Source organism: Chiloscyllium plagiosum, unplaced genomic scaffold (assembly GCF_037043375.1).
Source record: "Chiloscyllium plagiosum isolate Xiang-an unplaced genomic scaffold, Cpla_swu_hap1 HiC_scaffold_8, whole genome shotgun sequence".
Taxonomy (NCBI): Eukaryota; Metazoa; Chordata; class Chondrichthyes; order Orectolobiformes; family Hemiscylliidae; genus Chiloscyllium; species Chiloscyllium plagiosum.
The window spans coordinates 116,464,040-116,608,218 of NW_028270146.1; the positions used below are offsets into that span (position 1 = coordinate 116,464,040).

Here is a 144,179-nt window from a genome sequence, read left to right on the forward strand (position 1 = left end):
TCATAGTCAGTGCAAGATGAGTAGTGAAGGCAAACACTTCTCTTGGTATATGTTTGATGTGTAAATGCTCCTCTTCAAATCACCCCCCCCCCCACCCAGGGAGAGGACACGTGCATGCTCCTTGTGGTACCTTACCCCAAGTAAAGATGGCAGCCATAACCCAGGTCCTCTCACTGCCTGAAGCCCAAGCTATCTTCCCCTTTGCTGCAAATGTGGGACCAAGAGTTTCTAATTCAGACTAACGACCTGCACAGAGTGTAACTAAACCCTCCCAGTCTTCACTGATACATTTCATCCGGTTTCTGCTGCCACTCTCCCCTTTCCGCCTCCTGCACACACCAAGGGTCATCATGGGTCCAATGCCCCGTCCTCAGAACCGATGACAGCTGGGAAAACTAGAATCCCTTCAGGAAACAGGCCCTTCGGCACAACAATTCCACACCCACTCTCCGAAGTTAATCCCACCCAGACCCATTCCCCTATCCTATTACTCTCCATTTGCCCAGACTAATGCACATCCCAGAACACTACGGGAAATTTAGCTGGGCTAATTCACTTGACCTACACATCTTTGGACTGCAGGAGATAGGGGTTAAAGAGTAACTAATAGGTGGAGACAGAGCCCAAAGAGAGACAGGAACATTTGGAAAGACAAAGGAGTGGGAAGTTGGAAAGCTGTTAATGGAGGAGACAGGAACCTTCTAGCATCTCAGTGACGATGGTGGAAATGGTGTCTGATGATCTACACTGTGCCGCAAAAAAGACGCTGAGCTTCCAGTTGCCTGCTCTTTAACACACAAGACTGTTCCCTGTCCAACATCTCTGTCTCATGCTTACTGCGGTGTTCCAGTGAAGCTTGATGCAAGCTGGAAGAACACTTCAGAACATACCAAATGGCTTCCTATTTCAAGGACTGCAATTTCCCCTCACACGGTCAACAATGCCCTCCAGTGTATCTCCTCTACTTCCCACACCACTGCCCTTGAACCCACCCCTCTAAATGCAACAAAGATGGAATCCCACCATCCTCACCTTCCACCCAGATACAACGCATCATCCTCTGCTATTTGCACCATCAGATCCAACCACCTGAGACATATTTCCCTCCCCACCCCTTTCAGCATTCCACAGAGACCATACCCTCTGTGACTTCCACGTTAGATCACGCTCCCCACCAACCCATCCTCCACTCCAGGCACCTTCGCTTGTCACTGCAAGAGGTGGAAAACCTGTGCCCACACCTTCCTCTCACCTCCATCCAAGGCACCACAGGATCCTCCCACATCCAGACATAGATTTCCCTGCCCACCCAAACACCTCACCGATTGTGTCCTTTGCTCTCAGGACGCCAAATTGTGGAATATTTCAGGGAACATTTCTGGGACACATGCACCAACCAACCCCATCGCCCTGTGGCCGACCACTTCAGCTACCCGCCCCCCACCCCCACCACCCGCCACCACGCTGCCAAGGACATGCAAGTCCTCCACCACAAAATCCGAGCCACCCGACACCTTGGGAACTTTCAACCACACGGCATCAAGGTTTCCTTATCTCCCCTCCCCCACCTTATCTCAGATTCAACCCTCCAACTCGGCACAACCCTTTTGAACAGTCCCACCTGTCCATCTTCCTTTCCAATTATCCATTCCACCCTCTCACCACTACCCCCATCTACAACCACCTATTGCCTCCCTAGCTCCCTTCCCCCAACCCCGAACACCCCTCCCTATTTATCTCTCAGCCGTATTCCACCACCGACATTTCTGATGAAGTGCTGACATGCCCAATACATCGATTCTCCTGCTCCTTGGATGCTGCCTGACCTGCTGTGCTTTTCCAGCGCCACACTTTAACATAAGCTGGAATAACAACACCTCATCTCTCACTCGGGGACCCTGCAATCCTCTGGCTTTAACATCAAATTCAATAATTTTAGGTCCTGAACTCTCCCACGTCCTAGTGTCTTTGCCCCCTACCCCACATACCAGGCCTTGTTATTACGTAGCCTTCCAATTATGTAGCCTTCCATTACACATTACCTATGGTTAGCTACTAACAGTCCCCATAAACAGCTATTCACCCTCCCCCTCAGATCGTTATCCACTCCTTTGTCCAACTGCACTTATCTCTCTCTTGGGACTCTATCCCCACCTATCATTTACTCCTTAACCCCTACCTTCTGCTTAAAACCGACATTTTTTTCTCAGTAACATCAATTCCTGAGGAAGCGTCACTGGATCGAAAATGCGAACCGATTTCTCTTCACAAATGCTGCCAGATCTGCTGAGCTTTTCCAGTACCTTCTGGTTGTTATGTGTGATTTACAGCATCCGCAGTTCTTTTGGTTCTAATTTACCCGGAGTATCTAATTCAGGTCCAGCAGACTGAAAGTGTTTATCAACCTTCCCAGTCCACACTAACTCCATCTCTCTCCCAGTCTCTGCTGTCTCTCCCGCTCCCTTCACACTCACTGAGTCTTCCCTCACAGTGACACTGCGCCTGCAAAGCTGATGATCATGTGTTGGCCTGCTGAACCCACCCCTCATTCACTCCCATTGGCTGGAGGATCACACCAACTCTCCTATTGGTCTGAAGCTGTGTCAATCAGCCAGGCCCCATTGTGACTTGAGTGGTGGGATCCTCCCAGGTGCATCAAAGGCTGAGGGGTGACCTCAGAGGTTTATAAAATCATGAGGGGTATGGGTAGGATAAATAGACAAGGTCGTTTCCCTGGGGTGGGGGAGTCCAGAATGAGAGGGCATGGGTTTAAAATGAGAGGGGAAGAATTTAAAATGGATTTGAGGGGCAATTTTTTTTCCCACTGAGGTTGGTGCATATATGGAATCTTCTGTCAGGAAGTGAAGGATGTTGGTACAATTATACCATTTGGCATCAGGATGGGTATATGAATAGGAAGGGTGCAGAGATATATGTGCCAAGTGTTGGAAAATGGGTCTAGATTTGGTTGGGATATCTGGTCAGCATGGACCAGTTTAACCAAAGCGTTTATTTTCATGCTGTACATCTCTATAGCTCTGCCCTGTGATGAGCTACATCATTCACAGTGAATGGGTCAGTATCACAGAGCACAGGGGCTGGGGGATATTCCGCCCATTGGGGCTGTACTCTCTCCCACTGGAGATGTTGCCAGTCAGTCCCAACTTACCTCCCATTTGGACATAGCCCTCCAAATCCTTCCTTAAAAATGTTAAATTTCAAATTTGTTTTGACAATAACTACTGAATCTGCATCCAGCTGTCTTTCAAAATGTCCCAGATGCTCAGAACTTAGTGAGTGAAATAATCTTCACATTTTTCTTTGCATTATTTGCCAGTTCCCTGAAAATAGTTACTAAAAATTGTGACGTTAAAAATTTCTCACTCTGTCTCTCTGTAAATGAAATACCCTGGAAACAAATCAACTCCTAGATGAAATCACTGCTTAACCTTCTCAGCTCCAAGGAGAATTGTCTGACCTTCTGCTAACGCTCCATAAAAGAGAAACCTATCTTAATTTTAATTTATTAGTGCCATAGAGATGTACAGCACAGAAACAGACCCTTCAGTCCAACTTGTCCATGCCGACCAGATATCCTCAATGAATCTCGTCCCGTATGCCAGCACTTGGCCCATAGCCGTCTAAACCTTTCCCAATCACATATCCAATGAGATGCCTTTTAAATGTTGTAACTGTACCAGCCTCCACACTTTCTCTGGCAGCTTATTCCATACACATACCACGTTCAGCTTGAAACTTTGCACCTAATAATCCTTTTCAATCTTTTCCCTCACGCCTGTGCTTTCTAGTTTTGGACTCACCTAAACAGGAATAAGACCCTGGCTGTTTATCCTATCCATGCCCCTAACGATTTTATCAACCTCTATGGTCACCTCTCAGCATCCGATTCTCCAGTGAAAACAGCCTCAGTCTATTCAGCCTCTCCCTATAGGTCAATCCCTCAACCCTGGCAACATCTTAGCATCTTTTCTGAATCCTTTCAAGTTTCACAATATCATTCCAATAGCAGGGAGACCAGGACTGAAAGCAGAATTCCAGAAGTGGTTGAATGAATGTCCTGTACAGCCGCAAAATGTCGTCACAACTCCTGTACTCAATGCACAGACCAATAAAGGCAAGTACACCAAACACTTTCTCCACTACCCTGTCTACCTATGATTCCACTTTCAAGGAACAATGAAACTGCACTCCAAGGTGTCTTTGTTCAGTAACACTCCCCAGGACAGTCCCATTAAGTGTATACGTCCCACCCTAATTTGCTTTTCCAAAATGCAGAAACTCACATATATTGAAATTAAACTTCATCTGCCACTCCTCAGCCCATTTGATCGGAGTCTCATTGTACTCTCAGGTAACTTTGCTGTCCATTGCACCTCCAATTTTGGTGTCTATTGTAAACTTACTCACCATAGCTCCTCTATTCACATAGAAATCATTTATATAATTGGCAAAAAGCAGTGGACACAGCACCCAGCCTGACAGCATATTGCTCATCACAGGCTTCCAGTCCAAAAAGCACCCTCCACTATGACACTGACTGCTCAGCAAGGTTAGAGCTCATGGAATACAGGGAGAACTAACCATTTGGATACAGAACTGGCTCAAAGGCAGAAGACAGAGGGTGGTGATGGAGGGTTGCTTTTCAGACTGGAGACCTGTGACTAGTGGAGTGTTACAATGATCACTGCTGGATCCACTACCTTTCGTCATTTATATCAATGACTTGGATGTGAACATAGGAGGTATAGTTAGTGAGATGACACCAAAACTGGAGGTGTAGTGGACAGTGAAAAAGATTACCTCAGAGTACAATGGGATCTTGATCAGATGGGTGAATGAGCTGAGGAGTGGCATTTTGGGAAAGCAAATCTTAGCAGGACTTATACACTTAATGGTAAGGTCCTGAGGAGTGTTACTGAACAAAGAAACCTTGGAGTGCAGGTAGATAGGATAGTGAAAGCGGCATGTGGTATGCTTTCCTTTATCGGACAAAGCATTGAGTACAGGAGTTATGAGATCATGTTGCAGCTGTATAGGACATTGGTTAGGCCACTTTTGGAACGCTGCGTACAAATCTGATCTCCCTCCTATTGGAAGGATGTTGTGACACTTGAAAGGGTTCAGAAAAGATTTACAAGAACGTTGCCAGGGTTGGAGGATTTGAGCTAGGCTGGGGGTTGAATAGAGGTTGAATAGACTGGGGCTGTTTTCCCTGCAGCGTCAGAGGCTGAGAGGTGATCTTATCTATGTATATAAAAACATGAGGTGTATGGATAGGATAAATAGACAAAGTATTTTCCCTGTCGTGGAAGATCCCAGCACTAGAGGGCATAGGTTTATGGTACGAGGGGAAAGACTTTAAAGAGACTTGAGAGACAACGTTTTCACACAGAGATTGAGATGTTTTTGATGCAGAGATAGTGGGGTGGTACGTGTATGGAATGAGCTGCCAGAGGAAGTGTTGGAGGCCATTACGATTGCAACATTTAAAAGGCATCTTCATGTGTATATGAATACGAAGGATATGGGCCGGGTGCTGACAGGTGGGACTAGATTGCATTGGGATATCTGATGAGCATGTACTGGTTGGACTGACGGGTCTCTGTTTCTGTGCTGTCCATCTATGACTCTTTGACCTTCCAGCCAATTCCGTATCGAAACAGCTAGTTCCGCCAGAATTCTATGGTGTTGAACCTGCTAACCAATGTGTTATGTGAAACCTTGTGTCTTTCTCAAGTCCAAGTTAATGATTTCAGTGCACAAAGCCATGCTGACTCTCCCTCATCATTTCTTGCTTTTCCAATGACATGTAAATCCTGTCCCTGAGAATCCCTTCCAACAACTTCTCTTCCACTGACTTCAGGCTCACTGGTCTATAGTTCCCTGGCTTTTCCTTACCACCTTTCTCAAATAATGGCACCAGTCTTCCAGCACCTCACCTGTGGTGATCGATGATACAAATATTGCAGTGAGGGGCCCAGCAAAAGCTTCCCTAATTACCCACAAAGCTCTGGGATACACCTGATCAGATTCCAGGGATTTATCCACCTTTATGCATTTTAAGACATCCAGTACCTCCTCCTCTGTAATATGTACACTTGCCAAGTTATCACTATTTATTTTTCCAACTTCTCTAACATCCATATCCCCTTTCAGTAAAAACTGACATGAAATACTAACAGAATCTCTCCCACCTCCTGCTGTTCCATAGACAGTCTTGTTGATCTTTAAGGGTCGCTATTCTCTGCCTAGTTATTCTTTTGTCTTTAGTGTATTTGTAGAATCTCTTTGGATTCTCCTTAAACCTATTTCCCAAAGCTATCTCATGTCCCCTTTTTTGCCTCCTGGTTTCCCGCGAGTATATTCCTACTGCCCTTATAGTCCTCTAGGGATTCACACAGTGGTCTGTACCTGCCATATCCTTCCTTCATTTTCTTGACCAGAGCCTCAATTTCGCAGGTCATGCAGCATTCTCGATGCCTCCCAGCCTTGGCCTTAACAGGAATATACTGTCTGTGTACTCTCATTGTCGCAGGCCTATGGAGGCAATGGCAGATGAGGACAGAGAAACAATCATTTATCAGTAAAGAGGTAGTGTTGGGAAAGCTAACAACTCATCCTTATCTCAATAATTCCTCTCTAGCCTCAGAACTATCACTATCTCTGCATCAAAAACATCTCAATCTCTGCAACATCCTCCAATCTCTAATCTCCTCCAGTCTCAACACCCTCTCTATCTTTAATCATGTCCGCCCTCACAAATCTCTGTGATGTGCCTTTCTTTAATTCCAGCCTTCAGGATAACCCATTTTTACTTCAGATTCCTGCACCCAGAGCTCCACAATGTCCCGCTTAACCTCTGTCACATTTTCCTCCAAAAAACATTAATCAATCACGTATCATCTATTCTAATATCACCTTCTCTGACCTGGTTTCTATTGTGGCTTGTCATATTCCTATATTATGCGTCTGTGGTCTACATGACAGAAAACGGTTTTGTGGTCCATTGGGTTTCTGCTGTAAAGAAATCTCCCAGCTAACTATTTTAATCCCATTTTCCAGCACAGAGCCCATAGACCTGTCAGCCTTGGCCTTGCAAGTGTGTTCCTAAATAGATTGTAAATGCCATCGAGATTTCTGTCTCTCACTCTCTTCCAGACAGTGAGGTTTAGTGCAACTGTTGCTCTATGCTATCACCCACAGGGTTCAGAGCAGCTGGGTCTGTGCGAACCAGGATGGATCAAGGAATGGGGGATTTTAGTTGCAGAATTTGTGGGGCTTTTTTAACATTAATTGTTCATGTGCAATGTGTGTTGCTAATACATATCAAGAATAACCATCCACAATTAATGGACTCTCCTTTTCAACCTCTCCCCTTGCTTGAGCTGTGGTAATATTCAGGTTAACCACTACCAGACATCTCTCTCTAATGAGAGAGCAGTCCTATGTCGGATGGACAATACTGACTTGATCTTTTACACAGTGATGCCACTGTGCCTTGAGGGTGGGGAAAGGGAATGCTGAAGGTGGTGGATGGGAAACCACTCGGGCACAGTGCTTTATCCTGAGGATGTTCACTTTCTTTAATATTATTGGGAGGGGGGGGGGGGGGGGGGGGAGGGGGGGGGGGGCGGGGGGGGGAGTGCACTGATGCAGGCAAGTGGAGAATGTTCCAACACAACCCTGATGTGTACCTTATAGAGAGCAAACAGACATTGGGGAATCAGCAGTTTGGAAAAACTGAGATTGTTCTCCTTGTAGCAAAGGAAATTCGGGGAGCTGTGACAGAGCGGTTTACAAAAGTTACACGTTATAATAATAAACCTTACACCCATCAGCTCATTACACAAGGATTACAGGACACATGTTGAAGATTTGGGAAGATCTATTGAGAGGATGGTTTGATTCAAAGGAGAACTTTTCTGCAGCAAATGGGATTGATCTGGAACACAATACTCTCACACAATATGAATATCCAGGTCCTGATGAATGGAGTAATTCTGTCAGAGTTTGGCGTTACAATGACTGAGATTACCATCTGAATATCTGCCTGTAATACAAGTTTATAAAATCCGTCACTGTCAGTTCGAGTTTGAAACTCATACAATCCCCTCCTCCTGGCCCAGGATGACTGTACACATTACCCCTGGTGGAGGTTAGCAGGCACTTCAAGGGCAAATCTATGTGGGTTTCTATGAGTTTCCACCTTGGGACTTCATGTGACTGAACATGGGACAGAATGTCCCAAGATTCAGTGAGATATGGAGAGCAGGATTTGCTTCCTTTTCTTTCCTTCCGTTCTGCCGCTGTGCCTCCTCAATAAGACTTGGGGTGTGAAAGGCTCATGCAGCTCGATGGGCAAGATGTCTCCATTCTGACCAATGGGCAGCAAGCTCCTCCCAGTCATGAAACAGAGTATCCCTGAAAGATAGCAACTGCGCATGCTTCCCACTGCCCAGTGCTCACAGTACATGTTTCGAATAATGAGGGGGGAAATCTCAGAGAAAAGGCATAACAGGAAAGTTCCAAAAGGATTATAAACATCTTACAGAGAGATAGTCACAGGAAACGTGGGCAACAAGTTAGCAAATAGAGTATAACTTGGGATAAACTGTAGAAAGCTGCACCACAAAGGGACTGGGGGAAAATGAGCAGGAAACACAGAAAGCTAGCACACAATTACAACATTGGATCAGGAAGGGGAATGGAATGCTGTCCCTTATTTCAAAGAGTTTGCCAAATAAGAGTTTGGAGTATATACCTTAGGACAACTAAACAAATGGCGAGTGAGACCACATCTGGAGTAACATGAACAGATTTGGTCGCTTTAGTTAATAAAATAGAGCAGTTTATTGGAGGCATTTCAGAGAAGATCCATTGGGATGATCACTGTTTTGAAGGGATTATCCTGTAAGCAAAGGCTGAATAAGTTGGGAATCTACTCACTGGACTTTGGAAGAATGAGAGGTGATCTCTTTGAAAAATACAGGATTCTGTCGAGGTTTGACAGGGTAAATATGGAGAGGGTGTGTCCCATTACGGGTGAGTCTTGAACCAGATTGTGGGTCAGTCGCGGAATCAAGGGTTCTGTTTCAGATTTGTCAAGTTAAAGGCAACACCGACACAGGTTAGGGTTTCAGTAGCAATGGAGCTGGGGTGAGAAGGAGACAAGCAACGTTTTAGAGATTGGAATTCGTGGTTTCTGATTGTGTAGATGTCCGATCAGAAGGTCACCTTGGGGTCAGATATGAAAGCAATATTGTGAAGAATGTAGTTCTGCCTCAGACACTTCCCAGTGAGAGGGAGGGACACAGCAGTAAGGGAAATGAATTTGGAATAGCAACTGAAGGCAATGGGTTTAACAATTACAGTGTTTCATTGGAGTGAATTGCAGCTAATCGATGCGTGGTAAGCAGTTTGATAACTGAGTAATAGTGGAGTAATGGAGACGGATGATGGGGAGGGAGAGCTGGACATTGTCAGTGTACATGTGAAACCTAACACAGTGCTTTTGGGCGATGTTACCTCCTGGCAGTATGTAGGTCAGAAACAGGACGGACCAAGGATAGATCCTGGAGGGACACCAAATACAATGAATTCAGAAAGGAAAGGGAGAGTGGAGATGGAGCAGGATTTTCCAATGATGGTGAGGTCAAATATGAGGTTTTAGCAAAATGGGAGAGAAGGACATAACGAGAAAAGACAGACAGACAGATCATGGGACAATATCTGTGAATTGCAAGGGTGGGGAGGGCGGTGACAAGCAGGAGGATGAGACAGAGATTTGGAATGTCCATGATTTAGCTACACTAGGGTAAATGTTCAAGATGACCTCTAATAAAGCTTGACAAGAGACTCTAGGAAATGCAAGTTTAGGACTAAAATGAGGAGCACCCTTGTGAGGCAGTTTGGCCCGATGGGCTAGTGGAGAGGGAGCGAAGAAGCAGAGGCAGCTGATCGGATTGTCTCAATGTTATTGACAGAGAAACTCCATGTGCTCCTCACTCTTGTTGTTGGAGGGGAGGATGGAGGAGGCAGGATAATGGACATTTATTTATTTCCAAAACAATAAACACAACCTGTGATAGTGATTCTAAAAATAAGTGGACAAACCTGTCGTATTTATCATTTATCAAGAATATTAAAATATATAACTGAAGTTCAGGTTTGAATCCCAAATTGGTTGAGGGTGGCTCTGAAGTCAAGAAAATAATAACTGGAATGAAGAATCTACTGTTTGCCATGGAACCATTGGGGATGTTTATCTGCCATTGACAATGTCCTTGAGGGAAAGAAACCCGACAGTGGCCCATCAAATCACTCATTGTATTAATCACTGCACAGTCTCAACAAAGGAATGAAACTGGATGGACCACATTACATCTACCAATACACTAGCAAATACAACCACACAATCAGCCCTCTTGACCCTGCAACTTCCTCACTGTGGGCCAACAGCAGCAGAACTGTACTTCAGTCCAATCTGAAATCTCATGGCCTGATATCCCCCACTCAACCATTAACATCAAGCCAGGGGAATCAACCCTGGTTCAATGGTGAATGTAGGAGGGCATGCCAGCAGTACCAGGCATACCTAAAAATGAGGTGCCAACCTGGTGCAGCTACCAAACCTGCATGCCAAACAGCACAAGCAACACCAAATAGAACTAAGTGATCCCATAACCAATGGATTAGATCAGAGTTCTGCAGTTGTGCCACACCTAGTCAAGAATAGTGATGGACAATTAAACAACTCACTGGAGGAAGTATCACAGATATCCCCTGCCTTACTGATGGAGGGACGTCACACACATTCATGCAACAGATAAGAGGACAGCATTAGCAGCGAGTTTCAGCCAGCAGTGCCAAGTGGATGAGCCTATTCCATTGGTCCCTGACATCACAGATATGAATCGACTTGGTTGAAAACTCATTTCAAATCAGATCAAGAAACGGATAAATAGTATAAAGGCTAGGGGCCCTGCCAATATTCTGGCAATAATACTGTTGGCTGTGCTGCAGAACCTGCTGCCCACCAAGCCAAGTACTGCTCCAGCACCGGCACCTACCGACTTTGTGGAACATTGCTCAGGAATGTTCCAACACAAAAACACAGGGCAGATCCAACTCAGCCAATTCCCCTCCATCAGTCGACACTCGCTCAGCAGTGAAGTGATGGAAGGTGTCATCAACAGTGCTGTCACGCAGCTGCTCAGCAGTAACCTGCTCAGCGATGCCCAGTTTGGGTTCTGCCAGGGCCACTCAGCTTCTGAGCTTGTTACAAACTTGATTCACAAACTGACAAACAGCTACATGAGGCGAGGATGACAGGCCAGACCCCCTCCAAGACCACTATTTCGACTTCAGTGATATCACCTGACCTCACCACAGTCTCAGCTCATTTGCTGAAACTCTCATTCATTCCTTTTGTTAAATCTAGATTTCATTATCTAAAGCCACTCCTGGCCAGCATCCCACATTCACCCTCCCGATAATCTCAAGAATATTGAAAACTCTACTGCCGAAGTGCTCACTTGTACCAAAACTTGCTGATCAATCAAAAGACTCCCATTTATAAGCAACAACAATTTACTTTTGCACCATTGTTTTTATTCCTGGCTGTAAGCATTCCTATCTCCCTGCACCACACACCCTTTCATATCTCAATAATTCATTTTAGTTCAGACTCTCAATGATGTGTTTATTTTTGAGTTCACCTGTGTGACTGTTTCGAAAGACTCCAAGGGAACATGGTCTGGAATCCCCACTCTAACCCTCTAAGATCTACTTTCTTCCTTTAAGGCATTCTTGAAAAACTGCGTATTTGGCAATGGTTTCGGTCACTGGACACAATATTTTCCATCTGTAGCCTTATGTCAAAAGTTCTCAATAATATTTTTGTGAAATTAAAACCATGATGATTTGTACAGATATCTTCTGCTCTTCGATATCGCTGAGTGAATAATCTGTAATGTCTCTTACCCAACCACGTTGTGGGAGCACCTTCACCATACAAACTGCAGCAGTACAAGGAAGTCAAACATCACCCTCTCCACAGGCAACAAGGCTTTGGTATTGATCACTGGTTTCTGTGGAAGGAGAAATACACAGGTGATGTTTCAGGGAGTGCAATATGAATTACAGGGAATGAAAATGGTGCAGAATTTGACTGTCAGAAATTGAAGGAAAATGCACTCGCTTATTGGAAAAAAAAATTCTTGACTGTCAAAGATATTGAGGAAAAAAATAACCTGATAATGGAACAGCATATGGTCAGGAGCCGGGCAGCAGTGGACAATTCATTTACATTCCTGAAGAAGGGCTTATGCCCGAAACGTCGATTCTCCTGCTCCTCGGATGCTGCCTGGCCTGCTGTGTTTTTCCAGCACTACACATTTCAATTCATTTACAAAACAGCTGTGAAAGTAATAGTAAAATACTATACAGAGCAAAAATACACCCATGAGAGACTGAGGAAGCTCGATAACGAACAAGTGGACATCAGAGAACCCAGAGGTGAACCAGAGCAGAGTTCACTTTTATAATCCCACAGTCAAAGATGTCTAGCACAGAAACAGACTTCTTCGGTCCAACCTATGCCAACCAGATATCCTAACCTAATCTATCTAAATTAAATCCTATCTGACACTCCTCAGCCCATTGGCCCATCTGATCAATATCCCATTGTATTCTGAGATTGTCCACAATACCAACTGTTGCCTGGAGCTTGCGCACTGCTTCGTGGCTTTTGCTGCTGTTTCTCAGTTACAAGAGTGAGGGACAAGGTTAAATATCACACAACCACCTGATGGAGGACCAGCTTCCAAATAAACCTGTTGGACTATAACCTGGTGTTCTGTGAATTTTAATTTTGTCCATCCTAATCCAACACCAGCACGTCCAAGTCACGAGTGAGGGAGGAATGCATAACATAAGAACAAAAGATCTTGGAAAAGGAGAAGGCCGTCCTGCCCTTCGAGCCGGCTCTACCATTCGATAAGATCATGGCTGATCATTTTGTGGATGCAGAACCATTTACCCATGTTCTCACCGTATTCCTTAATTAATTATTTCTTTTTTAAAAAAACTAACTTAGCTTTAAAAATGTTCATTGAACGAGCATCAACTACTTCCCTGGGAAATGCACTCCATCGAGGTCAAGACGTTCCTTCTCAATTCACTCCTAAATTTGCTGCCTGTAATCTTGTGGTGATGCCCTCTTGTCCTGGCTTCACCTGCCAGTGGAAACATCCTCTCTACTTCTATTTTATCCATTCTATTCATTATTTTATATCTTTCCATTCTTCTGAATTCCAATGAATATAATCCCAATCTACTCCGTCTCTGTTAAGCCAAACCCCTCACCTCTGGAATCAACCTCCTCTGCACCCCCCTCTCGTGCCAGTACATCCTTGAGCACGTAAGGAGATCAAAACTGCCTGCAGTACTCCAGGTGTGGCCTCACCAGCACCCGCTATAGCTAGAACATAACCTCTGCTTTTAAACACAATCCCTTCAGCAATGAAGGACAAAATTCCATTTGCCTTCTGAACTGATTGTTATACCTGGTGACCAACCCTCCTGCAGAAGGATGTTCAGGTGCCTCGGCATAGCAAATAATGTAACTTTTTAAAAAATCAAGTAATAATCTTTTTATTAATGTTACTCCAACCAAAGAGTATGACTTTACATTTATGATCATAATATTCCACTTGCCAAACCATTGCCCACTCACTCAATGTATCTATGTTCTTCTGCAAAGTTTCCAGTCCTCCGCACACTTTGTCCTGCTTAGTCTCATATGCAAACTTTGACACCCTACATGTGGTCCCCAATTTCAAATCATCTGTATCAATTCTAAATAATTGCAGTCCCAACACTGATCCTAGAGGCACACTACTAGTTACTGATTGCCAGCCAGAATAAGGCTTATTTATCCCCACTCTTTGCTTCCTGTTAATCAATCAATCTTCTATCCATGCTAATACTCTATCCCATGCACCCTTATATAATGCAACAGCCACTTGCATGGCACCTTTTTGAAGGCCTTTTGGAAATCAAGGTACACCACATCCACTGGGTCCCCGTTGTCCACCTTGCTCGAAATGTCTTCATAGAATTGGGCGGCACGGTGGCACAGTGGTTAGCACTGCTGCCTCGCAGCGCCATAGACCCGGGTTCAATTCCCACCTCAGGCGACTGACTGTGTGGAGTTTGCACGTTCTCCCCGTGTCTGCATGGGTTTCCTCCGGGTGCTCCGGTTTCCTCCCACAGTCCAAAGATGTGCAAGTCAGGTGAATTGGCCATGCTAAATTGCCCGTAGTGTTAGGTAAGGGATAAATGTAGGGGTAGGGGTATGGGTGGGTTGCGCTTCGGCGGGTCGGTGTGGACTTGTTGGGCCAAAGGGCCTGTTTCCACACTGTAAAGTAATCTAATTCCAAACGATTTGTCAAGCATGACCTGCCCTTCCTGAATCCATGCTCTGTCTGCTCAATAGGACAATTTCTATCGAGATTCCCTGCTATTTCTTCCTTGATAATAGACCCAAGCATCTTTCCAACTACAGAGAATAAACTAACTGGTGTAGAATTCCCTATCTTTTGTCCACCACCTTTTCTTACAGTCCTTCCTTTTCACTGGAATATGCCTTTGCTGAGCACTTCCTAAAATGTCTTTGAAAATCTTTCACTGCTCATCAACTGTCCCACCATAAAATCTTTGTTTTCAGTCTACTTTATCCAGGTTCTCCCTCATTCTATTTTAGTTCAAGCACAGGACCAAGGTATTAGCTTTTATCTTCACACTGTCCATATGTATTCTAACTTCAACCATACAGTGATCACTTCTTCCAAGAGGATCCCTAACTCTGTGGTCATTAATTATTCCTGTCTCATTGCACAGGGGCCAGATCTTGGATAGCTTGCTCCTTCTCAGTTCCATTTCAAACTGTTCAAAAAAACTATCACAGATACACTTAATGAACTCCTCAAGGCTACACTGACTGAGCTCGTTCGACCAATCTACATGTAGATTAAAATCACCCATGGTAATAGACATACCATTTTTACAGGCATTAGTTATTTCTTTGTTTATTGCCCATCCCAAAGCAATGTTATTATTTGGCCTACACACTGCACCTATCAGTGACTTTCTTATTATAATTTTGGATGCATCATTCCTGTTTCTCCTAATGTACAGCAATAACAACAACTACTTGTATTGTATGGAATCGTTCACAATGGCAAATCTGCTAAGGTGCTTCATGGATGGTCAAAACGTTGATTAAGGAGAATGATTTAAAAAAATCTTAAAGGGGGATAGAGAAGGTTAGGGAGGCTATTCCACAGACTTCTGCCCTTGACAGCTCCAATTGTGGAGTGATGCAGGTGGGGTGGGTTGAAAAGGGAACGTGCAAAGGAGAAATGGAGGAGCGCAGGCAGTGCATAAGGTCTTAAGGATAGAGGAGGTTCCAGACTGAGTCTGTCTATCATAGACAGTATGGCTGCCTCATGGAATTTGAAGCACCGCAATGGGCCCATGCATGTCATGTTAGTCAAGGATAGTATAACGGTGGCTGAGAGAATATTTGATGAAGACTTGTATACTGAAGTAGTGTGGGCTGAGGTTAGAAACAAGAGAGGGGAGGTCACGCTGCTTGGATTTTTTAATAGGCTGCCACAGAGTTCCAGGAAGGGGGAAAAGAGGATGTGCAAAGTTACTCTGGGTAGGAGTAAAAGTAACATGGTGGTCATTGTGGGGGACTTTAACTTCCCCAACATTGACTGGAAATGCTATAACTCTAGTACGTTGGATGGATCAGTTTTTGTCCAATGTGTACAGGAGGGTTTCCTGACACAGTATGTCGAAGGGCCGACAAGAGGGGAGGCCACATTGGATCTGGTGCTTGGTCATGAACCGGACTAGGTGTTTGATTTAGTTGTAGGTGAGCACTTTGGAGAGATTGATCATAATTCAGTTATGTTTAGTTTAGCGACGGAAAGGGGTAGGTACATGCCACAGGTGAAGACTTATCAATGGGGCAATGGCAATTATAATGCGATTCAGCAAGAATTAGGATGCATAGGATGGGTTAGCGAAATGCAGTAGATGCAGACAATGGAAATGTGGAGCTGGTTTAAGGGACAGATATTGCGTGTCCTTGATAGGTATGTCCCTGTCAGGCAGGGAGGAAGTGATAAGGTAAGGGAACCGTGGTTTACCACAGAAATTGCATCTCTTGTTAAGAAGAAGTAGGAGGCTTATGTGTTGATGAGACAAATGGTACAGATGAGGCGATGGAGACTTGCAGATCAGCTAGGAATGATTTAAAGAGAGTTAAGAAGAGCAAATGGAGGACACGAGCAGTCTTTAGCGAATAGAATAAAGGAGAACCCTAAAGCTTTTTATAGGTATGTGAGGAATAAAGGATAGGGTAGGAATAGGGCCAATCAAAGACAGAAGTGGGAAGTTGAGTGTGGACACTGTGGAAATCGGAGAGGTGCTAAACAAACATTTCTCATTGGCTTTCACTCAGGAAAATTAGAATATTGTAGACAATAATGAGGTAGAAGATGTTAGACCAGAAAGGATCGAGGTTAGTTATGAACAGGTGCTATCAATTCTAGAAGGATTAAAAGTAGACAAGTCCCCTGGGCTAGATGGGATTTATCCGTAGATTGTCTGGGAAGCTTGGGAGAAGATAGCAAAGACTTCGACTTTGATATTGAGTTGTCATTGCCTACAAGTTCAGTACCAGAGGACTGGATGATTCCAAATGTGATGCCCTTGATCAAGAAGGACAGTAGGGATGACCCAGGTAATTATATACCAGTGAGCCTTACTTCTGTTGTAGGAAAGGTTTTGGAAAGGATTATAAGAGACACTATTTGTAATCATCTGGAAAACAACAATATGATTTCAGATCGTCAATATGGTTTCGTCAAGGGCAGGTCGTGTCTCACAAACCTCATTGAGTTTTTTGAGACGGTGACCAAGCATATAGATGAGGGTAGGGCAGTTGACGTGGTATACATGGACTTCAGTAAAGCCTTTGATACCATGGTAGGCTGTTAGAGAAAATGCAGCAACATGGAATTGAGTGTGATTTAGCTATTTGGATTAGAAACTGGCTTTCTGAAAGAAGGCAGCGAGTGGTGGATGATGGAAAATAATCAGCCACCAGTGCGGTTATTAGTGGTGTGCCACAAGGATCTGTTTTGGGATCACTGCTGTTTGTCATTTTTATAAAAGTCTTAGACGCAGGCATAGGTGGATGGATTAGTAAATTTGCAGACAACACGAAAGTCAGTGGAGTTGTGGACAGTGTGGACGAATGTTACAGGTTGCAGGGGGACTTGGATAAACTGCAGAATTGGGCTGAATGGTGGCAAATAGAGTTCAATGCAGCTAAATGTAAGGTGATGCACTTTGTGAAGTATAACAGGAAGGCAGAGTACTGGGTCAATGGAAAGATTCTTGGTAGTGTAGATGTGCAGAAGGATGTTGGAGGCCATGTACATAGATGCCTGAAAGTTGTCACCCAGGTGTACAGTACTGTTAAGGCGGCATACAGTGTGTTAGGTTTCATTTGTAGATGGATTGAGTTCTGGAGCCGCAATATCATGCTGCAACTATACAAACCACTGGTGCGGCTATATTTGGAATATTGTGAGCAGTTCTGGTGCCCATATTTCTGGAAGGATGTGGAAGCATGGGAAAAGGCGCAGAGGATATTTACTAGGATGTTGTGTGGTCTGGAGGGAAGGTCTTATGAGGAAAGGTTGAGAGACTTGAACGTGTTCTCATTGGCAAGAAGAAGGCTAAGAGAGGATTTGATAGAAACATACAAGATGATCAGAGGCTTAGATAGGGTAGACAGTGAAAGTCTTTTTCCTAGGACGATGATGTTAGTGTGTATGAGGGGGCATATCTACAAATTGAGGGGTGATAGATTTAAGACAGATGTCAGAGGCAGGTTCTTTACTCAGAATGGTTAGGGCATGGAATCCACTACCTACTGTGGTGAAACGGTTAAAAATTATGTCCCAATACATGTGTGAATCTAACCGGAATGGAGGTGTTGCTTAGTCCCGTGTGAATCTTATTACACACCTCCCCGTGTGAATCTTCTTATCTGTATGTAACCAGAATGGAATGTGTTTTTTAGCCTTGCTCTGCTGTTCACATGAATGTTTACATCTGGAAAAGAGTATATCAGCTGGAAAAGTCTCCAGTTCGGTGAGTCTGCTCCGGGGTTGCGTTTAACCGCCGAGCGTGGGTTGTTGGCAACCGCTCTACGAGAACTGACGGCTCCCAGTTCCGGTAACACGTAGAGTGAGTATAAACCAGACCCGTTGTAAGTACGAGACCTGGTTGTGGCGACACTGCGGGGAATAAAACACTTATATTCTAGCAGACTCGCCTCTTGGCTGTTTGTTCTGTGTCAGACTACTTTCCTGCGAGCCTGGTCCTTGACCTTGAGAATTTTTTAAAACATTTTGGCGTAGTCGGCAGGATCAATCGCAATTGAGGAGAGATTTTGATACAGAACAATGTTTTGGAAAAAGACTAAGAAACCAGAAGAACAAACTGTGGAGGTCCCGACCGTCCCGGGATGGCATGGATGTGGGCATGTACGTGGCAGTTTGTTTGAGAAATGGTGGGGGGCGACCGGAGGAACCCCAGGGTCGCTGCTGTCCACCCTTGAGAGGATCCCAGTCCTGCCGAAGAACCCCTTGCCTGGGGTACAGCGGGGGATGTGGGCATGTCCAAAAAGCTGAAGCGGAGTTAACAGAATTGAATGGGATTGAACTGAACTGAACTGAGTGGAACTGAAGTGAATCAAATTGAACGGAACAAAATGGAACTGAGCTAAATTGAATTGAAATGGACGGAACTGAATTGAACACAATTGAATTGAACTGAACAGACCTGAACTGAGCTGAATTGAACTACACTGAATTGACTGAACTGAAATTAACTGAAACGAATTGAACTGAATTAAGCATAATGTAACACATGTATTGGGCCAAGCAGTGGAATGTGGTGTAAAATTATGTCCCAATACATGTGTGAATCATAATGTAACACATGTATTGGGCCAAGCAGTGGAATGTGGTGAAACGGTTAAAAATTATGTCCCAATACATGTGTGAATCTAACCGGAATGGAGGTGTTGCTTAGTCCCGTGTGAATCTTATTACACACCTCCCCGTGTGAATCTTCTTATCTGTATGTAACCAGAATGGAATGTGTTTTTTAGCCTTGTTCTGCTGTTCACATGAATGTTTACATCTGGAAAAGAGTATATCAGCTGGAAAAGTCTCCAGTTCGGTGAGTCTGCTCCGGGGTTGCGTTTAACCGCCGAGCGTGGGTTGTTGGCAACCGCTCTACGAGAACTGACGGCTCCCAGTTCCGGTAACACGTAGAGTGAGTATAAACCAGACCCGTTGTAAGTACGAGACCTGGTTGTGGCGACGCTGCGGGGAATAAAACACTTATATTCTGGCAGACTCGCCTCTTGGCTGTTTGTTCTGTGTCAGACTACTTTCCTGCGAGCCTGGTCCTTGACCTTGAGAATTTTTTAAAACACCTACTAATGTAGTTAACTCAGCCACATTAGTGAGATTTAAACAATCCTTTAGATAAGCACAGGGTGATTTCAGGATAGTGTAGGGGGACGAGCTGAGAATAGTTCACAGGTTGACACAACATCAAGGATCGAAGGGACTGTTCTGCGCTGTATTGTTCTCTGACTATTGTGCTACAAGAGATTTTTACTCTCTTAAACAGGGCGATGGATCTTGTATTGTGGGCTTACGAAGTGTCACTGATCTCTACCAAAGATGTACGAGGTAGAGAATGCTGCCTGACCTGCTGCGCTTTTCCAGCAACACATTTTTCAGCTCTGATCTCCAGCATCTGCAGTCCTCACTTTCTCCATGTACAAGGTAGAGTCAAGGCAATAATAAGAGGCTGCAACAGGAGGGGGGACAGGTAGCTCCATATAAAACCCGACTCCTTCTCAACTGTTTTCACCACAAAAACCCAGCGCCTTCCAGAAAAGCAACTCTATATCCCACCACAACACTTTGCCCCACAATCGTGGTATCTGGCTGTGCACTAAGAGGAGTGCAACAGTCTGTACTGGGACCACGCTTGGTAAAGAGTCAAATCATCTGAGCATTGAGAGCCCCACCACATTGCATGCATTTTCTCTTGTTTTCACTCCTGACTCCCCTTGGTTTTCCTAATGAACCTGCTAAAAGTTGTTATTACACATATCTGCACAAGCTGTGAATTGAACCCAGGCCTCTCGGTCCAAGATTCGGGATATTTTCACCGCGTCACAAAACATCGACTCGAACTCCGTTTGTCCCTTGCCTGCGAAGTCACGCCTGAATCAACTCTGCAATTGGGAGGAAGGGGCGGAACAGGAGGACCGAGTAGCGGCCAGTCCTCTAACCAGAGTGAAAGAGGAGAGGGGCCAAAGCATTCTCGGGAGTGAACGCTTCAAGATTGGTCAGAGAGCAAATTATTTTGCAGGATTGATCATTCTCATTACATAGTGGAGCATTAAACCTCTCTCATAAATCAATGTGAGATTTTAAAGAATACTGTAGTTGAAATGTAAATCTGATAACGTACATATTTCCAATCGATTTACACTACTCGAGTAAGAAACTTCTTTTCAAACTCCCAGAACGATTGGTAATTTACATACCTGGCCGGTATGGTTGATTTGGACCGGACAATTTGCATGTTAGACATCCCAATAACTATAACTCGACAAAGCAATTGTTAATGACTAATAGTTTACCCATCAGTCTGTGCAGATATGAATATTCTCTATAAACTCACTGATAACCTCAGACGCACGCGCAGTTTGGTTTCTATGCAGAACATGCGCAGTACCACATTGTCAGGACACAGAGAGACATGGAGCTGCTTTCTCCGGCAGCGGCTGCGATCGGCTTCAGAGAGCGGCGCTCAGAGCCGGTGTGTAGGAGCCTCGCTGGGAGAAAGGAGTGGAGAGAATTCACAAGTCCCGGATAAAGGTTAAAAATAACTCGGAAAAGACCCTCCAGGCCCGTGTAAGGAGGCGGCGGTCTCTGATCAGGGAAACGGCCCAGGTTCACGGCCGCCATTTGTTTGAGGGAAGAGGGAGCGCTCAGGGCCGCCATCTTGAGAAGGTCAAGGTGCAGGAGGGCGGGGCTCTCGGGGTCTGTAGAACAATCAGAGGAAAGGGAAGACCCATTGTTACTGATTAATCCCACGGACACAGCGTCACTGGGCGGTCCCGCAGGAATATCCTCTCTCAGGCCTGCTGGGATGGTTCACCCAGTCAGAACCAGCAGCTCTCCTCCTCTCTCAGCTCCCCTTCTGTCCTTCCTGCAGCATCTGTCCCCTGGGACATTGAGCTGCCTGTCCTGTCCCTCCCTCAGCTGTTGTTTCTGTAATACCTGTGATATCCCAGTCCCACCTTAGATTACTTCACTAAAGACAGGAATGCACCCGATGGATTTTTCTTAACATCAGCAATAGTTTAATACTCACTTACAGGTTTTTAATTACATCGTTTTTGAACCACTTAATATACATTCAATCATTTGCAATGGCTGGATTTAAACCTGTGTCCAGAGAACATTTGCTGAGTTTCTGGATAAATTGTCTCACAATAATGCCACTAGGCCATCACTTCGCCTGCTCACAGGTTGCGCATCCTAGTGCAACCTGAATCAAAACCCTTTCTTCCTGCACAATTATTTGATCCTGAACTTTGGTGATATCACTCAGTATCTCTCCATGTGGGATCCCTCACTGTATGCATCTAATTGCTGCCTCTGTCAGCGTCTCTCACTCTTGCAGCTACTCCAGATCCTGAGCCAACAGAATTCTCCGCTCCAGAGAGATGAGGCAGCACAGGTGAGGAATGGAGACTGGAATTTTCCAGATCTCTGTGGGCTCACTGCCATTCTACATGTGTAACCCTCACAACATCAGTCTAATTTCCCATTCTGCTTATTTATGTGTCTTCTACAGGTACTCAGGGAGTTCCTGACTCAATAGACTTGCCAACTGCTGGTTGGGAAGATGATTGGTCAGCCAGAGAGACAAAGGTCGGGAGCCTTTAATAAATCCTGCTGCTAGGTAAGATCACTCACAGTGCACAGAGCAGAGAGCTCCAAACATCAGCTAACAAGACATGACATAGACATAGTGCTGAAGGGGGAGCATCGTACAGGCACACCCCAGGCTCAGTCACCATCCCTACTTTAAGTTTTGTTGTACTGAGACAGCATCGGGAGTTCCTAGTTTTCAATCCAGATGTGTGCTTTCTTGGTGAGCACCAGGACAACAGAGGGGAATGCAGGCCTCACATGAGAGAGTGGTAATGCTGCCTGGGATCTTTCTGTTCTTCATTCCCTCTCCAACACAGTATCTATGGGTCCTCTTGTGGACCCAGTGTCTTCAATCATTCTAACTCCTATAACAGTTCCTATCTCTGTCATCCCCTCCCCTCTTACCAATTAATTGACATATTTGAAACCTCCAGTCCAGACCATCCATATCGCTGTAACTTGCTTCAGTCTCGACAACATGCCTTGTCTCAATAGTCTCCTCCTCCAATAACTGGAGACATCGGGTCTGTTTCTGTGCTGCATGCTCTTTGTTTTAGATTTCCTAAATGGAATGAGTTGCATTTGCCTGTGTTTGGCCCATACCCCTTCCAATCTTCTCCTCTCCATGTACCTGCCCAAGTATCTTTTCCATATTGTAATTGTACTTGTTTTTACCATTTCCTCTGGCAGTCCATTCTGTCTATGCACCATCCTCTGTGGAAAATGTTGCCCCTCAGCTCCCTCTTTAAATCCTTGCTCTCTCACATCATGTTTATGCCTCTAGCTTTGGACTCACCTACCCTTGGCTTTTCACCTTACTTAGGCCCTACATGGTTTCATAAACCTTTATAAGGCTACCCCGTGGCCTCCTCTGCCCAGGAGAAATATTGACGACAATGTTACAAATATCTCCAACTCATGTACTCAATGCTCTGACCAATGAAGACAAGTGTGCCAAATGCTGCTTTCCTCACCCTGTCCCCCTGTGATTCCATTCCAAAACAGTGTAACTGCACCCCTTGGTCTCTCTCTGTTCGACAACACTGTCCAGGGCCCGACCATTACCTGTGTTACTCCTCCCTGGTTTGTCTTAACTAAATCCAACACCTGAATTAATTTCCATCTTTAATTCCTTGGCCCACTGGCCCAGTTGATTAACATCCCCTTCGATAACTATATTCCCTGCCTACTCTTCCACTAATTTTGGTATCCACAAACATACTAACAGTGACTCCTATATTTTTACCCAGATCCTCTGTATAAATGATGCACATCAGTGGCCCCAGCACCAATCCTTACAGCACACTGCTGGTCAGAGGCCTCCAGTCTGAACAACAACCCTCTACCTCCTCCTATCAAACCCATTGTGTATCCAGTTGGCTCGCTCTCCCTGATCCCATGTGATCTAACCTTACTAACCAGTGTACCCTGCTCAACCCTGTCAAAGGCCTTGCTGAAGCCAGAAACAACGTCTATTGCTCTGCTTCCATCTATTTTCTTGGTCACATCTTCAACAAACTCAGACAAGTTTGTGAGACATGTATTCCCGCGCACAAAGCCACTCTAACTTTCTGTAATCAGTTCTTATCTTTCCAAATGCATATAAATCCTACGTCTCAGAATGATCTCCAACACCTTACCCATCCTTGATTTCGCTCTCCTCAGTCTGCAGTTCCTTGGCTTCCCCTTGTAGTCTTTCTTAAATAAGGCCACAACATTATTTTCATAGTCAGGCAGTCATAAAGCATGGAAACTGACTATTCGGTTGATGCCGACCATAATCTTAAACAAACCTCATCCCTCCTGCCTGTTCCTGGATCACATCCCTTCAAACCTTTCCTATTCCTGTACTAATATTTCAAGCATTGTAATTGTACACACGTTTACCCCTTCCTTGGGAATTTCATTCCACACACAAAACACACTCTGTAACAGTTTGCTCCTTATGTTTTCTGATTTTAAATCTCTCCCTTCTAACCTTTAAGAAATGTAGTCCCTCATTCTAAAATGACCTGCTGTTGGGAAAACACAAGTCACGTTAACTCTATCTATACCCCTCATTATTTTATAATTTCTATACGCTCACCTCTCAACCTCCAGGCTCAAGTGAAAAATGTCCCAGACTGTACAACCTTCCTTCATAACTGAAACCTTCTATACCCATCACCATCCTGGTAAATGTGATCCGAACCCTCTCCAGCTTAATATCCTTCCTATAACTGAGCAGAGTATTCCAGAACAGGCCTTACCAATGTCCTGTACAATCTACACATGATTTCCCAAACTCTTAAACGCGAATGACTGAACAATGAAAGCAAGTACCATTTATAACCATCCTGTCTCTCCTTGTGGCAAACTTCAAAGAACTACGTACCTGAACCCCAAGGCGTACAACACTACTGAAGACACTACCATTAATTGTGAAAGCTCGACCCTTGTTTGTTGTAACCTAAATGCATTACCTCGCATTTCCCCGAATTGAACTCCATCTGCAGTTTTTCAGCCATTCACTCATTTCATCAATATCCCTTTGAAATCTCAGAAAACCTCCATCACTGCCCAAAATGCCACAAATATTACTGCTCAGGCCTCTACAATTTCTTCCCCAGCTTCCCACAATGTTCTGAGATACACTTGATCAGATCCTCGGGATTTATTTACCTCTATGTTTTAAAACTTCCAACACCGCCTCTTCTATAATGTGGACTCATTTCAAGACATGGAGTCATCGAGATGTACAGCACGGAAACTGACCCTTTGGTCCAACTCCTCCAGGACGTTTTTCATCCCATTTGCCAGAACTTTGCCAATATCCCTCTAAAATCCTGCTATTTATGTACACATCCAGATGCCTGCTAAATATATTTCTGTCAGCCTCCACCATTTCTTCTGGAAGTTTATATCATACATATACCAACCTCTGCAGGAAACAGCTGTCCCTTTGGTCCCTTCTAAATCTTTTCCTCTCACCTTAAAGCTATGTCTTGTAGGTTTGGACTCACCCCCCACCCCCCCACGACCGGAGAAAGTCCTTATCTATTGACCCTATCCATGCTCATCATGATTTTAAGAAACCTTTATAAGATAACTCCTCAGCGTCCCATGTTAAAGTGAAAATAATCCCAGTCTATTCAGCTTTTCCCTGTAGCGCAAACCCTCCAACCCTGGCAACATCCTTATTCATTTCTTCTGAAACCTTTTCAAGTTCCACAACATCCTTCCGATGGCATTGAAACCAGAATTGCACACAATATTCCAATAGTGTTCTGGCCAAACAATGTTTAGGTCCCTGAGCGCCCCAGGCCTTATCCACAGTAAGCTCCAAAGTGAAATATTTGTTTAGGATCTTGTAGTTTCACACATCGTTGGATTTGTTGATCATTAAGAATACTGGTTTTGTCCCTAGCTCCTCTTTTGTTCTTAATACACTTTTATTTCATGTCCCCTTTCTGCATTCTTGATTTCCATCCAAAGAGTATTCCTACAGCCCCTATGCTCCTCAGGGATTCCCTTGATCCAGCTGGCTATACCTGACATGTGCCCCCTTTTCCTTGACCAGAGTCTCAGTCGACAGCCAGTGTTTCTGAAAGCTGTCAGCATTGAGCTGCACACAAACAGGAACATGCTGGTGCTGAACGGTCCTTTTATCTCACATTTAAAATATTCCCAATTGTCAGAATTCGCTTTACCTGAAAATAGACTCTCTAATCAACTTTTTAAAAAGTTCATGTCTAATACTATCAAGATTTGTCTTGCCACATTTTATAACTTTAACTTTTGGACCAGGCCTGTCTTTCAGCAAAGCTATTTTCAAACTAATAGAATTGTGGTCACTTTGCCAAAGTGCTCCCGCACTAACACCTCAGTCCTATTCCCTACCTTGTTTCCCAAGGGGAGGTCAGGTTTCACTCCTTTCTCCAGTTGGGCCTTTACATATTGACTGAGACCTTGTCAAAGGCCTTACCGAACGCCATGATAACCACATAGTCTGCACTGCGCTCATAAATATTTTTTGATAACTTTTCAAAAAAACTCAATTGAATTCATCAGGCAGGATTTTCCTTTACAAAATCTGTCCTGAATCTATTCCTTCCTTTTCAATGTTGATACATCTTGTCCCTGAGAATTGTTCCCAATTTTTACCCAATATCCCTGTGGCCAGCAAAGTATTAAAGAGATCCAAAAGGGCCCCAGCAATCTCCTCCCTTACCTCCCACTGCAGCCTGCAATACATTTCATTGGGCACTGGGGATTTCTCCCCCTTTATGCCTGTGAAAGCATTTAATACCTCTTTATTGATCTTAACATGTTCTCGAGTCTCACCATCCCGACTGAAATCCCCGGCTACAGTGTCTTTCTCCTGTGTGAATACAGATGGGAAGCATACATTGAAGACCTCCGCTACTTCCTCTGGCTCCATGCGCAGATCGTCCCTTTGGTTTCCAACAGGCCGCACTCTTTAGCTGGGAATCTTCTTACTCTGACTCTCATCATAAAATATCTTGTAGCTTTTCCTTACTAGTGTCTACCAAGGAGGTTTCATGGCCTATTGAGTGCCCCTCATTTTTAAGGACCCCCTTGCACTCTCTATAGTTGTTGAAGGGCTTCACCTGGTTTTATTGCACTGTATTTTCTTTACCAAACTCACAATATCACTTGATCAGTATTCCCTGAACTTGGTGCCTTTGTCATTCACTGTTCATGGTACACGCTGGCCCTGAAGTCTCACTGTATTACTTGAAAATACTCCCTCTTTCCAATTGTAGGCTCGACTGCAAATAGTTCCCCTGAGTCTATATTTTTCAAATCCTGTCTAATGCTAGTAATAAAGATCAGTGATAGTGATAATGAAATGATAAGTAGCATTCCCCAAACTTCTGCATGATCCTTAGCTCTTTCCATCATGACTTCAAAACGTACAGAATTATGGTCATTATCCCCAAACACTACCTTATCCTTATCTCTGTCCAAATTTCCAGTACCTACAGCCCACCCTGTCTCTTTAATATCCTCCAGCCCTTAGCAATCGCCCCATCTGTGTACCTTCCTCAAGCCTTTCCATCATATGATATCACTGCAAACTTCTCCAGACCCCACAGCACTCCTCCATCCTATCCTACAGCACCTCACTCCCATGAACCTTCTACCATCCCTATAAACCTCCTTATCTGTATAAACCTCTCCAGCTCCCACAGTCTTTCCTGCCCATCCTCCCTTTGTGTAAATTATGAAGCCACGTGACCGTTCCCCAGATCTGTAACCTTGGCCAATCTCTGCAATCTTATCTATCTCTGTGACCTCCTCCCATCACTACTAGCCTTCTTAACTCTGTAACCTCCTGCAGTCACTAAAATCATCCGTGAATGTGTACCATCCTATTGAGGACTGTCACCTCTTCCAGTCCCATCAACTCTCTCTACCTGTAACCTTGGCCAGTCTGAAGAGTTCTTACTAACTCTGCAACCCTCAGTATTGATAACTTCATCCAGTCTCGATAACTGAGAAGAGAGGAATGAGAAGGCTCCAAACCTCTGTTAACAAGACATGACATCGATACAGATCTGGAGGGGGAATACAGTATAGGCCCACCCCACGCACAATCCCCACCCCTACTTTTAAGTTCTGTTGTACTAAAACTTGCTACACCCCAACACTGCACCTATGCCATGTCTTGTGGACCGGTGTCTTCAATAGTTTTTAACTCCGATAACAGTTCATATCTCTGTAACCTCCTCCTATCCCAATAGTCACTTCACGTATTTGAAACGTACTGCATTCCAGATTACTATCCCTATCGCTGTAACTTGCTTCAGTGTCTACAACATGCCTTATCTCGGTTGTCTCCAGTTATTGGAGGAGGAGACTGAGTGATGCAGCACAAAAATAGTTCCTTCGATCCAACTAGTCCATATTGACCAGAGTCCCTGACCGAGTCGCGTTTTCCTGCATTTGACCCAAATCCCTTCAAACCTTCTCCTCTCCATGTTTCTGCCCAAATCTTTTTTACATGTTATTGTACTTTTCTCTACCACCTCACCATCCTCTGTGTGAAAAATGTTCTCCTCCAATCCCTTTTAAGTCTTTCCCCTCTCGCCTTATATTTATTCCCTCCAGAACGTAGAACATGGCGGCACAGAACAGGCCAACCTGTGGAACCAATGTGAAGCCCAAGTAGCCAACACTATTCCATTCTTGTCCATGTGACTATCCAATGACCGTATAAATGCCCTTAAGGTTAGCAGATCGACTCCTGTTGCAGGCAGTTTGTTCCAAGCCCCTACTACTCTGAGTAAAGAAACTATCTCTGACATCTGTCATATATCTTTCACCCCTCAATTTAAAGCTATCCCCCCTCAAATTGCCATCTGAGGGAAAAGGCTCTCACTGTCTAATCCATTTCACTTTCTGATTATCTTAATGTCTCAATTAATTCATCTCAAACATCTTCTCTCGAATAAAAACAGCTTCAAGTTCCTCATATCACATTCCCTCCATTACCAGGTAACATCCTAGTAAATCTCCACTGAACCCTTTCCAAATCCGACACATCGTTCCTCTAATGGGGTGACCTATCTGCTCTGTAATTTCCTGGCCTATCCCTGCTTCCCTTCTTGAACAAAGGAACCACATTTGCTATCCTCCCGTCATTCGGCATTTCATCCGTGGTCAGCAATGTATTAAATATATCCACCAGGGCCCCAGCAATCTCCTCCCTTACCTCCCAAAGCAGATTGAGATACATTTCATTCAGAGGGAAGGGAGACCTGGAGCCTTCAAGAAATCCTGCAGCAAGATAGGACCACTCACAGTGAACAGAGCAGAGAGCATTTCAGTGATCGATCTTTGGTATGGAGGACATGACATAGATACAGAGTTGAAGGGTGAATACAGAGTGTGATAGTCCCAGGTTCAATCCCCACTCTCTTGTTTACTTTCATCTCTGCTGTATTGAGCCTTCCTATGTCAATATAGGAAGTTAACAGTTATCAATCCAGGCCTGTGCTGTCTTAGTGAGGATCAGTCCAACAGAGGGGAAAGCAGGCTTCCTCCAAGTAGATGATTTCAAATCCTGGGATCTTTCTGTTCTATATTTCCCCCAATCACGCTGACTTTTGTCATGGGATGGAGTCATTCAGCAAGGAAACATACCTTTCGGTCCAACTCATCTGTGCCAGGGCCTTGAGTGCTTGTAATTCCCAGAAAAGTTCTTATTTCTGTAACCTTAACCCCGCCCACAATCCCACTATGAATTTGATCCCTACTCCAATACTGATGATTCTTCCTATTTGTAAATTGCTCCAGTCTTGATAACATGCCAAATCTCAATAATCCCATCCTGCACTCAGTACAATCATCACTATTTCTGTAGGTTTTCACAATAACTACAGTCCACCCTGTCAGTGTCAAATCCTTTTCAGACCCTTTTCCAATCACAACAACCCTCCACATCTCTGTTTGCTCCTCCGAGCACCTCTAACGCTCTCACTTTGTGTGGCCAGTACTGTGTGTGAATACCCTTGGCATGTGGATGGACAATATGGTATGTGAATAATCCTGTGGCCAGAGGATGGTCAATACTGTGTGAGAATAATCCTGTGGTCTGCGGTTGGTCAGTTCTGTGTGTAAATAATCCTGCGGCTTGAGAATGTTCAATACTGTGTGTGAATAATCCTGTTGCCTGAGAAAGATCAATATTATGTGAGAATAATCCTGTGGCCTGAGGATGGTCCATACTGTGTGAGAATAATCTTGTGGCCTGAGGATGGTCCATACTGTGTGAGAATAATCTTGTGGCCGCATGCTGGTCAATACTGTGTGTGCATAATCGTGTGGGCTCAGAATGTTGAATATTGTGTGTGAATACCTGTGGCTTGAGATTGGTCAACACAGTTTGTGAATGATCCTCTGGCCTGTGAATAGTCAATACTGTGTGTGAATAACCCTTGGCCTGAGGATGGTCAATACTGTGTGCGAAGAATCATTGGCCAGAGGATGGTCAAAACTTTGTGTAATTAATCCTGTTGCCTGAGGTAGTTCAGTACTGTGTGTGAATAATCCTGTATACTGTGAATACTCAACACAGAGTGTGAATAATCCTGTGGCCTGAGGGCAGTCAATACTGTGTGTAAATAACCCTATGTCCTGTGAATCGTAAATACTGTGTGTGAATAATCCTGTGGCCTGACGATGGTCAATACTGTGTGTGAACAATCCTGTGGCCGGAGTATGGTCTTCACTGTGTGTGAACAATCCTGTGGCCGGAGTATGGTCTTCACTGTGTGTGAATAATCCTGTGGCCTGACGATGGTCAATACTGTGTGTGAACAATCCTGTGGCCGGAGTATGGTCTTCACTGTGTGTGAATAATCCTATGGCCTGACGATGGTTAATACTGTGTGTGAACAATCCTGTGGCTTGAGGATAGTCAATACTAATCATGTGACCTGTGAATGGTCAAGACAGTGTGTTCGTTAATCCTGTGGCCATATGCTGGTCAATACTGTGTGGGAATAATCCTGTGCCCTGTGACTGGTCAAGACAGTGTGTTCGTTAATCCTGTGTCCATATGTTGGTCAATACTGTGAGGGAATAATCCTGTGGCCTGAGAATCGTCAATACTGTGTGGAAATCATCCTGTGACCTGTAAATGGTCAAGATAGTGTGTTCATTAATCCTGTGGCCGTATGCTGGTCAATACTGTGTGGGAATAATCCTGCTGGCTGAGAATATTGAATATTGTGTGTGAATACTCGTGTGGCCTGAGGTTGGTCAATACAGTGTGTGAATGATACTGTGGCCTGAGCATGATCAATACTGTGTGTGATAATCCTCTGGCCTGTGAATGGTCAATACTGTGTGTGACTAATCCTTGGCATGAGCATGATCAATACGATGTGTGAACAATCCTGTGACTGTGAATGGTCAATACTGTGTCAGAATAATCCTGTGGCTTGATGATGTTCAATACTGTGTCAGAGTAAACCTGTGGCCTGAGGATTGACAATACTGTGTGGGAATAATCCTGTGACCTGTTAATTGGTAAAGAGAATGTGTTCATTAATCCTGTGGCCTCGGGTTGGTCAATACAGTGTGTGAATGATCTTATGGCCTTAGGATGATCAATACTGTGTGCGAATAATCCTCTGGCCTGTGAATGGTCAATACTGTGTGTGAATAACCCTTGACCTGAGGATGATCAATACTGTGTGTGAGTAATCCTGTGGACGGAGGATGGTCAATACTGTATGGGAATAATCCTGTGGCCTGATGATGTTCAATACTTTGTGAATACCCCTGTGACCTGAGGATGGATAAAACTGTGTGGTAATAATCCTGTGACCTGTAAATGATCAAGATAGTGTGTGCATTAATCCTGTGGCCGTAGGCTGGTCTATACTTTGTGAATAATCCTGCTGGCTGAGACTATTGAATATTGTGTGTGAATACTCCTGTGGCCTGAGGTTGGTCAATACTATGTGTGAACTAGCCTGTGGCCTGTGTCTGTTCAATGCAGTGTGTGAATAATCCTGTGAATTGAGGATGGTCAATATTGTGTGTGAATAATCCTTTGGAATGTGAATGGTCAATACAGTGTGTCAATAATCCTGTGACCCATGAGTCGTCAATACTGTGTGTGAATAATCCTTTGTCTAAAGATGGGCAATACTGTGTGTGAATAATCCTGTGGCCGTATGCTGGTCAGTACTGTGTGTGAGTAATCCCGTGGACTGAGGGTGGTCAGTAGTGTGTGTGAATAATTCTGTGCACTGTGGATGCTCAATACATCGTGTGAATAATCCCGAGGCTTGAACGTGGCCATTACTGTGTGGGAATAATCCTGTGGCCTGAGGTTGGTCAATACAGTTTGTGTATAATCCTGTGGGTTAGGGTGATCAATACGGTGTGTGGTAAATCCTGTGGACTGAGAATGATCAACGCTGTGGCTGAGTAATCCTGTGGAATGAGGGTGGTCAGTATTGTGTGAGAATAATCCTTTGGAATGTGAATGGTCAATACAGTGTGTGAATAATCCTGTGCACTGTGAATGCTGAATACTGTGTGTGATTGAGCATTTGTCTAAAGATTGTCAATACTGTGTGTAAATGATAATGTGGCCTGTGGATGGTAAATGCTGTGTGTTAATAATCCAGTGGCCTGTGGATGGTCAATACTGTTTGTTAATAATCTGTGGCCTGCGGATGGTCAATTCTGTGTGGGAGTAATCCTGTGGCCTGAAGATGATCAATGATGTGTGTGAAAACTCGTGTGGTCTGAGGATGGTCAATACTGTGTGTGAAAAATGCTGTGGACTGTGAACGGTCAATACTGTGTGAGAGTAATCCTGTGGATGGAGGATTGTCAATACTGTGTGTGAATGATCCTGTGGCCTGCGAATTGTCAATACAGTGTGTGAATAACCCTTGGCCAAAGAATGGTCAATACTGTGTGTGAATAATCCTTTGAATTGTGAATGGCAAATACACTGTATGAATAATCCTGCGGCCTGAGGTGGTAAATACTGTGTCTGAATAGTCCTTTGCCGAAGGATGGGCAGTACTGTGTGTGAATAATAATATGGCCTGTGGATATTCAATGCTGTGTGATAATAAACCTGTGGGCTGTGGATGGTCAATACTGTGTGTTAATAATCTCTGCAATACTGATTGCAAATAATACTGTGGCCTATGGATGGACAATACTGTGTGTGAATAATGCTGTGGCCTGAGGATGGTCAATGCTGGGTGTGAATAATCCTGTGACCTGCAAATGGTCAATACAGTTTGTTCATTAATCCTGTGTCCGTATGCTAGGCAATACTGTGTGGGAATAATCCTGTCGGCTGAGAATGTTGAATATTGTGTGTGAGTACTCGTGTGGCCTGAGGATGTTTAATACTGTGTAGGAATAATCCTGTGGCTTGAGGATTTTCAATACTGTGTGTGAATAATCCATGGCCTGAGGATGGTCAATACTGTGTGTGAATTAACCTGTGGCCTGAGAATTGCGAATACAGTGTGGGAATACTCCTGTGCACTGTGAATGCTTAATACTGCGTGTGAATAATCCTGTGTACTGAGGGCAGTCAATACTGTGTCGGAATAATCCAATGGCCCGTGAATCGTAAATACTGTATGTGAATAACCCTTGGCCTAAGGATGGTCAATTCTGTGTGTGAATAATCCTTTGGACTGTGAATGGTCAATACACTGTGTGCATAATCCCGCAGCCTGAGGATGGTCAATAATGTGTTTGAATAATCCTGTGGCCTGTGAATTGTCAAAACTGTGTGTCAATAGCCCCTTGTCTAAGGATAGTTGATACTGTGTGAATAATAATGTGGCCTATGGATGGTCAATGCTGTGTGATAATAATCCTGTGGGCTGTGGATGGTCAATACTATGTGTTAATAATCTGTGACGTGTGCAATGCCAATATTGTTTGCAAATATTACTGTGGCCTGTGAATGGTCAAGACTGTGTGTGAATAATCCTGCGGCCTGTGAATCATCAATACAGTGTGTGAATAATCCTGTGGCCTGAGAATGGTCAATAATGTGTGAAATTAATCCTGTTGCCTGAGGATGATCAGTACTGTGTAGGAATAATCCTGTGGCTTGAGGGTTATCAATACTGAGTATGAATAATCCATGGCCTGAGGATGGTCAATCCTGTGTGGGAATAATCCTGTGACCTGTAAATGGTCAAGACAAAGTGTTCATTAATCCTGTGCCATGTGCTAGTCAATACCGTGTGTGAATAATCCTGTGCCCTGTGAATGATCAATACTGTGTGTGAATAATCCTGTGGACTGAGAATGGACAATACTGTGTGGGAATAACCGTTGGGCCGAAGGATAGTCAATACTGTGTGTGTTAAATATCCTGCTGCCCGAGGGATGTTCAATACTGTGTGTGTGTGTGTGAATAATCCTGTGGCCTGAGAATGGTCCATACTCTGTGGGAATAATCCTGTAGCCTGAAGATGGTCAATACAGTGTGTGAATAATCCTGTGGCCTGAGAATGGTCATTCATGTATGGGAATAATCCTGTGGCCTGAGAATGGTCAATGCTGTGTGGGAATAATCCTGTGGCCTGAGGATGGTAAATACTGTGTGTGAATAGTCCTCTGGCCTGAGAATGGTCAATACTATGTGTGAAAAATCCTGTGGACAGAGAATGGTCAATACCATGTGTGAATTAACCTGTGGCCTGAGAATTGTGAATACAGTGTGTGAATAATCCTGTGCACTGTGAATGCTCAATAAAGTATGTGAATAATCCTATGGCCCGTGAATCGTAAATACTGTGTGTGAATAACCCTTGGGCTAAGGATGGTCAATACTGTGTGTGAATAATCCTTTGGACTGTGAGTGGTCAGTACACTGTGAATAATGCTGTGGCCTTTGAATCATCAATATTGTGTGTGAATAATCCTGTGGCCTGAGGATGGTCAATACTATGTGGAAATAATCCTGTTCCTTGAGGATGGTCAATACTGTGTGGGAATAATCCTGCGACCTGTAAATGGTCAAGACAGTGTGTTCATTAATTCTGTGGCCGTAGGCTGGTCAATACTGAGTGTGAATAATCCTGTGGCCTGAGGATTGTCAATACTATGTGGGAACAATCCTGTGACCTGCAAATGTTGAAGACAGAGTGTTCATTAATCCTGTGGCCGTGTGCTAGTCAATGCTGTGCGTGAATAATCCTGTGCTCTTTGAATGGTCAATACTGTGTGAGAATATTGCTGTGGCCTGAGACGCGTCAATCCTGTGTGGAAATAATCCTGTGACGTGTAAATGACCAAGACAGTGCGTTCATTAATGCTGTAGCCGTATGGTGGTCAATACTGTGTGTGAATAATCCTGTGGACTGAGAATGGTCAATACTGTGTGTGTTAAATATGCTGCTGCCTGAGGATGTTCAACACAGCGAGTGAATAATCCTGTGGCCTGAGGATGGTCAATACAGTGTGTGAAAACTTTTGTTGCCTGAGGACGGTCCATACTATGTGCTGAAAATCCTGTGGAATGTGACTGGTCAATACTATGTATCAATAATCTGTGGCCTGTGCATGTTGAATATTGTTTGTTAATAAAACTGTGGCCTGTGGATGGTCAATACTGGGTGTTAATAAACTATGGCCTGTGCATGTTCAGTACTGTTTATACTGAATGGTCAAGGCAATGTGTTTATTAATCCTGTGGCCGTATGTTCGTCAATACTGTGTGTGAATAATCCTGTGGGCTGAGAATGTTGAATATTGTGTGTGAATACTCATATGGCCTCTGTCCTGTCAACACAGTGTGTAATTAATCCTGTGGCCTGAGGCTGGTCAATAATGTGTGGGAATAATTTTGCTACCCGAAGATTGTCAATACTGTGTGTGAATAATCCTGTGGGCTGCGAATGGTCAATACTGTGTGTGAATAATCCTATGGCCTGAGGACGGTCAATACTGTGTGTGAATAATCCTATGGCCTGAGGACGGTCAATACTGTGTGTGAGTAATCCTGTGGTCAAAAATTGGTCAATATTGTGTGAAAATAATCCTGTGGCCTGAGAATGGTCAATACTGTGTGTGAATAATACTGTGGCCTGAGGTTGGTCAATAATGTGTGTGAAAAATGCTGTGGACTGTGAATGGTCAATACTGTGTGTGAGTAATCCTGTGGCCTGAGGATGTTCAATACTGTGTGTGAAAATAATCCTGTGGCCTGAGAATGGTCAATACTGTGTGTGAATTAACTTGTAGCCTGAAAATTGTGAATACAATGTGTGAATAATCCTGTGCACTGTGAATGCTCAATCCTGTGGACTGAGGGCAGTCAATACTGTGTGTGAATAATCCTATGGCCCGTGAATCGTAAATATTGTGTGTGAATAACCCTTGGCCTAAGGAAGGTCAATACTGTGTGCGAATAGCCCTTTGCCTAAGGATGAGCAATACTGTGTGTGAGTAATGATGTGGCCTGTGGATGGTCAATGCTGTGTGATAATAATCATGTGGGCTGTGGATGGTCAATACTACGTGTTAAAAATCTGTGGCCTGTGCATGATCAATATTGTTTGCAAATAATACTGTGGCCTGAGGATGGTCAATACTGTGCATGAGTAACCCTTGGCCTGAGGATGGTCAATACAGTGTGTGAACAATCGTGTTGCCTGAGATGGTTCAATACCATTTATTAATAATCCTGTGGCCTGAGAATGGTCAATACAGTGTGAGAATAATCCTGTTGCCTGAGAATCGTCAGTATAATGTGAGAATAATCCTGTTGTTTAAGGATGATCAATACTGTGTAGGAATAATCCTGTTCCTTGAGGATTGTCAATAAGTTGTGTGGATAACTCATGGCCTGAGGATGGTCAATACTGTGTGTAAATAATCCTGTGACCTGTAAATGTTGAAGACAGAGTATTCATTAATCCTGTGGCGATGTGCTAGTCAATGCTGTGTGTGAATAAACCTGTGCCCTGTGAATGGTTAATACTGTGTGGGAATATTGCTGTGGCCTGAGAATCAACAATACTGTGTGGGAATAATCCTGTGACGTGTAAATGAACAAGATAGTGTGTGCATTAATCCTGTGGCCGTATGCTGGTCAATACTGTATCTGAATAATCCTGTTGGCTGAGAATATTGACCATTGTGTCCGAATACTCCTGTGGCTTGTGAATCATCAATACTGTGTGTGAATAAACCTGTGGCCTGAGGTTAGTCAATACTGTGTGTGAATAATCCTCTGGCCTGTGAATCATCAATACTGTGTTTGACTAATCCTTAGACTGAGTATGAACAATACGATATGTGAACAATCCTGTGGACTGTGAATGGTCAATAGTGTGTCAGAGTAATTCTGAATTTGAGGATGTTCAATACTGTGTGTGAATAATCCTGTGCCCTGTGGATTGTCAGTACTGTGTGGGAATATTCCTGTGACCTGTTAATTGGTAAAGAGAATGTGTTCATTAAACCTGTGGCCTCAGGTTGGTCAATACTGTGTGTGAATGATCTTATGGTCTTAGGATGGTCAATACTGTGTATGAATAACCCTTGACCTGAGGATGATCAATACTGTGTGTGAGTAATCCTGTGGACAGAGGATGGTCAATACTGTGCGTGAATAATAATGTGGCCTGAGGGCAGTCAATACTGTGTGAATAATGCTATGGGCTGTGAATCGTCAGTACTGTGTATGTATAACCCTTTGCCTAAGGATGGTCAATATTGTGAGTGAATCATAATGTGGGCTGTGGATGGTCAATGCTGTATGAGAATAATCCTTTGTGATGTGAATGGTCAATACTGTGCATCAATAATCTGTGGCCTGTGAATGTTCAATACTGTTTGTACTGAATGGTCATGGCAATGTGTTTATTAATCCTGTGGCCGTATGTTCGTCAATACTGTGTGGGGGAAAACCCTGTGGGCTGGGAATGTTGAATATTGTGTGTGAATACTTCTGTGGCCTCTGTACTGTCAACACAGTGTGTAAATAATCCTGTGGCCTGAGGCTGGTCAATAATGCGTGTGAATAAATTTGCTACCCGAGGATATTCAATGCTGTGTGTAAATACTCCTGTGCGCTGTGAATGGACAATACTGTGTGTGAATAATCCCGTAGACATAGAATTGTCAATTCTGTGTGTGAATTAACCTGTGGCCTGAGAATTGTGAATTCAGTGTGGGAATAATCCTGTGCACTGTGAATGCTCAATACCGTGTGTGAATAATCCTGTGGCCTGAGAATGGTCAATACAGTGTGAGAATAATCCAGGTACCTGTGGATGGTCAATACTGTGTAGGAAAAGTCCTGTGGCTTGAGGATTGTCAATACTATGTGTGAATGATCCATGGCCTGAGGATGGTGATACTTTGTGTAAATATTCCTCTTCCATGAGGATGGTCAATACTGTGTGGGAATAATCCTGTGACCTGTAAATGATCAAGACAGTGTGTTCATTACTCCTGTGGCCATAGGCTGGTCAATACTGTGTGTGAATAATCATGTAGCCTGAGGATTGTGAATTCTATGTTGGAATAGTCCTGTGACCTGCAAAAGTTGAAGACTGAGTGTTCATTAATCCTGTGGCCGTGTGCTAGTCAATACTTTGTGTGAATAATCCTGTGCCCTGTGAATGGTCAATACTGTGTGTGAACATTGCTTTGGCCTGAGAATCATCAATACTGCGTGGAAATAATCCTGTGATGTGTAAATGATCAAGACAGTGCATCCATTAATCCTGTGGCCGTATGGTGGTCAAGACTGTGTGTGAATAACCATTGGGCCGAAGGATAGTCAATACTCTGTGTGTTAAATATCCTGCTGCCCAAAGATGTTCAATACAGTGAGTGATTAATCCTGTGGCCTGAGGATTGTCAATACTTTGTGTGAAAAATTATGTTGCCTGAGGACAGCCATACTGTGTGTGAATAATCCTGTGGCCTTAGAATAGTCAATACTGTGTGTGAATAATCTTTGGCCTGAGGATGGTCAATGCTGTGTGTGAATAATGCTTTTGACAATGAATGATCAATACCATGTATGCATAATGCTCTGGCCTGTGAATCGCCAATACTGTGTGTGAACAATCCTGTAATTTGAGAATTGTGAATAATGTGAGTGAATATTCCTGTAGCCTGAAGATGGTCAATACTGTGTGAGAATAATCCTGTGTTCTGAGGACAGTCAATACTGAGCGTGAAAAATCCTGTGGCTTGTGGATGGTCAATACTGGGTACGAATATTTCTGTGACCTGTAAATGGTCAAGACAGTGTGTTAATTAATCCTGTGGCCGTATGCTGGTCAATACTATGTGTGAATAATCCTGTGGCCTGAGGATGTTCAATACTGTGTGTGAATAATCCTGCGGTCTGAGAATGGTCAATACAGTGTGTGAATACTCCTGTGGTCTCAGGATGTCCAATACTGTGTGTGAACAATCCTGTGGCTTGAAGATAGTCAGTATTGTGTGGAAGTAATTCTGTGACCATGTAAATGGTTGAGACAGTGTGTTCATTAATCCTGTGGCCGTGTTCCAATCAATACTGTGTGTGAATAATGCTGTGGGTTGGGAATATTGAATATTGTGTGTGAATACTAGTGTGTCCTGAGGATGGTTAGTACTGTGTGTGGATAATCCAGTTGCGTGAGGATTGTGAATACAGTGTGAGAGTAATCCTGGGGCCTGTGAATGTTCAATACTGTGTGTGAGTAATCCTGCGGTCTGTATACTGGCAATACTGTGTGTAAATAATCCTATGGTTTGAGGATGATTAATACAGTGTGAATAATCCTGTTGCCTGAGGATTGTCAATATTGTGTGAATAATCCTGTTCCTTGAGGATGGTCAATACTGTGTGGGTATAATCCTGTGACCTGTAAATGGTCAAGACAGTATGTTCATTAATCCTGTGGCCGTAGGCTGGTCAATACTGTGTGTGAATAATGATGTGGTCTGAGAATTGTCAATACTATGTGGGAATAATCCTGTGACCTGTAAATGTTGAAGACAGAGTGTTCATTAATCCTGTGGCCATGTGCTAGTCAATGCTGTGTGTGAATAAAGCTGTGCCCTGAGGATGGTCAATACTGTGTGGGAATAATCCTGTGACGTGTAAATGACCAAGACACTGTGTTCATTAATACTGTGGCCGTATGGTGGTCAATACTGTGCGCGAATAATCCTGTGAACTGAGAATGTTCAATACAGTGTGTGAATAATCTAGTGGCCTGAGGATTGTCAATACTTTGTGTGAATAATCCTGTGGCTTTAGAATGGTCAATAATGTATGGGAATAATCCTGTTGGCCTGAGAATGGTCAATGCTGTGTGGGAATAATCATGTGGCCTGTGACTGCTCAATGCTGTGAGTTGATAATCATGTGCCCTGAGAGTAGTCAATAAAGTGTGGGAATAATCCAGTGTCCTAAGAATAGTCAATACTGTGTGTGAATAAGGCTGTAGCCTGTGAATGGTCAATACTGTGTGTGAATAATCTTGTGGCTGGAGGATGGTTAATACAGTGTGTGAATAATCCTGTGGCCTGTGATGGTCAATACTGTGTGTGAATTATCCTTAGACAGTGAATGGTCAATACCATGTGTGAATAATCCTCTGGCCCGTGAATGGTCAATACTGTGTGTGAATAACCCTTGGCCTGAGGATGGTCAATACTGTGTGTGAGCAATCCTGTGACCTGAGAATGGTCAAAACTATGTGCGATTAATCCTGTTGACTGGGGCTGTTCAATGCTCTGTGTGAATAATCCTGTGGTCTGTTAACAGTCTATGCTGTGTGTGAATAATGCTGTGGACTGTGAATGGTGAATACTGTGTGCGAATAATCCTGCAGCGCGAGGCTGGTCAATATTATTTGTGAACAAACCTGTGGCCTGAGGATGGCCAACACTATGTGGGAATTATCCCGTGGCCTGAAGATGGTCGGTTCTGTATGGGAATAATCCTTTGGTCTGAGGAAGGTCAAAACTGTGTGTGAATAATCCTGTGCGCGGTGAATGCTGAATACTGTGTGTGAAGAACCCTTGGATGGTCATTACTGTGTGTGAACAATCCTGTGACCTGAGGGTAGTGAATACTGTCTGTGAATAATCCTGCAGCCTGAGGGTGATCAATACACTGTGTGAACAATCCTGTAGCCTGAGAATGGTTAAAACTGTGTATGAATGAAACTGAGACCTGTAAATGGTCAAGACAGTGTGTTCATTAATCCTGTGGCCTAATGGTGGTCAATACTGTGTTTGAGTAATCATGTGACCTGAGAATGTTTAATTTTTTTTTTGAGTATCCCTGTGTACTGAGGATGGTCAATACTGTGTGTAAATAATCCTGGGAACTATGAATGCTCAATACTGTGTGGGAATAATCTTGTGGCCTGAGAATGGTCAATGCTGTGTGTGAATAATCATGTGGCCTGATGATGGTCAATACTTTGTGAATAATTATGTTGCGTGAGGATGGTCAGTACAGTGTGTGAGTAATCCTGTGGCCTGATGATGGTCAATACCTTGTGAAAATAATCCTGTCGCCTGAGGATCGTCAATACTGTGTGTGAAAAATCCTGTGGCCTGAGGATCGTCAATACTGTGTGTGGAAAAGTCCTGTGGCTTGAGGTAAGTCAATACTGTATATGAATAATCCTGTGTCCTGATAATGGTCAATACCGTGTGTGAATAATCCTGGTACCTGAGGATGGTTAATAATGTGTGTCACTAATCCTGTGGCCTGTGAATCGTCAATTCTGTGTGTGAATAATCCTCCAGCCTGTGAAGTGTCAATATGGTGTGCGAATAATCCTGTAGCATGAGGATGGTCATAACAGTGTGTTCATTACTCCTGGGTCTGTAGGCTGGTCAATACTGTGTGAATTACCCTTGGCCTGAGGATGGTCAATACTTTGTGTGAATAATCCTGTGACCTGTAAACTGACAAGGCAGTAGGTTCAAAAATCCTGTGGAAGTAGGCTGGTCAATACAGTGTGTGAATAATCCTGAGGCCTGAGGATGGAGAATACTTGTATGAATAATTCAGTGGACTGTGGATTGTCAATACTGTGTTTAAATAATCCTGGGAACTATGAATGCTCAATACTGTTTATGAATACTCCTGTGGCCTGAGGTTGGTCAATACTGTGAGTGAATAATCTTGTGGCTGGAGGCTGGTCAATAATGTGTGAAAATAATCCTGTGGCCTGTGGAATGTCAATACAGTGTGTGAATAATCCTGTGGCATTAGGGTGGTCTATACTGTGTGTGAATAATTATTTATGTGAGGATGGTTAATATTGCGTGTGAATAATCCTGTTGCCTGAGTTGATGAATACTCTGTGAACTTCTCCTGTTGCCTGAGGATGGTCGATACTGTGTGAGAATAATCCTTTGCACAGTGATTGGTCAATATCATGTGTGATTAATCATGTGGCCCGATGATTGTCAATACCATGTGAAAATAATCCTGTGGCTTGAGGATGGTCAATACTGTGTGTGAATAATTGTGTTGCATCAGGATGGTCAGTACTGTGTGAGAATAATCCCGTTACCTGATGATGGTCAATACTGTGTGTCACTAAACCTGTAGAATACTGTGTGCGAATAATGCTGCGGTCTGAGGATGGAGAATACTTGTGTGAATAATTCTGTGGACTGTGGATTGTCAATACTGTGTTTAAATAATCCTGGTACCTGAGGATACTGTTTATGAATACACCTGTGGCCTGCGGAATGTCAATACTGTGTGTGAATAATCCTGTGACATTAGGGTGGTCTATACTGTGTGTGAATAATTCTTTGCGTGAGGATGGTCAATATTCCGTGTGAATAATCCTGTTGCCTGAGGATGTTCAATAATGTGTGGGAATAATCCTGTGGCCTGTGAACGGTCAATGCTGTGTGTGAATTACCCTTGGACAGTGAATGGTCAATACCACGTGTGAATAATCCTCTGGCCTGTGAATTATCTGTGTATGTGAATACTGTGAATACTGTGTGTGAATAACTCTTGGCCTGAGGATGGTCAATACTGTGTGTGAACAATCCTGTGGCCTGAGGATGGTAAAAACTATGTCATTAATCCTGTTGCCTGTGGTTGTTCAATACTGTGGATGATAAATCCTGTGGCCTGTGAATGGTCATTTCTGTTTGTTAATAATACTGTGGCCTGAGGATGGTCAATACTATGTGTGAATAATCCTGTGCACTGTGACTGCTCAATACTCTGTATGAATAAACCTGTGGCCTGAGAGTAGTCAATAAAGTGTGGGAATAATCCAGTGGCCTAAGGATGGTCAATACTGTGTGTGAATAAGGCTGTGGCCTGTGAATGGTCAATACTGTTGTGAATAATCTGTGGCCTGTGGATGGTCAATACTGTTGTGAATAATCTTGTGGCCAGAGGCTGGTTAATACAGTGTGTGAATAATCTTGAGGTCTGATAATGGTCAATACCGTGAATAATCCTGTGCCCTGAGGATATTCAATATTGTGTGTGAATAAACCTGTGGCCTGTGATGGTCAATGCTGTGTGTGAATTATCCTTGGACAGTGAATGGTCAATACCATGTGTGAATAATCCTCTGGCCTGTGAATCGTCAATACTGTGTGTGAATAACCCTTGGCCTGAAGATGGTCAATACTGTGTGTGAACAATCCTGTGGCCTGAGGGTGCTCAAAACTGTGTGCGAATAATCCTGTGGCCTGTGAACCGTCAATACTGTTTGTTAATAATAGTGTGGCCTGTGGATGGACTATACAAAGTGTTGAATAATCCTGTGCACTGTGAATGCTCAATACTGTGTGTGAATAGACCTGTGGCCTGAACATGGTCAATACTATGTGTGAATAATCCTGTGGCCTGTGAATGCTCAATAATGTGTGTGAATAATACTGTGGACTATGGATGGACAATACTGTGTGTGAATAATCCTGTTGCCTGAGGATAGTGAGTCCTGTCTGTGAATAATCCTGTGACCTGTAAGTGGTCAAAAAGTGTGTCCATTAATCCTCTGGCCGGAGGATGATCAATACTATGTGTGATTAATCCTGTGTCCTAAGAATGTTGAATATTGTTTGTGAATATTCCTGTGGCCGGAGGTTGGTCAATACTGTGTGAGACTAATCTTGTGGCATGTGAATCATTAGTACTGTGTGAGAATAACCCTTGGCCTGAGGATGATCAAAACTGTGAGTGAGTAATCCTGTGGCCTAAGAATGATCAATACGATGTGTGATTAATCCTGTTGCCTGAGGTTGTTCAATCCTGCGTGAGAATAATCCTGTTACCTGTGAATGGTCAATGCTTGTGTGAATAATTTTGTGGGCTGTGAATGGTCATTACTGTGAGTGAATAATCCTGTGGTCTTCGGATGGTCGATACTGTATGTGAGTAATCCTATGGACTGAGGATGGTCAACACGGTGTGCAATTAATCCTTTGGACTGTCAATGGTCAATACTTTGTGTGAATAATCCTGTGGCCTGAGGATGGTCAATATTGTCTGTGAATAATCGTCTGGACTGATGATGGTCAATGATGTGTATGAATAATCCTGTAGCCTGTGAATCGTCAATACTATGTGGGAATAAACCTTTGCCTAAGGATAGTCAATACTGAGTGTGAATAATTCTGTGCACTGTGACCGCTCAATACTCTGCGTGAATAAACATGTGGCCTGAGTGTAGTCAATACTGTGTGGGAATAATCCAGTGGCCTGAGGATAGTCAATTCTGTGCGGGAATAAGGCTGTGGCCATTGAATGGTCACTACTGTGTGTTAATAATCTGTGGTGTGCATAGTCAATACTGTTTGTTAATAAAACTGTGTCCTGTGAATGGTCAATACTGTGTGTGGGTAATCCTGTGACCTGTAAATGTTCAAGACAGTGTGTTCAAAAATCCTGTGGCCATACGCTGGTCAATACAGTGTGTGAGAAATCCTGTGACCCGAGGATGGTTAATACTGTGTGTGCGTAATCCTGTGGCCTGATAATGATCAATACTGTGTGTGGATAATCCTGTTGCTTGAGGATTTTCAATAATGTGTGTGACTAATTCGGTGGCCTGATGATGGTCAATGCTGTGTGATAATAAGCCTGTGGCCTGAAAATAGTCAAATACTGTGTGGGAATAATCCTGTGCCTTGAGGATATTCAATACTGTGTGTGAATAATCCTGTGGTCTGTGGATGGTCAATGCAGTGTGTGAATAATCCTGTTGCCTGAGGTTGTTCAATACAGTGTGTTAATAATTATGAGACCTATGAATGGGCAATACTGTGTGTGAATAATCCTGCAGCCTGAGAATGGTCAATACTGTGTGTTAATAAACGTGTGGCCTGTGAATCGTCAATACTGTGTGTGAGTAATAATGTGGCCTGTGGATGGTCAATGCTGTGTGTTAATAATCTGTGGCCTGTGCATGGTCAATAGAGTATGAATAATCCTGTGTGCTGAGAATGCTGAAAACTGTGTGAATAATCCTGTGGCCTGAGGATGGTCAATACTATCTGTGAATAATCCTGTGTCCTGAGGACGGTCAATACAGTGTGTGAATTATCCTCTGGCCTGTAATTCGTAAATACTTTATAAAAATGCTCCTATGGCCTGAGGATGGTCAATAGTGAAAAATCCTGTGGCCACTAATGTGGTGGTTTTGGATGAGCAGCTGGTTGATCCTTTCTCTCCAATGTCCCTCCCTATCTCTGCAAACCCCTCCAGCTGCAGCAATCCGTACTGGCTTTGTAACACCGTTCAGATCCTGGCCACTCCCTGTAACATTCTCACCACCTCCAGCACCTTCATCTCTCCCTGTTCCTGTCATGTCATTAAACCCTGACAATGATTCCCATTCCACCTGCCCTCCTGCTGCGAGCAGACCCTTTGCGATCCCTTTACAACTTACTCTTAAAGCACACTCACACTTCTGGATTTTAAGCACGTTTTGCTGATCTTGTTTGCCTCATAATCTAATATGATCCATTTTGTCCTGAGTGAGGGACAGGAGTGAGTTTCTTGTTGAGGTTTTGTCTGTTTCGATGGAATGTACTTTTTTTGAGTGATTTACACTGTTCCTTCAAATGTTTTCCACTGTTTATTTACAGACACATGTTCCAGTCTGTTTAGCCTGTTTACCTTGTTCATTTCTCCTGTCAAATGTACACAATTGGCTATTTTTGTTTTTCATTGTAATTTGTCCTTTCTGTGATTCACTCTAAAACTTTATATTTCTTTAAACTGCACTTTATCACAATTTCCCGGAAGATCTCTCCAGGTGACATTACTCATTCACTAAGTTTCATCACACAACCATCGATCTGACATAGTTATGTCCCTAGCTAGTTGCACAATGTGTTATTCAAAGAAACACTGAAAAAAATTATCTGTACTCCCCTTCCACTATCACTGTTGTCAGTGTGATTGTCCCAGATTATGCGAATATTGAAGTTTCCAAAATTATCACAATATCTTTGTTAAAAAATTCCAATTAATTCCTGTTTAATGCAGTGATGTGCAATGAAATGCTGTTCGGCGGCTAAAACTGTTCTGCTTTTTCTGTCCTTGGCAAGTAGTAGCCAGAATTTACATTCCGACTCTACTTCATAATCTGCAGCCAAATGCTTTCTCTGTAATGCCTTTGTTATCCATTATAGTTCTCATTGCGCATTTTGCCTGAGTTTCTGCAAGGTTGTGAGCTATTGAATATTTATGTCCCACCTTTTGTTCGCCCTGTAACCATGTCTCCCTGGTGTCTAAATCTCTTTTATCTCTGTGTCACAAATCCATCTACGTTATTGCAGAGACCTTGTCCATGCGAAAAAAAAAGACATAATTTACTCTTTCCCACAATGTCTTGTCACAAACCTATTCGCTGATGTACAGGTTTAGTTAAACTCTGTCCCTTTCGGTTCCTTTCTGCTTGTCTTCAGCCACATCCCCATGCTGTTCTGATGCTTCACCTTTTCTCTTTGGATTTGGAAAGCTCCTTTCACCTGAACCCTGTCCCTGCGTCCTCTCTGTCAGTTTAAAGCCCCGTCCACAAACCTACCGACATGATTTGCCAGGACACTCTTCCCAGCACGGTTCCAGTGGGTCCATTCTAATGGATTATTTTTTTATAAATCAGCTATGGGATTTGGGTGTCTCTGGCTGACTAGCCTTTCTTGTCCAGCCCTAGCTGCCAGTGAGCTGAGTAACTTGCTCAGCCATTTCAGAGGGTAATTGAGAGGCAAACACTTTGCTGTGGTTATGTAGTGCAGACCATGTTAGGATGGGCAGATGTCTATCTCGGAAGGACAACTGTTTGGGTTTTTTGTACATCAGCAATGGTCTCATACTTACATGTGGATTGTTAATTACTATTTTTAAAATTATTGATTTCAAATTCTACCATTTCTGATGGTGGGATTCAAACCTTTCTCCCCTGTACATTAGCTGAGGTTTTCGATTCGTGCTCTAGCAGTTATACCACTCGGCCATCACTTCACCTGCTCAATGGTTGCCCATCCCTGAACACTGACACCAGTGCATCATTAAGCTAAACCCGTTCTTCCAACACAATTGTTTGATCTTGATAACTTGCTGTACTCTAGTGATATCACTCAGTCTCTCTCCATGTGGTATCCCTCACTGTGTGGGTCTAATTGCTGCCTCTGTCAGTGTCTCTCGCTCTTGCAGCTACTCCAGATCCTGAGTCAACAGAATTCTCCACTCCAGAGAGACGCAGCAGCACAGGCCAGGGATGGAAACTGAGATTTTCCAGATCTCTGTGGGACACAGTGCCATTTTCCATGTGTAATCCTCACAGCATCAGTCTATTCCCTCCTCAGGCGACTCTCTGTGTGGAGTTTAGCACATTCTCCCCATGTCTGCGTGGGTTTCCTCCGGGTGCTCCGGTTTCCTCCCACAATCCAAAAATGTGTAGGTTTGGTGAATTGGCCATGCTGAAAATGGCCCGTAGTGTTAGGTGAAGGGGTAAATATAGAAGTATGGGTCTGGGTGGTATACGCTTTGGCGGGTCGGTGTGGACTTGTTAGGCCGAAGGACCCGTTTCCACACTGTAAGTAATCTAATCTAATCTAATCTAATCTAATTTCCCATTCTGTCTATCTCTCTGTCTCCTACACATACTCAGGAAAGTCCTGACTCAATCGACTTCCCAACTGCTGGGTGTCTCGTCAATCATCACATTGAAGATGGTTGGTCAGCCAGAGAGACAAAGGGCAGGGAGATCTGGAGCCTTCAATAAATCCTGGAGTGAGGTAAGATCACTCACAGTGCACAGGGCAGAGAGCAATGAGAGGGCTCCAAACATCGGCCAACAGTACATGACATAGATACTGTGCTTCTGGATTAGTGGTGCTGGAAGAGCACAGCAATTCAGGCAGCATCCGAGGACAGGCAAAATCGACGTTTCGGGCAAAAGCCCTTCATCAGGAATAAAGGCAGAGAGCCTGAAGCGTGGAGAGATAAGCTAGAGGAGGGTGGGGGTGGGGAGAGAGTAGCATAGAGTACAATAGGTAGGTGGGGAAGGAGATGAAGGTGATAGGTCAGGGAAGAGAGGGTGGAGTGGATAGGTGGAAAAGGAGCTGGGCAGGTCGGACAAGTCCGGACAGGTCGAGTTACTGGAGGTTAGAAACTAGGATGAGGTGGGGGAAGGGGAAATGAGGAAACTGTTGAAATCCACATTGATGCCCTGGGGTTGAAGTGTTCCGAGGCGGAAGATGAGGCGTTCTTCCTCCAGGCGTCTGGTGGTGAGGGAGCGGCGGTGGAGGAGGCCCAGCACCTCCATATCCTCGGCAGAGTGGGAGGGGGAGTTGAAATGTTGAGCCACTTGGCGATTTGGTTGATTGATGCGGGTGTCTCTGAGATGTTCCCTAAAGCGCTCTGCTAGGAGGCGTCCAGTCTCCCCAATGGAGAGGAGACCGCATCGGGAGCAACGGATACAATAGATGATATTAGTGGATGTGCAAGTCCGGAGCCTTCCACATCCATCAAAGTTTTACCTGCACATCCACTAATATCATCTATTGTATCCGTTGCTCCCGATGCGGTCTCCTCTACATTGGGGAGACTGGACGCCTCCTAGCAGAGCGCTTTAGGGAACATCTCAGAGACACCCGCATCAATCAACCAAATCGCCCAGTGGCTCAACATTTCAACTCCCCCTCCCACTCTGCCGAGGATATGGAGGTGCTGGGCCTCCTCCACCGCCGCTCCCTCACCACCAGACGCCTGGAGGAAGAACGCCTCATCTTCCGCCTCGGAACACTTCAACCCCAGGGCATCAATGTGGATTTCAACAGTTTCCTCATTTCCCCTTCCCCCACCTCATCCTAGTTTCTAACCTCCAGTAACTCGACCTGTCCGGACTTGTCCGACATGCCCAGCTCCTTTTCCACCTATCCACTCCACCCTCTCTTCCCTGACCTATCACCTTCATCTCCTTCCCCACCTACCTATTGTACTCTATGCTACTCTCTCCCCACCCCCACCCTCCTCTAGCTTATCTCTCCATGCTTCAGGCTCTCTGCCTTTATTCCTGATGAAGGGCTTTTGCCCGAAACGTCGATTTTGCCTGTCCTCGGATTGCTGTGCCTGAATTGCTGTGCTCTTCCAGCACCACTAATCCAGAATCTGGTTTCCAGCATCTGCAGTCATTGTTTTTACCTCATAGATACTGTGCTGGAGGGGGAGCACAATACAGACATACCCCAGGCTCAATCCCTGCCCATAATGTAAGGTCTGTTGTACTAAGACTAACCACACTGCAACACTGAATCTATGTCATATCTTGGTGAGCAATGTCTTCAATAATTTTTTAAATCCTATAACAGTTGCTATCTTTGTAGCCTCCTCCCTCCCTTATAATCACTTCACTAATTTGAAACGTACTGCATTCCAGCCTACCAGCCCTATCGCTGTAGCTTGCTTCAGTGTCTACAACATGCCTTATCTCAGTAGTCTCCTCCTCTTTAACTGGAGACAGAGTCATGTAGCACGGAAACAGAACCTTCACTCCAACTCATCAATGCTGACCATGATTCTGATACTAAATGTGTCGCATATGCCTGTGTTTGGCCCTTATCTCTTCAAACCTTCTCCTCTCCATGTATCTCCCCAAATGTCTTTTCCATGTTGTAATTGTACACGTTTCTCCCATTTCCTCTGGCGATCCGTTCCGTCTATGCACCATCCTCTGTGGCTAATGTTGCTGCTCAGCTCCCTCTTTAAATCCTTGCTCTCACCTCACGTTTATACCCTCTAGCTTTGGACTCACCTACCCTTGGCTTTTCACCTTACTGAGGTCCCGCATGGAGGAGAAAGTGAGGTCTGCAGATGCTGGAGATCAGAGCTGAAAATGTGTTGCTGGAAAAGCGCAGCAGGTCAGGCAGCATCCAGGGAACAGGAGAATCGATGTTTCGGGCATAAGCCCTTCTTGAGGCCCCGCATCGTTTTATAAACCTTTATAAGGTCAATCCGTAGCCTCCCCTGCCTAAGGCAAATATTTAGGACAATGTTACAAATGTCTCCAATTCATATCACAGCTCTGGACAATGAAGGAAAGTGCGTCAAATACTGCTTTCACCACCCTGTCCAACACCAATGTCACTTCCAGGGAACAATGTAACTGCACCCCTTCGTCTCTCTCTGTTCGACAACACTGTCCAGGGCCAAACCATTAACTGTGTTAGTCCTCCTTGGTTTGTCTCAACAAAACCCAACACCATATGTCAACTGCATCTTTCATTCCTTGGTCCACTGACCCCGTTGTTGAAGAGCCCCTTTGATAACCATATTCACTGCACACGACGCTATTAATTTGATCATCTGCAAACTTACTAACAATGACTCCTATATTCTCAATCAATTTGTTTATGTCGATGATACATATCAGTGGACCCAGCCCCGATCCTTATAGCACACCGCTGGTCACAGGCCTCCAGACTGAACAACAATCCCCTTCCACCACCCTCTGTCTCCAACTGTCAAGCCAATTTTGTATCCAGTTGGCTAGCTCTCCCTGATCCCATGTGATCTAACCTTCTGAACCAGTATATCATGCTGAACCCTGTCAAAGGTCCTGCTGACTTTAGTGTAGACAATGTATGGTCACCACTTCAACAAAAGCAATCAAGTTAGTGAGACCTGACTTTGTGCTGACGAGCTTTCATCAATCCTTGCCTTTGCAAATGCATGTAACTCCTGCCTGGCAGAATCACTTCCACAACCTACCCATCACTGACATCTGGCTAATTGGTCTTTAGTTCAATAGCATTCCATCATAACATTTCTCAAAAAATGGACCAAAACTATATTCTTGTCATAGTTGTACAGCATGGAAACAGACCCTACAGTTGGTAGAAAAGATAATCTCAAACTAAACCCATCCCAGCTGCCTGTTGCTGGCCCATATCCTTCCAAACATTTCCTATTCACGTACTTATCAAAATGTCTGAAAAACGTTGTTATTGTACCCACATTCACCCCTTCCTCAAGAACTTCATTCCACACTCAAACTGCCCTTTGTGTAACAATTTGACCCTCAAGTCATTCTTTTGAAGATCTCTCTCCTCTAACCGTAAAAATGTGGCCCCTTCTCATGAGACTCCCCCATCCTGGGGAAAATGCAGCTACCGATAACTCTATGTAAATCTCTCATTATCTTATAAACTTCTACAAGGTCACCTCTCAATCTCCAGGCTCCTGTGAAAAAAGACTCAGCGTATCCTGCCATTTTTCAGAACTCAAGCCTTCCATACCCAGCAATATCCTGGTAAATCTCTTCTGAACCCCCTGCAGTGGAATAAAATCCTCCCTATAACTGGGCGACCAGAACTAGGCAGAGGATTGCAGAAGAAGCCTCACTAATATCGGTACAATCTCAACATGACGTCCCAAATCTTCCACTCAGTTGACTGAGCAATAGTCAATCATGTCAAGCACTGCCTTATCCATCCTGTGATGCAAACTTCAAGAATTATGTACCCAGAGGTCGCTCTGCTCTGAAACACTAACCGAGGCACTAACATTAATTGTATAAGCTCGACCCTTGTTTGTTTTACCAAATTTATAACGTTGCATTTATTCAAATTGAATTCCCTCTACAGTTTTTCAGCCCATTCACTCATCAAGATCCCTTTGTAATCTTAAAAACTTCCTACACTGTCAACTATTCCACTCTCCAAACTTCCAGCCCATCTCACGTGGCTGTCAATTGTACAAATACCTTTGCTCGGGGCTCCACAATTTCTTCCCTAGCATCGCCTGTCTTACAGTTAATCAGGCCCTGAGGCTTTCCATACCTTTGTGTTATAAAGCTTCCAGCACTACCTCTTCTACAACATGGACTCTTTTCAAGTCATAGAGATGTACAGCATGGAAACAGACCCTTTGGTCCCACTCGTCCATGCTGACCAGAAGATCTAAATACATCCATCCCATTTACCAGCATTTGGCCCATGTACCACTAAACTATTACAATTCATATTCCCATCCAGATACCTTTTAAATGTTGTCATAGTATCAGTATCTGTTACATTCTCTCTCAGTTCATTTCATACACGCATCACCTTATGCATGAAAAAACTGTTCCTTCGGTCCCTTTTAAATCTTTCCCCTCTAAACCTAAACTTATGCCCTCTAGGTTTGGACTACCTAATCCCTGGGAAAAGGCCTTGAATGTTTACCCTATCCATACCCCTCATGTTTATATAAACGTCTGTCAGGTCACCCCTCAGTCTCCGATGCTCCAGGGAAAATAACCCCATCTTATTCAGCAACAGCCCTGGCAACATCTTGTCAATCTTTTCTGAGCACTTTCCAGTTTCACAACGTCATTCCTAGAGCAGGGAGGCTGGAATTGCAGAGAACTCCAATTGTGGTCTAACGTATTACTCTTGTTCCCTGAGTTCCCCAGTCTTTGTCCACGGTAAGTCCTGGAGTGAAAAAGTTGTTTAGGGTCTTAGCAAATATCCTACAGTTCCACACATCAATTGCCTCATTGATCTTTAAGGGCCATTATTTTGTCTCGAGTTACTCTTTTACTCAATATATTTATACAATCACTTTTGGATTCTCCTTATCCTTCTCTGCCGAGGCTATTTCATGTACCCTTTCTGCATTCCTGATTTCCACCCACAGTGTATTCCTCCAGCCCCTGTGATCCTCGTGGATTCCCTTGACCCAGCTGGCTATACCTGACATGTGCCCCCTTTTCCTTGACCAGACCCTCAATAGACAGCCAGTGTTTCCGAATGCTGTCAGCAGTGAGCTGCACACAAACAGGAACATGCTGGTGGTGATCGCTCAATTTATAATACTTTTAAAATATTCTCACTTGCCAGACTTCCCTTTCCCTGCAAATAGACTCCCCAATCACCTTTTGAAAGGTCCTGGCTAATACGATCAAGATTGATCTGGCCCCATTTTATAATTTGAACTTGTGGACCAGGCCTGTACTTTTCCAAAGCTATTTTCAAACTAATAGAACTGTGGTCACTTTGGCTAAATGCTTTCCCACTAAGCCTCCGTCCCTTTCCCTACCTTATTTCCCAAGGGGAGGTCAGGTTTTGCTGTTTCTCTTTTCAGGCCACTTACATATTGATTGGGAGTTTCTGGAACACAGTTACCAAATTCCTCCCTTGCAAACGCTGAACACTGGCAGTCCCAGTCTAGGTTTGGAAAGTTCAAAACCCCCTACCATAACAGCCCTATTATGATGATTGGTATTTAAGATCTCCCGAGATATTTAGAACATAGAACATAGAACAGTACAGCACAGATGTTGTGCCGACCACTGATCCTCATGTATGCGCCCTCAAGTTTCTGTGACCATATGCATGTCCAGTAGTCTCTTAAATGTCCCCAATGATCTTGCTTCCACAACTGCTGCTGGCAACGCATTCCATGCTCTCACAACTCTCTGTGTAAAGAACCCGCCTCTGACAGCCCCTCTATACTTGCCTCCAACCAGCTTAAAACTATGACCCCTCGTGTTAGTCATTTCTGCCCTGGGATATAGTCTCTGTCTATTGACTCTATCTATGCCTCTCATTATCTTGTATACCTCAATTAGGTCCCCTCTCCTCCTCCTTTTCTCCAATGAAAGGAGTCCGAGCTCAGTCAACCTCTCTTCATAAGATAAGCCCTCCAGTCCAGGCAGCATCCTGGTAAACCTCATCTGAACCCTCTCCAAAGCATCCACATCATTCCTATAATAGAGCGACCACAACTGGACGCAGTATTCTAACCAAAGTTTTATAGAGCTGCAGCAAGATCTCACGACTCTTACACTCAGTTCCCCTGTTAATGAAAGCCAAAACACCATATGCTTTCTTAACAACTCTGTCCACATGGGTGGCCATTTTAAGGGATCTATGTACCTGCACCCCAAGATCCCTCTGTTCCTCCACACTGCCAAGAATCGTATCCTTAATCCTGTACTCAGCTTTCAAATTCGACCTTCCAAAATGCATCACCTCACATTTATCTAGGTTGAACTTCATCTGCCACCTCTCAGCCCATCTCTGCATCCTGTCAATGTCCCGCTGCAGCCTACAACAGCCCTCTGTACTGTCAATGACACCTCCAACTTTTGTGTCGACTGCAAACTTGCTGACCCATCTTTCAATCCCCTCATCTAAGTCATTAATAAAAACTACAAACAGTAGAGGCCCATGGACAGATCTCTGTGGAACACCACTCACCACAGACTTCCAGGCAGAATATTTTCCTTCTACTACCACTCGCTGTCTTCTGTTGGCCAGCCAATTCTGTATCCAGACAGCTAAGTTCTCCTGTATCCCATTCCTCCTGACCTTCTGAATGAGCCTGCCATGGGGAACCTTATCAAATGCCTTGCTGAAGTCCATATACACCACATCCACAGCTCGACCCTCATCAACTTTTCTAGTCACATCCTCAAAAAACTCGATAAGGTTTGTGAGGCATGACCTTCCCCTCACAAAGCCGTGTTGACTGCATTTAATCAAGCCATGCTCTTCCAGATGGTCATAAATCCTATCCCTCAGAATCCTTTCTAACACCTTGCAGACGACAGACGTGAGACTGACTGGTCTGTAATTGTCGGGGATTTCCCTATTTCCTTTCTTGAAGAGAGGAATTACATTTGCCTCTCTCCAGTCCTCAGGTACGACTCCAGTGGAGAGCGAGGATGCAAAGATCTTCGCAAGTGGCGAAGCAATTGCATTTCTCATTTCCCAAAGCAGCCGAGGACAAATCTGATCTGGTCCGGGCCTGGCAACTTGTCAATCTTAATGTTTGACAAAATTTTCAGCACATCAGCTTCCTCTATCTCTATCCATTCCAGCATGCACACCTGCTCTTCAAAGGTTTCATTCACTACAAAGTTTGTTTCTTTTGTAAAGACAGAAGCAAAAAACTCATTTAGGGCTTCCCCCTACCTCCTCAGACTCCACACACAAATTCCCTATTCCTGATCGACCCTACTCTTTCTTTGACCATTCTTTTATTCCTCACATAAGTGTAAATTGCCTTTGTGTTCTCTCTAATCCGTTCTGCCAAGCCTTTCTCGTGCCCCCTCCTGGCTCTCCTCAAACCATTTTTGAGCTCCTCAGTTTCTCATGTTTGTTCCTCAGTCTCCCACTCATTATTAGACGTCAGCAGTACCGTCATGTCAAAGTGATGACCCATTCTTATTTCTCAGCTCCACTAACGTAGCTTCACTGGGCGATCCCACAGGAATATCCTCTCTAAGTACTGCTGTGATGATTCATGCAATCAAAACCCACCACCACGCATCCTCTCTTGCCTCCCCTTCGATGCTTCCTGCAGTCTCTCTACCTTGAAACAATGAGTTGCCAGTCCTGCTTCTCCCTCAGCTGTGTTTCTGTGATAACTATAAACTCCCAGTCTGATGTTCCAGTCCATGCCCTGAGTTCATCTTCCTTAGCTGTCAGGCCCCTTGCATTGAAATACATGTAGTTTAATAACCAGTTTTCCCCCATTCCCTGCTATGTTCTTGCCTGCCTTGCCTTTTGAAATCACTGTCTTTAACTTGTGTACCAGCCTCAATCTTCTTTCTGGCCTTACGACTGTTTAAGGTCCAACACCCTGCCAGACTAGGCTATATCCTCTCGAGCAGCTCTAGCAATTTACCCCACCAGGATGTGGGTCCCTCTCCTGCTCCCAGTTCAGGTGCCTTTCCCACCGTGTCTCCCTGTGCTGACACCTTGGGCGGCACGGTGGCACAGTGGTTAGCACTGCTGCCTCATAGCGTCAGAGACCCGGGTTCAATTCCCGCCTCAGGCGACTGACTGTGTGGAGTTTGCACGTTCTCCCCGTGTCTGCGTGGGTTTCCTCCGGGTGCTCCGGTTTCCTCCCACCATCCAAAAGATGTGCAGGGTCAGGTGAATTGGCCATGCTAAATTGCCCGTAGTGTTAGGTAAGGGGTAAATGTAGGGGTATGGGTGGGTTTCGCTTCGGCGGGTCGGTGTGGACTTGTTGGGCCGAAGGGCCTGTTTCCACATTCTAATCTAATCTAATCTAATCACCTTCAGGGATCTGTGGACTAGTCCACCAAGGTCCCTGTATTCCTCAGTACTCCGCAAGGTCCTACCATTAATTATGTCTGTCCTTCGCTTATCGTACCTCCCACAGAGTATTACCTCGCCTCGATCAGAACTAAACTGTGGGTGGCACGGTGGCACAGTGGTTAGCACTGCTGCCTCACAGCGCCAGAGACCCGGGTTCAATTCCCGACTCAGGCGACTGACTGTGTGGAGTTTGCACGTTCTCCCCGTGTCTGCGTGGGTTTCCTGCGGGTGCTCCGGTTTCCTCCCACAGTCGCAAAGATGTGCGGGTCAGGTGAATTGGCCATGGTAAATTGCCTGTATTGTTAGGTTAAAGGGGTAAATGTAGGGGTATGGGTGGGTTGCGCTTCGGCGGGTCGGTGTGGACTTGTTGGGCCGAAGGGCCTGTTTCCACACTGTAAGTAATCTAATCTAATCTAAACTCTGCTGAGATTATCATCCAATTGACATCAGACTGCAGACGGAGACTATCCTCCTCACTGTGAACAACACCCTCACCTTTCATGTCATCTGCAAACCTACTCTTGATACCTTCTGCTTTCACTTCAAAGTTACTATTTGACAGAATAAGCAGCAATGGTTCCTGCACAGATCCCTGTGGTACATCCAATGGTGAAAGTATTCTGTCCACCAGTTTTGCATCCAATTTGCCAACTTGCCTTGGAACCCAGTCCTTTTGGACCAGCCTTCCATGATGGATCTTGTTAAATGATTTATTCAAGTCCGTGTAAACCACATCATCTGCACAGCCCTCATCAATATACTTAAGCACCATTTCAAAAAAACTGAACTGAATTCCTCAGACAGTATCTTCCTCTGCCAAATCCGTGATGACTAAACCGAGTTGATCCTTACCTTTGCAAGTGTTGATTCATCCTCACAATTGTTCCCAATAATTTCCCTCCCCCTGCTATCAGACTATCTGCTCTGTAATTACCTGGCCTATCCCTGCTGCCCTTCTTGAACAAAGGAACCACATTAGCGATCCTCCAGTCATTCAGCACTTCACCTGTGGCCAGCAAAGTATTATATTTATCCACCAGGGCCCCAGCAATCTCTGGGTAATTAGCATGGGGTCAAAGAATGCTGGTCCAGGCAGTGACACCCACATCCCATGAAAGAATAAATAAAAATACATATGTCCCTCCTTACCTCTGACACACCTCACAGCTGCAGCAATCCTTACTGGCTTTGTAACACCATTCAGGTCCTGACCACTCTCTGTAACACTCTCACCACCTCCAGCACCTTCACCTCTCCCTGTTCCTATCGTGTCATTAAACCCTGACAATGATTTCCCCTTCCCACTGCCCTCCCCCTGCTAGCAGACCCTTTACAATCCCTTCAAAATTTACTCCTAAAACACCCTCTCATTTCAGGATGTTAAGTACTTTGTAGTGATCTTCTCAGCCTGATAATTTAATATGATCCATTTTGTCCTGAGTGAGGGACCAGTGGGGATTTCTTGCTGAGTTTTTGTCTGTTTCAGTGGAATGACCTTTTGAGTGTTTTACACTGTTCCTTCAAATGTTTTCCACTGTTCATTTACAGACACATATTTCAGTCTGTTTAGCCTGTTTACCTTGGTCAGTTCTCCTCTCCAACTCATGTAGTTGTCTATTTTTGTTTCTAGTTGTAGCTTGTCCTTTCTGTGATTTACTTTAAAACTTTATATTTCTTTAAACTGCACTTTATCACAATTTCACAGAGGATCTCTCCAGGTGACATTACTCATTCACTACGTTTCATCACACAACGGTCGCTCTGAGATAGTTATGTCCCTAGCCAGTCGCACAATTTGTTATTCAAAGAAACACTGAAAACTAATTCTCTGAACTCCTCTTCCAATATCACTCTTGCCAGTGTGACTGTCCCACATTTTGTGAATATTGATGTTTCCCAAAATTATCACAATGTGTTTGTTAAAAAAATTCCAATGAGTTCCTATGTAATGCAGTGATGAGCAACGGAATGCTGTTTGGTGGCTAAAACTGTTCTACTGCTTGTGTACTTGGCAAGTAGTAGCCAGAATTTACATTCAGACTGACTATACTTCATAACCTGAGACCAAATGCTTTCTCTGTGATGCCTTGTTTTTCCATTATTGTTAGTGTTACCCATTTTGCCTGAGTTTCCACAAGGTTGTGATCCATTGAATATCTATGTCCACCTTTTGTTCACCCTGTAACCATGTCTCTCTGGTGTCTAAATCTCTTTTATATCAGTGTCACAAATCTATCTGCCTTATTGATAAGACTTCGTCCACTCAAAAAAAAGACATAATTTACTCTTTCCCACAATGTCCTGTCAGATACCTATTCACTGATGTACAGGTTAAGTTAAACTCTGTCCCTTTCGGTTCCTTTCTGCTTGTCTTCAGCCACATTCCCATGCTGTTCCGATGCTTCACGTTTTCTCTTTGGATTTGGAAAGCTCCTTTCACCTGGACCCTGTCCCTGCATCCTCTCTGTCAGTTTAAAGCCCTGCCCATAAACCTACTGACGTGATTGGCCAGGACACTGGTCCCAGCACTGTCGCAGTGGGACCATCCTATTGGATTTTTTTATAAATCAGGTAGGGGATGGGGGTGTCTCTGGCTGACCAGCCTTTACTGCCCAGCCCTAGCTGCCCTTGAGCTGAGTAGCTTGCTTGGCCATTTCAGAGGGCAATTGAGAGGCAAACACTTTGCTGTGGGGATGTTGTGCAGACCACGTGAGGATGATCAGATCTCGTTGTCGAAAGGACAAGTGGGCGGCACGGTGGCTCAGTGATTACCACTCCTACCTCACAGCACCAGGGTCCCAGGTTCAATTCCAGCCGCGGGCGAATGTGTGGAGTTTGCACATTCTCCCCGTGTCTGCGTGAATTGCCTCCGGATGCTCCGGTTTCCTCCCACAGTGCAAAGACTTGCAGGTCAGGTGAATTGGCCATGCTAAATTGCCCGTAATGTAAGGTGTATTAGGTCGAGGGAGATGGGCCTGAGTGGGTTACTCTATGGAGGGATGGCGTGGACTGGTTGGGTCGAAAAGCCTGTTTCCACACTGTATGGAATCTAATCTAAGGGATTGTAATTTTTGTACATCAGCAATGGTTTCATATTTGTTTATGGATTGTTAATTGCTATTTTTAAAATTATTGATTTTAAATTCCACCATATCTTATGATGGGATTCAAACCTGCCTCCCCTGAACATTAGCTGAGGTTTTGGACAAATGCCCTAACAATAAAGTTACTAGGCCATCACTTCATCTGCTCACTGGTTGCTCATCTCTGAGCACTGATACATGAAGCTAAACCCATTCTTCCAACATGATTGTGTGATCCTGAAGTCTTCCAGCACTCCGGTGATATCACACAGTCTCTCTCCATGTGGTATCCCTCACTGTGTGGGTCTAATTGCTGCCTCTGTCTGTGTCTCTCACTCTTGCAGTTACTCCAGATCCTGAGCCAACAGAATTCTCCACTCCAGAGAGACGCAACAGCACAGGCCAGGGATGGAGTTTGGGATTTTCCAGATCTCTGTGGGGCTCATTTCCATTCTCCTTGTGTAACCCTCACTGAATCAGTCTAATTTCCCATTCTGTCTATCTCTCTGTCTCCTGTAGGTTCTCAGGAAGTTACTGACTCAATAGACTTCCCAACTGCTGTGTGTCTCATCCATCACCTCAATGAAGATGGTTGGTCAGCCAGAGAGACAAAGGGCAGGGAGATCTGGAGCCTTCAATAAATCCTGCAGTGAGGTAAGATCACTCACAGTGCATAGAGCAGGGAGCAATGAGAGGGCTCCAAACATTGGCTAACAATACATGATATAGATACAGTGCTGGATGGGGAGCACAGTTTAGACACACCCCATGCTCAATCACCACGTCTACTTTAACTTATGTTGCACTGAGACAGCATCGGGAGTTCATAGTTATCAATCCAGCCCTGCGCTGTCTTAGTGAGCATCAGGACAACAGAGGTTAAAGCAGGCCTCCGATGAGAGGTTGGGAATGTTGCCTGGGATCTTTCTGTTCTGTGTTCTCCCTCCAATACTGTACTAAGACTCACTACTTTGCAGCACTCTATCTATGCATGGCTTGTGCACTAGTGTCTTCAGTCATTTTTAACTCCTACAATAGTCCCTGTCCCTGTAACCTGCTCCATTCGTGATTAGTCCCTCCACATATTTGAGATGTACTGCACTCCAGACTACCATCCGCATCGCTGTAACTTGCTTCAGTGTCTACACCATGCCTTATTTTGATACACTAATCCTCTTTAACTGGATACAGAGTGATACAGCACGGAAACAGAACCTGTGGTCCAACTCCTCAATGCTGTCCATGTGTCCTAAACTGAATGAGTCTCATTTCCCTGCATTTGGCCCTTATCTCTTCAAACCTTCTCGTCTCAATGTACCTGCCCAAATGTCTTTTCCGTGTTGTAATTGTTCTTGTTTCTCCCATGTGCCTGAGGCTGTCTGTTCCATCTATGCACCATCCTCTCGAGATAATGTTCCCCCTCAGCTCCCTCTTAAAATCCTTGCTCTCTCACATCCCGTTTATATCCTCCAGTTTTGGACTCACCTACCCTTGGATATTCACCATTCTTAGGCCCCGCATGGTTTTGTAAAACTTTATAAGGTCACCCCGTGGCCTCCTCTGCCCAAGGGAAATATGTAGGACAATGTTACAAATATCTCTAACCTATGTAACAAAGTGCTGGCCAATGTTGGCAAGTGTGCCAAATGCCACTTTCCCCACCCTGTCCACCTGTGATGCCATTTCCAAGGAACAATGTAACGGCACCCCTTGCTCTCTGTCTCTCTCTCTCTGTCTCTCTCTGTTCGACAATACTGCCCAGAGCCTTCCATTAACTGTGTTCATCCTCCATGGTTTGTCTTAACAAACTCCAACAGCTGAATTAAACTCTATCTTTACTGCCCACGACACCATTAATTTGATCATCAACAAACTTTCGCACAATCACTCCTATATTTTCAACCAAATCGTTTCTGTAGATGATGCACATCAGTGGACCCAGCCCTAATCCTTTCTTTAAATAATGGAATAAAACCATATTCTTGTCATAGAGCCATACAGCATGGAAACTGACCCTTCAGTTGACACCCAACATAATCTAAAACTAAACTCTTCCCAGCTGCCTTTTGCTGGCCCATATCACTCCAACCCTTTCCTATTCACCTGTTTATCCAAATATCTTTTAAATGTTGTAATTGTACCCACATTAACCCCTTTCTCAGGAAGTTCATTCCACACTCAAACCACCCTCTGTGTAGCAAATTGCCACATATCCTTTTTTGAACATCTCTCTCCTCTAACCTTAAAAATGTGACCCCTCCTCTTGAGACTCCCCCATCCTGGGGAAAAGGCAACTAGCATGAAATCGATCTATATACCTCATTTTTTCATAAACCTTTATAGCATCATGTCTCAACCTCCAGGCTCCAGTGAAAAAAGACTCAGTCGATCCAGCCATTTTTCAGAACTCAAGCCTTCCATACCCAGCAATATCCTGGTAAATCTCTTCTGAATGCCCTGCAGCTTAATAATATCTTCCCTGTTAACTGGGCGACCAGAACTGGACAGAGTATTACAGAACAGGCATCGCAAATGTCTGTCCAATCTCAACATGACGTCCCAAATCCTCCACTCAATGGACTGAGCAATAGTCAGGCATACCAAGCACCGTCTTATCCATCCTGTGATGCAAGCTTCAAGAATTATGTACCTGAACCCGGAGGTCCCTCTGCTCTAAAACACTAACCGAGGCCGGAACATTAATTATATAAGCTCTACCCTTGTTTGTTTTACAAAATGCATTGCCTCGCATTTATTCAGATTGAATTCCATCTCTAGTTTTTCAGCCCATTCACTCCCTTCATCAAGATCCCTTTGTAATCTCAGAAAACATCCTTCACTGTCCATGATGCCACCCTCCAGCCTGCCAACCCATCACACATGGCTGTCAGTAGTACACATACCTTTGCTAGGGCTCCACAATTTCTTCCCTAACATCCCACAGTGTCCTGTGATACACTTAATCAGGTTCTGGGACTTGCCATACCTGTGTGTTTTAAAATCTCCAGCACCACCTCTTCAATAACATGCACTCTTTTCAACTCATAGAGATATACAGCATAGAAACAGACCCTTCGGTCCCCAACTCATCCAGGCTGACCAGAAGATCTAAATAAATCCATTCCCTTTTCCAGCATTTGGCCCATATACGTCTATACCCTTACTATTCAGATGCCCATCCAGATACCTTTTAAATGTTGTAATTGTATAAGTCTCCATTACTTTCTCTATCAGCTCATTCCATACACACATCACCATGTGTGTGAAGAAGCTGTCCCTTCAGTCCCTCTGTAAACCATTCACCTCTAACCTTAAACCTATGCCCTCTAGTTTTGGACTCCCCAACTTCTGGGAAAAGGCCTTGAATGCTTACCCTATCCATACCGCTCATGTTCATATAAACCTCTATAAGGTCATCCCTCCGTCTCCGATTCTCCAGTGACAGTAACCTCAGCTTATTCAGCAACAACCCGGGCAATATCTTGTTAATCTTTTCTGAGCCCTTTCAAGTTTCACAACATCCTTCCTGTAGCAGAGAGACTGGAATTGCAGAGAACTCCAATTGTGGTCTAACGTATTACTCTTGTTCCCTGAGTTCCCCAGTCTTTCTCCACAGAAGTTCTGGAGTGAAAAAATAGTTTAGGGTCTTAGCAAATATCCTGCAGTTCCAAACAATGATGGCCTCATTGATCTTTAATGGACACTATTTGTCCTGAGTTACTTGTGCACTCTTAGTATACTGATACAATCACTTTTGGATTCCCCTTTCCTTCTCTGCTGAGGCTATTTCATTTAGCCTTTCTCCATTCCTGTTTTCTACTCAAAGTGTATTCCTGTAGCCCCTGTATATCCTCAGGGATTCCCTTGATCCAGCAGGCTATACCTGACATGTGCCCCCTTTTCCTTGACCAAACCCTCAATAGACAGCCAGTGTTTCCGAACGCTGTCAGCATTGACCTGCACAAAAACAGGAACATGCTGGCGCTGATCGCACAATTTAACTCACTTTTAAAATATTCTCACTTGCCAAACTTTCCTTTCCCTGTAAATAATTCCCTTCCCTAATCACATTTTGAAAGTTCCTGGCTAATACGATCAAGATTGGTCCGGCCCCATTTTATAACTTGCACTTGTGGACCAGGCCTGTCCTTTTCCAAAGCTGTTTTCAAACTACTAGAACTGTGGTCCCTTTGGCAAAATGCTTTCCCACTCACATCTCAGTCCCTTTCCCTACCTTAATTCTTAAGTGGAGGTCAGGTTTTGCCCCTTTCTCTTTTCAGGCCATTTACATATTTATTGGCAGTTTTCTGGAACACAATTACCAAATTCCTCCCTTACAAACCCTGAACACTGGCTGTCCCAGTCTAGGTTTGGAAAGTTCAAAAACCCTACCATAACAGCCCTATTATTATGGTTGATATTTAAGATGTCCCGACATATTTGTTCCTCAGTCTGCCACAGATTATTCGGGGTCAGCTGTCCGATCGTATCAAATTGATGTCCCATTCTTATTTCTCTGTTCCACTAACATAGCTTCACTGGGCGATCCTACAGGAATATCCTCTCTAAGTACTGCTGTGATGATTCATGCAATCAAATCCCACCACCACACGTCCTCTCTTGCCTCCCCTTCCTGTAGCATCTCTACCTTGAAACAATGAGCTGCCAGTCCTGCCCCTCCCTCAGCTGTGTTTCTGTAATAACTATAATATCCCAGTCCCATGTTCTAATCCATGCCTTGAGTTCATCTTCCTTAGCTGTCTGGCCCCTTGCATTGAAATAAATTCACTTTAATCATCAGTTTTCCCCCATTCCCTGCTATGTTCTTGCCTGCCTTGTCTGCTGAAATTGCTGTCTTTAACTCGTGTACCAGCCTCAATCTTCTTTCAAGCCTTATGACTGTTTAAGGTCCAACACCCTGCCAGACCAGGTTACATCCTCTCAAGCAGCTCTAGCAATTCACTCACCAGGATGTGGGTCCCTCTCCCGCTCCCAGTTGAGGTGCCTTTCCCACCCTGTCTCCCTGTGCTGACACTTTCAGGGATCTATGGACTTGTCCACCAAGGTCCCTGTATTCCTCAGTACTCCGCAAGGACCTACCATTCATTATGTCTGTACTTCGCTTATCGTACCTCCCACAGAGTGTTACCCCACTTCGATCAGACCTAAACTTTGCTTAGATTATCATCTGATCGACATTGGACTGCAGACGGAGACCATCCTCCTCACTGTGAACAACACCCTCACCTTTCATGTCATCTGCAAACCTACTCTTGATAACTTCTGCTTTCACATCTGAGTTAATAATGTTCAATGGTTCCTGCACAGATCCCTGTGGTGAAAATATTCTATCCACCAATTTTGCATCCAATTTGCCAACTTGCCTTGGAGCCCAGTCCTTTTGGACCAGCCTTCCATGTTGGATCTTGTTTAAGGACTTAGTCAAGTCCATGTAAACCACATCATCTGCACAGCCCTCATCAATATGCTTAAGCACCATTTTAAAAAAAACTGAACTGAATTCCTTGGACAGTATCTTCCTCTGCCAAATCCGTGATGGCTAAACCGAGTTGATCCTTACCTTTAAGTATCGATTCATCCTCAAAATTGTTCCCAATAATTTCCCTCCCCTTGCTGTCAGACTATCTGCTCTGTAATTACCTGGCCTATCCCTGCTGCCCTTCCTGAACAAAGGAACCACATTAGCGATCCTCCAGTCATTCAGCACTTCACCTGTGGCCAGCAAAGTATTAAATATATCCACCAGGGCCCAAGAAATCTCTGGGTAATTAGCATGGGGTCAAAGAATGCTTAAACTTTATTGCTGGAACAGCACAGCAGGTCAGGCAGCATCTAGGGAACAGAAGATTCGACGTTTCGGGCACATGCCCTTCTTCAGGAATGCTTGTCCAGGCAGTGACACTCACATCCCATGAATGAATAAATAAAAATACATATGTCTCTCCCTACCTCTGCAAACCCCTCCAGCTGCAGCAATTCATACTGGCTTTGTAACACCATTCAGACCCTGACCCCTCTCTGTAACTCTCTCACTACCTCCAGCACCTTCACGTCTCCATGTTCGTATCGTGTCAATAAACCTTGACAACGTTTCCCCTTCCCATTGCCCTCCTCCTGCTAGCAGACCCATTGCAATCCCTTTAAAACTTACTGTCAAACTCTCTCTCACGTCAGGATTTTAAGTACTTTGTGGTGATCTTCTCAGCCTCATAATCTAATATGATCCATTTTGTCCTGAGTGAGGGACCGGTGGGGATTTCTTGCTGAGTTTTTGTCTGTTTCAGTGGAATGTCCTTTTGTTGAGTATTTTACACTGTTCCTTCAAATGTTTTCCACTGTTCATTTACAGACACATATTTCAGTCTGTTCAGCCTGTTTACCTTGGTCAGTTCTCCTCTCCAACTCATGTAATTGGCTACTTTTGTTTCTAGTTGTAGCTGTACTTTTCTGTGTTTCACTTTAAAACTTTATATTTCTTTAAACCTTTATATTTCTTTAAACTGCACTTTATCACAATTTCCCAGAGGATCTCTCCAGGTGACATTACTCATTCACTAAGTTTTATTGCTCTGAGACAGTTACGTCCCTCGCCAGTTGCACAATGTGTTATTCTAAGAAACACTGAAAAAATTCTCTAAATTCCTCTTCCAATATCAATGTTGTCAGTGTGATTGTCCCAGACTTTGCGAATTTTGACGTTTCACTAAATGTTCACCGTGCCTTTATTAAAAATTCCAATGAATTCTTATTTATTGCAGTGATGAGCCATGAAATGCTGTTCGGTGTCTAAAACTGTTCTGCTGCTTGTGTCCTTGGCAAGTAGTAGCCAGAATTTACATTCAGACTGACTCTACTTCATGATCTGATGCCAAATGCTTTCTCTGTAATGCCTTTCTTACCCATTATTGTTAGTGTTACCCATTTTGCCAGAGTTTGCACAAGGTTGTGAACCATTGAATATTTATGTCCCCCTTTTGTTCGCCCTGTAACCACATCTCTCTGGTGTCTAAATCCCTTTTATCTCTGTGTCACAAATCCATCTACCTTGTTGCAGAGACTTTGTCCATTAATAAAAAACATAATTTACTCGTTCCCACAATTTCCTGTCACAAATGGATTTGCTGATCTACAGTTTTAATTAAACTTTGTCCCATCCTGTTCCTTTCTGTTGTCTTCAGTCACATTTCCATGCTGCTCTGATGCTTCACATTTTCTCTCTGGATTTGGAAAGCTCCTTTCACCTGAAGCCTGTCCCTGCATCCGCTCTGTCAGTTTAAAGCCCTGTTCATAAATCTACCAACGTGATTGGCCAGGATATTGTTCCACTGGAACTGTGCTGGGACCAATCTGAATGGTTTTTAATAAAAAACCAGGTATGGGATGTGGGTGTCTCTGGCTGACTAGCCTTTATTGCCCATCCCTTGCTGCCCTTGAGCTAAGCAGTGGGCTTGCCCATTTCACAGGGTAATTGAGAGGCAAACACTTTGCTGTGGGTATGTCCTGCAGACCACATGAGAGTGAACTGTTGTCTTTCTCTGAAGATCAAATGTTTGGATTTTTATCAATTCTTATTTATGGATTGTTAATTCCAATTTTTAAAACATATATTCATTTAAAATTGCACATGGTTAGAAGTTAGAAAGAAGAAGAGGGGTGGTCACTTTGTTGGGATTGTATTGTAGACTGTTGTAGACCCAACAGATACCAGAGGAGCAGCTGTGTAGAGAGATTGCAGATAACTATAGGAATAATAGAGGAGTGCAGGCTGAAGATTTTAATATTCCCTGTATTGACTGGGCCACCTAGAGTATAAAAAAAAACTGGACGGAGGGCAATTTTTCAAATGTGTCCAAGGAAGGTTCCTAAATCAATATGCAGAGGGCCCTACTCTCCTCAGGCAGGTGCAACACTGGACCTCCCCTCAGAAAATGAGGTCGGGCAAGTGACTGAAGTGTCATTCAGAGAGCACTTTGGGTCCAGTGCCCACAACTGTCTTCGTTTTAACATAGTTATGGAAATAGATCAGCAGGTCCACAGATTGACGAGGAAAACTGAAACAGGGCCAGGTTTGGGGCCATTCTGCAGGATTTGGCAGGCATCAATGCTGTGAATTTAAAATTGCACAACGCCCAGTTATAATCCAACTCGCTTTGAAGCACTGGTGATCACTGTAACAGATGAAAGGCTTAAACTAAATTTGTTTGATATTATATTCCATGACACTGCCATCCTGTTGCTATAAATTCTGTACCTTAGGATTGTGCTCCATAACTACCTGATGAAGAAGCAGTGCTCTGACAGCTAGTGCTTTCAAATAAACCGGTTGGACTGGAACCGAGTGTTGGGTGATTTTTAACTGTGTACACCCCCAGTCCGACACCGGCACCTCCATATTATGATTCTAATCGATCGGGTGAGTCTGTTTGAAGGAAAAGGAACAACTGGCAAATGGGAGGCTTTTCAAAGTGTGATCTCAAGAATCCAGGACCCGAATGGCCCCAGTGGGGTAAAGGGAAAAGCTGGCAGGGTTAGGGATCGTTGGCTGATGTGGGATAATAAGGCTCTGGTCTTGAAATGAAGACTGCATGCATTGGGTTTAAGCTATCCGTATCTACATAAACTCTTCCATTCTTAAAGACACGATCAATCTATGGAGACCCCACAATCCTCTCAGTCCCTGTAACACTCCCAATCTGCAGAAGTCATTCCAATGCCTGTGACTCTTCCGATCCAGTTCCTACAAGACCCTCTATCTATGTGATATCTTCCCATTGCCAGCACCCACCCTGTCAATGTAAGCTCCTCCAGTGTCTCCATCCATCTACTCATTTCCGTAATCTTCTCCAGCTCTTACATGTGTAACATCACCCTCCCCTACAACTCTTCCCACTCTGACCAATCTGGAGGAAGTTACTAATGCTCCCTAATCTGTGAAACTGTCTCCAACCAAAATTGCTGTGAAACCACCACCAGTCCCCACAACCCTCTGTCTCTGTTACCTCATACAACCTTAGCAACGCCTCCTCTTTGTGTCTCTTCATTCAGACCCATCCTCTCCTGCTTCCCCAAACCTCTTCCTGCCATCATAACCCTCGCTATTTAGAACAAAGAATAGGACAGCCCAGTACAAGCCCTTCAGCCCTTGATATTGTGCTGACCTTTTATCCTACTCTGAAGACTAAACTAACCTACATACCCTACATTTTGCTAAAATCGCTGTGCCTATGCAAGAGTTGCTTAGATGCCCTTAATGTGTCTGAATCTACTATCACGGCTGGCAGTCCATTCCACGCACCCACCACACTCTGTGTAAATAACTTACCTCTGATATCCAAGCTAAATCTTCTGCCAATTACCTGAAAAATATGTCCCCTTATGATAGCCATTTTGCCATGGGAAGTTGTCTCTGGTTATCCACGCGATCGATACCTCTCATTACCGTGTACACTCTATCATGTCACCATTCTTCCTTGTTCACTCCGATCTGAAAAGCCCGAGGTTCCACAACCTACCTTCAATGGGCATGCCCTCCAGTCCAGGCAACATCTTGCTAAGTATCGTCTGTCCTGTCTTTAAAGCTTCCACATCCTTTCTCTAATGGGGTGAACAGAACTGTTCACAGTATTCCAAATGTGGTGTAACTGTGGCTCTATAGAGCTGCAGCAAAACCCTGGATCTCTTAAACTCAAACCCCGCTAATGAAAGCCAACACACCATATGCCTGCTTAACACCCTCTCAACTTGAGTAGTATCTTCAGGGACACACTGTTCGTGCACACTGCTAAGTATCCTGCCTTTAACCATGTAAAGTTTTTTTTTCTGCAGAATCCTCCAATCTGAAACCATCCCTATCTTTGTAACTTCCTCCAGTCCCTACAACACTCATAAACTGTGAAACCTCCTCAAGTCCCTATATTCCTAATGCCTGCAAAATCCTCCAGTCGCGATATCCCTCCCTAATTCTGTAAATGCCACCGGCCTCCAGTGCCTTTCTGGGGAACATTGCAGAGGAAGGAAGAGTTGTAGAGTCCGGGCCATGTGACAGAGGTAGGAAGGGCTGCAGAACCTGGAGGATGGTACAAACATGGGAAGGGACGTGGGTCCTGTGGAAGTGTAGAGGGAGCGGGATTCATAGAGCCTGCAGGCTGGAACCAAGAATGGATTACGGAAACTGAAGGATGTTATGATTTGAACCACAGATCATTTTTGATTGGACCATTCAGCCCCTCTAAGAGTCAAAGAGATGTACAGCATGGAAACAGACCCTTCGGTCCAACCCGTCCATGCCGACCAGATATCACGCACCCAATCTAGTCCCACCTACCAGCATCTGGCCCATATTCTTGCAAACTCTTCCTATTCAAATATCCATCCAGATGCTTTTGTATCAGCCTCCATCACTTACTCTGGCAGCTCATTCCATACACGTAGCAACCTCTGCAGGAAAAAAGAATGCTCCTTAAGTCTTTTTTATATCTTTCCCCTATAACCATAAACCGATGGCCTCCAGTTCTGGACTGCCAAACCGAAGGATAAAGACTTTGTCTCTTTACCCTCTCCATGCCCCTCATGATTTTATAAACCTCTATAAGGTCACCCCTCATAGTTTTGTAAACCTCTATAAGGTCACCCCTCAGCCTCGATGCTCCAGGGAAAACAGCCCCAGCCTGTTCAACCTCTCTCTATAGCTCAACCCCTCCAATCCTGGCAACATCCTTGTAAATCTTTTCTGAACCCTTTCAAGTTTCACAACATCCTTCCGATAGGAAGGTCACCAGAATTGCACATAATATTCCAAAAGTGACCTAACCAATGTCCTGTACAGCCGCAACATGACCTCCCAACTCCTGTACTCAATACTCTGACCAATCAAAGAAAGCATACCAAATGCCGCCTTCACTATCCTACCTATCTGCGACTCTGCTTTCAAGGAGCTATGAACCTGCACTCCAATTTCCCTATGTTCAGCAACACTTCGTCAGACCTTACCATTAAGTGTATAAGTCCAGCAAAGATTTGCTTTTGCAAAATGCAGCACCTCGCATTTATCTGAATTAATCTCCACCTGCCATTTCTCAGCCCATTGGCCCATCTGATCCCATTGTAGTCGGATGTAGTCGGAGTTATTGTCTGAGCGTGGCTGTTGGTTTGTGTGCCTGGATGGACTGACAGAAGAGACACAACAAACAGTGAGACAAACGGTCGTACCTCCGATAACAAGGAAAAGACAAACACATAACCTCAACACCAAGGAGAGGGAAGCACTGAAATCACTAAGAAACGATAAGAACATAATCATTACTACCAGCAGATAAAGGCAGAATGACGGTCATCCTAGATAAATCTGATTACATCCAAAAAGCACAACAACTACTTGCAGATATCAACACCTACCAAATGAAGGAATTTGACCCCACACCACAACTCACCAATAGGATAAATAACACACTAAGGAATCTACAAAAAAACGGACAGATAACCAGGTCTGACCTATAAAGAATGAAACCGGAAAGCAACAACACCCCCAGATTCTATGGATTACCTAAAGTACACAAACCAGACATCCCACTCAGACCCATAGTATCACTGCCAGGGACACCATCATACAAACTGGCCAAAGAGCTACAACAGAAACTGAAATACCTGGTCAGCGGATCCAAACACTCTATACAATCAACACAGGAATTCTTGGACATCATCAGAAATATACACATAGACAAAGAAGAAACCATGATATCATTCGACGTGACGGCACTGTTCACTTCGATTGACAAAACCCGAGCCAGAGAAACAATAGTTAACCTACTGGACATACAGAACAGAAAACAGGACGCTGAACCTATCAACAAAGATGGCATACTTATACTACTGGACTTGTGCCTCACAACACACTTCACTTTCAACAACCAGATATACGAACAAATCAACGGAACACCCATGGGATCACCAATCTCGGGACTCATAGCAGAGGCAGTTATGCAAAGGTTAGAACAAACAGTCCTACCACAAATTCAACCCAAACTCTGGGTCAGATATGTCGATGACACGTTTGTAATCATTAAAAACACGGAAATAGAAAAAACACACCGGATCATCAACGCCACACTCACAGGAATCCGATTCACGGGAGAAGAAGAAAAGGATAGCCAACTCCCCATTCCTAGACGTGATGGTACAGAGAACACCAAATGGAGAATTCACTACAAGGGTATACAGGAAAGCCACACACCCAGACCAAGTCCTAAACTATGAAAGTAACCACCCCAACACACACAAACGAAGCTGCATCAGGACACTATTCAGAAGGGCCACAACACACTGCAGTACACCAGAACTGCAAAAAGAAGAAGAGGAACACCTATACAAGGTATTCGCCAAAAACGGATACCAGCGCAACTTCATCAACAGATGCCTAAGAGAAAGACCACAGAACGAGAACATACCACAACCAAAAGGACTAGCCACACTACCATACATCAGGAGCATCTCGGAACTGACAGCCAGACTACTGCGACCCCTAGGACTCATAACGGCACACAAACCAACAGCCACGCTCAGACAACAACTCACCAGAACGAAGGACCCGATACCCAACATGAGCAAAACGAATGTAGTGTACAAAATACCATGCAAGAACTGCACAAAACACTATATAGGACAAACAGGAAGACAGCTAACAATCCGCATACATGAACATCAACTAGCCACGAAACGACACGACCAGCTATCCTTAGTAGCCACACACGCAGACAACAAACAACATGAATTTACATTTCTCCATGCATCTGTAAACCCCTCCAGCTCCTCCAAATCTACCTATCTTTCTAAAGTCCAACAGTTCCAAAAACCATCCCTCTACATGGAACTTCCACCAGAGACCACTGGCCACCATATCTCTGTAATCCCCTGCGCGTCTCTCTATCTCTGTTCCCAGCTTCAGTCCCTATAACTCTACTTCCATGTACAACATCATCAAGTCCCTGCAATCCTCCTGAACTGTGCAACCTCCAAAAGACCTTACAATTCTATCTCGGTCTCTAACTGCCTGGAGTGATTTGAAACTTCGGCAATTAAAGTCAGAGAATCATAGAGACGGTACAGCATGGAAACAAACCCTTTGGTCCAACTTGTCCATGACAATCCAGTCGCACCAAACAGCACCCAGCCCATCTCCCTTTAAACCCTTCCTATTGATGTACCCATTCAGATCCCTTTTAAGTTTTGCAATTGTACTAGACTCCACCACTTCTTCTGGCAGTTCATTCCAAACACGTACCACCCCCTGTGTGAAAAGGTTGCCCCTTAGGTCTTTTTTATATATTTCCCCTCTCAGCCTAAACCTATGCGCTCTTGTTCTGGACACTTGACCCCAGGGAAAAGACTTTGCTTATTTATCCTATACATGCCCCTCATGATTTTATAAACCTCTATAAGGTCAACCCTCAACCTCTGACGCTCCAGGGAAAACAGCCCTAGCCCATTCAGCCTCTCCCTGTAGCTAAAATACTTCAACCCTGGCAACATCCTTATAAATCTTTTCTGAACCCTTTCAAGTTTCACAACATCCTTCTGATAGGAAGGAGACCAGAATTGCACACGGTATTCCAAAAGTGGCCTAACCATGTCCTGTACAGCCGCAACATGACCTCCCAACTCCTGTGCTCAATACTCTGACCAATAAAGGAATGCATACCAAGTGCCTTCTTTGCTATCCTATCGACCTGTGACTACTTTCAAGAATCTCTGTACTTCATTTGAAAAATTGGAGAGACAGATGGAGTGGCCTGAGGTCTTGTGGGTAAAGCTAGTTCAGTCTAAGCTGTTAGGCAGAGCCAGTGAGGTATTTGCAGCGCTGTCTCATGAGTGGCCAGGAGATTATGCACATGTCAAACAGGCACATTGTAAGTGCTTATGGATTAGTACCAGAAGCGTATCGACAGCGGTTCAGAAACATAAAGACAGAACCAGGACAGACTTATGTGGAGTTCTATACAATTAAACAAAGTAATCTTTCTGCAACATCTCCAGTCTCCATGAGTCTCTCTGTCATGGTGAGCTGCTCCAACCCCCATAACATTTCCTGCCTGTGTACACCATCAAGTTGATACAACCCTTCTGATTTCTGTCCTGTCCTGCAGACCCATTTTTGTGAATTCTGCCGACCACTAATACTCTCCCTATCTGTGTAAATGCCCCCAGCCACTGCAATCCCCATTACTTTGCAGCCCCCACCAGACCCGAAAGCCATCGCTATCTGTGAAAGCTCCTTCAGGTCTGTATCCTCCACCGTGCTGAATCCCGCTCTCAGCATTGCAACCCCCATTATTTCCTAACGTTGTTGAGTCTCTAAAACCATCCCTATCAGTTTAATCTCCTCCACTACATACAACACTCCTAGTCTGTGTAACCTCTTCACATCCTTCAGTTCCTATATACCTATGTATAGGTGTGACTGCTTTGTGGCCATTGTATCCTCGTTTATATCTGCAAAATGATCCACTCACTGTAGCACATCCTATGCCCATAAGTGAATCTGGTCTCTCACAAGCCTCTCTACGACTCTCTCCTCCCATCTCTACAAGCTTCCTTATCCCTGTCGTATCTTGCAGCATGCACACCACTCTCTGACATACCTTTCAGTGCATAAAATCATCTCTCCTTCTAACTTTATCCAGTCTGCAACTTTTCCCTATCCGTACAACATTCTCCAGTCTATATCATCTTCCATGTGCTTGCAACATTCTCCAGTCCATACCACCCTCCCTTTCCCTGTAATATTCTCCAGTCTATACCATTCTCCCTATCACTGTGATATTCTCCAGATCTCACAACTGTTGTTAAATGTACGACGTCCTGGAATCATGTGAATGTTTCTACACCCTGATCAACATTGACCATGTTATGATCCACAACCCTACACACATCCCTATCTCTGGAATCTAATCAAAGATGCTTTATCTCTCCAACTTCCTCCAAACAATAAAAACTTTTCTCCTGTGAACATTCTGTAGCAACTGTAACTATGTTTAACCCTGCAACATTGTCGCGCCCCCAAACATCTCTCCCACTCTGTGACCTCTATCCATCCCTCCAAGGCCCTCTCTCGGTGACACGCGCCATGCATTTGCAACAAGGCAGATGGAATGACAGCATTAACTGAAGGGAACAGATATGATCAAACTGTTATTGTGGAGGTGTGGCTGCAGAATGATCATGACAGCAATGTGATTATTGAGGGGTTGTAGGGATTTAGGCAGGATCAGCAAACACCCAAACAAGGCCCTGTTTAGTTGTGAAGATAGGATGCAGTCAGTGCATTAGTGAGACAGCCAATTTAATCTGGGAATCAAAATATCGATTCATTTTGAATGGACAGCTTCCAAATAGCAAGGGGGACCTGGAAGATCAAATCACAATCCATGCCCGTTGGTAAGTTGGATACAATATTTTCTTGGTGATAGTAGACAGAGGCATGTGGAGTGGTGAATTCTGATTGGACGTCTGTGGGCAATGCTGTTTCACAAGGATCAGTGCTGCGGTGTCTGTGTGTAATTTATATCTGTGATTCAGATGGAAAGGTCAGCAGTTTGATTAGTATTTTGCAGTCGACATTTGGAAAGGCATGTAATGATTAGGGATAGCTAGGGGAATTGTGGATAGTGAGGAAGAGTGTTAAAGGTTGCAGCACTACGTAGATCAGCTGGAACACTGTGCAGAGAAATCGCAAATCGAATTTCATCCGGACAAATGTGAAGTGATGCATTTATGAAGTCAAATAGAAGAGAGAAGCGCACTAATTGACTATATGGAAACATTGATAAACAGATGGCCTTGGATGCAAATCCGTAGCTCCCTCAAAATAACAACACAATAGGATGTGGTGGTAAAGGAGGAGTGTGGTATGCTGACCTTCATTGGTCACGGTATTGAGTACAGGTGTTTGCATGTCATGTTGTGACTGAATGAAACTTCATTCGGCCATGTTTGGAAGGTTGCGTGTCGTTCTCATCGCCACACTACAGGAAGGAGGTTGCAACAGAGGATTGGCAGAATGTTGCCTGGTCAAGAATGTGTTTACTGTAAGGAGGTTGGACGCAGTTGGATTGTTTTGCGAGAATATCGGAGACTGAGGGGTGACCGGGTACAGGTATATAGCATTAGGAGAGGCGTGAATAGTGTGGATAGTTGGAATCCTTCTTCCAATGTAGAAATATCAAATACTAGTGCACCTCGGTTTAAGGTGAGTGTGAGAAGTTTTAAGTGAGATGAATGAGGCCAGTTTTCTTTACCGAGAGGATGGAAGCTGCTTAGGAGGAGGGAGAGGTGGCAACGAGAGCAAAGTTTTGAAGTGGCATTTAGACAGAAAGATGAACAGGCAGAGAAAGACGGATATAAACCATGTGCAGGCAGATGGGATTAGTTTAGAATAGCATCATGGTCAGCACAGCCATGGTGGGCCGAAGGGCCTATTACTCTGCTGTACTGTTCTAGTTTCTAACTTAACGACATCTAACCTGCCAAAGCCCCTCCGAATCCTGGATGTTTCATTCAATTTCTCTCCCATTCTTCAAAACCCCAATGGGTTCAAGGTCAATCTACTCCACCTCTTCTCATTGGAATATCCCGCCATCTCCAGGATCAGCCGAGTGAAGCTTCCCTGGTCTGCCTCCAATAAAAGAATGTCTTTCCTTAGGGCATGCATACTGTTCATTATAATCTAGGTGTGGTCTGACTTGTACCTGACATCGTTTTAGCAAGACCTCCTTATTTTTAAACTCCATTCCCTTTGTAATAAATGCCAGCATTTGCTTTGCCTTCTCTATTACCTGCTGACCCTGTGAGCTACCTTTTTTCAGATTGATAAACAAGAATTCCCTCAACCCTTTCTGCTGTCAGTCTGAAACCAAATAGTGTTAGCCTGACAGTAAGTCGGGAACGTGCTGGAATGTGTTATAAAGGATATGACAATAAATGATAACTGGATGCTTAGAAACAATGGGAGACGCATGATTTTATAAAAGAGGAATATTTTTCAATCTGTTGGATTCTATATTTTGGTGTGACCTTAAATGGCAGAATAGATAAGGGTGGGGGAGTCTAGTTGCGGCAGAGGGATATTTGACATTTCAGAAGCATTTTGACAAGTTTCAACAAGGGCTAAAAATTAGCTCGGGAGAGAATAGGGCCCCTGAAAGGTCAATGAGGCTGTCTGTGTGGAATCATTGCTGATGGGGGAGATACTGAACATATATTTTGTGTTCGGATTTACTACGGAGAAAGACATGGAAGCTCTGGAACTTGGGAAAATATATAGGGATGTCTTGAAAAGAGAGCACATTGGAGAACAGGAGATGCTGGATATCTTAAAATGCAAGAAGTTAGATAAAACCTTGCGACATGATCAGATGTATCCCAGCGCCTTGTGAGAAGCAAGGGAGAAAATTGCAGGGCCCCTCCCAGAGATATTTGCATCATCAACAGCCACTACAGACCAGTGAGACTGATGCAGGGGTGGGAAGTTGTTGGCGGAGATTCTGAGAGAAACGATCATCATGCCTTTGGAAAGGTAAGGACAGATTAACAATTGTCAGCATGCCTTTGTGCATGGGAAATCATGCCTCAAATGTGAGTGTGGAGATAGACAAGTGAGAGGTCAAAGCAGAGCAGGACATGATGTCCACATGAACTTTATCAAGGCCTTTGACAAAGTTCTGCATGGCAGACTGGATAGTAAGTTTAGATCATACATAACCAGGGAGCGCTCATTAACTAGATACAAAACAGATTGACGGTAGGAGACCGAGCGTGTTCATAGAGGGTTGCTGCTCAAACTGCAGGCCTGTGACCAATGGTGTGCCATGGGGTTCGGTGCCGGGTCACTGTTGTGCATCCTTTATATAAACAGTTTGGATGATAATACAGGAGTCATGGTTAGCAAGTTTGTGAGTGAGACTGAAATTGGTGATAATGTGGACAGTGAAGAGGGTTATTGAAGAGTACAATGGAATCAACACTACTGCTGGACCAGTGAGGTTAGGAATAGCAGATGGAGAAATGCAAGATGTTGTATTGTGGTAAGGCAGACCAGGCTAGACTTGTACAATTAATGTTTGGGCCCTGAGTAGTGTTGTCAATCAATGACCCAGGGACGCAGGTACACAGTTTTTTGAAAGTAGCGTCACTGCTAGACAGGCTGGTGAAGCAGGCGTTTGAGATGGTTACCCTTCATTGGGCAGAGCATTGAGAGTAGGAGTTGGGATGTCATGGTGTACCTGTACAGGATATTAGTGAGGCCACCATATAAGCATTGTTGATTATCTTGTAAAAACTAACTTGTTCACGTATGTCCATTAGAGAGGCACATCTGGCATTCTTGCCTGGTCTGGCTTATATGTGACTCCAGACCCACAGCAATATGGCTGACTCTGAGCTGCCTCTGGGCAATTAGCACTGGGGTAAAGTATGCTGGTCCATCTGGTGACATCCTCAGGCCATGAATGAATCAATGAAAATACAGATGCCCATCCCTACCTCTGCAAACAGCTCTAGCTGCAGCAATTCGTACTGGCTTTGTAACATTGTTCAGGACTTTGCTCCTCGCTGTGACACCCTCACCACCTCCAGCACCTTCAATTCTCCCTGTTCTGATCATCTGATTAAACGCTGACGTTTCCTCTTCCTACTGCACTTCTCCTGCTCGGAGACTACCTAGCGATTTCTTTAACAAATGTGTCCACATTTCTAAATGTTGGCTTCTTCAGAATTGATAGTTTTTTTTTTCATCTTTTAATCAAATCCGTTAAGTCCTGGGCCAAGACTGTCTGAAGTGGGGAAGGAACATTGGGAAGGTGTTGAGCACCTCGAGACTTGCTGTAGGGAAAAATAGGAATCCAGGAGAAAACAGCAAAGGAGCGTGCTGCCACACCAACGCCCCACCCACCCCTTTCCCATGGCCACCTTCTGCCCCAAGTTTAACAGAATCTGTGAAAGGTAACATCGGTCTGTACAGCCAACTCAGGACCCGCACCGCCCAAGAGTGGGAGAGAGTCAGCCTCGTCTGTGACCCACGGCCAAAGAGATGATGAGATAGGAAGGTTGAATCCCCTCACAATTATCCCAGTGCCTTTCTTACAAATTCAAACAATTCCCTGTTAATGCAGTGTCTAATAATGTGCTATCACTCAGTATCTCTCCATGTGGTATCCCTCGCTGTGTCGGTGTATTTACTGCCTCTGTCAGCATTTCTCCCTCTTACAGATGGTCTGAGATCCTGAGTCAACATAATTCTCCACTCCAGAGAGATGCAGCAGCACAGGCAAGGGATGGAGACTGGGATTTCCGAGATCTCTGCTGGACTCAGTGCCGCTCTGTATGGGTTATCCTTATTGCATCAGTCTAATTTCCCATTCTGTCTCGTGCAGGTAATCAGGATGTTCCTAACTCCTGTCTCATCCATCACCTCATTGAAGCTGGTTAGTCAGCCAGAGAGAGGGAGATCAGGAGCCTTCAGTAAATCCTTCAGCCGGTAAGATCGCTCACAGTAAACAGCACAGGGTGGAGGTAGTAGACTTCTATATTCAGACCTGGAAGACCGGACATAGATACAGAGCTGAGCAAGGAACAGCAACATTCTAGGTTTCATTCCCACCATCTTGTGAGGGTCCTGCCTTCACCTCTGCTGTACTGGTCCTCAATTCGACAGCACAGGGGATCGCAGGCATCAATCCTGACCCATGCTGTGTTAGTGATCTCTGTAATATCTTCCAGTCCCGATAATCCTACCTGTGTCTGGAATCTCCTCTAGTCCACACCATTCTCCCTGTCTCTGTCTCTGTCAAGTTCTCCAGTCCCTAACACACTTAATTCCTAAGCTTCTCCAGTAGATACTAAATTCCTTCATCCCTGTAAACCCTGACAGTCCTGTCTATCCTTGTAAGTTCCTCCCACCAATATCCCCCTCCATGTCAATGTATTTGCCTTTAACCTTCCATCCGTCCCTACCTATGTAATCTTCTCCAGCTCCTACAACCCTTCCTTAGCTGTGAAAAATTTCTAATCTCCTTATCCTTCTCCAATTCTTTGATCTTTGTCTTGTTAAATTTCACACTCATCCCGACACCATACCCCTCGTGACCACAGGAACCTCCTTCAGTTTGTGCAACCCTCCCCATTTGTGTAACTGTCTCCAACTCGCCAACCTGGCATTCTCCAATGCCGTCCTATCTATGTAGCCTCCAGAGCCTAGATGCCTTCTTATATCTGTAAATGTCTTCAGTCACGATAACCTTCCATATCTCTGTTAGTATACACAATACTCTCCTAGATGAAACAGCCCCCTCTCTATGCCTCTTCCTTTCTCCATCCCTATCCCTATCTCTAGAATCTAATCCAGCTCCCTCTATCTCTGTAAATTCCTCCAATCCCTCAAACCCCTTTGTCCCTCTGACATTCTTGACCAGATGTAACTCTGTTTAAATCTAACATCCTCGAGCCCGTGTAAGCCACCCTATCTCTGTAACCTGTACCCATCTGGTCAACCCCCCACTACTGAGGAATGACTCCCTGCATTCACCATAAGGCAGATAGAATGACAGTGAACAGATATGATGGAACTTTTATTCCGGAGATGTAGCTGCTGAATGAACATCGCTGGGAAGTGAATACTGAAGGCTTGTTGGGACAGAGTCATAGAGTCAGAGAGATGTACAGCATGGAAACTGACCCTTCGGTCCAACTCATCCATGCTGAGCAGATATCCCAACCCAATCTAGTCCCAATAGGCAGACTAGGCAAAAAGCCAGCAAGTTGTGAAGGAAGGATGAGGTGAATGCATTAATGAGACAGTCATGTGGATCTGAATATCAAAAGTGGAGCTGAGAATAAGCAAGCAGCAGCAACCGTTAGCAGGAATTCTTTTGTGAGCACCAGACAGTGATGGGAATGTCAATATGGTTACAGTCAGGACACTGAATATACTTATGGCAAGGGCAGTACAGTAACTGTGTGTGACAGTGGTCTCCATGCCAGGAGGCTTTGGAGAGGGTGCAACAGGGATTTATCAGCACGTTGCCTGTGTTAGGGTTTTTAAGGGTGTGTTAGGTGTAAGAGGAAATTAAACAAAGTTGGATTGTTTTGTGAGATTATCAGAGGCTGACAGGTGACCAGGCACAGGAATATAACATTTGGAACAAGGATAAATCATGTAGATAGTCAGAATCTCTTTACCAATGTGTAAGTTTCAAATACTGGAGTGCATAGGTTTAAGGTGAGAAAGAGGAAGTTTAAATGAGATGTGTGAGAGAAGTTTTTTTTTTACGTAGAGTGGATGTTACAGAGGGAGGTCATAGAAGCAGAAATGTGAGTAAAGTTTAGAAGTGGGATTTAGACAGAAACATGAACAGGCAGAGAATAGAGGGATATGGACCATGTGCAAGCAGATGGTATGAGTTAGAATAGTATCTTGGACAGCATAGACGTGATGGGCCGAAGGGCCTGTTGCTGTGCTCTTCTGTTCTATTTTCTAACTTCCCAGCATCTGCCCGATCAGATCCCCTCAGAAACTTGGATGTTTCATTCCATTTCTCTCTCATTTTCTAAACTTCAATGGCTTCAACCTCAACCTACTCCACCTCTTCTCATTAGAAAATCCCTGCATTCCCAGGATCAGCCGAATGACCCTTCTCTGGACTGCCTCCAATGCGACAATATCTTTCTTTTAACATTCACACTGTTCATAGTATTCTAGATGTGGTCTGACTTGTACCTTGCATAGTTTTAGCTAGACCTGCCTATTTCTAGACTCCATTCCCTCTGTAATAAATGTCAGTATTTGATTTGCCTTCTCTATTACCTGCTGACCCTGTGAGCTACCTTTTTCAGATTGATAAACAAGAACTCCCACAACCCTTTCTGCTGTCAGTCTGAAACCAAATAGTGTTAGCCTGACAGTACGTCGGGAACATACTGAAATTGTTAGAAAGGCTATGTCAATATACAATAACTGACCACTTAGAAACACATGTGATAAAAGAGAATTTGTTTTTGAGCCTGTTGGATTTAATTTGTTGGTGTGAATATAAATGGCCGAATTGTAAGGGTGTAGGAGGGGTGGAGTGGTAGAGGGGATATGGTGTATTTGAATTATCAGAAGCCTTTACGCAAGTTTCAATAAAGGCTAAAGAGTAATTTGGTAGAGAATAGGGCCCCTTAAATATCAATAAGGTCACCCATGTGTGGCACCAGAGGAGATGGGTGAGATATTACACAAAATAGTCTTGTCAGTATTTACTGTGGCGAAAGACATGGAAGCTCGGGAACTTGGGGAAATAAATAGTGATGTCTTGGAAGGTATCCTCAACAAAGAAGAGAAAGTGCTGGAATCTGAAAACAAATAAAGGTAGATCAATTCTCAGTAGCTCATTAGGTCAATCCTAGAATATTGTGGGAAGCTAGGGAAGAGATTGCAGTATCCCTTACAGAGATATTTATATTTTCAACAGACACAGTGAGATGTTGGAAGACTGGAGGGCAGCTAATGCTGTTCCATCACTTAAGGGCTGCAGGGAAAAGGCAGGAAATTACAGCCCCGTGAGCCCAATGATGGGGAAGTTGTTGGAGGAGATTCTGAGAGAAAGGAGCTACGTATATTTCAAAAGGCAAGGGCTGATTCGAGATGGTCAGCATGGCTTTGTGAGTGGGAAACTGTGTTTCACAAACTGGATTGACTCTTTGAGGAGGTGGCCAAAGATAGATGAAGGCAGAGCAGTCAATGTTGTCCACATGGACTTTACCATCTAGTCAAGAGGAAGAAGGAAGCTTACTTAAGGTTGAGGAAGCAAGGATCAGACAGGGCTCCAGAGGAGGAACAAGAGGATGTTCAGAGTGAGGATAAGGCCAATCTGGGATAGTGGAGGGAGCTTGTGCCTGGAGTCCCAGGAGGTAGGAGAGGCCCTTAATGAATACTATGCCTCAGGATTCCCGGCTGAGAAGGGTCTTGTCGTTTGTGAGGACAGTGTGAAACAGGCTGATGTACGTGAACAGGCGCATGTTATGAAGGAGGATGTGCTGCAAATTTTGTAAAAGATAAGGATAGATAAGTCGCTGAACCAGACTGGATGTGTCCAAAATTACTACAGGAACCGAGGGAATGGATTGCTGAGCACCTGGTGATGACCTTTGCATCCTCACTGTCCACTGGAGTCGGACCAGATGATTGGAGGCAGGAAAATATTATTCCCTTGTTCAGGAAAGGGAATAGGGATAATCCTGGGAATTGCACACCTGTCAGTCTTATGTCTGTGGTGTGCAGATTATTGGAGAGGACTCTGGGAGACAGGATTTATTATTCATTGGGAAACCATAGTTTGATTAGAGATAGTCAGCATGGCTTTGTAAGGGGCAGGTCATGCCTCACAAATCTTATGGCTCATTCAGAAAGTATGGAGGCATGGGGTACAGGGAAACCTGTCTGTCTGGATACACGATTACTGGCCCACAGAAGATAGTGGGTGATGATAGATGGAAATAATTCATCCTGGCGCTTAGTGACCAGTGGTTTTCTGCAGGGAGAGGTTCCAGGACCTCTGCTCTTTGTGAGTTTATGAATGACTTGGATGTGTGAGTGGAAGAGTCGGTTAGTAAGTTTCCCAATGACACAAAGGTTGGTGGAGTGGCTGATAGTGTGGAGGGCTGTTGTAGGCTGCAACAGGACATTGAGAGGATGCAGAGCTGGGCTGAGAAATGGCAGATGGAGTTCAATCTGGGAAAAGTGTGAAGTCATTCATTTTGAAGATTGAATTTGAATACAGAATTCAGGGTTAAAGGTAGGATCCTTGGCAGTGTGGAGGAACAGAAGGATCTTGGGTTCCAAGTCCCTAGATCCCTCAAAGTTGCCACCCAAGCTGATAGGCTTGTTAAGAAGGAATATATTGTGTGGGATGTCATGAGTTTGGGGATTGAATTTTAAAGCCGTGAGGTTATGCTGCAGCTCTATAGAGCCCTGGTTAGACCCCACTTGGAATATTGTGTTCAGTTCTGGTCCCTTCATTACAGGAAGGATGTGGAAGCTTTAGAGAGGGTAAAGAGGAGATTTACCAGGATGCTACCTGTACTGGATAGCATGTCTTATGAAGAAAGGTTGAGGGAGCTAAGGCTTTTCTCATTGGAATGAAGAAGGGTGAGGGGCGACTTGGCAGAGGTGAACAAGGTGATGACAGTCATAGATAGAGTGAATAGAGAGATTTTTTTTTACCCTGACATAAATAGCTATTACAAGGGGTTATAATTTTTGGATGATTAGCGGATAGTTAAGGGGAGATTTCAGAGGTAGATTCGTTACATACAGAGTGGTGGCTGAGTGGAATGCACTGCCAGTGGTGGCAGTAAAATTAGATGCATTAGGCACATGGATGATAATAAAATGAAGGGAATGGAAGTTAGAGTCATAAAGATGTACAACATGGAAACAGACCCTTCGGTCCAACCTGTCCATGCCGACCAGATATCCCAACCCAATCTAGTCTCACCTGCCAGCACCTGGACCATATCCCTTCAAACCCTTCCTATTCATATATCCATCCAAATACCTCTAAATGTTGCAATTGTACCAGCCTCCACCACCTCCTCTGGCAGCTCATTCCATACACGTTCCATCCTCTGCGTGATAAAGTTGCCCCTTAGGTCTCTTTCATATCTTTCCCCTCTCATCCTAAACCTATGCCCTCTAGTTCTGGACTTACAAACCCCAGGGAAAAGACTTTGTCTATTTACCCTATCCTTGCCCCTCATAATTTTGCAAACCTCTATAAGGTCACCCTTCAGTCTCTGATGTTCCAGGTAAAACAGCCCCAGGCTGTTCAGCCTCTCCCTGTAGCTCAAATTCTCCAACCCTGGCAACATCCTTGTAAACTTTTTCTGAACCCTTTCAAGTTTCCCAACATCTTTCCGATAGTAAGGAGACCAAAATTGCATGCAGAATTACAACATTGGCCTAACCAATATGCTGTACAGTCGCAACATGACCTCCCAACTCCTGTACTCAATACTCAGACCAATAAAGGAAAACATACCAAACGCCACCTTCACTATCCTATCTACCTGCGACTCCACTTTCAAGGTGCTATGAACCTGCACGCCAAGGTCTCTTGGTTCAGCAACACTCCCTAGGACCTTACCATTAAGTGTATAAGTCCTGCTAAGATTTACTTTCCCAAAATGCAGCACCTCGCATTTATCTGAATTAAACTCTATTTGCCACTTTTTTTAATTGTACGGTCGGATAAAAGATTGGCATATCATCACGGCCGAAGGGTCTTGTGCTGTACTGTTCTGTGTTTTACGTTCTGTATGGTAAACTGGGTAATAAGCTCAGATCTGTGTAAAAGGATATGGAGGAGCGAATCAACTGGACAGAAAATTGGGCTTGATGGGAGGAGACAGAGGGTGATGGGAGACATGTTGTTTTTCTGACTGGAGGCATGTGACCACCAGTGCAGTGGGCCCACTGTTGTTTGTCATTTGGATAAATGGTTTGGATGGGAATATTGGTTTCCTGATAAGTAAGTTTTTTGGGTGACACTGAAATTGTTGGTAATGTGGACAGTGAAAAAGGTTATATAAGATACAACAAGATGAACGTACTGCTGGGATAGTGGGCTGAAGAATAGCAGATGGAGTTTAATTAGATAAATGTGAAGTGTGCCATTTTGGTGATACAAACCAGGGTGGGATTTGTACAGTTAATATTCAGGCCCTGGGTAGTGTTGTCAGTCAGTGACCCAGGGATACAGGTCCACAGTTCTTTGAAAGTGGTGTCACAGGTAGACAGGCTGGTGAAGCAGGCGTTTGGGATGGTTACCTTCATTGGTTAGAACACTGAGAGTAGGAGTTGGGATGTCATGTTGTGGCTGTAAAAGACATCGGTGAGGCCACCATAAAAGCATTGTTGATCAGTGGGAAGAACTCATCTGGTTTACTGACCTCCTTTTGTGTAGAACATCTGACATTCTAACCTGGCCTGGCTAACATGTGACTCCAGACCCATTGCAATATGGCTGACTCTGAGCTGTCCTCTGGGTAATTAGCAGTGACACCCACATCCCATGAATGAATAAATAAAAGTACATATGTCCCTCCCTACCTCTGCAAACCCCTCCAGCTGCAGCAATTCATACTGACTTTGTAACATCGTTCAGGCCCTGACCACTCTCTATAACATTCTTACCACCTCCGGCACCTTCACCTCTCCCTGTTCCTATTGTGACATTAAACCCTGACACTGATTCCCCTTCCCACTGCCCAACTCCTGCTAGCAGACCCTTTGCAATCCCTTTAACACTTACTCCTAAAACACTCTCTCACTTCAGGATTTTAAGTACTTTTTGGTGATCTTCTAAGCCTCATAATCTAGTATGATACATTTTATTCTGAATGAGGGGCCAGTGGGAATTTCTTGCTGAGGTTTGGTCTGTTTCAATAGAATATCCTTTTGTTGAGTGTTTTACACTGTTCCTTCAAATGTTTTCCACTGTTCATTTACAGGCACATATTTCAGTCTGTTTAGCCTGTTTACCATGGTCAGTTCTCATCTCAAACCCATGTAATTGGCTGTTTTTCTTTCTAGTTGTAGCTTGTCCTCTCTATAATTCACTTTAAAACTTTATATTTCTTTAAACTGCACTTGATCACAATTTCCCGGAGGATCTCTCCAGGTGACATTACTCATTCACTAAGTTTCATCACACAACGGTCGCTCTGAGATAGTTATGTCCCGAGCCAGTTGCACAATCTGTTATTCAAAAAAAAACCGAAAGAAATTCTCTGAACTCCTCTTCCAATATCGCTCTTGCCAGTATGATTGTCCCACATTTTGTGAATATTGATGTTTCCCAAAATTATCACAGTATTTGTTAAAAAATTCCAATGAGTTCCTGTTTAATGCAGTGATGAGCAATGAAGTGTTGTTCGGTGGCTAAAACTGTTCTGCTGCTTGTGTCCTTGGCAAGTAGTAGCCAGAATTTACATTCAGACTGACTCTACTTCATGATCTGAGGTCAAATGCTTTCTCTGTAATGCCTTTGTTATCCATTATTGTTAGTGTTACCCATTTTACCTGAGTTTCTGCAAGGTTGTGATCCATTGAATATTTCTGTCTACCTTTTTATCGCCCTGTAGCCACGTCTCTCTGGTGTCTAAATCTTTTATCTCTTTGTCACAAATCCATCTATCTTATTGAAGAGACATTATCCATTCCTTAAAAAAACCATAATATACTCTTTACCACAATTTCCTGTCACAAGCCGATTTCCTGATGTATAGTTTTAATTAAACTCTGTCCCATCCTGTTCCTTTCTGCATGTCTTCAGTCACATTCCCATGCTGCTCCCATACTTCACCTTTTCTCTTTGCATTTGGAAAGCTCCTTTCACCTGAACCCTATCCCTGCATCCTCTCTGTCAGTTTAAAACCCTGTCCATAAATTGGCCAGGATACTGCTCCCAGCAGGGTTCCAGTGGGACCATCCTAATGGATTAATTTTTAAATCAGGTATGGGATGTGGGTGTTTCTGGCTGACCAGCCTTTCTTGCCCAGCCGTAGCTGCCTTCGAGCTGAGTAACTTGCTCGGCCATTTCAGAGGGTAATTGAGAGGCAAAAACTTTGCTTGTGGGTATGTCGTGCAGACCACATGAGGATGAGCAGATGTCGTTTTCTAAAGGACAAGTGTTTGCGTTTTTTATACATCAACAATGGTTTTCATATTTATTTATGGATTGTAATTTACTATTTTTTAAATTATTGATTTCAAATTCCACCATTTCTGATGTTGGGATTCAAACTCACTTCCCCTGAACATTAGCTGAGTTTTTGGACACATGCTCTAGCAGTAATACCACTCGGCCATCACTTCGCCTGCTCAGTGGTTGCTCATCCCTGAGCACTGATACCAGGGCATCATGAAGCTAAACCCATTCTTCCAACATGACTGTATGATCCTGACATCTCCCTGCACGCTGCTGATGTCACTGTGTCTCTCCACGTGGTATCCCCCACTGCGTGGGTATAATTGCTGCCTCTGTCAGTGCCTCCCACTCTTGCAGTTACTCCAGATCCTGAGCCAACAGAATTCTCAACCCCAGAGAGACGCAACAGCACAGGCCAGGGATGGAATGGGATTTTCCAGATATCTGTGGGGCTCATTTCCATTCTCCATGTGTAACCCTCACTGCATCAGTCTAATGTTCCATTCTGTCTATTTCTCTGTCTCCTGTAGGTACTCAGGAAGTTCCTGATTCAATAGACTTCCCAATTGCTGAGTCTCATCCAACACCACTGAAGTCTCACCACCTCAATGTGCAAATGGTGTATGACCCTGCACTGAGCGTCACATTGTTCACAACTCTGTTAGCAGCTACAATGCCTTACTTCTGAAAGAGTTAGCCATTCCCAATAGCTTCTGCCCTCCATAGAGAACACCAGTCTACCTTCTCAGAGATGAAAGATGCTTCCTTGAGACTTCACATGAAACATTTGTCTTCTCTCGTCACCGTCACCAAATGTATCAATTGTGTACGATGAGCAATGGAGCCAGGAGGAACATCATGGAGCAGTGTATCTGTGTAGTCTCTCCTCTTCATTGGTTTATCATGTTGGGGCGTCTATAACATCCTCCTGTTTCTGTACAAGCGGCTTGAGGGGCAGAATGGCCACCTCCTGGTATCAGTGTAGAAGCTCAATGGCCTGATTAGGCAATCCCTTGTTCCTGTTTAACAGCTCAATGTGTTTGACTGGGCTCCTTCTCTTCCTATGTAATAGGCAGGAGGGATTAAATGGGCTATTCTTATCCAGTAGTATTCATGGACTGAATGAGCTTCTCACATTTCTGTGAAGCGAGCTTGAGGTGCTGAATGAGCTCTTCCCTCTAATGTCGTAATGCATAGTGTACAGCAGTACTGTTACATGAATGTTACCGACTTTTTAACAGCACAAGCCTGAATAATGCCCGGGTCTTGCTGAATATGGACACAGGTGCTGAGGGAGGACACATAATTCTGAACATTGTGTGATCTCCATTGACTTTCCCCACTTCTGAGCTTATGATGAGGCGGGGGGGGGGAGGAAGACATTGAGGAGAAACTGAGAAAGCTTGGGCTGTGGATTTCCTGCAGAGATGTCCCAGGACTGAGGTGGTGGATGTCCAAGAACCACAGCCATCTTCTTTGTGCTGAATCACTCCAACTGGTGGGGAGATTCCTCCTAATATCCATTAAGTTCCATTTTCTTCAGGTTCCTTGATACCATCATCAGTCAAATACTGCCTTGTTATCAGGGCCAGTCATTCTTTCCTAGTGTTCATATATTTAGTTGATGTCAAAAGGTCACGCTGTATGTGTGCGATGTGTTTCCTTCTCACAGAGGGGAGTGACCGTCGGCACGTCTCTATTCCAGAGAGGTTGGGGAGATAGATTACTGAGATATTTGAAAGACAGGGATGGATGGATGTTTGACACGTTAGGCCCTGCGGGATTTGGGGCCGAGAGCAGATCAGCCATGACCCTATTAAAGGGAAAGGCAGGCTGTAGGAGCTGAATGACCTATCGTGCTACTAATGTTCTTGCATTCTGTTATTGGAAGTTTCATCGTTGTTATTTTTCTGGAGGGGCTGTGAAGGATTGTTGAAGTCAAAGAGACCAGAGGATTTTGTGATCACTATCTGGATACGGTTTGGGGGCATTATTCACTTTGAATCTAGGTCTACAACATGACCAATAAATGGAACCAGGGGAACATCTGTAAAGAGAGAGGAGGGGACTGTTCCACAGTAACACCCACTCTTTTCGCAAGAACGTTTTCCAATGCACACCAAATCATGTCTGACTGTATTCAGGGGCTGAATGGTCACCTCGGTTTCTGTGCACCAGGTAGTAGGAGCAAGTGGTCTCCAACTGCTCTTGAGTAGCAGATTGAGGGATTGAATGGAATGGGGCAAAGTAGAACTGAGAAACAGGTGTGGGTCCCTGCCCCAGCAGGAACTAAGATTGTGACTGATCAGGTTGCGGTTCCAATCCCACGTTCCCAACTGCAGATCATTATCTTTGAGTCACTTTTCTGTCAAATATTTAACTAACACATCTTTGAGTAAATGCAAACACACAGGTACCACAAACCTGTGGGACCGAGAATTCCCACTCAAATGGCCTTTTGAGTATTCGTCCTTATCCCTGTAACTACCAAGGTTAGAGAGTCATTGTTTCTGTTTCTAGTCCCACTCCTCCAGAGATCACGACAAATTATCAGTGTAACTAAGTGTGTGATATTGAAAATGATATCCATCTCAGACTGGGTCAGGTTCAGCGTTAGGAACAAGTCAGATAGGTTTCCTCAATTTTTAAAAAATGTCTAATCTAAAACCAAAGCATCGTTACTCGGATTGCGATGGATACATAAATGATATACAATTTTGACATTGACAATATGTACATCAACATTTATTTTCTATAAATCTGAGACATAGAAACACACACACACACACACACACACACACACACACACACACACACACACACACGTCTGAAGGCAGAAGAGAAAAAATTGCAACTGTACAGAATATTAGTTCGGAAGAGCTTTGTCCAAACAACACTTAATTTCATGACAAAAGCAAAACTGAAAATGTTTCAATTGTTATTCTGCGTCTGAAGTTATTCTGCCTTACAGAAGCTGCTAGCACTGGGGTTTCTTCCTGGAACAGTTGGATTTGGCTGAATTCCCTTTGCTGCAGTCAGTGGAGAGATTCCAATGAATCCTCAGCAGGAACACTCAAAGAGCGTAGAAGATGGCTGATTGGTTTTCAGCTCTCATATGTTGCTGTAGAGAAGTACAAGTAGAGATGGAGCAATGGCTGTTTGCTTCTTCGACAGGTTACATTTTCTCTCTCTCTGATCTGGAACATGCAATAATGTGACCCGAACACCAACCTGGTCTATATCAGGTCTGGTTGAACATTTTCGAGGAGAAAGTGAGGTCTGCAGATGCTGGAGATCAAAGTTGAAACTTTATTGCTGGAACAGCACAGCAGGTCAGGCAGCATCCAGGGAACAGGAGATTCGACGTTTCGGGCACAGGCCCTTCTTCAGGAAGGGCCTGTGCCCGAAACGTCGAATCTCCTGTTCCCTGGATGCTGCCTGACCTGCTGTGCTGTTCCAGCAATAAAGTTTCAACTGGTTGAACATTTCCCTGATTGCATGACTCCATCCCTGTTATCTGCTCCATTTTGAAATGATTTGTAATTTATAATTTGAAGGCATGTTTATATGTGTCTGCCTAATTTCTGTATAAGGCAATGCTCAGACTACATCGGATATCTTGTGTGTGGTAATGAAACCCTAAACGGAAAGAAAAAACATGCAACTGGTTTAGAAGCTTTTTACAGATGTTTCACTTTACTCTTTGCTAGAATGAAGGCCAGATGGAATCATGGCTTCATACTGCACGGAAACAGACCTTTCAGTCCAGCTAATCTGCACCGACTAGATATTCAATCTGATGTAGTACCATCCATACAGTAAAACATACCGATGATCATACCCAATTGCCTTTGCATGAAACAGCATCATTCGCTACACTTTCCTAATCACTTGCTGAATCTGCTGACTAGCTTTATGTGGCTCATGCACCAGGACGTCCAAATCTCTCTATACCAATGAGTTCATTGATGTTTCTCCATTTAAGTAGGTTACTGTTATTTTATCTTTTCAACACAACACTGACTTCCCTTTACCCACATTATACTGTTTTCTGCCAAAGATTTGCTCACTAACGTCCCGTGTCTATATCCCATTGCAGAGTCTCCATGTCCAGTTAAATGACTATCTTGGTGAATGAGCTAATTGAGCTCCAAGCCAATCAGTCCTTTCATCCAAGTCATTGGTTTAGATTGTAAATAGTTGATAATCTCACTCTGATCCCTGAGACACTCCACCAAGTTACAACTTTACAACCTGAAAATAATCATCTATCCCGAATGTTTATTCCCAGATAGTTAACTGGGTTTCCCTTGTTGCTGGGCAGAAGGCTGGAAAGGTTGGATGGCCTCATCTTACACTGTGTAATGTACCTAGCGGGCTGAATGACTTCAATCTATTCCTGCATAAATCCTTAGAGGGCAGAATGGTCTCCTCCTGTCTCATTATAATTATGCTGACTGGCTGAATGAGATCTTTCTTTACCCCTGTAAGATTACGGAGCGCTTGAGAGAACAACAGATGGGTTAGAAGCAACAGCTGGCCATTCAGCCCCTCGCACCTGCTGCACTATTCAGAATGTGTATTATTGATGTGATTGTAACTAAACATCCCCTTCCTGTCTGTTCCTAATAAATACGGATTATCTTGTTCATCAAAGATCTATGGAACTCGACCTTGAGTTTTTTCAGTAACCCAGTCTTCACTGCTCCTTGGGCACGAGAACACTACAGATCACACAACCCAAAAGAGAAACAAACATCTCTGTCTCAGTCAGAAATGGGAATGCCCTTATTCTAAACATGTGTTCCCCTCAAACCAATCACCACCCTTTTGATATATGAGGAGTCGACAATTAGGAACAGATATCAACCACACAGCCCCTCAAACCTGTCCACATTCCTATTAACTCTCCTAAATCAAATACGTAGCCAATTCAGCCTCCACTGGCCTCGTGGAAAGACAATCCCAGGCACCACAAGATCAAATGAGCAATGAATCCTGCAGCAGAATTAGACCATTCAGCCCATCTTGTCGGCCACGGCATTTGATCGCTGCTAAATTATTTCTGAATCCCATTCCCCTACCTTCTCGGACTGACCATTGATAACTTATTAATTTAAAAAAAAACATGTCTCTGTATTAAAGACAGTGTGTGCCTGTATGTAGGGTCATGTCCATCTGTTTGTATGTAAATGTCCATATCTACGTGCGTATCTCTGTGTGCATGTGTTATGTGTGTTAGCGTCAGTATCTCAGTTTGTGTGTCTGTCTGTCTGCATCGCTATGCAATGTTGTTTTTGTAGTAAATAGATTGAAATTGGAATCAAAGCCTCCCTCCCCCTCCCCCTCTGTCTCTGTCTGTCCCTGTTGTTCATAGAGTTCACAGAATCGCTACAGTGTGGAAACAGGCCCTTTGGCCCAGCGCATCCACACTGACCCGTCGAAGAGTAACCCACCCAGACCCAATTCCCTACTATCCTACGTTTACCCCTGATTAACGCCCCTAACTAACACATCCCTGGGCACTATGGACAATTTAGCATGGACAATTCACCTAATATCCACATCGTTGGACTGTGGGTGGAAACCAGAGCACCCGGTGGAAACCCAGACAAACACGGCGAGAATGTGAAACTCCACACAGACAGTCGCCCGAGGGTGGAATCGAGCCCGATTGCCTGGCCCCGCGAGGCACCAGTGCAAACCACTGAGTTTTATGATTAGATTCTTATAATACCTCCCTCTGCTGGCCTGTCCACACCACTGCATCAGTGACACAGTTTTTAACTCTCTGAGAAGATAAAATTCCTTTGCTGTGAATCTCTCAAATTGCACGGCCGTTTGATTTTTCAAATAATATCTTTGGAAGCACAGAACAGTTTTGTCTAATACTAAGCAATGTTGTTTCTGCGTCATTACCAACACCACTGGGCCTTTTTCAGGACTTTTCAATAATTTCTCGCGTAAATTTTAAGCATTGCAAGTCACAGAATGAGAAATAAATTCACCTCATCTCCTGACAAAATGGTTCACTCAGGGGTGAGCATTTCCATTCTAACAGGCCCAAGCATATTTGCAACCCTCCAGCTACCAGCATTGTTTGTGTGTGTTGGGGTGGGGGGGGGGGGTGGGGAGGGGGAAGTGGGGGGAGGTGTATGTGTTGAAGGTGCTGTCAGTTTGGATGGTGATGTGAGCTGCTGCCCTCTCTCCCACCCAGACTGAATCTTCGAAGGTTATCACCCTCTGCCACTGTCACTGAAGTAGGATGGGGAGGCTAGCTGAGGGAGAGATTGTGTCATTTTAAACACCGCAGACACTGTCAGACCTGCACCTATGTATAGATACTCACAGAGTCAAATGCAGACACACAGGTAAATTGGGCGTGGGGGTGGGGTGTGGAGATGGATATCGGGCACTCCACCACCCGGCTTCGCTCTTTCAATCCTATTCCGAGCTGTTTCTCCTGGAATAGGAGACAATGTAGGTGGGGGCGGCGTGGAAGATGGTGACGTGTCCAGAGGGAGTCAGTCAACAGTGTTGTATCCATGTGGCTCTAATAGTTAAGGAGCTATAGTAGAGGGGAAAGAGAGTGAGAGAGAGAGAGGGGGGAAGGTGCTGCGTGCTGGGTGGTGGTTCCCCTCTGTACTAGACTATCCAGCAGGACCCCCGTGCCCCTCTCGTCAAACCGTGGTATAATTGCCCCTTATCTGCCATGCTCAGGGTAAATTGTGCAGGGCAGCTCTAACCTGAGAAAGCTCCACCATGTGCTATTGGCCTTTTAAAGATGGCACCAGTGTCAAGAATCACGGAATACCAAGGGGCATGCGGATGATGGTGAGTCCCTTCAACCTTGATGGGTGGGAGAATCGGGCTGGTATTGAAGGAGAGGGATACCATGGGGTTGGGTGGGTAGCGAATGAGGTGAGTCCGATAAGATAGCACCAGAAAACTAGCTCAGCTTTGTGCAGACAATCCCTCCGTCACACTCAATGAAAATGGCACTGAGACAAATTATTGTTAGATTCAACCCAATGAGTTGAAGACTCTGCTGACCCCAGTCCCAGTTACAACGCTGCAGCTGCTTGACCAATGCTCTCCATCACAGGGAAGGAGCTAAACGTCACCTTACCTTGGGACATAAGGCAGTGGGGAGGCGGTGGTTGAGGTATCAGTGGGGGAACACTTTATGGCAAGTCATCATAATTCTATCAGTTTTAAAATAGAGATGGGAAGGGGTGAAGCAGGTCTAAAATTTAAAGTTCTACATTGTTGAAAACCAATTTTGATGATATTAACTAAGAATTTTCCAAATACGATTGGGACAGATATTCGCAGAGAAAGGGGGTCAGTTGAGAAGTGAGAAGCCTTCAAAAATAAGATGTCAGGAGTACAGAGACATTATGTCCCTGTTAAGGTGAAGGGTAAGGCTGGTACGTGTAAGGAATGCTGGAGGGTTGGAGAAGTTGAGGTTCTGGTCACAGATAAAAGGGAAGTATGTGTCAGGTATAGACAGCAGGAATTGAGGGTTTTTTCTTAATTCATTCACACGTCCCTGGCTAGGCAAGCATCTATTACCCATCCCTAATTTCCCAGAGGGCAGTTAGCAGTTAACCACATTGCTGTGGGTCTGGAGTCACTTGTAGGCCAGACCAGGTAAGAATGGCAGTTTGTTTCCTTAAAGGGTGTCAGTGAACTAGATGGATTTTTCCAACAATCGGAATGGTCATCATTAGCCTCTTAATTCCTGATTTAAAGTGAATCACTAGAAGATTCTGAAGGCAACAAGAGTATACTTAAGAGAGAAATTGGGAGCATAAAAAGGGGACATGTGATAACTTTGGTAAATAGAGTTAAGGAGAATCCAAAGAATTTCTACAGATACGTCAAGGACAAAAGAGTAACTGTGGAGAGAATAGGACATCCTTAAAGATCAGCAAGACTGCCCATGTGCAGAACCACAGGAAATGGGGGAGATACTGGACAAATATACAGGAGGATATGGAAGCTAGAGAACTTGGGAAATAAGTAGTGACATCTAGGAAAGTGTCTGCATTACAGCGGAGCTGCTGGAGGTCTTAAAACATGCAAAGGGAGGAAAATGTCCTGGCTTTTATTGGATGTACGCCAGAACTCTGTGGGAAGATATGGAAGTGATTGCTGGGCCCCTTGCTATCATCAATAGCCACAGGTAAAGTGCTGGAAGACTGGAGGTTGGGTAACGTGGTGCCACTACTTAAAGGATTTATTAAGGGTAATAAGGAAAAGCTAGTGACCCTGACGTCAGTGGTGGGTAAGTTGTTGGAAGGGCTTATGAGTCATCGGATTTTCACGCATTTTGAAAGGTAACGACTGATTAGGGATAGCCAACATAACTTTGTACAAGGAATATTGTGTATCACTGTCTTGACAGATTTCTTTCAAGAAGCGATTAAAAAGATTAATTAAGATAGAGTGGTGTACATTGTCGATATGGACTTCAGTAAGGCGCTGAATAACATTGTGCATGGTCATCTGTTTAACAAGGTTGGTTCATTTGGATGCAAAACTAGTTCAAAGGTAGGAGGCAGAGGGTGGTGGTAGAGAATAGCAATATCCTGGAAAAGGTTTGCATTACTCCCCATGTTGTGCAGATAGGCCAGTTTATGGAATATTCCTCTAGCACGGCCTGTACAGCTCTCCATCCCAGCCGTTACCTTACCACAGTTTATGGTGTCTGGGCTGGTTCTCTGAAGCAGATTCAGGATTTGAGGCAATGGACCATTCCAGCAGATCTGGCAATGTCTTTATTCTTTGTTTGCATTCTTGTGAATTGACCAACTGTTGTCTCATTTATCCAATTATTCCAATCCCTCCATCTCCTTATCCATATTTTCAGCAAGTTATCAGTTAATTAATTATTTGTTCTTTTTTTCTGTACCTTTCCCTGGCCTTAGTTTTTGACTCCCTCCTGTATCGATTTCTGGCATTGTGAAGCTCAGAAACAGTGAAAAGGTGTGTTTCAGGCTGTTCTCTTCCCGATGTGTCCCTTGTGGTTCTCCATGGACGGGGTGTTCCAGCAGCTTTGACTCGCGTGTTTGAAACTTGATATGCGCCTGGTCACGGAACACCTGTTTGTCTCTCTCAGTTGATCGTGCAGTCAGTAACACGAGGAAAATTCTGGAGAATAATTGTAAAGAAACAGGCATCTAACTTGGAGCTGAGGGGCTTCTGATTGACTCCTGTTATTGAAAAGCTAGTGGGGTGGCTGGGGATGGTTTGCTGGAGGTTGTGCTATGAGCTGCATCAGACATTCAGGGAGACCTTAGGATTTGCTGACCCAATGCTGGATGGAGCATGGGGACTGTAGTTACTGCATCTGGGTGTGTAACATGAACAACAAATGGAGCAGAGGCTGCAGAGAAGTGAAGCTCTGAAACCACGCAGTGAGTGTGTGTGGAGAAAGGGATTTGCTGTATCTGTCTGTGTTTTCGCCTGGACAAGCACATACTCTCACTCTCCCCGTTACATATACTGATGCACACTCTCCCTATCTGCTCCACACACACTCTCCCTCTCCCTCTCTCACATGCACACACGTGCACTCCATTCTGTCACACGCAAGCACTCTCTCCCTCCCACACTCTCACACCACACACTCCTCCTCACTCTCTCTCACGTACATAGAGTGTCTCTCACACCCCTCTCTCCTACATACGCACACACACATGTATGCACATATTAATCTGCGGGGTGAATTTGCATTTGTCATTTGTATTTGCAGATGCATTTTATTTTATTCCAAAAACATACAATTTGTAGACAGTCAGTCAATGTGATATTTTACAAACTCCTACTTTGTAAATAAAACCAGTCTGACTCCAGATGAAGACACAGACAGCGTCCAAACAAGGTCTCATGCTTAGAATACATTCTCTGACCGCAAGTGTTACTTCATTTACTTGAAGGTATTTTCAGGAGTAACTTGAAATAAATTCTGCGATTTGCATATTGATTAATCAAATTTGGATCTCTATTCTAACTGATTAAGTATTTAAGAGCCATCTTAGGTGTGTACAATTCATGTACATAAGTTGTACAACCCTTTGATATTCTCTTATAACTTCTGTGTTTAAGGTCTTCCTCTCTCTTACACCTGATGAAGGAGCAGCGCAAGGAAACCTTGTGTTTCCAAATAAACCCATTGGACTCTAACCTGGTGTCATTTGATTTTTGACCTTGTCCAAACCAGTCCAAAACCAGCGACTCCATATCATGGTTTTTACTGGTCAGCTAATCCTCTCCCCTGGCAAGTAAATTGTTCCTAACCCCATGTGGCCTTGTCTTCCATATTAATATTTTGCGAGGCTCGTTATGCTCTAATGTCTGGAAGTCCAGATATAATACATCTATATGATCCCCATTATCCAACTAGCTTGTTACGTTTTATTTAAAGAAAGTTAGTCAAATCATTCAAGCATGATTTCTCCTTCGTATAACTATGTTGACTCTGCTGGATTGTGTCTTGATTTTGGAAATCTCCTGTTATTAATTCCTTCATAACGGTTTCTAAAAATTTGTCTTCAATCCCAATAGTTTTCTCACTACTTTTCATTCCCCAGTGAAGCGGATTATTCGAAGTCCTTCCCTTTTTATAACCTCTATGTTCACTTTCACAATTCCTGTGTAACAGGCATAAGGCTGTAAAAGATCTGCTCGAATTGCTGTGTAAGAGGCCTGAGTGGCTGATTGGACTCATTCTGTTTCTGCTTTACACACCCGCTTTGCTGAATGTCCTCCTGCTGTTCCGACATTATAGTCTCAATGGACTTGCATGTCCTGCTCCTGTTTCTGATCAAGCCGCTCAAGATCTCAATGTCCACCTCCTGTTGATCAATGACAGGTTTAGGGTCTTATGGAATCTCCCTGGTCAAATGTCACTTTTCAAGGGCTGAAATATTTAGGAAAGTTGTGTTGCCCACACTGGCTAGCTCAGTGGTTAGCACTGCTGCCTCACTGTACCAGAGATCTCAGTTCAATTTCAGTCTCCAGTTTCCTCCCACTGCTCCCAAGATGCGCATGTTAGGTGGATTGGCCAAGCTAAATTACCCATAATGTCGGGGGATGTGGAGGCTAGGGGCATCAGTCTTGGAAAATGCCAGATTATAAAGACTGGGTGGGGATTGGATGGGATGGTCTTCGGAGAATCAGTGTGGAGTCGATGGGCCAAATGGCCTGCTTCCACACTGCAGGAATTTTATGATTAACACCTTTGTTGCAGAAATCAGTTGTGGGAACAATCTTTGATTTTAATTCAATTATCCTTTCCTCAGTGAGGAGATTAAATCTGTGTGCACTACTCCAGATGTGATCTCATTAAGACACTGTACAGCAGCAACAACACTTCACCAGCCTGCTGTAAGATTCCCACAAAGGTTAGAGCAGTCTCAGCTCTCTGGGAATTACACAGCATTGTTGAAAGGTCGTTGTCCTTCTCTACTCCACCAGCATAACGGCAGATCTGGTGATAACGTCACAATGACACTTGAGAAGAACAGGTAAGGTGTGGCGAGATGATATCAATGTTAAGATATGCCTCACCAAACATCTCGCCTGAATCTACCAAGAACCTCGCCAGAGCCCATGTCACGCAGATTCCACAGAATCTGGTACGGGGAGCTCAGAAACAGCAAGGAGAAGCAAACATTTATTATAGTTATATATCAAAGTCAAAATTGTGGTGCAAATGTTGTGTAGGGTCCAAAACCGGAAATTAGACATATAACTTTGTGGGTACGGCAGTAATAATGGGCAGCTTCAAGTTACATCTAAAGAGTGTTAACTCAAGTGAATGTTAATGCTGGGAAAATGGATTTCAAAAGAGTCTATGAGATGGGTTGCTTTAACGATATATTGTACACCGAGCTAGAGATCAGGTTGTTCTGGAATTGATGATGTGTGATCAGAACAGCTAATTGAAGACTTTGTTGTAAAAGAGATTTTTGGAATAGTGACCTTAATATTTTGAATTTAAGTGACATCTTAATAAAAAGCAGTTTTTTTTTCTTATATTAATGGTACATGCCTGAGTCATGCAAGCCATTAAGTTGCGAGGATAAAGTTGGCTTCAGTGAATTTGAAAAGTACATTAAAATGATTTAATGAAAGACAGGCAATGTATTTTATTTATACAAACACTGTAAGGTCTGTAAGGACATTCTCGAGATTAATGCCTCAGATGGCAAGATTGTCTGATCAGGGAACACTGCCTGTGTCTCAGAGAGGTTCAGAGAATGAGAGGTGATCGGAATTAAACTTAAAAAAACTCACACAAAGTGGAGTGACGAACATGGGCATTGACAAGGGAGAGCAATATTAGCGAGAATCCCAAGATATTCCACAAGGACATCAGCAGTGTAGAATAACCTGGGAATAATTAGGGCCCATTATACACTGAGGGAGCAATCTGTGTTTGAAGCTGGAGAAGATTGCAAGATTGTGACATGAGAGCTTCACATCTGTTTTAATTGGGAGAAGAAGGAGACAGATACATATTTCAAGAAGACTGGACTAGGAAGCTCTTGAGCAGATTGATATAAGATGCGAGCAGCAAATGATGGTTTTGGCTGGTATAAAATTGGACAAGTCGCCAGGTCTGGAAGAGTTGTATCACAGCTGCAGTGGGAGACAAGGGAGGAAATGCCCTGACTCAAATGTTTAAGTAGAACCTAGTAACAGGGGAGTTGGCAGAGTAATAGAGAGCACCCTTTACAGGAAAGGTTGGTGCAGGTAGACCAGGGAACTATAGATCAGTGCGTATCAGATCAGTGTCAGGGAAACTATTGAGGAAAACAGGGAAGGAGACAATTGATCTTCATTGAGAGAGGTAATGTTTGATCAGGGATCGGCAGCATGAAGTTATGCCGAACGAATTTTATTGATTTTTTTCGAGGAGGTCGTTTATATGTTTTCTTTTTGAGCAACACCTTTGACAAAGCCTAACGTGCAAAACTGATAAAGAAAGTACAATATCATGGTATCAAGGGTAACTAGACAAATGATATTCAAATTGTCTTAGAGGCAGGAGAAAGAGGGTGGTGGGAGAAGGATGTTTGTGTGACTGGAGACCAGTGACCACTGATGTACCCCAGGGATCAATGCTGTAACCCTTATTATTTATGTTATTCATAAATGATGCAGATGTGAATGTGGAGACAGTGTATCTTTCACACAAAGATTGGCCGGGTAGTTGGCAGTGAGGTGGAAGGCCTTATGTTACAGGAAGATAGAGATGGAATGGTCAGGTGAGCAGATCAATGCAGATGGAATGCAACCCTGATAAATATGAGGTGATGCGTTTTGGGAGAAGGAATCAGACAGGGGAGTACTCAATGAATGTCAGCACACTAGGAAGCTCAGAGGGTGCTTCTCCACACATCCCTGAATGTGACTGGACAGGGTAATAGTTGAGTTAAGAAGGCATTGGGAATAGTAAATAGACTTTACTCATCGGAACATCAATTATGAGAGCTATACAGGACTTTAGTTCGGCCAAGGTAGAATACTGTTTGGAGTTCTGGGAGCCACATTACAGGGAGGATGTGTTTCCACTGGACGGGGTGCAGAGGAGAGTCACAAGTATGTTCCCTGGGTTGGAGCATGTCACCTGTGGAGAGAAGCTGGAAAAGCTTGGTTTGTTTACTTTGGAGCAGAGAAGACTGAGGGGTGTGTGATTCAGAAGGATAAGATTACGAGGGGCATGGACAGAGTGGATAGACAGCAGCTGTTCCTTTTAGTCAAAGGGGCAAAACCAGGGAAAAACACTTTTCAAGTGAAGGGTCTCAGGATTTGAGGATTGTTTTTCATCCAGAGGGTGTTGGGTTCTGGAATATACTTCCTGAGAGGGGAGCTGTTATGGTAACCACATAACAGCTAAATAGTACTTGGACGAGCTCTTGAAGTTTCATAACATTCCCAGCTACAGCCTCATGTAGAGAGCGTGGGATGAGTGTAGACCGTGCTGTATGTCTGACGGTACAAAGACTATGCTCCTCTGATTGTATGGTGTGGACTTGAATTGATGGGTTTCTGAAGAGAATATTAACAAGAATTATAAGGGTGAACTGTCAATGGAAAAGGTTAGAGAAAACAAGTGCAGCTTCGTTACAGCCTGAACCCAGAGGAAGGAGAATAGAGAGCAGGGCAATAGCAGAACTATGAAGCAATTACTTCAGTTCTGTCTTCACAGAAGGAAACAAACCAAATAAATCAAATCTTCCCAGGAAGACTGGAAAGCGTAAGTCTCGAGAGAAAAAGAATGAAATTAGAAATGAATGCTTTGGGAGAAATTATTGGGACTGAAAGTATGTTTGAATTTAGAATACAGATGGAAGGTGAGAAGATAAAGTCTAAGACCAGGGTCCTGAGCTGAAACAGAGGAGACACCAATAGGATGAGGGAGAAGTTGGCTAAGGTTGGCTGGAAGCAAAGACTTTAACGTGGAACCATTGATGAACAGTAGCTGGCTTTCAAAGCAGTTTTTGTTTTGCAAATGGGCAGCAACAGCATATAACAGTGAAATGGAAGGACTGTAGGAAAAGCGATCTGCCATGGATGTCTCATGAAATGCGGGAGGCTATCAAAATAAATAAATGTCATAAATAATGGCAAAGACCAGTGGGAAACTAGACGATTGGGAAAGTTATAAAGGTTAAAAGAAAGCAACAAAAAAACCTGTCAAGAAACATATAAGTACGTGTATCTATGAGTTGCCAGAGGATGTGGTGGAGGCTGTTACAATTGAAACATTTAAGAGACATTTGGATGGGTATATGAATATGGGTATATGAATAGAAAGGGTTTGGAGGGATATGGGCCCGGGTGCTGGCAGGTGAGACTAGATTGGGTTGGGATATCTGGTCGGCATGAACTGGTTGGACCGAAGGGTCTGTTTCCATGCTGTACATCTCTATGACTCTATGACTCTATAAGATAGATAGATTACGAGAGCAAACTACCTCAGAATATACAGACAGATATCAAAAGATTCTAAAAATAAATGAAGTGAAAAGAATGGCTAAGGTAAGAATTGGTCCTTTAGAGGGCGAGAAGGGTTATTTAGTGAGGAAATGGCCGAGGAATTGAATAGATATTTAATCAGTCTCACAGTGAAGGACACTAATAAGATGCCAGAATTGTCAAAGAGAGGAAGACCGGTGAGGACCTGGAAACAGCCATTCCCATGAGAGAGCTAGTGTTGGGCAAGTTCATGGATCTAAAGTTAGATAAGTCGCCTGGCCCTGATGGAATGCATCCCAGGGTACAAACAGAGGTGGTGGAAGAAATAGCAAATGCATTTGTTTTCTAAATTCACTGGACTCTGTTACAGTTCCAGCAGGGTAGAAAACAGGAAATCAGACGCCACTGTTTAAAAAGGATAGAAAAAAAGTGGGAATTACAGACCAGTTAGCCTAACATGTATATTGGGGAAAATACGTAAAGCTGTAATCAAGGAAAAAATAGCAATGCATCTAGATAGAAATTGTCCCATTTGACAGACACAGCATCAGTTCATGAAAGGAAGGTCATAATTAACCAATTTACTGGAAAGCTATGAAGACATTATGACCACGGGGACCCAGTAGAATTGGTGTAAGGAGATTTTAAAAAGTCACTCGATACAGAGCCGCCATAAAAGCTGCTGCATAAGGTAAAGATGTGTGGCATTATGGGTAATGTATTCACATGGGTAGAGGATTGGTTAACTAACAGGAAGCAGAGATTGGGAATAAATGAGTGAGTTTCTGGTTGCTGATCAGTGACTAGTGGTGTGTCTGGGATCAGTGCTGGAACCACAATTATTCACAGCTGAGACGGACGATTTGGAGTTGGTGACCACGTGTAATATCTCAAAGATTGTAGATGATCCGGAAATGAGTGGCAGAGCAAATGTGCAGAGGACTGATAAACTTTACAAAGCGACAAAAATAGTTTAAGTGAGTGGGCAAAGGTCCGGCAGAAGGAGTGCAATTATAATAAATGTGATTTCATCCATTTTGGTGGGAATAACAGTAAAAAAAAGGCTATCAATTGCATGGTAAAAATGCAGCATGCGTCTGTGCAGAGGGAGCTGGGTGTCCTTGTGCATGAATCACAGAGGTTATTCTACAGGTGCAGCAGGTAATTAACAAGGCAAATGGAATTGTGTTCTTCATTGAAAATAGGATTGAGTTTAAACACAGGGACGTTATGTTCTGCTGTACAGGGTGCTGGGAGGTCACACCTGCAATACTGTGTGCAGTTTTGGTCTCCCTACTTGAGAAAGTATGTCATGGCACTACAGTGGATGCAGAGGAGTTCGCTAGGTTGGTTCCAGAGTTGAGGAAGTTGGCTTATGAGGAGAGACTAAGTAGACTATAAATATATGTTGATTGGAATTTTAAAGAATGAGGGATAATCTGGTAGAAACAGGTATAACTATGAGGGGAATAGATAAGATAAAAATAGAGAGGATGTTTCCAGTAAAAGATGAGAATAGGACAAGAGGACAAAATCTCAAAATTATTTGGAGCAGATTTAGGACTGAATTGAGAAGGAACTTCTTGACCAAGACGGTTGTGAATCTGTGGAATTCCGGCCCACTGAAATAGTTGAAGCTTTATCATTGAATGCCTTTCAATGTCAGATAGATTTTTTTTTAGCAGTAAAGGAACAAAGGGATATGGTGAATGTGCGGGTAAGTGGAGCTGAGGCTATGGAATGATCAGCCATGATCTTATTGATGCTCCTAGTTCTTATGTAATGGTTCAACATGAAATGGAAATCATATTTAAGAAACTGACTGGTTGATACATACGGAGAAGCAATGGATGCAGTGCATTTGGATTTTCAGAAGGATCTTGGTAAAGACGCTGGCAAAGTCAAATGTGACAGGATTGTGGTTAAAATATGAACATGGTTTTAGAATAGGAGAGCTGACAGGAAACAATTAACAGGAATAAAACATTCTGTTTTGAAGTACAAGGATGATTGAGTGTCGCAGGGATTGAGTCTTGGGCCCCAGCGATTCCCAATGCATGTCAAACGTTTACTTAAGGTACTCAAATTCAATATTTCACAACCTGCCGACAGCACTAAACGAGGCTGGATTGTGAGTGGGTGAGGAGGATGTAAAAAAAACTCCAAGGTGGTTGAGACAAGTGGAGTGAATGGGCAAATGCATGGCACATGGAGGGCAATGGGGTGGGTGTGACGGTAGGTACTTTTGTGGGAACAGTAGAACAGCAAACTATCATTTGAAAAGAGATTAGTAGAAACATGTTGATCTTTAAAGGGATTAATGTTCTTTCTTTGTTTCTTCTCTGCAGACCTCCAATGCAGGGCAGTGGGTTCTGAACCTAGAAGTCAGTACTGGGAATGGCATTGGCACGCGCCCACTGTACACAGACCCACCAAGTGGGTAGCTGTAACATTGAAAAAGATTTAGATCTCCTTGTACACCAGTCACTGAAAGCAATATTGTAGGAGCAGTAAGCAGTTAGGAAGATAAATGATGTGTCAACCTTTATTTCAGGGAATTTTGAGTACAGGAGTAAGGGTATCTTACAGCAGTTGTACAGGGCCTTGGTGAGATCCCATCTCGAGCATTGTGCTATATTGTGAGCAGTTTTGGTTTCCTTACTTAATAAAAGACAAACCTGACATTGAGGAATTACAGTGAAGGATGACCAGACTGATCTCTGGGATGACAGGCTTGTTTTGGGAGCAGAGTTTTGGGTGATTGGACCTGTATTCCATGGGCTTAAGGAAAATGAGTGAAGATCTCAGTGACATATATAAAACTCTGACAGGGCGAGACAGGTTGGAAGCAGGGATGGTAATTCCCCTGGCTGGGACGTCTAAAATAATGGGCCACAGTATTCGGTATGGGCAGTTCACTCTGCATTGAGATAAGAATAAATGTCTGTACTCCGAGACTGGTGAATGTGGGGCTTTCTCTCCCACATAAGGGAGAACGTCCTGAGGATGCCAGGACATTAAATATAAAAAGGATTTCCGGACACTAAAGGGATCAGGAGACAGTTGGAGTACACTATCACATGCTCTCAGATGTTAGGAAGGAGATCTCTGCAGTGTCAACAGGACTGTTGACAAACAGTCATATTTACAAATGAGAGGGACCGTATTGTTGAAGAGGAGTTTGTGAAACGGACTAGCTAGAAGAGATACTTGTTAGGAAGGAAGATGTGTTGGACATTTTGAACAATGTGAGGATAGATAGGTCCCCCGTCCTGACGGGATATATCCCAGGATTATGTAGGAAGCAAGAGAGGAAATTGCAGAACCGTTGGCAATAATCTTTTCGTCTTCACTGTCAACGAGGGTGGTACCAGGGGACTGGAGAGTGGCGAATGTTGTGCCCCTGTTCAAAAAAGGGAATAGGGATAACCCCGGGAATTACAGGCCAGTTAGTCTTACTTCGGTGGTGGGCAAAGTAATGGAAAGGGTACTGAGGGATAGAATTTATGAGTATCTGGAAAAACATTGCTTGATTAGGGACAGCCAGCACGGATTTGTGAAGGGTAGGTCTTGCCTTACAAGTCTTATTGAATTCTTTGAGGACGTGACCAAGCATGTGGATGAGAGTAGAGCAGTGGATGTAGTATACATGGATTTTAGTAAGGCATTTGATAAGGTTTCCCATGGTTGGCTTATGCGGAAAGTCAGGAGGCATGGGATAGAGGGAAATTTGGCCAGTTGGATAGAAAACTGGCTAACCGGTTGAAGTCAGAGAGTGGTTGTAGATGGAAAATATTCAGCCTGGAGCCCAGTAACAAGTGGAGTTCAGCAGGGATCATTTCTGGTCCTCTGCTGTTTGTAATTTTTATTAATGACTTGGAAGTGGGAGTCGAAGGGTGGGTCAGTAAATTTGCAGATGATACGAAGATTGATGGAGTTGTGGATAGTTAGGAGGGCTGTTGTCGGCTGCAAAGGGACTTAGATATGATGCAGAGCTGGGCTGAGGAGTGGCACATAGAGTTCAACCCTGTCAAGTGTGAGATTGTCCATTTTGGAAGGACAAATAAGAATGCGGAATACAGGGTTAACGATAGGGTTCTTAGTAAGGTGGAGGACCAGAGGGATCTTGGGGTCTATGTTCATAGATCTTTGAAAGTTGCCACTCAGGTGGATAGAGCTTGTAAGAAGGCCTATGGTGTATTAACGTTCATTAGCAGAGGGATTGAATTCAAGAGTCGTGAAGTGATGTTGCAGCTGTACAGGACCTTGGTTCGGCCACATTTGGAGTACTGTGTGCAGTTCTGGTCGCCTCACTTTAGGAAAGATGTGGAAGCTTTGGAGAGAGTGCAGAGAAGATTTACCAGGATGTTGCCTGGAATGGAGAATAGGTCGTACGAGAATAGGTTGAGAGTGCTAGGCCTTTTCTCATTGGAATGGCGAAGGATGAGGGGTGACTTGATCAGAGGAATAGATGAGTAGACAGTCAGAAACTTTTTCCCCGGGTGCAACAGAGTGTTACAAGGGGACATAAATTTAAGGTGAAGGGTGGAAGGTATAGGGGAGATGTCAGGGGTAAGTTATTTACCCAGAGAGTGGTGGGGGCATGGAATGCGCTGCCTGTGGGAGTGGCAGAGTCAGAATCATTGGCGACCTTTAAGCGGCAATTGGATAGGTACATGGATGGGTGCTTAAGCTAGGACAAATGTTCAGCACAACATCGTGGGCCGAAGGACCTGTTCTGTTCTGTATTGTTCTATGTTCTATGACTGTGTTACCCGTTCCCTTTTCCAATATCGAGTTTTCTGTCGGTTTTATGCTTCCAAACCTCGGAGTAATTTGATATATTTGAGTGCCTTGCTTGACCGTTTTCGAGATCATTGAAGAGTTTATCACATGTCTGTGTATCTGGAGTCACTTTTAGGACAGACCAGGAAAACACGGGAGATTCACTTTCTGAAAGTACATTGGGGAAGAAAATTGATGTTTACAAGCAACGTTTGCTTCAATGTGAATATTACTGGCCCCAGATTTCACAGCTCGATATTTTTAAAAAATATTTTTTAACTTCCACCAGCTGCCAGTGCATTAACCTGTTCTGGATTAATAATCCAGTGCCATTTCCACAACAACATCATCTCCACATGGGGACCTATCGGAAACCACACTGAGCAGTTTCGTTCTGTGCTGCTTGACAGCTCTGTCAGAAAAACGACCACTAATTTGTCTTTTGTGATGGCACTGAGGGAGTGGTAATTGGTCAGATTGCAACTATTCCTCTCTTTGGGAACTGGAGATAGCTGAGTAATTTTTCGCATTGCCAGGGAGATGTCAGAGTTGTCAGCTTAGTGGTAGTAATGGACTGGGGGATTATCCCATTCAAAAAGTTACAGATTGTGCTTGAATATAATGCTGCTTCTGCTGATGTTGCTGCTGTGATCTACAGCACCACATCAATGTTAGGAATTCTGTATTTAAGAAAGTTCAGAGATTTATATCACTGCAAGTATTTACAGAGGACTTTTGACTTGGAAATTAATTGAGGGCAATGAAGAATTAATAGATTCTTACCCTCATACAATATGAAAACAGAGCCTTTGACCCAACTCCTCCATGCTCACCAGTTTTCCTAAATTAAATGAGTTCTATTTTTCTGTTTTTGGCACATACCCCTCCAAAATGTTCCTGTTCATGAACACATCAAATTGCCTTTCAATTGTTGTAATTACACTCACCAATACCACTTCCTCCGACAGCTCGCTACATGTCCACACCACTCTCTGTGAGAAACAGCTGCCGTTAGATCTCATTAAAATCTCGTCCCTCTCACCTTAAACCTATCCTCTATGGCTTTGGGAACCTCCACCCTGGGGAAAAGACTTTGGCTATTCATCCTATCAATGGCCCTCATGATTTTATAAACCCCAATAAATTCACCCCTCAGCCTCCTACGCAAAAAGAACAAAATCACAGCCTATCTTTATACCTCAAAACCTCCAATCTCCCTCACACCATTTAAAATATTTTGTCCCCTTTCCAGTTTATAACATGCTTCCTTTAGCACGGCGACAAGAATTGTACTCAGTACTCCAAATGTGGCCTTACCATTCTCTTGTACAGTCATAACATGATATCCCAATTCCTCTAATCAATGCTCTAACTGATGAAGGTAAGTGTGCCTAATGCCTTCTTCACCACCATGTCTACCTGTGACTCTACTTTCAAGGAACTATGTACCTGCACCCTGGATCTCTCTGTTTGACAGCACTCCCCAGTGCTCTACCGTTAACTGTATAAAACCTGTCCTGGCTTGTCTTACAAAATGCAACACCTCACATTTATCTGCATGAAGCTCTATCTGACAATCACCAGCCCACTTTCCCAGTTGATCAAGATCTTATTGTTCTCCAAGATACCCTTCTTCACTGTCCACTATTAACACAAATTTTGGGGTTTCATCTACGAACTTACTATCTATGGTTCCTATATTATGATCCGAATCATTTACAAAAACAATGAACAGCAGCAGCCTGGTCCTTGTGGCAACCACTGGTCACAGGCCTCCAATTGGAACAACAAATCTCTCCCAGCAACATCTACCTCCTACTGTCAAGCCAATTTTGTGTCTAATTCGATAGCTCTTCCTGATCCCCTGTGATGTAACCTTATTAAACAGGCTACCATGTGGAACCTGTTGGTCCTCACTATATTCACGTAGACAAAGTATGCTGCTTTACCTTAATCTATTTTCTTCGTCAACTCTTCAAAACTGCAATCTAGTTTGTGAGACGTGGATTCCCAGACACGAAGTCATGCTGAATATCCCTAATCAGTCCTTGCCTTTCCAAATGTATGTAAAACCTTCCCCTCAGAATCTCCTACAAAAACTTACTCACGCTTGACATCAAACTCACTGGTCTGCAGTTCCCTAGCTTTTCCTTGCAGCCTTGTTACAAATAATGACATTAGCTGTCTCCCTGTCCTCCAGCACCTCAACCGTGGCTGTCAATGATACAAATAAGAAAGTCAAGAGAATTTCAGATTTCGTAAACCAGAAACAAAGACAAAACATCCTGGAAAAGCTCAAAGGTCTGGCAGCATCTGTGCAGAGAATTCAGACTTAATGTGTTACAACACGGGTTAATCACCCACCCACCCCCGCTAATTTAAACCTGCAACACAGAAAAGGTTTAACCTGTGCTGTAATATGTTAAAATTCGAGAAGCCAAGAACTATCCTAAAGGTCACTATTTAAAATAAAAATTAACAACTCTTTTTTAAAAAAAAAAGTCTAACAGAGAATAATTAACTAACAACTATTTGCAACTTCTTTCTCTGACAAATCTTTTATTTTCCCTTCTACAATACTGCTCCGATAATAAAAAAACAATTAAGATTTACTAAAACATTCAAATTTCTGAAGCAAACCGCTGTCAAATTTTCTCTTTGTATTTTCCTCTGTCATCTTTTCTTCTCCTTCGGATTTCTGTTTCACAGGACATTGACAAATAAAGGTACATTTAGGAGAGCTATTCTCCGGGCAGTCTGCAGATGTTGGTGGCTTGGTAGTTCTCCACCAACTGTTCATTTTATTTTGTTTTTCTACCCCAAAGCATCGGGTCATTTCATTTTTTTTAACATTGTCAAAATGCAAAATTCAAACTTGATTGGAGTTTAGAATCTTGGGGCATAATGTAAACTGATTGATCGAATTTCATTTTATTTTTGTCTCAGAGCTATCCAGGTACTGCCAACTTCTGGACCAAATGTTCCATTATAAATTTTCCAGAACTCGCTGTGCTTGTAAATCCTTCAACTCTCTTAAAGATACAATACCCTTTACACCTTCATAACACCTTCCCTCTCAAAAAAGAACCATCATAATTAAAACATGGTCTTATTTCTTTTTGTATTCTTTAAACAGATTACTATAACATACTGACAACTTAAATCTAAGTTCACCTTAACTTCTTCCCATATACCTATATTTAACATTGGATAAATACAAATCTCATCTAAACTTTATCAGTTAAATCCGTGAGAACGCCTCTGCAATTGCATTTTTATGACAAACTGCATGTACAATTTTAAAATTAAAAGTCTGTAACATAGTCTCCAATGAAATATTCTTTAAAGCATTCTAATAATGTAAGCAGATTGGGATCCGTGTACACAATTGTCTCCAATGCATTATTCATGACATACATGTTAAAATGCCATAAGGCTAGTACCAAACTCAATAGTTCTGTCTCAATCATGGAATGTTTCCTCTCGTGACTGTTGAGTTTCTTTGAAAAGTACAATTGCATGTCATCGTCCTGCAGCAATTCAGCTCCAACTCCTATGTCACTAGCATCGATTGCAGCTTTGAAAAGTTTTGTAATGTTTGGTGTATCTAAAACTGGGTTGGTGGTCAATATTTCTTTTTAATGGTCGAGGACCTCCTGGCATTGTTTTGTACACCAAAAGTTTGTGTTCTTTTTCAGCAAATCGGTTAACGGTGCCACTACACTGCTGAAGTTTGGAACAAACCCCTGAATGATTCCGCTGAGTCCGAAGAAATGAAGCACTTTTTTCTTTGAGGTTGGTCGTGGAAATTCCTCGGTAGCTTTTGTCTTTGCATTCCATGGAGTCAAGAACATGTCCCAAGAGCATCACGTCTGCTTTCACAAATTCAGTTTTCTTTAATTTTACCACCAGTTTTGTTTCTTGTATTCGTTCAAAGAGCTCTGCCATCTGTACCAAGTGATCTTTCCAGAACTTACTAAGGATCACTACGTCATCCAAATGGACTGCACAGTTTGTTAACCCAGCCATACATCTGTTGTTGAGTGTTTGGAATGTGTTGGGTGCGTTCTTCATTCCAAAGGGCATTAGTTTTAATTGATACAGCTGATTTGGCGTTACAATTCAGAAATTTATTTTACCCTCTCTGATAAAGGTACCTACCAGTAACCACGCATTAAATCCAACTTGGTGATGTAACTGGCTTGTCCAACTTTCTCGACACAGTCCTCCAATGTTGTTATTGGATATTTCTGAATTTGTAACAGTGTTGACCTTCCAAGAAAAATTATTGATTCCTGTCCGGTTTGGGACAATTGGAGAGCTCCACTTGCTCTGGCTTGGTTTGATGATGTCGTCATTGAGCATGGCCTCCACCTCTTTCTGGACCTGTCTGGCTTTGACAGGATTAAGCCAATATAGATGTTGTTTTATCGGAACAGTATTCCCTACGTCTACTTCATGTACAATAGCATTAGTTCTCCCAATATGATTCTTACATATGTCCTCATACTGCAATAACAAACCTTTCAACTTTGTTCGATGTTCCTGAGACAGACAGTTTACGAACTTTTCCGACTGCTCAAGGACTTCTGCATTTTTAACATATTTTGAGGCACATCAAAATCCACAAGATTTGGATTTGATTCCTCACTCTGTGCGGCAGTAGCTGACACCTGTTTCTCCAGTTCTTCCTCTCCTCTACTTTTCAGGAGCGGATCTACATACCCATTTATAAGCCACATGAAAGGGAATTGGCAACAGAGGTGCTAATTTCATTACTGCCTGTGGCCTACCTACCATTTGGCAAAAATGACACGTATGTCAAAAGTTAACCACGTACTTGTGCATTCCAGGTCTTTAAAAATGTCTTTGTCCCTTAGCCGGAGTCTTTTGTACCCCTAGGTGACCTCCTAAAGGTAGTTCATGTGCTACCCATAACATTTCCTGTCTGTATGCTATCGGCAACACAATCTGGTGCACTTCGGCACATTTCTCCTCTGCACTAACTTGACGTGGTCTCCATTTTCATCTTAAAATTCGATCTCTCAGATAATAACCCTCACGAATATCCTCTGCCTCCCTTTCAGAATATGCAACTACATATAAATCTTTTATCATCTTGTCTGACTGTTGCACGTCCCTTTGTCTTTCAGAACTAAAAGATTCTGTCTGATCCACTGCCTGTTCAGGTTTTCCTTGCAACATTATGGCAAACAGGGTGTCCGGTAACTGAACCTCAACTCCTTCATCTTTGTCTTTAGTTTGTGCTTCGTGCTGTCACTTGTGATAGTGGGATCTGGTTACTGTACAGCCTGGGAAAATAACAGAATGCTTCTGATTTAACTCCTCAGTTTCTTAGTCTTCCTTGCACTTCTCCACAACAAGGGGTGTCACTCCCAACTTGGACCCTGCTAAATCATTCTCAAGAACAAACTGGATTCCTGGAACTGACTCTCTGTCAATCATTCCCACTGTAACTTTCCCAGTCTTGGGTTGGTACTCCAACCTGATCTTCTATAGGGGAATGCTAAATTTCTGTCTATCTATTCCACAAATCACCACAGGCTCGGGTAACAGATCAGAAATATTGCAAATTTGCTAATCTCTTACTATTAAAGACTGGTTAGATCCTGTATCTCTCAAAGTTATAACTTCTTACCCTTCTACCCCTGTTATTTCCGAGTAAACTTTACTCACAGAGGCAAATTCTTCATAGAGATCAGGTACTAACTCCATACCCAGCCCCTGCCTAGGCTGTGCACTTTTCTGCAGCTCCTCGGCTCGTATTGGAGTCTCCTTTAAAACTTTCACTCATGCCACTGGCTTAGCTTCTTTTACCACATCTTTTCCCACAGTGCCTTTTTTAACGACCAGCACTGTGACCATACGTATCCATCCTTATGGCAGTGAAAACATCATTTTCCTCATGCCCTTCTGAAACCAACGACACTGTAATTTTACGTGTCCCACTCCATTACAGTGAAATCACTGAGGCCTTTCACCTCCTTTCCACTCTCTTGGGCATCTTCTTTAACCTGTGGTAAACTCTTATTCTCCACTCTTTCTTTTCTAGTGTAGTATGTATCCTTCTCCCAAATTCTATCCCTCACAGGACGAAATTCTGGCTGGAAGCTTATCTTATGCAGCAACAAGTATTCTTCTGCTAATTCTCCTGCCCTTCTCAATTCCTGAACTTTCTGTTCCTCCACGTGAATTCTTATCATTTCTGGAAGTTAATTTTTAAACTCCTCCAGCATAATAATCTCCCTTAGATCCTCATAGATCTTTAAAGACCGCACTCATCTGTCAAAATGCCTTTGTTTAATTCTTTCGAACTCAACATAAGGCTGACCTGGTTACTTCCTTAATTTTCGGAACCGCTATCTACACGCTTCCAGTACCAATCCTAAGCAGTTAAAAATAGCTTGTTTGCTGTCTTCATAATCTCCTGAACCCTCATCTGACAACTCAGAAAATACCTCACTAGCCTTTCCCAAAAACTTAGTCCGAACTAGCATTACCCATAGATCATTGGACCACTCCACCTGCCGAGCCAAATTTTCAAATGAAATAAAGAAGACTTCAACACCTTTCTCATCAGCACGTGGGCAGACATTTGACACAGTTGTATATATCACTAACGCCCCTTTTAATCTCCATCCTGTTAACTTGACTTTACTGACTAAATCGCAATTTCTCAAGTTCAAATTCTCTCTCTTTTTTGCTCAGTTAAGAAATTTATTTATCTTTTTCTCCCTCTGCTCTCTTTGATCAGCTAAGAACATTCTCCTCTCTTTCTTCTCACTCTTACTCTCTCCCTTTGTTTAACTTTAAACTACATTTTCTTCAATTGTAATTTAAGTTTTTTTTTCTAAATCTCCTGTACTTTGTTTCTCTGACGCACTTTAGTGTTTGAGTAATTTCCTGACAATTTCTGCTTTACTATTGTTCTTGGTTAGATCCAAATCTAAGTTATTTGCTAATTCTAAAAGTTTGGCCTTTATCTTTCCTTCTAAACGCCCTCGGCAAATGTGAGAATCATCTTCAAATCTCAGAACCTCTTTAACATTTTAAAGAGCCATTTCTCTCACTTTTAATTTAACCAATCTCAGGTCACTGAAATTAAACAAACTGTCTCACCGACGTTTTATTTAAAGCTCTCAGACAATAATGTGCAAATAATTAAATCTACTGTGTGTTTTTCACAGTTCAAACCTCTTTTAATCTGCCCAAATCTCAGACTGGATCTGACTAAACCTGTTCAAATCGCAAACGAAAGCCCGCAAACTGGTACAACACAGGATAGACCACTCTCCTAATTTAAATCAGACACAGAGAAAAGGTTCACCTCATGCTGGAATCCGTTAAATTTCGAGAGGCAAAGATCTTTTTACAGAGGTCACTATTTAAGGTAAAACTAGCAATCTTTTTAGCAAGGTCCAACAGAGAATATTAAAATGAACAACTATTTAGAACTCCTTTCGTTAAACCTATCTTATACCTACCACACTATAATACTGGTCCGATAAAACAAAACACCACGATTAAAATTTACAAAAAATATAATCGCATTTCAAAACCAGTCAGATTTTTCAATTTTCCTTTGTAGATTTTGCTATGTAGATTTTTTTTCTCTAGGTTGGCTTCGATGTTCTGCTGTAGAAACCTCTTATAGACAGGTACCTTTTAGAAAGCTCTTCAGCTAGCAGTTTATCTTTGTGGCTGTCCTTGGCAGTTCTCCCCCTAAATGTTCTAAATGAGTGGTTTTATACTCAAAACATTAGATTATTTCATCGATTTTGAAGTCATAAAATACCTTATATTTCAAACTCGATTGGATTTCAGTGTATTTGGACATAATTTAAACTGACTGGCCGAATTTGAATTTGTTTGTGTTCCATGGCAACTCATTCTCACTGTTGATTTCGCAGTCAAATTTTACATTTTAACTTCTTTCAGAACAATGTACACCTCTACATCTTCATAACAATATCTTTTTTTTCTGTAAATTTGATTATCTTAGTAAGTTCACATAATTGCATATTCTGTTCCATAAAAAGACCCGTTTACTGTCATCCTTCCTTTATCTCAATCCTTCTTTCCAGTTATGAAACCAATTACTAACAATGTTACTGGTATTCTTCAACAAAGTAACTATGTGTGTGTGTGTGTTTTGATTAATCCACTATAATTAAACTGTTAAACTGACATGAAAGAATGAGATGCAATCACATTCCCATATGAATAAGTAAATGTGCAACGTTTCCGAGCTTTCTGATATTAAAAGGGTGCAAAAATCTCCTTTATTCAGGATTGGAAAGTGAGCACATGACGTTCATGTACAGAACAGAAGTTATTTACTGAACATTTATTGGGATTATTGAATAACCAAATATTTAGTTTTCTCCTGAGAGTTTAAATTCAGCATTTTTTCAAGTCTGAGTTGAACATATTTTTATCAATATGCAATCGTCATCAGTGACAAAAGCAGAAGTTGCTGGAAATGCTCGGTAATTCTGGCCGTATCTGTTGTGAGAAAGCAGATTCAACATAGGTTAGCGGAATAGGTCTGGGATGTTTACTTTTTGCCAATAGTGTTCAGCAATGTGCTGGTTAGATTCATTAGTCAGGGTAAATGCAGAGTAACAGCGTAGGGGGATGGGTCTGGATACGTTAGTCTTTGGAGGGTCAGTGTGGACATGTTGTGTGAAACGGCCTGCTTCCCCACTGTAAAGATTCTGTGATTCTATGAATTCTTCATACAAAGGTTGGTTAGTGCCAGGATCAAGAATGTCTCAAAGCATGTTCAGGGCATAGTGAACAGCCAGTGGTCGTGGTACACATTGGTAACAATGACAGAGGTAAGAAGAGTGAAAGGTCCTGCAAAAAAATCTCAGGGAGCTCGGAGTGAGTTTAAAAGCAGGATCTCCAGGATTGAAATCTTAGAATTGCTCCCAGTGCCACCTGGAAGTGAGACAAGGAAGAGGAAAATAGTCGAGTTGAATATGTGGCGAAAGATCTGGTTTGGAAGGAGGCTTTCTGATTTTTGGACGATTCTGATAGCTCCGGGGCAGGTGGGAACTGTACAAAGAGTACAGGGTTCACCTTAACTGGAGGGGCCCCAACATCCTGTAAGTCGAGTAGATTTAAGTTAATAATACAGGAGGCTGGGAACCAAAGCAACAGGTCAGAAACTGAGCAGAAAGTAGAGTTTAGTCGAATAAACAGACAGAGCCAGTTTAATGATCATGCTGAAGGAAGGAACCATAACAATTTAAAAATGTGGATCGAATGTTGGAGTAAATGATAGACTCGTTATTGTTGGGGATCAATAAATAAAGATGGAGAGCCGGTGCACAAAAATATTAAAAGAGAAAAACAAATCAATGGTGGTTGGTGCCAGGATCAAGATGTCTCAGGACAAACTGAAGGGGGAGGGTGAACAGCCAGTGGTCGTGGTACACATTGGTACCAATGACAGAGGTAAGAAGAGTGAAAGGTCCTACAAAGAAAATTCAGGGATTTCAGAGTGAGTTTAAAAGCAATGTCTACAGGATCTTAATCTTGGGATTGCTCCCTGTGCCACCTGGAAGTGAGACAAGGAAGAGGAAGATAGTCGAGTTGAATACGTGGAAAACCTTTCAAGTAAATGCGTGCAGCATTTGGAGTAAAATTAATGAGCGGTCAGCTCAAACAGAGATAAATAAGTATGGCCTTTGTGCGGATTACTGAAACGTGGTTACAGGAATGTCAGGACTGGGGTGTTAAATGTCCAAGGGGACTCTATTCAGGCAAGAAGGAACAGCAGGTGGAGTGTCTATAGTGGTTAAGGATAATGTCAAGGCTGTATTAAGAAATGATATTAGCCCATGGGACGATAATGATTAATCAATCTGGTTGGAAATAATACACATGGAAAGAAACCCATTGGTAGGATCATTTCCAGCCCACAAGCTCCCACCCCGACAACTTACATTCAAAGTAGCGAATAGCATGAAGCAGGGAATATTGATTGCTTGAGACAAGGGCACAAGAGTAATCATGGGTAATTTGAACATTGATATTTACTGGACTAAACAATTTGGCAAGGGGAGCCTCAGAGAACGATTCACCAAATGTATGAAGGATTATGTCTTCGAGTAACATGTCATGGCTTTGGTATTACGTAATGAGGAAGGAGTGATCAATCATATTGTAGTAGTGGACTATTTTGAAAGAGTGACAACAGCATGCTGGGGTTTCACATTCAGATTGAAACAGGAAAGACAGAATCACATATGAGAGGTTTAGTGTTGGACAATGATAATTTTACTAGCCTGAGGAAGGGGTTGGCTCGTGTGGACTTGGAAAAACATTAAAGGTCAGGACAGTTGAAGAACAGTGGCAACTACTTAGGGAGATAATCAAAACCTCTCAATCAAAGTGTAACCCTGAGTGGAAGAGTAATTGTAAAAAGGTGAAAAGTGATCCATCTCTTAACAAGGAAATCAATAATAACATGAAGGTGATAGCCTGGTTGTATTATCGCCGACTACTAATCCATATCTGGTGACATGGCTTCAAATGCCACCATGGTAGATGGTGCAAGATAAATTCAACACAAACTTGGAATCAAGAGTCTATTAATGATAATGAATCCACTGCTCATTGTTTGATACAGCCATCTGTTTCATGACTCTCCTTTCGGGACAGAAACCACCATCCTTACCTGGTCTGACCTACATGTGACTTCAAACCCATACAAATTTTGTTGACGTTTAACTGCCCTCTGGGCAATTAGGGACGGACAATGAGTGCTGTCTAACCAGCGACGTGTTCATCCTGTGAATGAATTAAAGAAAAACGCTTACATTGTCAGCAAATGGTTACTAAAAACAAAATCAAAATGGCTACGAAGGAAAACAAGCAGAAATCATAAGAATTGATAAAGAACACTTCTCCGAGTAGAGAAAAAGGAAAAGAATGCTGTACCGAAATGTTGGTCTTTTAGAGGATGAAAACCGCAAGGTAATAATGGGAAACTCAGACGTGGCAGAGGGAAAAACAACATTTCCTTTTTTTCACTGTGGAAGATAATTTCTTCCCAAAATGTACAACAATTGCAAAGGATCTTGATGGAAGTACGATGATGAGGAAGAAGATATTAAATACATTGATGGGATTAAAGTCAGGTCAGGCTCTCGGCCTGCACTTTATCATTTTAAAGGAGGTAACAGCAGAGGTACTGGATGCGTTAGTTACGATATTCAAAACATTTCTGGATTCTAGAACAGTGCCGTGGTATTGCAAAATTAATAATGTGGCACTAGCATTCAAAACAGGAGATAGGCAAAAAAATGACAAACTACAGACAAATCAGTTTAACCTCTGTCGTGGGGAAATGTCTTCAACAACTATAAAGTAGGAAATAACTGAACACTTGGAAAAACAAAAATCAATTCACCAGTGTCAGCAAGGTTTCATGACTGACAGGTTGTACTTGACAAACCTGTTGGAGTTCTTTAAGAAAGTAACCAACAATGTGGATTATTGGGATGCAGTAATTGCTGTACATCTAAACTTCAGAAGGCATTGAGTGTCCTTGATTAGTATGTACCTGTCAGGGAGGGATTAAAGGGTCGTCTGAGGGAGCCGTGGTTTAATAAGGAATTGGAATCCCTTGTTAAACAGAAGAGGGCGGCCTATGGAAAGATGAGGCGTGAGGGTTCAATTGGGGCGATTGAGAGTTATAAGGTAGCCAGGAGGGATCTGAAGAGAGAGCTAAGAGCAGCAAGGAGGGGACATGAAAAGTCCTTAGTTGGTAGGATTAGGGAAAACCCAAAGGCTTTCTATAGGTATGTCAGGAATAAAAGAATGACTAGGGTAGGAATAGGTCCAGTCAAGGATAGTAGTGGGAAGTTGCGTGTGGAGGCTGAAGAGATTGGGGAGATACTGAATGAATAATTTTCGTCAGTATTCACTCAGGAACAGGACATTGTTGCAGATGTGAATACTGAGTCACAATTAATTAGAATGGACGGCTTTGAGGTATGTAGGGAAGAGGTGTTGGAAATTCTGGAAAGGATGAAAATAGATAAGTCCCCTGGGCCTGAAGGCATTTATCCTAGGATTCTCTGGGAAGCAAGGGAGGAGATTGCAGAGCCACTGGCCTTGATTTTTATGTCCTCGTTGTCTACAGGAGTAGTGCCAGAAGACTGGAGGCTAGTAAATGTGGTTCCCTTGTTCAAGAAGGGGAGTAGGGATAACCCTAGTAATTATAGGCTGGTGAGTCTCACTTCTGTTGTGGGCAAAGTCTTAGAGAGAATTGTAAGGGATAGGATTTATGAACATCTGGATAGGAATAATGTGATCAAGGATAGTCAGCATGGTTTTGTGAAGGGCAGGTCGTGCCTCACAAACCTTATTGAATTCTTCGAGAAGGTGACTAAGGAGGTGGACGAGGGTAAAGCGGTAGATGTGGTGTATATGGATTTTAGTAAGGCGTTTGATAAGGTTCCCCATGGTAGGCTACTGCAAAGAATATGGAGGTATGACATTGAGGGGGCGTTGGAGGTTTGGATTAGGAATTGGTTGGCTGGAAGAAGACAGAGGATAGTAGTTGATGGTAAAAGTTCATCTTGGAGTGCCGTTACTAGCGGTGTTCCGCAAGGATCTGTTTTGGGTCCATTGCTGTTTGTCATTTTTATAAATGACCTGGAGGAGGGTCTAGAAGGATGGGTGAGCAAGTTTGTGGATGATAAGAAAGTCGGTGGAGTTGTTGACAGTGAGGAAGGATGTGTCAGGTTACAGCGGGATATAGATAGGCTGCAGAGCTGGTCGGATACTTGGTAGTGTGGATGAGGGATCTTGGTGTCCATGTACACAGATCTGTGAAAGTTGCCACCCAGGTAAATGGTGCTGCGAAGAAGGCATATGGCGTACTGGCTTTTATTGGTAGAGGAATTGAGTTCCGGAGTCCTGAGGTCATGTTGCAGTTGTATAAGACTCTGGTGCGCCGCATCTGGAGTATTGTGTGCAGTTTTGGTCACCATACTATAGGAAGGATGTGGAGGCACTGGAATGGGTGCAGAGGAGGTTTACCAGGATGTTGCCTGGTATGGTAGGAAGATCGTATGAGGAAAGGCTGAGGCACTTGGGGCTGTTTTCATTGGAGAAAAGAAGCTTTAGGGGTGACTTGATAGAGGTGTACAAGATGATTATGGGTTTAGATAGGGTTGACCATGAGAACCTTTTGCCACGTATGGAGTCAGCTATTACGAGGGGGCATAGCTTTAAATTAAGGGGTGGTAGGTATAGGACAGATGTTAGGGGTAGATTCTTTACTCAGCGAGTCGTGAGTTCATTGAATGCCCTGCCAGTAGCAGTGGTAGACTCTCCCTCTTTATGGGCATTTAAACGGGTATTGGATAGGCATATGGAGGATAGTGGGCTAGTGTAGGTTAGGTGGGCTTGGATCGGCGCAACATCGAGGGCCAAAGGGCCTGTACTGCGCTGTATTCTTCTATTTGACAAGATGGTGCATAAAGGACTGAAATGGAAGGTTCGATCCCAGGGCTTAAGTGTAGCGTATTGAATTTGATAGAGAACTGGCTGAATAACAGAAAGCAAAGCATTGGGTTCAATGGTATTTCTCTGGCCAAGTGAAACTAGTGAGGTGCGGCAGCGTTCAGTTTTCAGACCTCAATTGTTTGCAATCTCTCAAATGAGCTGGAAGGAAAGGCTGACTGCAGTAACTAAATTCACAGATGGTATTAAACTAAGTGGTAAAACAGGCTACAACGAGGATCTAAAGAGTTTACAGATGAATATTGATAGGTTTGGAAAATGGGGCAGATTGCTATATCTGGCCGATGGTGTTTAATGTGGATAAGTGCGTACTTGAATTTCCTACAACCAGTCTTCATATCTATGTTCTTGTGTTGCTCCAGTTCTTCGGATTTTATTCATCGTTGGTGGCTGGGTTAACAGGAATCGAGTGGTTAGGTTGAGGGAGATGCAGGTTGCTCTTTGTGTGGGGAACATGACATTAATGTGGAGAAAATATCGCAGTCAGGCCTTGTTATTTACCACCCTGTTATAGGCCTGCCAACCAGATGGCCTATCCCTGTTCTTAATAAACCAAATCACACTGTTGCAGTCAGACAGACAATCCATAATTAATATGCCCATTTCAAAATGGCCAATTAGATCGGAAATAAAGATTTGCCAAATCTTTTTAGATTTAATGGCTATTTGAAGCTACAGTCTGAGAAGTGGGTGACGGGACAAGAAAACACTTTAGCATTGTTGCAACTTTATAGTTTAGATATTGAGTAAAATATTACATTATCAACATTGTTGGAAAGTGTCCATTATCTACGTCTTATGAACAATATTTAGAATGTTTCATGGGAGAATACACGCATTGAAATGGTTAGAAAAGGAAAATGTGAAGAGTATATAAGTATTTAAAGAGGTCTGGGCATTTTAAGGGAACGGGTAAATATTGGTCTTTGGATCGTAGTTGGGAAAATGTACCTGTGTTTGTGAACGTTGGCGAGTTGAATGGAAAAACAGTGCACTTTTCGGGAGGCAATATAAATCTTGAAATATTTTAAAACCAAACACATTTAGAAATAGGAAAGTTTTTTTCTACAGTTTACACATTAATGATGAGACCAGTTTCACTTTATAAGTGTGTCTCCTTATTATTGAGTCTTCGAGTAAGGGGAAAAGCTGCTCTCTGTTCACCCTGTCCATACCCCTTATGCTGTTAAACACCTCCATCAGGAGCACCCCTGATCTTTCTTTGGTTAAAAGTAAAATGCAGTAAATTTAGACTCCCATCAGTTTGAGCACTCTTTTGTCTTGTTACTTCTGAAATGTATCACATTTATCAGTGTAAAATTTCATCAGCGATTGATTTGGCCATCTGGACAACAGGTTTATACCCTCCTGCACCCTCACACATTCTTCCTGACTGTGAATCACCATCTCATCTTTGTGTCATCCACAACATTATTTATCATTTCCCCCAAACTCCATGCCTCCCATTCTTATCATCATCTTTTATGAAGTTCACTATTTTGCCTTGATTTTCTTCGTGTTCTTCAGATGTAGTTCACAGGAAAAGAATTGAGAATTCCATTCTCTTGTTGTTTTCCTATTTCGATGATTTTTTTATGGTGATGCAGTTGAGGTTTTTTCTTATGAAAGAGCTACAAATTTTATTTTGGAGCTGAATTCTCCTTTTAGACTATACGCCTCTGTATGTTTTATTCATAAGGCTTATACGTAATTAATACTGGATTAGATTTAGGTGGTTGTCACTGCAGCATTTGTGTTTTACGTGGACCTGGATAATGTTCTTTGTATCATTCCCTACAACAGTCAGAGCTGAAGGAACTTTCCGCCTGTATGATGGTCACAGATGCATAATTTTGTTTGAAAGAGATAGAGAAATGATGATAAAGATTCAATTAAATTCTACATAAATAGACTCACGGCAGGAGATCAAATTATATCGCCAAGTCACCTTGAATTGGAAGCAAATTTTTAAAACACACGCCCACTTTTCTTCATATTGTAAAAACAGGTCCAAAAAAATGTTCTTAGAGCAACATGGATCTTACAGCTGCTTCTGGGATTGCAGGCAATCAAATATTTAATGTAGTCTTTTTTTACAGTTGATATAGTTATTACAGTTTATTAATTTAACATTTTTTTTCTATTTTGTTTTATTAACATTCAAAAGCAAACAAATAAAACAAAACAACTCACGAGTTTCTTTCAAACGAATATTTTAAAAATATCTTTTTAAGGATGGTTTACCAAAAAGGAAATGTCTATTTATGTTTTAAATTTTTTATTTTATTACACAGCAATAGTTGTTTTAGTTTTGAAACGTGAATCAGTTTTTTTTTAAACAAAGGAGTTGTACCTTCAATCCAGAGAGTCCTACACATGCTCAGGTTCAGAGAAGACTTTTCTTCTCGGAATTTCTTGAAGTGGAATATTTTTATTGATTTTAATTAGCTGAATGGTTGATTTTATTTAATTTTTATATGTTTGGAACATATACGTATATATTTTTCCATTGCCTGCAGGTAATGAAAGGTAACATAATGTGTAGTACAAATAAATCCTGCTTTTCAGGTCACATATAAGGGACAGAGGGGATGGCTGGTAAATTTAGAAAAAAAATCCAGCAAATCAGTCAGATAGATGGATGTCAGTCAGAAAAGATAGGGTTACAGTTCAAAATCCTTTTGTGCCTATTCATCTATCAAAATGATTTTCAGTTTTTAGAACTGCTGAAGGGAATTGTGTCTCTGAGGAAAATGGAAGGGTCATCAGTTATTGGACACTTGGAATGATTCTCATGTTCGGCAGCGTTTGAGAAGATTTAGTAGAATTATTGCTACAGTGAGTTCTTCTGTCAGGGGCATCACAGGAGATTCTATGGCAGTGACCATAGATTTAGGATGGTTTGTTGCTTTTCCTATGCTAGGATTAAGAACGTCTCTAAACTTTTCAAGCACGTTGTTAAAGGTGAAATTGAGTAGCCAGAAATTATTGTACTTAGTGGTAGGAATGCTATTTTAGGGAACGGTTAAAGCAGTCCATAATGAATTTAAGAGGGGAGGTCGAAGATTAAAAATAAAACCTTAAAAGTAGTTATTTCTGATTTACTCCCAATGCCAACCCCAACCGGCAAGGAACAAAAGATTAAAGGAGAAAATTCAATGGCTGAAGAACTACTATGTCGTTGAGGGATTTCGATTTTTGGGAAATAGGAATCTATTTTAGATTAGAAAAGACCAGTTCAGAAAGGAATGGTCCATGTAGGGAGATCTCGGACATATGTAAGCTTAATAATACTGGGGGATTTTAATTTTCTTAAAAAATTGATTGGGACTGCCACAGTATTAAAGGGTTGGATGTTGAAAAAATTGTCAAATGTGTTCATGAAAATTTTCTTCATCAATATGCAGATGATCCCCAGGAGATGGGGAATAAAATCCCATTCCTGGTTCACTAGACAGCAACAAACAAACAAAATTGTGTGCACCTCATCTTCATCCAGCTTGAACTCCATCAGCTATTTGTCCACTGTGCCACCAGTTTTGGTGTCATCTACAAACTTACTAACCATGCCTTCGATATTCTCACGCAAATCATGTACATAAATGACAAACAATGAAAACTCAGAACCTACCTCTGTGGAACACTGCTGGACACAAGCCTTCAGTCTGAAAAGCAACCCCCACCATTACTGTCTGTTTCCTGCCATTGCACCAATTGAAATTGCTGGAGAGAAACCCCACAGTTCTGGCAGTATTGGTGCAGAGAAAAATAGAATTATCTTTTTTGAATCCAAAATGATTTGTTCAGAACATGTTCATATAAGACTCGATATGTTAACTCTGTGTCTCTGCCCAGATCATGCGTCATCTATTGCAATTCTCCATCATTTTTCATTTGTATTTCAGACTTACACTATCTCTAATATTTTTCTTTTTTTTGATTGGTCTAGATGCTGAACCCTGTTATATTTGGACAATATGCTCCATTCCTGTTCCCATTACTTGTGCCAGTGACACATGTGTTACACTAGATTCTGTTTCTTCTTTAAGATCCCCAAATAAATGCGTGGATCTCATGAAAGTGATTTTGATTTAAAAGGCCTTTTAGAGACAGCTGCACTCGAAGGAAAATAAGTATAGTTTATTAATTATGACATTGTCTGTGTGTTTTATGACTCACATTGTCTCCTCAGTCTCTGAATATTTTCAATATATTTCTCTAAATAATTGGACATTTGTTAGGGCACTGTTTGAGTATTGCGTGCAATTCTGGTCTCCTTCCTATCATAAAGATATTGTGAAACTTGAAAGGGTTCAGAAAAGATTTACAAGGATGTTGCCAGGGTTGGAGAATCTGAGCTACAGGAAAAGCCTGAACAGGCTGGGGCTGTTTTCCCGGAGTGTCGGAGGCTGAGGAGTGACCTTATAGAGGTTTACAAAATTATGAGGGTCATCGATAGGATAAATAAACAAAGTCTTTTCCCTGTAGTTGGGGAGTCCAGAACGAGAGGGCATAGGTTTAGGGTGCGAGGGGAAAGATATAAAAGAGACCTAAGGGCAGCGTTTTCACGCAGAGGGTGGTATATGAATGGAATGAGCTGCCAGAGGATGTGGTGAAGGCTGGTACAATTTGAACATTTAAGAGGCATTTGGATGTGTATATGAATAGGAAGTGCTTGGAGGGATATGGGCTGGGTGTTGGCAGGTGGGAGTGGATTGGGTTGGGATATCTGGTCGGCATGGACGGTTGGACCGAAGTGTCTGTTTCCATGCTGTACATCTCTATGACTCTATGGTTGTCATGCAGCCCATCATCTCTGTACCAGCTCGGTATGGGCTGTATCCTCACTCTAACTCTGCTACAACTCACTGTAACTCAATACATTTTGCTATCTGTGTCTGTTTTTATTTCTGAATATCCCGTCCAGATATAAACAATCTTAACAACCTGTATAACCTGTGATTAGACAGTATCTATATAAAATATAATTCTGTACATCACATTTAAAGATGACCTGTTCTGTTCACATTGTCGTTCAGCATTCCATGTACCAAAGGTTATCTGTTCTCTTGCTCTGCATTTCATTTCATTCCATTTGTCAGAAATAGTGATGGTTGAAGACTCGTGACTGGGAGGTACTGTTCTCCCTTCAGGGCTCTTCATCCTCTGGCCCCAGTCCTTTCTGTCTCATAGCCAATATAATATTCATTCCTTCCCATACACATTAATTCATGACATTTAATGAACAAGGTTTTGGTATCTTGTTATGGAGCAGGCCCGACGCCTCAAAACATTTTTAAGCAAATAGCCCAGACCATAATATTGTTATTTGTTGAAGGTAAGTGAATGGTGGATATTCCCAGACTGAATTAGCTGGTCCGACTGCTGACGTTTCAAAAAATACAATTTAATTACAAAAATAAGGAATGAAACACAACGAACTGAAAATCTAGTACCTGAATAATTCATCCTATCCGAACTTGACAGGCTAACACAACTTAATGATGTTGTTCCAAATTACTTGCAATAATCACAGTAAACAAACTCCTGAGCACAAAAAGTAAAAATTACACAGAAAAAGCTTACAAAGGTTACAAAGTCAGAGGGCAGAAGGAGGAGGAAAGCGTCTAGTTTCAACTATGATCCTGACTCAACTAACCCTCGAACTGTACTGACCTGTGCAGCTGGAGAGCTGGCCTCATCCGCTTGATTACACCAGTTTTTTTCTTGGAGACTTGAAAGCCTTCTTCCCGAGACATTATTTGTTAGGTAAAAACCAATGCACCCTAATGAAGCATTCAAAATTGAGAAATGTTGGAACTTTGGGATGGTTAGAAAATATCTGAAAACTGTTCAAGAACAACATAACCTTGCAAAGAGACCACCTTTGTGACAACTCCCCTGATATAAAACAGAATCATCAATATCCAAAGATGTCTTCAGGTTTCAACCCCCCCCCCCCAAAAAAAAAGTGGTTAGTACACTAAAATATGGATGTATATACATTTACTATAAACATGCAAAAATGCACAACTACATCCGGATTCAGTGTGTGGTATACCCACTACTGAGTGCCTCAATCTGTCATTCAAGTGTTGACAATGCATCAACAATCATGTTTTCAAGGCCTGCCACATGCACAATTTTCTAATTGAATAGCTGCACCAACAGGCTCCAGCAAAACAGTCTCGCATTTTTGTACTTAAATTTCTCCAAAAATGTCAATGGTTTATGATCAATGTACATGGTTGTCTCAGATGTGTTGTTGCTAATATAAATACTGAAACGTTGTAGTGCCAACACAAAGATCACACTCACTTTCTCAACTGTTGAATATTTCTACTATTGAGCATTCAACTTCTTGGAGAAATATTTACTAGGTCTTTCTGTCTTCTCGTCCCTTTCCCGTAGGAGCCCAGCACTTACACACGCACACTCACATTTAAAGCCACCTTAAATGGTTTTGCATAATCAGGCGTGGATGATAGTGGGGCAGTGGTTAATACATATTTCATGCCGTCAAATGCCTTTTGACATTCCTCTGTCCACTGAAACCTCTTGTCTTTCTTCAACAATTCAGTGAGTGGAGCAGTCACATTGCGAAAATAAGGCACAAACCTTCGATAAAATCTACATACTTCCAGGAACCATACTACTGCTCCTTTTGTCAACGGTATGGGAAATTCCCCAATTGCCTTCACTTTTACATCCCATGACACCGCTTATCTATGTCGATTAGCATGGCCAGGAAGGTGATTTGTGATTTGGCAAATTCAATTTTTGCCAGGTTTACCACCAAGCCTGCCTTCCGAAGCGAATCAAACAAATCTGATAAATGCTGTAAATGTTCCTTCCATGACTGACTAAAATTCACCAGGTTATCAATGCACACCACACATTTGATAATCTGATAACTTATTGGTTAGCCCCTGAAATGTGGCCGGCACATTTTTCATACCAAATGTAAGTTGCTTGTCCCACATTTTCAACACAGACTTCCAATCGTGGAACTGGGCATGGATCAATCTTTTTAACTGCATTGACTTTACGATAGTCCACACATAACCATTGGGTACCATTTGGCTTTGGCACCATGACTATGGGTGAGTTCCAGTCACTGTAACGCACGTTGATCATGTCACCTGAGAGCATGCATTCAATCTCCTTCTGAACCTGTGCCAACCTTAGAGGATTATGCCCATAAGAATGTTGCTTAATCTTAACAGCATCTCCTATAGCTCCATTATGCACAATTGGGTTAGTACTTCCAAGTTAATTTCTGCTTATCTTCCCATGTAATAGCAATAACTCTTTATAGTCATTACAATTTTTCTCAGAAAAGTAACTCAATAATTTATTCCAATTTTAGAAAACTACCTCATTGTCCACTTTATTTAAGGAACACCATAATCATTCATACCTTCTCCCCTTGCTTTCCTTCCTGTCAAAATACCTTTTGAGCATATTCACATGACATACGCTGCGAGATGTCTTTCTGTCTGGAGTCCTTATCAAGTAGTTACCCCCATTCAATATCCTTTTCATTTTACAAGGTCCACTAAACCTTGCAACAGAAATAACTTATCCCCGATAGCAAAATTGCAAATTTTAAATTTTCTGCCCGCTTCCTGATTTATTGCATGCTGCAATACTTTTAAATGCTGTCCAGCCAATTCCCCAGCGATATTAATCGTTCCCAAAAATTTGAGGCATACTCCAAAAGTGTGACCTTTGAATTCTGATTTACTAATCAATTTTAATGGCTCAAACACTAATTCAAATAGATTGAATTTGCTCTGTTAATTTGGTGCATCCCTGATCACAAAAAGCGCAAATGGAACTTCCTTAACTGACTCATATGGATAATCCTGATCATAAGCCCTCAACATGGTCTATAATGTTTAATGTTACCTTTCTCGCTCTCCCTGCAATTTTGGATGGAACGCAGTAGATTTGAATTGCTTTATCCCTAAGACATTATTGTGAATAATTTATCTATGAACTTAATCGCACTGTAGCTCTATTGTTGGTCCTTATCTACTTTAAAAATGAGTAATTCCTCGGCAATTCTTTTAGCTGTGATATTGCACCTTGGGGTGGCCTCTGTAAATCTAGTCGATACATCCATTATTGTTTACAAATACTGGTGCCCACTTTTTTTGTGTGTTCGGGGCCCAACCCATCAATTAAGACTCTTGTAAAAGGTGCCTCAAATGCCAGAATAGTTAAGAAAGGTGCAGGTTTTATTATCACCCGTGTTTTTCCAATTACCTAACTTGTATGACACGTCTGGTAAAATTCAACTACATCCTGTTGCAGTCCAGGCCAGTAAAATGTCTCTGTATTTCAGCCTGTGTTTTCGTCACTCCTAAATATCTTCTAGTTGGTAGATCATGCACGATTCGCATCACCTCCTTTCTATACACCATTGGCAAAATGATTTGATGACTCTCTTCCCATTTCTCATCTCTTTGACTATGTGATTGTCTTCATTTCCTTATCTGGACATCATTTTAGGTAATGACACTCAGAGATACATTCAAAATTCCTAACCTATATGCTTTTCGATGCAACTGGTTTAATCTTCTATCTTTCTGCTGTGACTCACTTAGTTTAGCTGAACTCAAAATACATGCATGATCACCTACCTGCTCCTGTTTTGTCTCAACTGTCAGATGGAACAAATTCTCCATTAATGCCACTTACGCTTCCTTATCTTTACGTTTTTGATATTGTCTGTTTCAACTGGTGACACTGGAACTTGTTACCCCACAATCAGCAAAGTTTCCAGGATAAGACTCCTGCATTGCTTCAGTTGCCTGCGTCTCCACTGGCTCTTCAACCAGAGTAGGCAGGACTCGTACCAGTGAATCAGCTATATTTTTCGCAAGGATAAATTGCATTCCTGGAGCTGAGAGTTTGTCCAGTACCCCTCCCACAATTGCTCCACACTTTTCTGAATATGTTATCCTCACTTTACAAAATTTTATACTTTTGTCTCAAGATGAATTCCCTTTATCAGTACATTTTCTGGAAATAGTTCTTCAGGAGTACATATCTCCTCGTCTTTCAGAAGCATAGACTGAGAGGATACCGTCCCTTAATATTGCATCCTCTTTACCTGCCCTATGTGAATAAACTTTCACTTTGCAGGTATATTTTCTGAGCCGATCTGTCACTTCCTTCTTAACAAACCTCCGATCAGTTTGTATATTCTGAAGCAGGTTTCTAGCTTCCACTGTGTTTTCTGTTACCACTCCTACAAAACTCACAGGCTTATCCCGTTTTCCTGCGTTTGTGTTTTATTTTTTCTGAACCCACCAACACAGTGATTTTATGTGTCCTAATTTGTTGCAATGAAAACACCAGAGCTTGTTAACTTCTTTGTCTCCTTCAAGTATTTCCTTTTTACCCTGAGGAAAGTTATCAGTTTGATCTTCACCGAGATCTAACTTTCTCTTTCGATGTGAGGATTTCTCTTTGCCCCAGTTTCTATCCATCATGGACTGCAATTGATTCTGGAAGCCAAAACAAGTTTTATAATCATTAATCTCTAGTCATAATCATTAGCCACTTCAGCGGCCAGTCTTCCAAATGAGTTTGCACTATGTCACGTAGTGAACGTTTGAACTCCTCCAATTTAAGTTTTAACTCCTCCAATGCTCTCAACGAGCATCGTAGGTTTGCTTTCTTTTTCAAGCTCTTAACCATCTATCAAAATTACTTTGATTGATGAATTTGACCAGGATCCCTCCTTATGTTCCTGAAACATTATTTGTAGGCTTCAGGCACAAGCTCATATGCACATGTCCCCTCCTCATTCACCCCAGATCCATCCTCTGATAGTGTTGCGAATACCTCACTAGCTCTACCTACAAGTTTTGTTTGGGTCAACAAAACCCACATGGTCACTGGCCACTGAAAATGTTTAGCCACTTTCTCTAAGTGTCCATCTCTGAAGCTCAAATGCGCTCCCTTTTCCTTTCTCTCCTGCTAAAGCTATTTGTTATTTTATCTCTTTCCTCTGCTAAACCTATTCGTTCTCTTTCTTCCTCTTCTAATGTTAGTCGTAGCTCAAACTGCTTCATTTCTGCTTCTAACTCAACTCAAGCTGCTTCATTTGCAATTGAAGTTTAGTCATCTCTACAGATCCTGATCGAGGTTCCAGCAAATTGGAATGCTGAGCTACTGCTGCAATCATCTCATCTTTCCTCACATTAGGAGGTAGCTTCAATTCCCTTTGTCTACTAATTCTCGCTGCTTGGACTTATGTGCATTTTGTAAAACCCCTAAGCTCACTTTTTCCACCTCCAAAACAAGGTTGGTTCCTGCAAGAACCATTGCTATCTGAAGCTCTGTTTACTCGCCAAATCAACACACGAAATAAGAGACACTAACTCCTGCCACTCGCTATCTCAAAACTGCAAAGGGCCCCAGTCTGTTATGGGCCAAACCCGACCCCTCAAAACATTTTAAGCAGGTAGACCAGACCATAACTTTGCAACTTGTTGAAGGTTAGTGTGTAGCTGATATTCCCAGAGTGAATTAGCTGGTGAGACTGCCGAGTTTTAAACACAACATTTATTTACCAAATTACCAAATGAAACATAAGGAACCGAAAATAGAATACCTGAACAACATATCGTATCTGAAACCAGCAGGCTATTCCCACTTAAGGATGCTGTTCCAGAATACTTGCAACAATTCCAATAAACAAACTCCTTAACACCAAGTGTAAAACTGACACAACTGCTGACAGGTTACAAGGTCAGAAGCGCAGAAGGAGGCAGACAGCGTCCAGTGACCCTGACTCTACGAACCCAGGAACAGATTCAACCTGTCCCTCTAGGGAGCTGGCCACGTCCTCTTGATTATACAGGTTTCTTTTTAAAGATATGAAAGCATCTGTATGAGGCATTATCTGTTAAGTATAAACAAAAGGGCATCAACGAACCTTTCAAAATTCTGAAATATTAGAATCTCGGGTCGTTTAGAGCCTCTTTAAAGAAATCAAGGACTGATTTTGCGACAACATTCCACATTTGGCTTTGGACTGAATTCCAAAAATGTAAGTCTTACTGCTTTGAAGTCAATAGTGTATTAAGGTGTTCGTGAGTTTACAGAAAACAGTGCTTAATCGTATTGTGTGTTGAAGATTCAACATTGTCTTATTAGAGCAACGAGAGGAATGTCCAGACAGATCCGCACTTCCTGTGCATGTTCAGGGCAAATATGCCCACTGAGAATCTATTGCTCGGCACCTGTTCTAGTCGAGGCGAAATCAGCATGTTCACAATATCTAGATTGTGTTTATTTTTGTGGTCATGGTGGAGCGTTTAGACCGTTACAGTATTGCAAATGGACAACACAGCAGAAGCATCGAGCCTGCGACAAGAAAGCATCCATCATTTTCCCTCACAACTAACTTCACGACAGTAATTGTTGATGGGAGATGTGACCATTAGCCAGCGATGTCAACATTCAATTCAATCCAATTGTTATTGTGAACTGAAGGTAGCATACTGAAAGGAGTTAACTGGATGTGTTTGTTCAGTGACTGTGATTGATGTCAGTCTCCATGGATCCTAATTATGTCACTGGATGGCTTTCCTCTTCTATATGTAAAGGGCTTCTTGCAATGCTTTATCCCAGTATAGCTGCGGATGCATCACCTCCAACACTAACAGGGATCAGCTGTAGCAGAGACAGGGAGAGGAGAGATCAGAATCAGAGAACCATAGACTGGAATGTTCCAACAATGGATCAGAATCTGAGAACAGTAGACTGGAATGTCGCACCAATGGTTCAGAATCTAAGAAAGATAGAATGGAATGCTGGAACAATGGACAGGAGTTTATCCTGGGGTCTTTACCTTGTTTCCTGGAATTGGCACATATTACCATATCGGATATTGGGTGTACTGCTGATTATTCAGGCTGGTTACTATCCCATGCTCGCTATTGTTGGCGTTCCTGGTAAGTCTCCCCATCTCTATCAATTTATTAATCCCACAAGCCATGGCGAACTTCAGTGATATTTCCGTTATCAATATTTAGTAAAGATCGAAACTTTTGTCTTCAGTTTCAAAAGCAAATCCATTCATTCTCCACAATTTTCAGAACCGCCTACACCTCCGCCCTCACAAACATCTGAGAACAAGACTGTTCACAATCCCGAAGTACCTATTTGCCCTGAATTGATTTATGTCTTGGTATTCTCTCCATCACCAAAACTACCCACAACCAGCTCCATGATATCCCCAGACCCCCTCTTGACGTCAGTGTGGGTGCTACATAAACCATTATCTATACCTTGGTAAAATTCAGACTTTATGGTTCCAGTTCTCTTCTAATCACTCTTTCCGTTACAAATGATTCCATCACAATCTTGTTCTTGTCTGTAAAGTAAATTAATGACAGGGACACCGTGTCAGAGTAGTAATGTCGCTGGTCACGTAATTCAGGGGCCCAGGGTACTACACTCAAGACACTGTTTCAAATCATATTTCAGAGAATGACAGAACTTAAATGCAAATGACAGGAACGGGAAATAAAAGCAAATTTTACTAATATAATCCCACCAATACTTCGTCAATAAGTTTATCTATTTCACTCTTGTCCTTTATTAAAGATATCCAGCATTATTATCTGGTCTGGATTAAGACTGATGTCAGACCAACTGCCTTTAGGAATGGCCTCACAGTAAAAGGCATTTAGTGAGGTCAACAAGTGCTGCCCTTGCCAGTGATGCAGACATCCCATGTAATAACAACATGAAAGCTTGAAAAAAAAAGAATGATGCTAGAAATCAGAAACAAAAAGAGCGGGGAAGTGCCAGAGAAACTGAAGAGATTTGACAGCCTCAGGTCGAGAGAAAAATAGAAATGACATTTCGAGTCCAACGACCATACATCAAAACTGAACGCAACTGGGGAATAGTGTGACTGATGTTGATGAAAGGGATGTCTGTTGTGACGGGGAGAAGGAGGGAGTTGAATAGATAGAGAATGAGAGAGATAGAGAGGAAGAAACAAACAAAGGGATTGTTGATGATCAGCTGCAATGGAAATAAAAATCCAGATTAATCTTATTTATTTTTCTCCTGTTTCCATATTATTGAAATTCATGCCCTTGTAAGGTGTACATCAAAGCCCCGGTTTGAAGTGAGTTATGTCCCTTTGTCTCTCTTTCGTGGGTGTGATCATCTTCCTTTATTCATTAATAGGATGCTGGGCCAGTAATTAATTTCCTTTCCTCATTGTCCTGAGAAGATATTGGTGAGCTGCCTTCCTGATGCACTGCAGTCCATGGGCTATAAGTAGTCAGTGCTGAGATCCGCCCGGTTTCATTTCTTTGTAGACTTTGATGTAACAGAGTGGCTGGCTTGGCCATTTCAAATTGCAATTGTGTGTTAACCACAGTGCTGTGAATCTGGAGTCACATGTAAGACCAACCAGGTGAAGATGGTAGATTTTCGTCCTTGAAGGGCATGAGTGTGCTAGGTAGGACAAACACAGTGATTTCATTGTTTCATTTGATTCTCAATTCCTGATATTTTACTGAATTCAAATTCCAACATTTGCCGTGGAGAGATTCAAATCCGGGGTCTGGGTCATCATCTGTGTCCCTGGGTTAATATTCCAGAGATAACACAGCTAGGCCATCACCTCCTCAGCATCTTCAACCATCTCCATGGCAATAGTGTTGTGCCATCGGAGTGGCTGTGCTTAAAGCATAGCACTTTGCAAGGCAATGAAATTATTTGGAAAACACCATCCTTCTTATTTTGTATTTATGAGAAGGGAGATGATGGGAAGTGTTCTAAGTGAAAAGGAGCTGGATGTCCTTAGTTATGAGCCACTGACATAATTCATGCGGAGCAATAGGTAATCAGCACTGTAAATGTGTGCTGTCCTTCTTTGAAAAATGATGGAAGTATATGAGTGAAGACACTTTATTGAAGTTGTAGAGTGGTTTTGAGACAGTACTTGGGGCAGTGTGAACAGATTTTCTCTCCTTTTGTAAGGAATGATCTCCTTGCCACAATGAGACAGTGTAAAGGTGTTACACCAGACTAATCCATGCTGTGATGGTACCATGGGGAGATTGTGAAGGAAATGAGTGTGTAACTTGTAATGCGGCAAAAGAATAAAATCTGATTGCAATAAAACTTGAGTGTTATTAACCAACATTCATTATTTCCAAAACAAAACATTGATATCGTGAAATATAACATGTTTCCCGCAATACATATTTTCACATTTGGACAAATTTTATGATCGGAAACGTTTAGAACGATATGGGCCAAATGCAGGGAATGGAGTTAGCATGGATAGACCAGTTTAGTCGGAATGGACCAGTTTGGGCTAAAAGGCCTGTTGAACTCTATTACTCTATGATAGTTTACATATCTGTGTGGAGCCCCCATGTTGGTTGAGTCAGAGTTCCATGCTCTGAACAAACTCTCACCGTCTGAATGTACAGTTGGAGTGAGACGCTGCACTGAGCACCATGTTGTTCACAAACCTGTCAGCAGCCACACACTGATAGAGTTGGCCATTCTCAAAAACTTCTGACATCCGTGCAGAAGATTAGTCTGGTTTCTCAGAGATGGAAGATGCTTCCTTGAGACATCGCACAAACCATCCTTACCATCAGGAAACCACATTAATGTAATGCACGTGAACCATTATCAAGGGAGCTAGGAGGAACAATATGGAGCAGTCTGTCTCTGCAGTCTCTATTTCGTTGGTTTGTCGTTTTGCAGCATCAATGACATTCTCCTATTTCACACTCCATCCACCTGGACACCGCGTGCTGGTCTATTACCGGCCCTCGATGTCTTCATATCCAACTGCCGCCAAGACATTAACCATCACAACCTGTCGACCCCTTCCCCCACTCCAACCTGTCACCCTCACAACGTACAGCCCTCCACGCCCCCTGCTCCAATCCAAACCTCACCATCAAGCCAGCAGATAAAGGGGGTGCAGTGGTAGTTTGGCGCACTGACCTCTACACTACTGAAGCCAGACGCTAACTCGAAGACACCTCCTCCTACCGCCCCCTCGACCATGACCCCACCCCCCAAAAACAAACCATCATCTCTCAGACCATACAGAACCTTATCACCTCAGGAGGAGATCTCCCACCCACAGCTTCCAACCTCATAGTCCGGAAACCCCGCACCGCCCGATTCTACCTCCTTCCCAAGATCCACAAGCCTGACCACCCTGGCCAACCCATTGTCTCAGCATGCTCCTGCCCCACTGAACTCATCTCTACCTACCTCGACACTGTCCTATCCCCCCTATTCCAGGAACTTCCCACATACGTTCGAGTCACCACCCACGCCCTCCACCTCCTCCAAGAATTCTGTTTCCCCGGCCCCCAAAGCCTCATCTTCACCATGTATATCCAATCACTGTATACCTCCATTCGCCATGACCAGGGTCTCCAAGCCCTCCGTTTCTTTCCTCTCCCGACGTCCCCAACAGTACCCTTACGCCGACACTCTCATTCGTTTGGCTGAATTGGTCCTCACCCTTCATAATTTCTCCTTCGAATCCTCCCACTTCCTCCAGACCAAAGAGGTAGCCATGGGCACCCGTATGGGCCCGAGCTATGCCTGTCTCTTTGTTGGCGACGTAGAACAGTCCATCTTCCGTAATTACACCGGCACCACTCCCCACCTCTTCCTCCGCTACATTGATGACTGCATTGGCGCCACCTCGTGCTCTCGCGAGGAGGTTGAGCAATTCATCAACTTAACCAACACATTCCACCCTGACCTTAAATTTACCTGGGCCATCTCTGACACCTCCCTCCCCTTCCTGGACCTGTCCATCTCCATTAATGACGACTGACTTGACAATGATACTTTTACTGAGCCCCATAGCTACCTGGATTATATCTCTTCCCGCCATACCTGCTGCAAAAATTCCATCCCGCATTCCCAATTCTTCCGCCTCCCCCGAATCTGCTCCCAGGAGGACTAGTTCCACCACAGAACACACCAGGTGGCCCTTCTTTAGAGACCGCAATTTTCCTTCCCTCATGGTTAAAGATGCCCTCATACGCATCTCATCCACATCCCGCACCTCCACCCTCAAACTCCATCCCTCTAACCATAACAAGGACAGAACGCCCCTGGTGCTCACCTTCCATCCTACCAACCTTCGCATAAACCAAATCATCCAACGACATTTCCACCACCTCCAAATGGACCCCACCACCAGAGCTATATTTCCCTCCTCAGCCATTTCTACTTTCCACAAAGACCGTTCCCTCCATGACTACCTGGTCAGATCTATGTCCCCCAAAAACCCACCCTCCCTTCCTGGCACCTTCTCCTGCCACCTGTGACCACCCCTCCTCTCTCATCTCCATCCAAGGCCCTAAAGGAACCTTGCATATCCATCAAAGTTTTATCTGCACATCCACATATATCATTCATTGCATCCGTTGCTCCTGAAGCGGTCTCCTCTACATTGGGGAGACTGGTCGCCTCCTAGCAGAGCGCTTTAGGGAACATCTCCGGGACACCCGCACCAATAAACCACACCACCCTGTGGCCCAAAATTTCAACTCCCCCCCCCCCCCCCCCCCCACTCTGCCGAGAACATGCAGGTCCTGGGCGTCCTCCACCACCGCTCCCTCACCACCAGACGCCTGGTGGAAGAACGCCTCATCTTCTGCCTCAGAACACTTCAACCCCAGGGCTTCAATTTGGACTTCACTAGTTTCCTCATTTCCCCTTCTCCTACCTCACCCCATTGCCAACCTTCCAGCTCAGTACCATCCCGATGACCTGTCCTACCAGCCAATCCTCCTTTCCACCTCACCACTCCACCCTCTCCTCTGACCAAGCACCTTCATCCCCACCCACATCACCCATTCGACTCTTTGCTATCTTCTCCCACTCTCCTCCCTGACCTATCAGCTCCATCCCCACCCCCATTTACCTATCGTACTGTATACTACTTTCTCCCCACCTCCACCCCCTCTCATTTATCTCTGCACTCTGCAGGGACCCTGCCTCTGTTCCTGATGAAGGGCTTTTGCACGAAACGTCGATTTTCCTGCTCCTCGGATGCTGCCTGACCTGCCGTGCTTTTCCACCACCACTCTGATCTAGACTCTGGTTTCCAGCATCTGCAGTCTTTGTTTTTACCCCATGACTGAACAAGGTGTCAAGGAGACTGAATAAAATTGGATCTAGTGGGAATCAATTGTAAACTCCCCACTGGTTGGGCCATTCAGAACACAAAGTGGCTGGTGGAGATCAATCCTCTCAGTCCCAGGATATCTCTGTGGGCGATCTTCCGGGTAGCTTCCTCGACACAAACACCTTCAGCTGCTTCAGCAACGTCTGACCCTCCATAGTTCGATCAGAAGTGAGGATGCTCAGAAAAGATCCCATAAAGCACCAAAACCTGGACAACATTCAAGCTGGTGCTGTTAACATGCTACAGTACTACTGGAACCTGAACATTTCCACAGGACTAAAAACGAGGAGCTCATTCGGCATCTAAAGATGGTTTCACGGAAACATGAGTACGCCATTCAGCCCATCGCAGCTATTGGATAAGAAGAGGCACAGCTCGTTCACTCTCTATGACCTATTACACAAGAAGAGATTTTGGTTTAAAAATGCAAGTGTTGGAATGCAGGAGGCTAAAAGAACACAACAACCCAGGCAGCATCAGGAGAAGAAGTCCACACCTTGGGTATAAGCTTTCTTCAGGACTGGGGGTGCTTGCACAGATAAAGAGGCGAGGTGGGGAGTAGGAGGAGGCGGATTGGTGAGGTGGGGAATACAGGTAAATGATACTACCGAGTTGCTCAATGGTAGGAATGAATCCAGTTGACAGCTGGACGCTATGTCCATACCTTTTGCTCATGTCAATAGGCTAAGGTATATGTGTGGGGACTGTTTCCTTCTCTAAGAGGTAGCGACTGTTGGGGCTTCTCTATCCCAGACAGCTAATCCTCTGAAATGATTTGGGGCACAGGGAGATGTTAATGGATTTTGAAACATCAGGGAGTTGAGGGCTACAAAGAATTGGACATGAAAGAGAAATTGCGGTCGAGAGAAGGAAACACCAGAAGAGGATGAAGCTTTTCAGCCCCTGGAGCATGGTATACAGTTACAGGAGGAATCCAATCAGCCCCTTGAGTCGATAGAACTAGACCCAGTTTCGATCATGCTGTAACAGTATCTGACTATTCAGCTACTTGAAGTCAGTAACACAGGAAATGGAAGATGCAACAAAGTGACTGGACTATGGGATATACTGGAATAACACCAGGCTATATAGCCCCTCAAGCCCGCCCTTCCCTCCAGCTCCAGGGGCTGAAAAGCTTCATCCTGTTCTGGTGTAACTGAAATACACTTTCTCCAAGGGTCTACCACCCTTGGCGAAAGTGATCACTGCAGATGCTGGAGATCAGAGTCGAACAGTGTGGCACTGGAAAAGCCCAGCAGGTCAAGCATCATCCGAGAAGCAGGAGTATCGATGTCTTGTACATTCCTTATGGAATTATGCCGGAAATGTCAATTCTCTTGCCCGTCGAATGCTGCCTTACCTGCTGTGCTTTTCCAGCACCACACATTTGAACGTCTATTGGCCTGCCCTACTCGACCTTCCTGGTCACGTCAGCAAAGAGTTTTAGGACAGGCATGAACTTCCACTCAAAACGCCTTGCCTACTATTCCTAATCAAACCCTGTTTTCCGAATGCATGCACATCTTATCCCTCAGAATCTTCTCAAGTAATTTACCTACCACAGATGTTAAGATGAATGGTCTGTCTTTCCCAGGCTTTATTTTTCAGTCCTTCTTTAATAAGTGCACAACATTTGTTATCCTTCAGTCTTCTGGGATCTCACCTGTGGTAACTGATGATCAAAATTATCAGCCAGGGCCCCCGCAAATTTTTCTCTAGCCCATTGCAGTGTACTTGGATATATCTGGTAAGGCCCATGAGATTTCTCCAACTTCAAACATTCTAGTACATCCAATACCTCCTCTACTGTGATATGGACTGTCCCCAAGACATCACCACTAATTTCCTCAAATTCCCATGTATTCATGTCTTTCCTCACTGTAAACACAGAGGAGAAATATTTGTTGAGGACATTTCCTATCTCTTATGGTACTACACATACATATCCACTTTGATCTTTGAGAGATCCTATTCTCTCTCTAGTTAATGCTTTTCCTATAATATACTTAAAGCGCCACTTTGGATTCACCCTGATCTTCCCAGACAAGGTTACCTCATACCCCTTATTCGCCCTACTGATTTCCTTCTTCAGTAAGCTCCTGTATCCCCTGTACACCTCCAGGGATTTTCTTGATTCCAGCTGCCTCTACCTGACCCACGCCTCGACATTTTGTTTTGCCAAAACCCAAACATCTCTTGTCATCCAGGGTTCCTCATTCCTGTCAACTTTCCTTTCACCCTCACAGGAACATATAGATCTTAAACTCCCACTTGCTGGAGCTCCCTTTGCTTGCAAACAGACTACTCCAATCAACCCCTGCAAACTCCTGTCTGAGTCCATCAAAATTAACCATGTCCCAATTTAGAACTTGAATCTGTGGACCAATTTTTTTCCCCTCTCCACAGCTATTTTAAAATTAATGGAACTATGGTCACTGGTCCCAAAGTGCACATCTACTGTCACCTCACTCACCTGTCCTGACCTTTTTTTTTAGGTCAAATTTTGCCCCTTCCCGATTAGGACCCTCTATATACTGCTTGAGGAAAGTTTCCTGACGCACTTACTTGATTCCATCCCATCAAATCCCTTAATGCTCTGGCAGTTCCAGTCTGTGTTATAAAAATTAAAACCCATATTATGGCAACCCGAATGCTCCTGCAGTCTCCCCAATCTCTGTCTATATTTTTGTTCCTGTAATTCCTGTTGACTATTTGGGGGCCTATAGTACAACCCCATTAATGTCACCATCCCCTTTTTTCTTAGTTCCACCCACAAAGCCTCACTGGATGATTCATCGGTTATTTTTATCTCTGATCACTGCTGTGATACTCCCCTTAATCAGAACTGCAACTCCCCTCCCCTCTTTCCACCATCTCTGTCCCTCCGAATGCACTTTACCCTGTTACATTAAGCTGTCAGTCCTATCCATCTCTAAGCCATGTTTCTGTAATAGCTAATCTACCCAGCGACGATTACCTATCCACACCCTGAAATCATCGGCCTTACCTGTTAGTCCTTTTGCTGTGAAGTAAATGCAATTTAATCCATAGGCATTCCTTGCTCTCTATCGTATTCCAGCCTGATCTATCTCTTCAATGTATTCTGAATACTGTATCTCCTTCCAGCCTCACATTTGCCTCCCTGCTCTTGAGGATACCACCTCCTGCCAATCTCGTTTAAACACTCCCTTGTAGCACGAGCAAAACTGGCTGTGAAGATATTGGTTCCCCCCCCCCCCCCCCCACCCCAGTGCATGTGCCAGCAGTCCCCCTTGAACAGGTCAAATCTGTCACAGAAAAGCTACCAATTATGTAAAAATATGAATCCCTCCCCCTGCACCAATTCTTTAGACACATATTTATTGCCATATCCTCTTATTCTTACCTTCACTATCTCATGACCCTGGAAGTTATCATGAGATTACAACTGTCAAGGTCCTGGTTTTTAACTTTTCTCCTAGCTCTCAGTAATCACTCTGTCGGACCTCATTCCTATGTCTCCCTGTGTCATTTATACCAACGTGCACAATGACTTCTAACAACTCACCACCCCCCCCCCCCCCCCCCACCCCCCAGCTCCCTGGGAAGGTTCAGCAGCCACTCAGAGACATCCTGGACCCTGACAACTGAGAGGCCACACACCATCCTGGTTTCCCGTTTATGGCCGCAGAATCTCCGATCTGTCCCCCTAACAATCGAATCTCCTATCTCTAAGACCCTGTTTATCTTTATCCTATCCTGCTGCTTCCCAGAGCCAGTCGTAGTGCAACTAATCTGGCTACTGCTGCTTTCCCTGAACGGTCATTTCCTGACACCCATCCCCATCTCCCACCACACACAAAATCAGTAACCAAAATGGTATACTTGTGTTTCGAGAGGAATGGCCACAGGGGATTCCTGCACTCTCTGCCTACTCCCTTCGCCATTCCTGGTGGTCGCCCAGCTACTCTGTGCCTGGAACACGACAGGAAGCAACGAACGAAAATAAATTCCGTTTATTTAAATGCAACAGGGTTGACAGGTAATGCATATGAACTCAGGGCGTGGATCTTGACATGGGACTGGGATATTATAGTTTTTACAGAAACATGGCTAAGGGGGGACATGGGCGTTACCACCTCACGAAAGCTCTTATCTATGAAGTTCTCAGTATCTTCGATGATCCGGAGAGCAGCCAGGTCCAGCTCCTGAACACGGTATCCCAGGAGCTGCAGCTGGTTGCACTGTACACACGTGTAGGCATCAGGGACGGTGGCAATCTTCCTGAGCTCCCACATCCCGCACGAGAAACATGCAACTGCCCTAGCTGCAATCTCAACTGCTGTCAGACTAGAGTTAAAAAGACTTTATTTGAGCTTACCTGCACCTTTTGCTGAGCTGCTGCTCACTGAAGCCTCTGGAACCAGAGCATTACTACCTACTCTGCAACTTCCAGCACGTCAACAGACCACTCCACATTTACTTTTAGAGGGAGGCAATACAATGGTGTATTGTTTGGGACTTCAGCGCTCATTAACACCAGGCCCATGCTTGGACTTGGAGGGTGTCTTGCTTCTAGTAGTGATGACTGCACTGATGCACATATTCACCCTGACAGCCAATCTGCATTGTCGCAGTCCTCTGGTCTTTTCTGTCTTTTAGTACTGCATTCATGAATTCCTTGAGTCTATTGATTGCATTCCAAACTGTGTCTCACTCCTGAGGGACAGATGCTGATGTTCCAGTGAATACAGGCTATTAGAAAAGGTTTACCTTTAGACATACGAGCGACAGTATGCAATTCCGCTCGCTGACTCTGCTTTTCCTTTCAATTAGGGTACATTTATTCAGATATCCTTCCATTCCATTTTCCTGTGTTTTCCCTATAACCCTTGTTAAAAATCTGTCTATCTCAGCCTTGAAGATATTTAGTAATCATTCCTCACCAGCCATCACAATTTTGTAAAATTGTTTCCCTCCCACTGATGTGAGACTTGGTGGTCTTTAATCCCATTGCCTTTTTTCTAGCATACTGTGTGGAAGTTAAACCTACATTAGATGTTGTCCTGTTCGATCATACCACCTCTGTGGCCAAGGCAAAAGAAAAAAAAAATACAAATTTTAAGAGCCTGTAATCTCCTCCCTCATCTTCCACATCAGTCTAAGATATAGTTCATCCGGATCTAGTGGTTTGTCCACTTTTTATCCTGTGTCAACTTCCGATTCTTCCTCAGCTTCTGTGTCAATTTGCTCAAGGTCACACTGTCAGGAGCAGACATTGCATACTGAAACTGCTTCTCCAAAGTGAAGACCGGTATGTAGTATGTGTTTGACATATTCTCTGGCTCAATGCACAGGTTGCCTTTTCGGATCTTAAAACTTCCTATTTTTTCTCTTGTTACCCTCTTACCCTTAATACATCGATGAAATGTCTTTAAATTCTTGAAAACATTGCCCACTAATGTTTTTATTACCCCCCCCCCACCCACCACTTTTGTTCTTCTACTTACTTTCTTGAGTTTAGCCCTACACGTCTCTACTCTTCTGGGACCTCAATTGACCTGCTCACTTTATGCCTGCTTTAACCTCCTCTTTCATTTTTAATTCCATTCTGAATATTTGAAGATATCCAATGTTCCCCGGGCTTATTTTCCCACATTTCTTCTTTGTTGTAACATGCTGCAGTGACACGCTCATCAGTTCCATTGTGAACATGTAATCCCCACCACCGCCACGCTGTTCTGTTACAGTTTCACCCAGAAGTAACGGTACTGTGGTCAGATCCTGTCTTTGTTTTGAAAAGATCTGCCTCCCTCATCCAAATTATTTTTATTTTTCTAACCTTTTTCTTTTGGTCTTTTCCTTAACACGCTAAAAATGCTTTACTCACGGTCACTGATCATGCAATGCTCTCCAAATCCTGCCTGCAACACCTAACTGGCATCGTTCTCCACAGCGAGGCGCAGCACTGCCCCTCACATCGTTGTATCTGCTGCATGTTAATATAAGGAGCTCTCTAGAATGAACGTCAAGACATCTTTCCCCTCTTAAAAAAATGTTTTCACTGCCCTAATGAATGTTTAGAATTAAAATGCCTGAATATAATGATCCTATCATTGTATTTACTCACCTCAGTGAATTGGTTATATATCTGCTCCTGTATTTTCTTTTATCTAGAGTCTATACTATATCCCCAGGAGTGTGTCCATCATTGTTTAGATCCTAACCTCAACCCACAAAGCGTCATTTGAATACCCTTCAAAGATATCTTCCGTCCTTACTGCAATCATTGACTCCATAATTAATAAAGTAACATCACCTTCATTTTACCCCTCTCCTGTGCTGCCTATAGTTCTTGTACTACAGAATATTGGGTTGTCAGCCCAGACATCCCTCAAACACATCTACGTGATGGCAAAAATGTCCATTTCCCCGTGTCACCTCGTTCCCTTCTGAAATCTGTCGGTCCGATAATATTCTCAGCTTTAAGGTAAATGACATCCAGCCTGTAATATAGGACCTGGAATACTCTGTACCTCAGAGTTCTTCAGTCATT

General features: G+C 43.3%; 2 long non-coding RNA genes across 3 annotated transcripts in view; one reads left to right on the forward strand and one right to left on the reverse strand.

Annotated features, from left to right (window-relative positions):
• LOC148149529 (uncharacterized) overlaps positions 1-12,404 on the reverse strand; it is a 20,431-nt gene extending 8,027 nt beyond the window's left edge. The window contains exons 1-3 of one of the 2 annotated variants that reach the window (XR_015757799.1): positions 12,273-12,404; positions 12,004-12,110; positions 6,433-6,558 (exon numbers count right to left, since the gene is read on the reverse strand). This is a non-coding gene — a long non-coding RNA (uncharacterized LOC148149529). The remainder of the gene's footprint in view (positions 1-6,432; positions 6,559-12,003; positions 12,111-12,272) is intronic. The other variant, XR_015757800.1, reaches the window with a different exon arrangement.
• An 8,928-nt stretch (positions 12,405-21,332) lies between these two features.
• LOC148149530 (uncharacterized) lies at positions 21,333-90,385 on the forward strand. The gene is made up of 6 exons (XR_015757801.1): positions 21,333-21,945; positions 22,063-22,170; positions 47,789-47,915; positions 59,834-59,968; positions 78,757-78,860; positions 90,044-90,385. It is a non-coding gene; the product is annotated as an uncharacterized LOC148149530 (long non-coding RNA).
• The last annotated feature ends 53,794 nt before the right edge of the window (positions 90,386-144,179 follow it).